Source organism: Engystomops pustulosus, chromosome 2 (genome assembly GCF_040894005.1).
Source record: "Engystomops pustulosus chromosome 2, aEngPut4.maternal, whole genome shotgun sequence".
In the NCBI taxonomy this organism is placed as follows: Eukaryota; Metazoa; Chordata; class Amphibia; order Anura; family Leptodactylidae; genus Engystomops; species Engystomops pustulosus.
In genome coordinates this window covers 134432896-134554791 of record NC_092412.1, presented here as the reverse complement: position 1 = coordinate 134554791, position 121896 = coordinate 134432896, and the positions used below count along the sequence as shown (strand labels likewise).

Here is a 121896-nt window from a genome sequence, read left to right as displayed (position 1 = left end):
GTTATGACCTCGTCATATGTGAAAAATCCTAACAATCACAACTTGACAAGTAGAAATTATGAAAAAGATCAGCAATACAAACAGAGCTGTGGAGTTGTGAAGTCAGAGTTGTGATAAAAAGGACCGACTGTGACTCCAAAAATATATAAAATTTTTTATTAATTATGAAATTTCCTTTTAAAAGTCTGTTCTATTTCAGATCTAAGGATTTAGGACAGTTCTCAAGTTAGTACAGTGATTATGAAAACAGATCTGTGGAGTCGGAATCAGTGACCATTTTGATGGAGTTGGAGTCTGGGTTGGTAGTTTGGCTTACCTACTCCACAGATCTGAATAAAACAATTTCTTGTTAATTGTCAATGATTGCATAAAAAATGAATGCATTGTTCAGAGTGCCATCATCTGTCCACTGTTCTTATGCAGTGACAATGCAGGTGGTATTTTTATTGCATGTATTAAGTCCAGTGTTTTTCAGGCACAGGGCTTGTCACAAATGAGGTGCATAGCCTTACTACAATTGACTCCAGTAGGGGACTGGAGTTAACTGTAGGGAGCTTTCATACCAGAAAAAAAATGTAACGTTTGTAAGACAGATGGAGCCTAATGCCCCTGCCCTTTCATCAGTCTTGCATCAGTCTGTCATCTATTGTTCATAAACTATAGTCTATGATAAAACTGAACCGGTGTTGTAACTTGAAGCTGATGGGCCCCAGTGCAAAGCCTGTGCAGGCCCTTATGGTTTATGGCATTGGTCCCGACCTTTCTTTGCCCAGGGTCCAGCTGTGAGCATAAATTTTTTCCAGGGACCAGTGTGCATTTATAGCTTTTATTGTCCCCTTTCCCCCCTGCCATATCCCCCTTTCCTGTAGCATGCCCCCTCCCTTATCCCCTTTTCTGTAGTTGTCATTCCCCCTGCTTCCAATGTCCCCTTTCCTGTAGCTGGCCCCCTCCCATGTCCTCCCTACCATATCCCCTTTTGTGTAGCTGTGCCTACCCCTGCTTCCAATGCCCCCTTTCCTGTAGCTGGACTCCTCCCATGTCCCCTTTCCTGGGGCTGCCCCCTCCCATGTCACATTTCCTGGAGCTGGCCCCATCCTCCCCTGTGCCCGTTATGGTATTCTGTCCCCCTCCTCCCATGTCCCCTTTATTGTAGCAGATCCTCCCTCCTCCCATGACCCATTTACTGTAGCACATCCCCCTCCTCCCATGTCCTCTTCACTGTAGCATGTCCCCCTCCTCCCATTTCTCCTTCACTGTACCAAGTACCCTTTGTTTGCTTTGTTAGCATTCTGCATTATTTCAGTACTTTAGAAAAGTATATTAGGACGAGGAGATGGGGGCTTGGGCCATTGGAACTATTTTTTGTTGGGGCTTACAAGGTTCCCTTTTTTTTAGTATTCACTGTGTGTATAGATATTACAATGATTCTGTCATTCAAGTTGCAATGTAAGAATGCCAACAATGTTTAGTTTTAGTTAAAGAGAACCTGATTCCTAATAGCCCTAAATATGTTGTACTGAATATGTTTATCAACTGCATGAAGGCTTTTGTCATAATCTCAGTGGTCACCATTCACTTTCACACAAAGCAAATCTGTGAATGCCCCCCACTGGATCCACCAGGGCACAGAATACAAACATCACTGGAGACTGTGTAACAATTGTCTTCATCCAACCTGAGAGAATCTGCAGATAATGGCAGAAAATCTGCAAATCCAGAAGTGCATCATACCCAATCTTGTGGCATCATAGCCAAGTAGACTGGAGGCTATAATCTCTTCCAAAGGTGCTTAGACTAATTACTGAATAATTTGTTAGAAAAAGAAAGTTCAGAATTTAGGTGGTTGTGATACTTTTGCATTGATTTATTTTAATCAGTGTGGATACTAATGGTCAAACGCATCTAAGCAGTGACCAAACTAACATCAGTTTTGGTTTGCAGCAGTTGTTTCAGCTACACAATGAATAGTATGTGTTTGTGGTTGTAGCATGGGTGTTAAGAGCTGTGCTTGGGCAGGAAGTCAGGTAACAATATAAAGAAAAGAAACAGATGCAAAGTAAAGGAAGAAGGGAGGGAGAGAAGAAAAGAGAATGCAGTAAAGAGAAGCAAGAACAAGCAAGTAGTTTAGCAATGACAAAGGATTTATAATACTGGGAACAAGGAAGGACAATATAGAAAACCAATCTATGAGAGAGAGAGAAGAAAAAGTAGAGGCTTTATAGATGGAATACATATTATAGGTGCAATGGTGATCATAGTCTAACCAGAACTCCTCACTGACAGGTAAAAATCTACATAATACATAAGTGTCTGTCATCTACCATCTATGAGCTATTCAATATGTCTGCAGTATTGGACCCTTTATATTTATTCTGTAATCATATTATTGTGGTATAACATATTCTTTTGAGAGTATTTTGTTGAAACTGTGCCCAGCTTGGCTGACGAATTGTCACAGTGTGCATGCTTCATCTCAACTAACCTGAATGGCCTTATGTCCATCCTATGAACACAATATATGCCTCATCTTAAGCTACATTAGATATTAATTGTTTGCAGGAAATATTTCAGACTCCGGTAAACCATACATTGCTTGTGAACTACTTGCTGTGTAAAATGGCAGCTTCCTCTGATCTATTTCACAAGATGGCTGAGCCAGGTGGAAGACCTATTTTCTTTTTAATGTCAGATAAATAGGGTACATAAGAACTAAAACTATTGTTTGATACTTGTAAGATTATTTAGCATTAAAATAACTCTATAGTGCATTAGCCTGCTTCTGTCTGGACAAATGCTTGAATGCATCTATACTATTGCCATTACCTTTTACTTGTTTCATATGCTTAGAAAAAAATGAGAAAAGTAACTGCCAGGTACACTTAGGATCATGGATTGTTTTAGACAAAGTGGGGCACTTGGCAGAACTAAAAGTGGGGCCCAAAATAAAACTATTTTGAACAGTCGCATTAAGTAAGTTTGCTCCCTTTAGCCTGGCACAATAATAACACTTTGTAGTTTACAAACAGTAGTATGGTAAGGCAATCTGTAATATGGGACTGTAGGAGAATTTTATAGGAGATCGATAGATGGTTGAAGATAGAAGATAAATATGAAAGATGATATAGATTTATAGATAGGTTTATAGATGCATAAATATAAAGTAGATTATATATAGATTGTCAGATAATCTAAAAGATAGATACAGTAGAGAGAGATAGAAAATTGATTGATAGATGGATAGATAGATAGATAGATAGATAGATAATAGATAGGAGATAGCTGGTTAATAGACAGATATAGATAATAATTAGACCAATTATAGAAAATAGATAATTAGACAGATTAGATTAAATGATAGATATGTAGACAGAAGATAGATGCTAAGCATCTTCACCCGGGTATATACAGTAACCAAGAGGTATTAAAAGAGAAATGCATCTTCTGCCCACAAAAGTCCATATGCAGGGGGCCCAGTTTGGAGCCCCCAACGCCGGGCCTGCCTAGAATCACTTATCTCTTAGGTAAATAAGGGATCTGATAGCTAAATATACTGTCTGTTATTTTATGGTTTGCTTCAATTGTAGACATTGGGAGACTATCCATAGATCTATCACATTGTTTTCAGATCCCATCAAAACTAACATAAATTAAAGTTGCATAGCTGATTTATGACTACACAATATTATTACAATTAACTTGTTACTGAACAGCCAGTTTTATGTTTAATGGGTGAGCTATTTTTTTCAATGCTAACTATTAGGAGTGATTTACTTAACTTTCGATCTTAATTTAGCCATCCAAAATCCACATTTTCTATTTTTGTAAATGGAGCTGCATTAGGGCTTATTGTTTTATAGAATTGTTTATATTGGTACTGTTTTTAGTAAATACTTTTTAGATAATAGATGAACAAAAACACTATTCACCGTTCAGAATAAATAACACAAAAGTTGTACAGGTTGATTCATTGTGGGGAGGTGCTTAACCCCTTAAGGATGTGGCCCTTTTTCGTTTTTTGCATTTTCATTTTTCACTCCCCACCTTCAAAAATCTGTAATTTTTTTATTTTTCCATGTACAGAGGTCTGTGTTGGCTTATTTTCTGTGTAACAAATTGCACTTCATAGTGAAGGTATTTATTATTCCATGCTGTGTACTGGGAAGCAGGAAAAAAATTCTGAACGCATTGAAAATGATGAAAAAAACACATTTGCGCCATATTCTTGTGGGCTTGGATTTTACAGCTTTCATTGAGCGCCCCAAATCACATTTGTACTTTATTCTTTCGTTCAGTACGATTGCGAGTATACCAAATTTGTATAGGTTTTATAATGTTTTCATACATATAAAAAATTAAAACCTTCTGTATATAAAAAAAAATCTTCATTTTGCCATGTTCTGGCACTAATAACTTTTTCATATTTCAGTGTATGGAGCTGTGGATGGTGTCATTTTTTGTGACTTTTGACGTAGTTTTTAATGCTATCATTTTGAGGACTGTACGGCCTTTTGATCACTTTTTATAGAATTTTTTCATATTTTTCAAAAAAGTGACACTTTTGACTTTGGGCGCCATTTTCCATTTCGGGGTTAACGGTAAGATCCAGCCATGGTTCCCGCAGAAGTTGCACTTCCCAGTCGGCGTGGCCTTGCCACCATTGTGGTCCAGATTGCCGCTCAAAGCGAACAGCTGGAGCAAGTTACCACCATACTGCAAAAGCTGCTAGCTACCCAGCAACAGCAACAGATCTCTGAGGTTGCTCCTGCGACTCCTGTTACCCTGGCTTGCCTTCCTATTGCAGAACCAAGGCAATGACTATCCATGCCCGAGAAATATGATGGGGACCCCAAGTTGTGCAGGGGCTTCATAACCCAATGCTCCCTGCACATTGAACTCATGCTAACACAGTTTGTCAAAGAGCGATTGAAAGTGGCGTTTATCATCAGTCTTCTCTCCGGAAAAGCCCTGGCCTCGGCTACTCCCCTGTGGGACCGAGCCGATCCGCATTTCTGCCAGAATTCTGGTCTGTCTTTGAAGAATCGACATGCTGAGACCGCGTTGCTGAACCTGCGTCAAGGCGACTTGTCTGTGGGAGAGTATGCAGTTCAGTTCCACACTTTGGCCTCTGAACTCGCCTGGAACGATGCAGTCTGATCGCCACCTTTAACAAGGGTTTGTCTGCTCAGGTCAAAGATGCTTCGGCTGCTCGTGATCTGCCGTCTACTGTGAGTGAGCCACTCGGTTTGATGTATGGTTCAAGGAGCGCGCCGAGGAACTATGCTTCGAGCACCCTCAAGCACAAGTTAGACATTTCCCTCGACTGGCACCTGCCTTCCAAAAGCTGATCCAGCCTCCGCCTGTATTGTCTGCTGAGGAACCTATGCAGGTGGACAGAACTCGACTCTCCCTCCAGGAGCGTTCCAGACGACATCTGGAGAATCTCTGTCTGTACTGTGCCAGCCCTGAGCACTTCATTGGGAAGTGTCCTGTTCGTCCCCAACGCCCTGGAAACGCCAGCACCAAGGGTTCTTAGGAGAAGCGTCCTTAGGTGTGAGCAAAGCTTCTCCACGCTTGACCATTCCAGTGTTCCTCGGTGTTGACATCTGTACCCAGCTCCAGGTCCCGGCTTTCTTGGACTCTGGTTCTGCAGGGAACTTTGTGGATGCCGCCCTGGTCTCCCAGCACCATATTCCTGTGGTCCTTCTCGACAATCTCCTCGGTCAGCAGACAAATCCTCTCTAATCCGGTCCGATACTGCACAGAGCCCGATATCCATGCAAGTCGGTGCTTTGCATAAGGAGAAACTGTCCTTCTTGGTGTTGCCACACTCTACATCCTCCCTACTGCTAGGTCTTCTGTGGTTACAGCTCCACGCACCCGTCCTTAATAGGGAGACGGGTTAGATTCTCCATTGGGGACATGACTGCCAGTCTCATTGCATGAAAGTTCCTCATCCTGTGCCTGTCATGTTCTCTGCCGTGCTCCACAAGTCTCTGGAGGGTCTTCCAGCATGCTACCAGGACTTTGCAGATGTCTTTTCAAAGAAACTAGCAGAGACTTTACCTCCATACCATCCCTACGATTGCCCTATTGATCTGCTGACGGGTACGTTTCCTCCTCCGGGTCAAGTGTACCCACTTTCATTAAAGAGAACCTGCAGTGGGGTTTCATACGTTAATCCTCTTCTCCAACTGGTGCAGGCGTCTTCTTTGTGACCAAAAAGCATGGGTCACTCCGTCCATGTATCGACTACCGCAGTCTTAACAAGGTCACCATCAAGAACCGCTATCCTTTGCCTTTGATCACTCAGTTGTTTGTTCGCCTACATGGAGCCAAGGTCTTCTCCAAACTGGATCTTCGATGCCGAAGGGAGAGGGTACTGTCACTGGGGGTCCCGCGACCAACATCGCAGGTTGCGGGCTCACTTGTGTCCCCCTGCCCCTGCTAGTGCACCGTGTGCGCGTCTCACCTCTCCTAGCTCCTGCTTCGAATCCCTCCGCCGCGTTCGCGTTCCCAGCTCCTAGGGTGCAAACACCAGCTTCTCCAGATTTAAAGGGCCAGCACACGGTTAATTGGCGCTGCCCATTTTTAGGAATTCTATATAAGTCTGCCTCTTCGTGCGCAACCTGTCTGATCTTCGTGCCTCGCGCCTCAGAGAAAGCTGTGTTTGATGCCTTGCGCTATTTCTGTGATTTCCTGTTGTGACCCCGATTACTTTACTGACTTCGCTCCTTTGCTGCCTGCCCTGACCTGTTGCTACGTCTTCGACTGTGATCCTGTGCTGCCTGTCCTGACCTCCTGCCCTTCCCTGACCACGAGATTGCCTGCCGTTTCTGTACCTCGACCTTGGCTGCCACTGTGGACAAGTCATGCCTGTGGAACGACCTGGTGGTATCACGCTGCAGCAAGTACAGTCTGCTTTGCGGCGGGCTCTGGTGAAAACGGGTGCCACTTAGACTCCAGTCCCAGGTATTGGCTTGTGTCATTGTCCGCAGTGGTTCAGAGGATCCACTTCCTCTGAGCCTGACCCATATACACCACTCCTTTAGGCAGGTAATTAAAATGGGTTGTCCAGTTTCAGAAAATAAATATTCTTGTCTGTATAGTTAAAAATTACAGTTTTTCAATGCCTTTTGTATCAATTCCTCACAGTTTTTCTATATCCCTGCTTGCTGTTGTCATCCTAGGAAGCTTGAGTGCTGACTACCAGTAGATAGAAATCCACTGGTCCATGGTCCATGTCCATGGTCATGTGATGTCACAAAGGTACATGGTCACTTGTGTGACATCACATGACCCTGTGCAGATTTCTATCCACTTGAAGCTAACATTAATGGCTCTTCAAGCAAACCATGAAGACGGGTAGAAAAGTATATTGAAAAAATGTGTCACTTTAAACTATGTAATAAAAACTATACAAAAATAATTTACCTAAACTGGAAAACCTCTATTTTTTCTGTTAGGAGTGCTTCTCCAATATTGGCCTTGTATAAGGGAACATCACTATCTTACTATCTGTTACTTACTATGGTATTCTCAAATAACAATGAAATATTGGAATTTTATTCTGAAAGTTAAATAGGCTTATAGGGGGAATATAAAAACATGAAGCGGGCATGGCTAATGGCAGAGTGGGCCGGCATGGGATGTTCTTGTCCATGTCTGCGCATACAACTGCCATGCCAGCACAGCTGCCCGGTGAATTTATCAGGAATCCAGAGCCTTCTGATGAATTCAGGTGCAGGGGAGGTTGGGGTTTACATGATACACTTAGCACCAGTGTATGACAAACCTCCCCCATAAAGAGAATTTCCTCAAGCCATATAACAATGGTTCATTGTAGTTTTACATGCCCATTTATTTCTCTTCTGAACACAGAAAATCTGGTAATTATACATAGACTAAGGACCTTGATCGCGTTGAAAAGAAATAACTTTGGAAGCTTCCGTTCCAGTTTTGCATAAAATACATTTGTAGACTCATGAGGTCCTAATTTCCTAATGTCCTAAAGGATTATTTGACCACATGCTATACTAGATAAAGACAGAAAATAACATATTTTTAGTTTGATTATATGAAAATAACCATCACAAAAAATATATTTATTTTGTTGAAAAATATGTTTAACATAAAAACTTAAAAGGGGTATTCCCATCAAGACAAGATTCTTAAATTTATTCAGGATAACAAAATAACACATTCTATAATTAACTGTTATTAACAAAAATACAGCATTTCACAGATATAATTCCAACCTATCTATCAGTTCTGGTGTATACAATTTTGGTTGCCCAGAGTTAAATATCAATATAAATAGTTATTTCTTGCAGTACTTAATTTGAGTATTAAGAACCAAGATGGTGAGCAATGTTTCAAAAAATCAGAAGTGATCCTTATGAAATGTATCTTGCCCACAAAGGCAAGTTTCTTAAATGTACTCAGGATAATAAAATAACATTATTATTAACAAAAATACAGCATTTCACAAACATAATTCCAAACTGTCTCTTTCAGTCCCGTTGTACACAATTTTGGTTGCCCCTAGACCCTGTATCTTATGAATTTAGGGTCCGGTAGACATCTTGCTCTTCTGTCTGATGCTGAGCTGCTCTCGCCCTCTAGCCCTCACCCCCACCCTTGTGTGGAGCTCCCACACATACACACTCCCTTTCTGCTGGTCGGCTCATGAGGAGAGTAAACTACAGATAGATAAGATCTTTATGTGGGGGAGGGAGAAGCACAGCAGAACTGACAGCATGTATATAGGTGAGATATAGCAGGGCTGTGTATGTTATGCCTCTAATAGTAGAGTGTAATAAGCATCTCATGGATCTCATCAACTCTCATCTCTGATCTGTCTTTTTCTATTTGTCAGATACTAGTACAATGCTCAGAAGCTAAATGAAAGTGTATATAAACCTGTACCCTGATAATCTAACCACATTGTCAGCACACAGAACTAGAGGGATTATGAAGTGTCTTGTTACATCTATTATGATGTTCTGCAGCAGCTGAGATGCATATTATGATGATGTACAGCAGCTGATGTGTGTATTGTGATGTTCTGCAGGAGCTGGTGTGTGTTATGTTAAAGAATCACTATTATTTCTGACATGGGGATTGCCTGCACGCTTGATCTGGCCCTGGTTAGAATATATATGCTAAAATCATAAAATTATAAAATTGAAGCACAATCAAAAATCAAGCAGGAAATCAACTGAAGTATACATGCACTGTTTAATAGATGGGTACCACCTGTAAATGCTTAATAATTTACTGAAATGCAAGCAACTGCTTTGAAAAAAGGTAAAGCAGCACCTATAATGATTCATCTGAATCCACCAAGTGTATGTTTCCAAATGCCCTGAATTATGAAATTGATCTCTTTGCCTATTAACTTATTTAATTTATAATAACACAAGTAGTTTTTTTACTAATACATTTGCTTATGGCATTTAGTTAAAGGGGTATTCCCATCTGGGCATTCACATTTAATTTAATTCATTTGCCATATGTAAACATTTCTTCAATTGGATGTTATTAAAAAAAATGTTCCTGTGTGAAGATAATTTCTCATAAATGTAGCTATGTTGGTTCTTAGAAACGAGATGGCTTCCTCGGATACGACCACCTCACATTTTGGCAGCGGTGGCCAGATATGCGCTATTGAGCCCTGCCTAACCACATGGATTCAGTGTTCATTATTACAGGACGGCTTTGGGACTTGGAGTAACTCCTCTGACATTTAATATTCAGAAACATTTTGTTTCCTTATGCAATCCCTCCAGCAGAGGTGGCCGTAACCAAGGACACAGTCTTGTTTCTAAGGGACCATATGACTACATTTATGAGAAATTATCTTCACACAGGAACATTTTTTTTAATAACATCTAATTGAAGAAATGTATATATATGGCTGATTAATGAATCTGGATGTCAATGCCCAGACGAGAATACCTCTTTAAGGGCATATTACATTATTTATTTAAGTATCAAACTAGTAGGATTTAATTTACATAGTTGAATAGTTTTTTTTTTTTTTTTTTTTTACAAAACATAGTTTTTAAATTAATTTAGAATGAGTCTATATTAGCTCAATGTTTCATGCAATTATAATTTACTCTACAACATTTTCTGGCCAAGTGCCCATTTATACAATTAATTTATGGTGGAGACATAGGTACGAGAAGCTCAATGATGCTGACATGATTCAATTTGGGTAGGACTACTGGTCCCACCAACACATACAGTTGCCAACCTCTACATAAGGGGAATGGTTACAATATGCTGCACAACTCCTTCTTGACATAGAAAGCTGAGTTTGAAACACGATGAAGAAAAGTGTTTCTCCTTACAATTGTACTCCTAGTGACGTCACTAGCTGCTTGCATTTCAGTAGATTATTAATTCTCTTGCACCCCTCTATTAAACAGTGCATGTATATTTATTTCAGTTGATTTCTTATTTTCAGTGAAAATGTGAGCTCCCCCTTTGTTTAGCAGCAAATAGTGCACTCTTGTTCAGTAAGTAAACTTTTGCGCCAGTGAACTTTTGTATTGACGTGTTTAAAAATCAAACATGATAAACAAGGGACTACTCCTAGATAAAGGCACCGTGATGGTGGCAATCTTCCTTCTAAAATTAACTTTTAAAAGTTAGCGTAGCCCCCTTCCAGGGTGTAACACTGTGCAGGAGCACTTTCTCCCTCCCTCTGTGTGAAATTATAGCAGGCAGAGAGAGGGGAGAGTGCTGTGGGAACAAAGGGGAGGTTGGGACAGTAGGTCTCCACAGTGTAAGAGCCTGTGAAACTAGAGCACAAAGGGGCTCTGGTAATTCCCCTCAGAGCCATTATGGCTCATTAGCATAATACCAATTTTAGAAAGAAAGAAGGCATGGATAAAATATACAACATTCCCCACCGGGGCCTAGCCTTTTCTTGGGGCCTGGAGACAGCCGGGGACCGGAATACCGGAGTGGCTGGCGGTTGCGGCCTAGGCACGCTAGTGTCACGGTGCTTGGTATGGGGACCGGAGAGCTGTCCTACAGCCTGGCAGGTCTCCAGCAGGTGGTGTTGGCAAGAAATGATTTAGAGGGAGAGGCTGTAGTACTGGTTCTCCCTGGGGCAGCCCTTAGAGTCTGTAGTGTGTGTCCCTGGTAGATAGATGGGGCGCCCTTGATGGTGATGCAGCTGTAGCAGGGACCAGACGTAGGCAATGTTGTGCATAAAAGTAACTTACAGTTCTTTATTCAGCAAACGGTAACAACACGACAAACGATTCTGTACAATTGCAGTACTGGAGTGATTTTGGAGAGGAACCTCAGGAGTTGTTTCACCAGCCTGGATGCAGGGACAGGCTGGGATGTAGCTGTGTCCAATCCTGGAAGCTGCAGCTTTGTCCTGTTTGTCCTGTCCTGTTTGTCCTGTCCTGTTTGTCCTGTGTTGAGAGCTTGAAGAGAGCTAACTCCTCCCCTGACTAAGGGTTTAGTTCCTCCCTAGTCAGGTGGTCTCCTCCTCCAATCACACTCCAGTTACAATAATGGAACATCATTGGATAATAACATTAACATTTCTTTAACCCTTGCCTATCCAGGCAGAATCTACCGCTGCTCAATTACCTCTATATGTATTGCATAGAAAAAGGGCTTATTCACAACTACTCCTCTGCCATGCGCATTGGCAGGGACGTTGCAAATATATATAAGATGATAACCACAGTCATGGTGCCTGGATCTTTGAGTAAGTGTCACTGGTTTGTTATGGATGATTGTAATGTTAGATTTCCTTTAACATAAATGTAGTGTTCACAAGCAAGGGATCTGCATCTTTTTAATTTAATAGGTCTTTTTGTTTGGAAGGCCTATGACATCCCCTAACTGCATGTAACTTCTACTCCCTTTTCACTATCACTGTTGATTTTGTCTCCCGTCTAAGTAATCCCTCAACACTTGATACCATTAACTCCTCTACCCACTTTAGACGTCGATGGGTCAGGAATCGACAGCAACGTTATTAGAGGTTGCTGCCATTTTCCCCTCCTGTAGTAATTCTGGGAGCAGGACCGGGTCTCTGGCTGCCAGAGACAGACGGAGACCCTAAGAATAATGCAGGAGCAGTTTATTACCACATTCTCTGATGCTCACAGCAGGAAAGCCAGGTCTTCCTGTAACTGGGACTTTTACAGATGCCATAGTTACAGGCAAAAACTAGAATTTCAAAAAAAAAAAGGAAAAATGGTAAAATGTCCCCCTTTCCTATGACCTCATGGGGGACACATAAAGTTAAAACAAACACAGAAACACATCACATATTATTAAATATTTAAAAATACACAATAATATTCTCCAATAAAATTTTAAAAATCGGTACACTATAAAAAACATTGCCATAGTTACCTCATGTGCCCCAGAGTATAAATATTATATATCAAAACAACCGTCACACACTAGGGAATTAACTAATAATGATCATTTTCCTATTGGGAATTACCCGGGATGATGCCTGGTCAGGGGTGTACCAAGCCTGTCTGCTGCCTGAGGCGAGCTATAGAGAGACGCCCCCCCCCCCCCGCCCATATATGTAATATATCAGGGAGTGTCAGGACCAGATCCATCATATTGGTTTGATGTGAAAATAAAGCAATGCAAAATGCATACAGTGTACCGCCATGTAGTATAAAATGCATACAGCGTACCGCCATTTACTCTAAAATGCATACAGCATGCCACGTAGTATAAAATGCATACAGCATATCACAATATAGTATAAAATACATACAGCATATCACCGTGTAGTATAAAATGCATATAGCATATCGCCATGTAGTATAAAATGCATATATTATACCGCCATGTAGTATAAAATGCATACAGCGTAACGCCATGTAGTATAAAATGCATTGAGAGTACCCTCATGTAGTATAAAATGCATACAGTGTACAACCATGTAGTATAAAATGCATACAGCATATCGCCATGTAGAATAAAATGCATACAGCATATCGCCATGTAGAATAAAATGCATACAGCATACCGCCATGTAGAATAAAATGCATACAGCGTACCGCCATGTAGAATAAAATGCATACAGTGTGCCACCATGTAGTATAAAATGCATACAGCATATCGCCATGTAGAATAAAATGCATACAGCATATCGCCATGTAGAATAAAATGCATACAGTGTGCCACCATGTAGTATAAAATGCATACAGTGTGCCACCATGTAGTATAAAATGCATACAGTGTGCCACCATGTAGTATAAAATGCATACAGTGTGCCACCATGTAGTATAAAATGCATACAGTGTGCCACCATGTAGTATAAAATGCATACAGTGTGCCGCCATGTAATATACAATACATACAGCATATCGGAATGTAGTATAAAATACATACAGCATGCTGCCATGTAGTATAAAATACATACAGCATGCTGCCATGTAGTATAAAATGCATACAGTGTACCATCCATATACACATACACACATCACATCCATATACACATACACACATCACATCCATATACACACATCACATCCATATACACATACACACATCACATCCATATACACATACACACATCACATCCATATACACATACACACATCACATCCATATACACATACACACATCACATCCATATACACATACACACATCACATCCATATACACATACACACATCACATCCATATACACATACACACATCACATCCATATACACATACACACATCACATCCATATACACATACACACATCACATCCATATACACATACACACATCACATCCATATACACATACACACATCACATCCATATACACATACACACATCACATCCATATACACATACACACATATACACACATTACATCCATATACACATACACACATCACATCCATATACACATACACACATCACATCCATATACACATACACACATCACATCCATATACACAAACACATACATATACAGATAAACTTACTATCTTTTCTTTTAGGAAGCTTCCGCCTTGTTCTGCACTTGGGGTGGGCACCTGGAGCGAAGGGGGGGGGGAGCGGAGAGGGAGCGGGGGAGAGCGGGGGAGCGCGGGGGGGGGGAGTTGGAGAGGAGAGCGGAGGAGAGCGGAGAGGGAGCGGGGAAGAGCGGAGAGGGAGCGGGGAAGAGCGGAGAGGGAGCGGGGGAGAGCGGAGAGGGAGCGGGGGAGAGCGGAGAGGGAGCGGGGGAGAGCGGAGAGGGAGCGGGGGAGAGCGGGGGGGGGGGGAGTTGGAGAGGAGAGCGGAGGAGAGCGGAGAGGGAGCGGGGAAGAGCGGGGAAGAGCGGAGAGGGAGCGGGGAAGAGCGGAGAGGGAGCGGGGGAGAGCGGAGAGGGAGCGGGGGAGAGCGGAGAGGGAGCGGGGGGGGGGGCGACAGAGGGATCGGAGAGGGAGTTGAGCGGAGAGGAGAGGGAGCGGACAGGGCGCAGAGCGGAAAGGAGATGGAGCAAAGCGGAGAGGGAGCCGTGCGGAGAGGGAGCCGAGCGGAGAGGGAGCCGAGCGGAGAGGAGAGGGAACGGAGAGGAGAGGGAGCCGAGCGGAGAGGGAGCCGAGCGGAGAGGAGATGGAGTGGAGAGGGAGCCGAGCTGAGAGGAAGCCGAGGGGGTATGCCCGGAGCGGACAGGTGGCGCTGCACTTTTGACAGGGGGATGTGTGCGGCGGGAAAGAGAATGCGCCACCCGGCATGGAGGGAGGTCTGTCAGCCTGGGCAGCGGCATAGGCATCAGCATGGCGGGCAGACGGAAGCACAAGCGAGCGGGCGGGCACACAACGCCGCCCCCTTGTCCAGCAGGTGGCGCGCCGCCTGAGGCGAGAGTCTCAACTCGCCTCATGGCAGGTGCGCCCCTGTGCCTGGTCCTATTTTGAAACTAGTTATCTGAAGGAAGCAGTGTTTTTGGCCCCTAAGGCCATTGCTATATGCTGGATTATTCTCCTACTGTCTCCGAGTGGAAGAAACTTGTTAACTTAACTTTACCGTATGAGAATATAGTTTACAAACACCATGGCTGCTTGGATAAGTTATGGAGAGTTTGGGGCTCCTGGTGCTCTTTCCCAGATACCCTTTTAAATGTCCGTAGTCTCAGACAGTCTCTTACCCCTTTTCAATGAGTGTAATACTTGCTGTAGCATGATTATTATATCTTGATACAATATAATTGTAAATGAGTGATGGACACCCTTCCTGTATTCCTCTGTGCATCTGCAGGTGTAAGATGGCTGAGTACCATGTACCCTGGCCCTTCTCTCGATTAGAATGGTTATTGTTATATGTATATGTTGGAATGGGGATTTTTAAGGTTTTTGCTTTTGTGCAGAACTCTTCACGAATGGTGAATGATTGCATAGTGATGTACGATGTTATCTCTGATCTACCTCAACTAATGCTCCTTGATTTGTGATGCTGTTCCGTTTTATTCATGTGCCAATAAAGCGATTATAAAAAAAAAAAATAATGGTAATTTTGAGTTCATTTGAAAACTGATAAAAATATATATTATAAATTACGAAAAAATAATATTTTAATATATTTTAATATATAATTTTATATATTTTAACCCCTCCCCAAAAACGAAAAATTTAAAAAAAAGTCCCTTAACTTTTTAGATTTTTTAACTATTCCTCTGTGTCATGAAAAAAACGCAGCAAAAATTGTACTGTACTGTATTGCACAAAAAAAGGAAGTTATGGCCCTTAAACCAATAAATATGAAAATTTGTTAGAAATACTCCGGTCAGTAAAGCATTGTAAGGCCTGGTCAGAGAGGGGTTAAACAGGTTATTCTGCAGACCAATTACCATGTTTTTTGTAAATACCTATAGCGGCTCGTGACGGGTTCATTCAGCATTATTTATTTATTTAATACAAGCAATGTCAACCTTCTGTGTCACCCCTTGGTAAGCTTTTGCGAGCAGGGCTTTCATTGCTATTGTTTGATCTGATTATGTTGTCGGTCTGTTCCCTTATTTTTTTGTAAATGTATCACATGATCTGTAAAGTGCTGCGAAATATGATTCCGCCACATAAATTATTATGATTACTTTGTCTGCAGGTACAATGGGGTGTGGATGCAGCTCTGACTATGAAGAGGATTGGATGGAAAACTTTGATGTTTGTGAAAACTGCCACCTCCCTCGAGAGAAAAAACAGGTCAGTTATACATAATTAAAAGGGTTTTCCATTTTCAGCAAATAATTTATATTGTTTGTGTAAAGAAAAGTTATACAATTTTCCAATATACTTTCTGTATCAATTCTTCACTGTTTTCTAGATCTCTGCTTGCTGTCCTGCTATAGAAAACTTCCAGTTTGCTTCCAGTGGATAGAAATCTATCCATAGTCATGTAATGTACACGCAGGTGCACCAGCCGTTATTAACATAGCAAGTAATCAGACCTGTGTGATACTAACACCTTGTGTGTTCATCACATGACTACGGACACGTTTCTATCCACTGGAAGTTAACATAGACCAGTGATGGCGAACCATTTAGATACAGAGTGCCCAAACTGCAACCAAAACCCACTTTTATGTTGCAAAGTGCCAACATAAAAATTTGAGCAGTAACCTATTGCTGTATGCTGTACCATAAGTTTCAATCGTATTGGCGTCCTGAGGACACCAATACAATAGAACGCTGGAGACATTTGGATTGTAGTTTACCTCCAGGGTCCCCTGAAGAGGAAGGATCAGGGGACCCAAAGCAAGGGTTTCAATGATTATCCATCTCTGTACATACCTTCTCCCTCCTCCTGTAGTCCTGGCAGCCAAGTAGGTGTGACTTTAATAAAGCACTGAGCATGGTGCGTCCTGGGCTGTCTTGGACTGCAGGAGGAAGCCTTGAAACCTATCTGGTAAATCTGTGCTGGGTGCCCACAGAAAGGGCTCTGAGTGCCACCTCTGGCACCCGTGCCATAGGTTCGCCACCACTGACATAGATGTTTTCTATACCAGGGCAGCAAGCAGAGATCTAGAAAACTGTGAGGGATTGATACAGAAAGTATATTGCAAATTAGTATTATTTCTTACTATACAAGCAATATCAATTATTTGATGAAAGTGGACAACCTGGGTAGGATTCCAAATGCAGATGATAAAATCAAAAGATAATAGAATGATCTATTAGAGCAGTTGCCTTTCCTATATCCTAATAATACATGTTTACTTAAAGAGAGTCTAGAAAAAAGTAAAAAGATGCAACAGCTCACTAGATGTTCCACCTGCAAATACATGCCGAGTTCTGAGATCTTTTCTTGTACCAATGATCGTACCGCCCAGATCTCAGGAAAGATGAATTGTAACAGCCAATATGTCGTATATTTGGCCATGTATATTTTGTGTCAATTACAATATGTAGGAAGTACTATCAGAGCCCTAAAAAAGCGGAACATATCAGCGATGCTTTCAAAATAGACAGGTTGGGGGTGAAAAATATGTCATCACTTTCAAAACATTTGCTTACCTGTCACCATGGTGATGTCTCTAGCGTGCGGTTTGTAGCGATAGAGAGGGTGACGCTGCCCAAAAGAGGGGAGATAGAACCCTAAAATTAAGAAATCGGAGATAATTAGATACTAGATGTCCCAGGGGATTAAATAACCGCACTGATACTATGTACTTATATTGGAATAATTTTCATCTATACCAAGTATTTTGTTTGCACTTTTGTATGTCTCTAATGTTGTCCACGCATGCGTGGGTTGTTTTCCTTTTTCAGGTGGTAATTAGTATATATGTGAGCTACACAAATAAGGACATGAATTCTATTGTCCGAAACACGTATGTCATTCCAAGTGTTTCCCTTTTGTAATCCATGGATGCAAGTTTGTATCACGCACCTTAACCTGGCATACTGATGTTCTTAATAAAAGATACTATTTTTTTTATATACTACGAGTGATGGATCATCCATCCTATACTCTTAAAGAAAGTCAACCACCTCCCAAGACACCCTCAGCTATAACCTGTAAAGTGAATTCCCTTTATAAACTTTCCAGACTTACTTTTCCATTTTCTAAACTCTTTTTTGTTTTAGAGCAAATTCAGTTTTTATCTTTATGCAAAATTGTTTCTCAGTGTGCCAGCTGCATAGCCATATATACAGACTGAGATGGCAGCCATTGTTTAAATGCTCAGTAGGGGTTACTGCATATTTTAGTTTCCCTAAAAAAACAGAAACAGGAAAGCTATATATAGAAGGTAAACTGGGGGTTGTCTTGTTCCAAAAACCCTGTACCTAACCCAATGGGGGATATTTTTTCTGGACCAACTGACCTTTCTATGATGCACTTTTGGGACTTCAACAACTGGGACACAAATGGTTAACAATTGCTATTGGTGTCAACATTGACTGTTAGTTGATGTATGAGGAACAAAAAAGCAGACAAACTCCCTGTATGCATACAGTGCACATCATTAAGGGGTTAAAGCTAGAACTCAGCTGTCTGCACCAATCCCTCAGTAAATTTACTATTGCTAAAAACCGTATCGCTCTGTGCGCCCATTGCCATCTGTGGGGGATGTATGTACGGCCGCAAGCTTCAAGGCCGGATCACGGGGCGGGGGGGGGAGCCCACCACTTCTGCTCTTAAAGGGGCCCCCACCAAATGTGGGTGATTCGAGCGGTCGCATGACTGCCCGATTCGCCCACTGTGCAATTGAGTCTGCGCTGACAGGGCCGGGAAATGGGGCACCTACGGTGTGATGTCACACACTGCGCTGGCGCCACCAGCGGGGCGCCGCCATCTTGGGATAACGGGACGAAAGAAGACGGGGACGGCGCGCATTGGGGGAACAGAGGTAGGTGAAGTATAATTTTATTATTTTACCTTAGAGGAGTCCGGTGGAAGCGTACCCCCTCATAGGCTCCGGGAGCGGTGGGTCTGGCGGGATATCAGGAGGGTAGAGAGAGAGACAAGAGGCGCTAACCTCGTGAAGTATATCTAGTTAGCGTATAGAAGTAAGGAAGTGTGGCAGTGTCGCCGCTCACCTTATCCAGGGAGTAATCAAGCATATAGCAGCCAGTTGTTTCCTGATGCCCGCTTTACCCGATCCAGACGGTGAAGCAGTGTGGGTATCCAAAAGGGTCACAGGCAATGCACCGGCGCTTCGGATTCAAAAATAAACCTTACTAGGAACCAGGCTATTTAAGTTCCAAAAATTGTTCAGTTTTATTTACATATACGGATGAGAGTATAAAACATATTAAGATAAAAGTCGTACAACGCGTTTCGGCTTAGTACTTAAGCCTTCGTCAGGTATAGAGAGGTAAAGATCCACAGATGTTTATATACTTACATCCCAAGTGTTTGATAGGCACCCCGGGAATAGCCCGGGAAATCAGACACCGGGTTACATAAGAGAAAGTTTCTAAAAAGTATTAAGAATAATAATAAAATACCATAACAAGTATAAAAGAGGTCATTTCCCCTACAGTATCGATACAGTGGTTTAGAAAAAGAAAACAATCATTAGTAGAATGTTAACATTTACTTGTTCTCGGGAGACCGGACATGTGATGTTGACAGAGTGATGAAGCCGCAACTAGGAGCGAGGAGTGGGGATAGCGTCCATTGTCATGGCAATGGGGGATTGCCATGTAATGACGTCAATAATCTACGGAAGCTTGTTGGGGTCAATCATAACAGGACTACGGAACGCAAAGACAGGGGATGGCCGGATCGCCGTACAATGCCTTAGTGTGAAAAAAGTGTTCTGTGAGCAGAAGATGTGAACAGAAGATGATTGTATCTGGGTGGTATGGTTAGGAGGTTCTTGTTTTGTGTTTGTATAGACCCTGGGATCGATTATATGGATTCCAGTACTGCATTTAATCCATCAGGGTGTAGTGTTCTTAATTTAAAAATCCAGTAGGATTCTCTTCTATTCAGTGTTCTTATCCTATTTTTACAGTCCTCTGGTACCTGTTCGATCGGGATTAGGGAGAGTTTTTCAGCGTTAGGTGTTTTGATAGGGTCTGCTTCAGAAAGCCTATTTTTGCCTTATGTCTGTGGCCATTCATTCTCACCCTTAGGGTCTGAACAGTGCGACCTACATATTGTAGGCCGCATGCGCAATTTATAACATAGATAACAAAATTTGATGCGCAGGAGAGCTCTTGTTTTAGCTGGAAGGTTTCTCCTGTGTTGAGAGACTTAAAAGATGATGTACCATGGGATATCATTGTACAACAGAGGCATTGTTTATGGCCACATTTCCTTATGCCTCTGTTTGTTGTTGTTAATTTTAATCCCGGGTTAGCTTTTTTTTAATTTACTGGGTGCTAGCATATTTTTGAGTGTTGTAGCCTTCCGAAATGTGATTTTAGGTTTTTTCGGGATGATTCCTTCCAGGTGTGGATCTTTGAGCAGGATTCCCCAATGGTTATTGAGAATTCTCCTTATTTCCCTATTCCCTTTGTCAAAAGGGGTAATGAAGTTTAAGGCGAAGGTTTTCCTAGATGTTATTTCATTATCCACTCTCGTTTTTCTTTGTAGACAATCATTCTGTTGACGAGTCCGGTTTTGCTTAAAGGCTTCCTCTATAAGAGTTTTAGGGTATTTTTTGTCCCGAAAGCGTTTCTTCAGAATAATGGATTGCTGTTCCCTGTCTGGACTACATTCAATGGGGGCCCCCACCAGATTTTGCGCCCCGGGACCCCCACCAACCTTAATCCGGCCCTGGCAAGCTTGCAAACATACGTCCCCCCTACGGACGTGTGCATGTGGAATTACATTGCATGGGGATTTTTTGCCAAAAACATGCTCATCTATGTTCATTGCAGCAAGTGCACCAGAAGTGAACCAGAGAGCCAGTGCAGTTTCTAGGTCTTTTAGAAAACAGGACAAACCTTCAAATCCCCACCTGCAACAAATTATGCTGACTTCATGATACATACATCTTATGCAGTACCTAGTAATATAAAGCTCAAAAAAGCTGAAAAACAACAAATTATACACCTCTGCTGCTGCAGAACCTCATCACACACACATCAGCTGCTGCAGAACCTCATCATACACACATCATCTGCTGCAGAACCGCATCATACTTCAGCTGCTGTAAAACCTCATCATAATACACACCTCAGCTGTTGACGATCCTACTTACTATCATCACTACTTACTAGATGTAGTTTGTTCCATCAAACTCCCTGTTTGTATCTGGTTGACTGACTGGCCAGAATGCGTGAGTGTCAGTGGAACTCTCTTCAGTACACATTATGAGGGAAATTTATCATACAGCGGAGCTAAATGGGAAAGTACATGACGGCAAATCACTAAATGCAACTTTTATTTTAATTGATGAATGTACATGTCCAATATTTTAATGGACCGTGTATCTATTTAGTTAAAAAGCAGAGCTGATTTTCCCAAATCACTCAAAGATTATATTTTATGAGCAGCTCTGAAAAACAGCTAATACTTAGGCCTCATGCACAAAAACATGCATTTTAGGACACGAACAAGCAATCACCTGATTGCTTGCTCATTATAATACCCTGGAATACTGATGAATTGCAGGGTACTATCACTGTCACCCAACCTATGCATCAGTCCGTCATCCTGGGGCAGTGGTGGCGAACCTATGGCAAGGGTGCCATAGGTGGCACTCAGAGCCCTCTCTCTGGTCACCAAAGAGGACTCAAGTTATCTACTTGCACTCCCAGGCAGCCCAGGACTTGTCATGCTCAATGTTATTTTAAAGCAACAGTGCTGCCTGGGACTACAGTAGGAGTGGGAAAGTGTGGACAGATCAGAATTATCATTGTTGCTCCTTCTCCAGGCAAAATATTTCTTCCTGTTCTGGAGAACATTCTATCTACTGCATTGGTGTCCTCAGAACACTGAAATGATTGAAAGTTACAACAGACTGTGGAACAAGTTAGGGAATAAATTCCCATGTTGGCATTTTGTGATAAACAGGTGGGTAAGGGTTGTAGTTTGAGCACTTGGTTTCTAAAAGGTTCACCATCACTGGCCTAGGGTGACAGGATCTCACAGGCTTTGACTATGGACATCCCTGTGATGTCAAGAACACTGCGGGTGGGGGGTTTGGGTGAACCCGAAAACTTTTTAAATACAGCTGACCATGGCGTTTAACAGCCATGTTTGTTACAGCTGACATCCAGTGGGCTGGGCCATGAAAGACAGATGTTCCCGGAAGATGTTAATTGTTTGACAAAAAGCATATACCTTCCCGAAGTATACGCTTAGCGTATATATATAAAAAAACGTGCTGTGAACCCAGACTTACTGAGAGCAAAAATGTTTTGTCCTTAGTTCATAGATTGTCTGTTTCTTCTCTAAATCAACACCAATAGCCAAATGCTTGTGGCCAGTGCCTTTTGTAAAAGACATTTATTTGGATAAATCTTCAAAAAGTTGCAAAAGTACACATAACCCAGAAAATTATAGATTTGAATATGAATAATATTTTTTCCTTCTGTTGCCCTCTCAGATGATCACAGCATATGATGTACAAGACCCACTGGTTTCATATATGTATCAACTTCCTCCCACTTCTCCAGTGCATGGTAAGTAAGATATCAACTAAAATGAATTGAACTTTTAAACTGAACTTTGAACTGAAGTTCTACTTATGGAGATTTTGCGAATTAAGGTCGCCCTAAGTCGTGTGTAGACTTATAGCCATTGATGCTCCAGTAGGGGATACTGAGAAATATGCAAATATGTTTTCCAGGGTGGGAAAAGGAAAACAATGCCTCTTTCAGCTACCTTGAAATACAGTAAGGCAGAAGAGAGGACAAGGAAAAAATGCGGGTGCTATAAAACACTCATTTGAAAGTGGAGGTTTGTGCCCAAATACTTCAATAAAGAAAAGATCATCCAGCGCAGCGTCCACGGTTAAAACTTCATTTATTGGTGCATCAGTACATCGGGTGAATTACATAGAAGATAAAAATGATCGACGCGTTTCGGCTAAGCAGCCTTAGTCATGATCTAATCCAACTAGTGAAATTGAGCACTTTATATAAAACTAACAAAGACGATCACATGACCGAATTTGTGGAACAAAGGAGGATGGGAAGAAAGGTTTAACCCTTCACAACTCTGACACATACTGCAGATGTCTAACATAAGCCATAAAACATAGGCAAAGATACAAAATAGAGAATATAACAAAACACAGTAAATGTTATATGTTTAGATAAGATATAACGGTATGATGTGACATGTTTAGTAAATAGTTATCAAGTCTTGTCTATAATTCATACCTTTCGGTTGTCTGGTGTCGAGAACGAAAATCCAATAGGATTCTCTATTCAGAAGTTTTTTCTGTAGATCTCCACCTCTTATCGGTTTGGAGACTTTCTCAATACCCATCCATCTAAAACTCGAGATGTCACCTTTATGGACGTCTCTGAAATGACGGGTGAGGGAGGAAACATTAAAAGAATTGTTGGTGACATCAGAAATATGTCTTCTTATGCGCACTTTGGCCGGACATGTGGTACATCCTACATACTGTACTTCACACACTGTGCATGATGCCAAGTAAATGATATTGGAGGTATTACAATTGATATATGATTTTACACGATGTGCACATTGTGTTACATAAGAACTAAAAGAATCACTTTTTATGATAAATTCACAAGCTTTACAGCGTTTATGTCCACATCTGTGGCAACCTGGAAAATCTAGCCAAGTTCTTCTTTTTGCCCCTAAATTGTCGCTGATGAAAAGGCTGAGAGACAGGGTGGATCCTATGGTCTTGCCCTTCTTGGCTACAAACCTGACTCCCTCGCTAATGGTTTCGTGATAATCACTGTCACATGAAAGAATAGGTAAGTATTTCTTAATAATTTGTTTAATTTTATGAAATTGGTTACTATATTGGGTGGAAAAGGTAACTTGTTGCATTTTAATATCGGAGGGACAGTTGTCATGTTTTTTGTTTAATAATTGGACTCTAGATTGTTTTTTTACCTTATTAAAGGCTGTAGAAATAAGATGGTCACTGTAGCCTCTTTCCTTTAGTCTTTCTGTGACAAGGGCAGCTTCCTCAATAAACATTGCATCATTTGAACAGTTGCGTTTAAGTCTAATAAACTCACCATAAGGGATGTTATTGGTGACATGTTTGGGATGGCAGGATGAAGATAATAAAATCGAATTCCCCGCTGTGGGTTTTCTGTAAGGTGAGACCACTATGTTCCCTTTATCTATGTGCAATTTAACGTCAAGAAAGGTGATGCAGGGATTCCCCACCTCAAACGTAAATTTCAGATTCATATCATTTTTGTTTATCCAGGATACCATATCCTGGAATGTGTCAGAGGGACCTTGCCATAACCATATAAGGTCGTCAATAAATCTTCCCATCCATCTTATGTTGTCCTTATAGGGATTAGAAGAGGAAAACACAAAAAATTCCTCCCAGGCTGTCATATAGATATTTGCAAGTGAGGGGGAAAATCTGGCTCCCATAGGGGCCCCCCTCACTTGCAAATAAAATTCCCCATCAAACAGAAAATAGTTGTTACTGAGTAGGAATTCTGTAACCATGATGATAAATGCTTTAAGTGGTGTACTATAGGTGCTATATGTCTCTATGTGTCTTTCCAATATCCTAATGCTGAGATGGTGGGGTATTGAAGGATAAAGAGCTGTGACATCACTCGTGGCTAAACTGCAGCCTTGCAGATTACTCATATTGTTAAGAATTTGTAAGAGATGTGGTGTGTCCCTAAGGAAACTGGGGGTAATTTTTGTTAACGGTTGCAAATATGAGTCTAGCCATGTTCCCAATTTTTCTCCCAGGGAGCCTATTCCCGCTACAATGGGGCGTAGAGGGGGAGGGAAATTGCCCTTATGAATTTTGGGGAGAGAATGAAAGATAGGCACTATTGGGTACTCCGTGCATAATGAATCTCTCAACTTCATACTGATAGCTCCCATTTGAAAGCCTTCCTCCAGAAGTCGTTGTAATGCAATCTTACAATTGGAGGTGGGATCAGTGGTAAGTTTACGATAGGTGTGGGGGTCATTAAGTAATTCTTGATTAAGTGTTTTGTACAGTGTGGCATTCAAAACTATAATGGAACCCCCTTTATCCGAAGGTCTTATGAGTAAATCTTTCTTCTCTTTTAGAGTGTTAAGTGCTTTCTGTTCTCTGTAAGTTAGATTGGAGTGCCTAGTGGTGTTTTGGGCAGAATTCTTTAAACTGGTGAGTTCCTGTTCTACTAACTCCTGAAACCTGTCTAGAACAGTTGTTCTAGATGAGAGTGGATAGTATTCTGGGTTACCTGGCTGAAAAGGCTTAGGGACCTGATTGGAAACTGGTATAGATTCGTTCTCCAGCTGTCTAAGGGTTAACATCAAGTTTTGTTCATGAAAGTTAACACACACATTATCTGTTACAATCGCAGAACCTAGAGACTCTTTATCCCCATATAGGTTGGCCATAACAACATCACAAACAGGTTCTTTGTCTGCAAAATGTTTTTTTATAGTTAAATTTCGTGCAAACCTGTTAACATCAAGAATGGTATTAAAAAGATTAAAGTCCTGTGAGGGAGCAAAACCTAGCCCCTTACTCAACACCGATATTTCATCTTCATTCAAGATGTAGCTGGAAATGTTTATAACAGTCATTTTTTGTTGTTGGTTTTCCCTTCTTGTCGTGTAGTCATTTTCTTGAGTTCTTGCTTGGCTGTGCTTCCTGCCTGCTCGCCTCCCCCGTTTTTTGAACGGAAAGATCTGGGTGGAATAGGTGTAGAGGTGGTTTTTTGTGTGTTGGATGTGGCAGTTATTATCTTCATCCTGCCATCCCAAACATGTCACCAATAACATCCCTTATGGTGAGTTTATCAGACTTAAACGCAACTGTTCAAATGATGCAATGTTTATTGAGGAAGCTGCCCTTGTCACAGAAAGACTAAAGGAAAGAGGCTACAGTGACCATCTTATTTCTACAGCCTTTAATAAGGTAAAAAAACAATCTAGAGTCCAATTATTAAACAAAAAACATGACAACTGTCCCTCCGATATTAAAATGCAACAAGTTACCTTTTCCACCCAATATAGTAACCAATTTCATAAAATTAAACAAATTATTAAGAAATACTTACCTATTCTTTCATGTGACAGTGATTATCACGAAACCATTAGCGAGGGAGTCAGGTTTGTAGCCAAGAAGGGCAAGACCATAGGATCCACCCTGTCTCCCAGCCTTTTCATCAGCGACAATTTAGGGGCAAAAAGAAGAACTTGGCTAGATTTTCCAGGTTGCCACAGATGTGGACATAAACGCTGTAAAGCTTGTGAATTTATCATAAAAAGTGATTCTTTTAGTTCTTATGTAACACAATGTCCACATCGTGTAAAATCATATATCAATTGTAATACCTCCAATATCATTTACTTGGCATCATGCACAGTGTGTGAAGTACAGTATGTAGGATGTACCACATGTCCGGCCAAAGTGCGCATAAGAAGACATATTTCTGATGTCACCAACAATTCTTTTAATGTTTCCTCCCTCACCCGTCATTTCAGAGACGTCCATAAAGGTGACATCTCGAGTTTTAGATGGATGGGTATTGAGAAAGTCTCCAAACCGATAAGAGGTGGAGATCTACAGAAAAAACTTCTGAATAGAGAATCCTATTGGATTTTCGTTCTCGACACCAGACAACCGAAAGGTATGAATTATAGACAAGACTTGATAACTATTTACTAAACATGTCACATCATACCGTTATATCTTATCTAAACATATAACATTTACTGTGTTTTGTTATATTCTCTATTTTGTATCTTTGCCTATGTTTTATGGCTTATGTTAGACATCTGCAGTATGTGTCAGAGTTGTGAAGGGTTAAACCTTTCTTCCCATCCTCCTTTGTTCCACAAATTCGGTCATGTGATCGTCTTTGTTAGTTTTATATAAAGTGCTCAATTTCACTAGTTGGATTAGATCATGACTAAGGCTGCTTAGCCGAAACGCGTCGATCATTTTTATCTTCTATGTAATTCACCCGATGTACTGATGCACCAATAAATGAAGTTTTAACCGTGGACGCTGCGCTGGATGATCTTTTCTTTATTGAAGTGTACCTTGCCCCTGCCTTGGGCGTTCCGTGTCTGCAGCGCACCGGTGTGTGTAAAGGGAGTGAGTAGAGCCGACCTGGACTTTTTTGGTTTGTGCCCAAATAGGGATGTAAAAATAATAAGTCAAATTGAGCAGATTTATATTCCGTATATACTTGAGTATAAGCAAACCCAAGTATAGGCTGAGGTACCTAATTTTAAAACAAAAAACTCTGCAACGTCAGAGTTCAATCCAGGGTCAGCAACATGAGGTCCAAGCAGAGGGGTACGGGAACACAGCATACAGGACAGAAGCACGGAGGATCACTGGTACACGGGAACACGGAGGAGCTCAGGTAACACAGGAACGCAGGAGACACAGGAATGCAGGAGACACAGAAACACAGGCTAATCGCAGTAAAGCTTTCTCTCAGGCTGTGAGGCACAAAGATCCAGCAAGAGATACAGGAAGAGGCAGGCTAAAGTAGTTTTAGTGAAAATGGCCAGCTCCAATTAGTGGCTGCCGGTGTCGGCGTGGGAACGGGGTAAATAAGAAGCAGGGGGACCGGGGCAGCCGTGAAGCGCGGCACGGGTGCCCCTGCGACCCGGGTGCCCCTGCGACTCGGGAGGGAGGTCACAGAGGCACTCGTGACAGTAACCCCCCCCCCTCAGCCTCCACTTCTTTTTGGACTGAAGGAACCTGTGGAGAAGAGCACGATCCAGGATGTTCTCTTCGGGTTCCCATGACCTCTCCTCCGGGCCGAACCCCCTCCAGTCGACAAGGTAAAATTGTCTCCCTCTGACTGTCTTCATATCAAGGACCTCTTTCACCTCAAAGACATCAGAAGTATCAGCTTCAGGACCAGGAGAAGGTACATGCCGGGAGAATTGATTCAGGACGACAGGTTTCAGTAGGGAGACATGAAAAGAATTCGGGATGCGCATAGTGGAGGGAAGGCGGAGCTTATATGCCACTGGATTAATGCGCTGTAATACCTCGAACGGACCCAGGAAACGTGGACCCAGTTTGTAACTGGAGATCTTCAACCGAACATATCTGGAGGAAAGCCACACTTTATCTCCAGGAGAGAAGATGGGAGGAGATCTGCGTGCGGGCAGACGCCTGAAGCAAAGACCGACGAGTCTGTCCCCAGATGGATTTAAGGTCCACTACCAACTCTTCTACAACAGGAACATCAGCAGACGCGGAGAGAGGTAGGGGTGGACGTGGAAGTCTCCCATACACAACGAAGAATGGGGCGGAGCCGGCAGACTCTGAATCCAGGGAGTTATAGGAGAATTCTGCCCATGGGAACAGAGCGGTCCAGTCGTCCTGTCAGGCGGAAACAGGCGGTAACTTCTGTGTTCTGTGTTACTTTGACTGTAAATTCTTCTTTCTGTGCATAATTCTATTGTAATCCCCATTAGAATAATGGACTCCATAAGTGGCATTGCTACACGGTGTACATCCTGTGCTATGTATGCTTTCCTTGAACATCCGTTCGAGGGGGAATACTGCTGTGTGGGGTGTGTGAAAATTGCTCATCTGGAAGCCCAGATTCTGGATCTAAATGAGCAAGTTTCAAGGCTACGGGCAATTGATAATATGGAACGAAGTTTGCTGCTCCTGGGGCACAAACTCTCTGGGGAAGATGGTTGTGGGGAGGGAAGTATGGAGGTGCAGAGTGAGGGGGCAGCTAGTTGGGTAACATGTAGAAGGCGGGGTAGAGGGAAGAGTTGTAGAGAGTCTAGTCCTGATCTGGTGCACCCCAATAAGTTTGCCAGGCTGGCGGATGAGGGGGATATCAGCTCTGGAGTAGCAATGCTGCAGAAAGATGTGGCCGCTAGCAACCAGGGGAATGTGTGCTCCAGTAAGAAGGGTAATGGGAGCAGAGGCAAGGTCAGACAGGTGCTGGTAGTGGGAGATTCGATTATTAGGGGAACACACAGGGCAATCTGTCACAAAGACCGTGCATACCGAACAGTGTGTTGTTTGCCGGGTGCTCGGGTTCGGCATGTTGCGGATCGGGTTGATGGATTACTGGGAGGGGCTGGTGAGGAACCAGCGGTCATGGTCCACATTGGCACTAATGACAAAGTAACAGGTAGGTGGAAGGTCCTTAAAAATGATTTCAGAGATTTAGGCCATAAGCTCAGGGCAAGGACCTCAAAGGTAATTTTCTCCGAGATACTGCCTGTACCACGTGCCACACCAGAAAGGCAGCGGGAGATCAAGGAGGTAAATAAGTGGCTCAAAAGTTGGTGTAGGAAGGAGGGGTTTGGGTTCATGGAGAACTGGGCTGACTTTTCTGTGGGCTACAGGCTCTACAGTAGGGATGGGCTGCACCTCAATGGGGAGGGGGCTGCTGTTTTAGGGGAAAAAATGGCTAGAAGGTTGGAGGAGTGTTTAAACTAGAGACCTGGGGGGAGGGCAACTACACTTGTGCAGAGCAAATAGACGGTGTACATAGAGAGCTGGGAAGAGCCATAGTCCATGGGGGAGGAAGGGGGGCTGGAATGAGATTGGGGAATAAGGACAAAAGGAATACGGACAGGGAAAAGCATATAAAGTGTATGTACACAAATGCCAGAAGCCTCACAAACAAAGTGGAGGAACTGGAACTCTTGATGTTGGAACGGAAATATGATATAGTGGGTATCAGCGAGACATGGCTAGACAGTAGCTATGACTGGGCTGTTACTATAGATGGTTATAGTCTTTTTAGAAAGGATCGTATAAATAAAAAAGGGGGAGGGGTTTGTTTATATGTGAATTCTTGCCTCAAGCCCGTCTTGCGAGATGACATCAGTAACGCAAATGTGGAGTCCCTATGGGTGGAGATAAGAGGAGGGAAAAATAAAAATAAAATATTACTAGGGGTTTGTTATAAGGCTCCAAATATAATGGAGGCAGCAGAGGAAATGCTGATGAGTGAAATGGATGCGGCTTCAAAGCAAGGTGAAGTACTTATCATGGGGGACTTCAATTACCCAGATATTGACTGGGGGGCAGAAACCTGCAGGTCCTTCAAAGGTAGCAGGTTCTTGTCAACAACAAAAGACAATTACCTGTCGCAACTAGTCCTGGAGCCAACAAGAGGGGGGGCACTGCTGGACCTTATCCTTACCAACAGACCTGATAGGGTATCAAAACTACAGGTTGGGGGGAACCTGGGGAATAGTGATCATAATATCATTGATTTTGTATTACGCTTTACTAAGCACGTTAGTGAAGGGGCAACCAACACTCTAATCTTCAGGAGGGCAAATTTTCATCAACTAAGGGAAGACCTTAAAGGCATAGACTGGGATAATGCTCTCAAAGACAAAAGCCCCCCCCAAAAATGGGACTTTTTCTCATATATTCTGAAAAAGTCCTGTGAGAAACACATACCTTATGGGAAAAAGCATAAAAGGAACAAGAAAAAGCCTATGTGGCTAACTAGTCTTGTAAGGAAAGCAATAAGCGAGAAAGATAAAGCATTTAAGGTGCTAAAACGTGAAGGTAGCGATGAGGCATTACAGGATTATAGAGAGAAAAATAAATCCTGTAAAAAGCAGATAAAGGCCGCAAAAATAGAGACTGAGAGAAAAATTGCCAGGGAGAGCAAAAATAATCCCAAATTATTTTTCAAGTATATAAATGATAAGAAACTAAAAACAGAGAGTGTGGGTCCCCTTAGAAATAACATGGGGGTCATGGTGGAAGGAGATGAGGAAAGGGCCAATCTACTGAATGTCGCCTTCTCAACTGTCTTTACCCAGGAAAATCCCCTGGTGGAAGACACAATGAGGAATAATGTAAATTCTTTTTATAATGTCAACAGTTTAACCCAGGAAGAGGTACGGCGCCGCCTCGCATCCACTAAGATAGATAAATCACCTGGGCCAGATGGCATACACCCCCGGGTTCTGCATGAATTATGTACGGTGATAGACAGACCGTTATTTTTAATATTTGAAGATTCACTGAGGACTGGTTATGTTCCACAGGAATGGCGCATAGCAAATGTGGTACCAATATACAAAAAAGGATCAAATAGCGATCCTGGAAACTACAGACCCGTAAGTCTAACTGCTGTGGTGGGGAAAATATTTGAGGGGTTTATTAGAGATGCTATCCTGGAGTATCTCACTGTGCTCAACCTTATAACCCAGCGTCAGCATGGGTTTATGAGAGATCGGTCCTGTCAGACTAATCTAATTGGTTTCTACGAGGAGGTAAGTTCAAGACTGGATCTGGGGGACGCTGTGGATGTTGTATATCTGGACTTTTCAAAGGCATTTGACACCGTGCCACATAAAAGGTTGGTATATAAAATGAGACTGCTGGGAATAGGAGAAAATCTGTGTATCTGGGTAAGTAATTGGCTTAGTGATAGAAAGCAGAGGGTGGTCATTAATGGCACATTCTCAGATTGGGTTGATGTTACCAGTGGAGTGCCACAGGGGTCAGTATTGGGGCCACTTCTTTTTAATATTTTTATTAATGACCTTGTAGTGGGTTTACACAGTCAAGTTTCAATATTTGCAGATGATACTAAGCTGTGTAAAGTAATAAATACTGAGGTCGATAGTTTAGCATTACAGAGGGATTTGTGGAAGCTTGAGGGATGGGCAGAGAAATGGTTGATGAGGTTTAATGTAGATAAATGTAAAGTTATGCACTTGGGCCATGGAAACAAAAAGTATAATTATGTTCTAAACGGTCAATTACTTAGTAAAACTGAAGCTGAAAAGGACTTGGGCGTATTGGTGGATGGTAAACTTAATTTTAGTGACCAGAGCCAGGCGGCTGCTGCTAAAGCAAATAAAATAATGGGATGTATCAAGAGAGGAATAGATTCTCATGATAAAGACATAGTTCTGCCCTTATACAAATCCCTGGTCAGACCACACATGGAATATTGTGTACAGTTTTGGGCACCAGTATATAAAAAGGATATAGTAGAGCTGGAACGGGTGCAGAGGAGAGCAACCAGGATTATTAGGGGAATGGGGGGACTAGAATACAATGACAGATTACAAAATTTGGGATTATTCAGTTTAGAAAAAAGACGACTGAGGGGAGACCTCATTACAATGTACAAATACCTGAACGGACAGTACAAGGATCTCTCCAAAGATCTTTTTATACCTAGGCCTGTGACCAGAACAAGGGGGCATCCTCTACGCCTAGAGGAGAGGCGATTCTACCATCACCATAGACAAAGGTTCTTTACTGTAAGAGCAGTGAGACTGTGGAACTCTCTGCCGCAGGAGGTTGTTATGGCGGACTCTATGTACATGTTCAAGAGAGGCCTGGATGACTTTCTGGAGAGAAAAAATATCACAGGTTATGGGGATAAAACATTTATTTAATTCTTGAAGGTTGGACTTGATGGACTTGGGTCTCCTTCCAGCCTTATATACTATGATATACTATGATATACTATGAAGATAGCAGCCCAGGGTTTGATTAACCCTCTCAACTTGTCCGTTGGACTGAGGATGGTAAGCAGACGAGAAGTCCTGTTTCACTTGTAGTTGATGGTACAGGGACCAGAAACGGGAAACAAACTGGACTCCTCGGTCCGAGACTATGTGCAGAGGTAGTCCATGTAGCCGGAAGATGTGCTGGAAGAACAGGCTGGCAAGACGTGGGGCTGACGGCAGGCCTGGCAGGGGAACAAAGTGGGCCATCTTGGAGAAGCGGTCGGTCACCACCCAGATAACGGTATTACCCGCAGAGCATGGAAGATCAATAATAAAGTCCATTGCCACGTGAGTCCACGGGCAGCTGGGTGTCGGAAACGGCAAGAGAAGACCAGCTGGTTTAAGACGAGATGGCTTGTTTCAAGCACAGGAGGTGCAGGCGCCCACAAAGTCCCGTACATCCTTGACCATATCTGGCCACCAGTAGTGTCGGGAAATGAAGGCGAGAGAGCGCTGCACCCATGGATGCCCAGCCACACGGGAGCAATGTCCCCAAGTCAGTATCCTCCTCCGAAGGGCAGGTCGGACATATATCTTGCCTGGAGGAAGTTGCTGAAGATTCACAGGAGCAGCAAGAACCAAGTGTTCAGGAGGAACAATATGTCTAGGAGCAAAATTGAAACGGGAGAAGAAGAGAGACCAACGAGCCTGTCTTGGATTGAGACGCTGGGCAGTCTGGAGGTACAGAAGGTTTTTATGATCGGTGTAGATATTAACTGGAAAACGAGCACCCTCCAGAAGATAACACCATTCTTCCAAGGCAAGTTTTATTGCCAGAAGCTCTCGATCACCAATAGAGTAATTCCGTTCCGCAGCTGAAAAGGTCTTGGAGAAGAACCCACAAGTGAGGGTTCTGCCCTTGGGGCCCTTCTGTGTGAGTACGGCTCCAGCACCAACGGATGAGGCGTCAACCTCAAGCAGGAACAGCTTCTCTGAGTCAGGTCGAGTAAGAATGGGAGCAGATGAAAAAGCAGATTTTAACTTTGTGAAGGCGTCTTCTGCCGCCGGAGGCAAGTGTCTAGGGTCGGCGTTCTTCTTCGTCAGGGCCACAATGGGAGATACCAGGGAGGAAAAATGTGGGATGAACTGCCGGTAATAATTGGCGAATCCCAGGAATCTCTGGATAGCTCGTAGCCCTACTGGACGTGGCCAGCGAAGTACTGCAGACACTTTTGCAGGGTCCATCTGTAGTCCCTTGGCCGAAATAATATATCCAAGGAACGGGAGACTCTTCTGATGAAATAGACACTTCTCCAGCTTAGCCTAGAGGCGATTAGCCCTTAGGTGCCTGAGAACCTGCCATAGATGGGCCTGATGGGATGCAATGTCCGCAGAGAACACCAGAATGTCGTCCAAGTATACCACGACACAGGTATAGAGTAATTGTGTATGGTAGCAGAGGTACCGCACTCTTCAAAAGCTATGTGGTGCTCAAAAAATTGGGATTCTCAGTCCACTTGGTCCAAAATATCAGATGAATTTTCGGCACACACAATGAATTTTCTTTCCTTTATCAATTTTTATTTATAGTGAAAAAATCATAATATTCGGCCTTCACCTTGAAATAGCTTTGTATCATGACAAAATACATAAATTGATCAAAATATACGACGTTTCGGTCATCTCGACCTTTGTCAAGTGTGATCAATTCTGCTAAAAAAAAATTAATAATAAATAAATATTAGGGAGGGTCGTTATGTCACAATATATACAAATCTTCATAAAGTTTTTTACAAATATTTACAAGATATACGATGCTGTTCACATTAAGGAAGTAGTAGGCATCATAGGAACAGTCCATAACAGTAAATGTATATCGCATTTTAACAATCTGGATTTGGCAACATAGTTGCACAATAAGAGCAATAGCAAATTATAAAGTAAACATTGTTACAATTCATGATAATAAGTAAGGAGCAATCCAGAGTGTGTAGTTGCTAATATAGTAGAGGAATAAGACAATGGACTATGGGATTGTGAGTAAAAAAGCTCTTGTGTCAGAGTGAAGGAAAATATCAGGATAAAGGGAGGTAGATGTAAATTGGAAAAGAGTCTCACTGATGAAAGCACAATTAGCATTAGCAGTAGAAAGAAATCTGCGGTGGAAAACTTACTGTATAGTGGAGGCATGTGAGGCTTAGGTGAGGCAGGAGCACTGGCTGTGTGTGCGCTCGCTATTTATAAACTGACTCGGCGTCACCTAGAGTCAGCTGCGCAAGACCGGAAGAGAATGTGGGTTGCTATGGAAGGAGAGGACGCTATGTGTGGCGCCTCGCGTGAGCGTTACTGCGCATGTCAGAGGACTTGGCATTGTAGCGTGAGGATCGCAATGAGTTGAAAGCGCTGCTCCGTGAAGATAAGTGGTCATATTTTCAAAGAGATTGTGTCATAAATGTTCTGGTTATCGGGAGGATATAGAAATATGCATAATAAGGAAATATGTAAATTGTATATAGATATTAAATGACTTTTGTCTACAACATAGAATGATCTTAAATATGACACATTCATGGACAGTAAAAAATGATTAGTACATACGGAAACAGATTGGTTAGTATACATGAAAGAATGGACATTTTACCATCCAAATTGGAGTTGTAGGGGAGAACCCTATTTCAATATTTCTATTTTTTCTGGAATGAGAAAAACATAATATTTAAACAAATATCTTAATCTTATATAGATCCTCAAAAAATACATTTTATGTAAATGTCCGGTCATAGGCTCGGTTTAGACCTAACGGTTCAATGGTTTGTAATGTGTGAATCCAATAAGATTCCCTGTTGCACAAAAGTTTTATTCTATTGCCCCCTCTTCGTGGTGTCTCCACTGTCTCAATTACTTGAAATCTTAGTTGTGAAGGATGATGTTGATGAGAATAAAATGTGCTGGAACCGGAAGTAGATTTTGATTGGTTCTTATGGTGGATTTATGTTTGCTCACTCGATCTTTGATAGGAGTAGTGGTCTCTCCTATATAAAGTAAGCCGCATGGGCATTTTAGTAAGTATATCACGTAACGGGAATTACACGTGAAGTAATCTGAAATGGCATATTGTTGTCCCGTCCTGGGATGACAGAAAAATTCTCCACGGATTACTGAGGAGCATTGACTACAATTCAGACATGGGAAAGTTCCTTTCTTTGGAGAAGAAAATATTTTTGTCTAGGTTTCTTTGAAAAGCTGCCTATGTCGGCTTTCACCAACTTATCTCATAAGTTTTTGGTTCTTTTGTGACATATCATGGGTGGTCTTTGGAATTCTGGTATCTGTGGGTAGGAGAGGTTTGGTGAAAATTATGTACAAATAGTATGCGTTTTGTTGCTTCTGTTTTCTGTAGAGGAGTAGAGGTTGTGTGTGTCATCAGTTTATCGTGAGATTCTTGTAATACTTTAGGTGGATATCCTCGTTTTGGAATTTGATTAGTTTTTGATTTTTTCACTATAAATAAAAATTGATTAAGCAAAGAAAATTCATTGTGTGTGCCAGGTATAGAGTAAGTCTCTGAAAATGTCGTTGACAAAGTCCTGAAATACCACCGGAGCATAACAGAGACCGAAGGGCATAACAAGGTACTCGAAGTGCCCATCTCGAGTATTGAAGGCGGTCTTCCACTCATCACCTTCACAAATGCGTATGAGATTATATGCCGCTCGCAGATCTAACTTTGTGAAGATTTTGGCACCCCGTAGACGGTCAAAAAGTTCGGTCATGAGACGCAAAGGGTAACGATTTTTCACCGTGACTTTGTTGAGTCCATGGTAGTCTATGCACGGACGAAGGGAACCATCCTTCTTGGCCACAAAGAAGAAGCCAGCACCGGCGGGAGAAGAAGACTTCTGGATGAATCCCTTCTGCAAATTTTCCTTAATATAGACTGACATGGCCGCAGTTTCAGGCACGGACAGCGGGTAAACTCGACCTCGTGGCGGGGATGTTCCTGGCAGCAGTTCAATAGGCCAATCGTATGGACAATGCGGTGGCAAGGTCTCCGCTTGCTTTTCAGAGAAAATATCAGCATAATCCAGGTAAGCTGCGGGAAGACCCTTCAGAGACTTGAGAGACAAGGTGGAAGGTATAGTTCTCCGGCGGGAGAAGAAGACTTCTGGATGAATCCCTTCTGCAAATTTTCCTTAATATAGACTGACATGGCCGCAGTTTTAGGCACGGACAGCGGGTAAACACGACCTCGTGGCGGGGATGTTCCTGGCAGCAGTTCAATAGGGCAATCGTATGGACGATGCAGTGGCAAGGTCTCCGCTTGCTTTTCAGAGAAAATATCAGCATAGTCCAGGTAAGCAGCGGGAAGACCTTCAGAGACTTGAGAGACAAGGTGGAAGGTATAGTAGAAGCTGGACGAGGAGCCCTGAGATAGCGGGACTGGCATCCAGGACCCCAGCGAAGAACCTCCCCAGTCTGCCAGTTAAGAACAGGTGCATGTTTCTGCAGCCACGGAAGTCCCAATAGGACGGAGGAAGTGGAACGGGGAAGTACGTAGAAAGACAGTCTCTCCATATGCAGGGCACCAACTGGATCAAGAGGATCTGATCACTGACCGAAGAGATGACCAGGGGCTTGTCGAGGCGGATCATTGGAATGTGATGCTGCGAGACCAGTGCAGCATTCACAAAATTTCCTGCGGACTCGGAGTCCAAGAAGGCACACACTTGGAACTGGCTGCTCGTACCAACGCTGAGGAGCACAGGAATGGTCAAACGTGGAGAAGCTTCGCACACACCTAGGGACGCTTCTCCCAAGAACCCTAGGTGGTGGTGGCCAGAGAGATTAGACCACTCAGAGTGGACGGCAGATCACGAGCGGCCAGAGCGTCTTTAACATGGGAGGAGAGTCCCTTTTTGAAAGCTGCGGACAGGGCCGCATCGTTCCAAGAGAGCTCCGAGGCCAGGGTACGGAACTGCACGGTGTACTCTCCAACAGATGAATTGCCCTGATGCAGATTCAACAATGCAGTCTCAGCAGAGGAGGCCCGTGCTGGTTCTTCGAAAACAGACTGGAATTCTGCCAGAAATGCAGAGAGTGTAGCAGTGACCGGGTCGTCTCTGTCCCAAAGCGGAGTAGCCCAGGCCAGGGCTTTCCCGGAGAGAGGAGGCTGCGGATAAATGCCACCTTGGAACGCTTCGTGACGAATTGGGACGGCATGAGCTCTATGTGTAGAGAACACTGGCTGATAAAGCCCCTGCATAGCTTGGGATCCCAGTCATACTTGCCGGGCATAGAAAGACGTAGCCTGGGTTCGGTAGCTGGAAGGACAGTGCCAATTAGTGGCGTGCTGGCCCTTTAAATTTGCCGAAGGTGGTGCGCGCACGCCCTAAGAGGCGGGGATGCGCGCGCTGTGCTGCCGGAGTTGGCGTGGGAACGGGGTAAGTAAGAAGCCGGGGGACCGGGGCAGCCGTGAAGCGCGGCACGGGTGCCCCTGCGATCCGGGAGTGAGGTTACAGAGGCACCCGTGACAAGGCCTAGGAAGGGAAATGCATTGGTCACAGCTGCCACCCAGTATACAGCTAGCCAGCCGCCCATGTCCCCAGTAAATAGCCATTAAGACCATCCCCTCTAGTTTATGGCTAGCCAGCCCCCAGTTCCCCAGTATATAGCCTGTCCCCTGACCTCCAGTATATAGCCAACCGGGACATATCTCCTAATATATAGCCTTCCAGCCCCTGCCCTCTAGTGTATAGCCTGCCAGCCCATGTGTCCTAGTATGTAGCCTGCCAGCTCATATCCCCCAGTATACAGCCAACCAGTCTCTGCCCCCAGTATATAGCCTGCAGCCCTTGTCCCTAGTATATATACTGCAGCCACTGCCCTCTAGTATATAGCCTGCAGCCACTGCCACCAGTATATAGTCAGCATCCCTGGCCCCCAGTAGATAGACAGTCAGCCCCTTCCCGAGGTATGCCTAGCCTATAAGAGAAAAAATCTGTACTCACCTTTCCGATGCCCCGAGCAGTCCTCTTCTTTCTTTCAATGCTCTGGCTTCAGCTCAGGGTCCCGCGTGCAGTGATGTTGCAAGCACCACTTTCTGACATCATAGTGTGTGGCGATCGTGGCGCACACACTATAATATCAGCAAGCGGCAGACGTCATGGTGCGTGAGGCAGCACCACATTTGGGGACCCGGAGCATCGAAGCAAAGAAGAGGACCTGCTAGGGGGCATCAGAAAGGTGAGTACATTTTTTTATAGACTCGAGTACAAGCCGAGTTAGGGTTTTTGCGCACATGTTTTTGTGCTGAAAAACTCGGCTTATACTTGAGTATATATGGTATACGGAAACAAAGGAAAATGTCAGGCTCGCTCACCACCAGGTGCTCAATCCAAAGAGAGTCTCCACTCTTGTAGCAGGCAATAGAAAGAGAACAAAGGAAGGTAGATCGGCACTCACTGGGTCCGTTTAAAATTCTTCAGTAGTTTTATTAATCCAAGATAAGGACAATACACATGACGGCAGGTACAAAAATAAGGTGCTGTACACAGGTTACATCTTACGCGTTTCAGACCATTAGGTCCTTAGTCATAGATCTATGACTAAGGACCAAATGGTCTGAAACGCGTAAGATGTAACCTGTGTACAGCACCTTATTTTTGTACCTGCCGTCATGTGTATTGTCCTTATCTTGGATTAATAAAACTACTGAAGAATTTTAAACGGACCCAGTGAGTGCCGATCTACCTTCCTTTGTTCTCTTTATATATGGTATATCAACAAGAATTTACATGCCAAAAATGCTTAAAACAAAAACCATGCAATATTTGGTTACAATCCACAAACGGTATTAAAATATATATCGCACAATGTAAAAAGCTCATACTCTGTCAAAATAATTTTATCAGAAAACACTGCCTACCATGTATACAAAAATAATTTTTTAATTAATACATACACAGCCAACATCATATAACTTTGCAGCAAGGTTTTGATAAAATGCAAAAATTACATAAAAATTTTACATTTTCACTAAAATACATAGAAATCCAGACTACTTGTATAAAGAAAATGTACTTTCCTAAAAGCAGTGGAATAACGGAACTTACCAAGGTTCATAACAATATCAGTAAGAATACCATAACATGGGTATAAATAATGGAGGTATGGTGTGAAATAAAAAAAAACTTTATTGAGGAATGTGTGTATGTTTTTTGTGTTACATTTAACTTTTTGGACAAGTTCTGGGTCTCAGTGTTAATCTGCAGCCACATTAGGCAAAGAGGAACAAATGTTTCTCCTTTTGCTTAATTTATGTAAAAAAAGGATCACACAATATATGACAATGAGAGCATCATTGTGTTCTCAGATTGTTCTGAGTAGGAGAGGGTTAATACCATGAACATTAGTTAACATTATGGGGGTCATTTATTAAGGGCCCGATTCGCGTTTTCCCGACGTGTTACCCGAATATTTCCGTTTTGCGCCGCTTGTACTTAAATTGCCCCGGGATTTTGGCGCACGCGATCGGATTGTGGCGCATCGGCGCTGGCATGCGCGCGACGGAAATCGGGGGGCGTGGCCGAACGAAAACCCGACGTATTCGGAAAAACCGCCGCATTTAAAAACCGAAAATGTGTCGCATAAGGACCGCTTACCTTCACCTGGTCCAGCTCGGTGCATTCCGGCGCGATGAGTTTACTTTCAGCGCAGCAGCGCCACCTGGTGGACGGCGGAAGAACTACCTTATTAAATCCCGGCCGGACCCGAATCCAGAGCGGAGAAGCCGCCGCTGGAACGCGAATGGACCGGGTAAGTAAATTTGCCCCTATGTCTTCTCAAAGTTTATCAACAGAAAAATTCACTTTTTACCTTATATGTGAGCTGTGAGAAGCCCTTCTCTGCATCCTCCTCCAAGCTTCTTCCTGCAGCCTGCCAGCTAAAGTTAAAGGGGTATTCTCATCTGGGCATTCACATTCAGATTCATAAATCTGCCAAATATAAATGCTTTTTTACTCAACTCAAAAATTCCATGGTCCACTAGGCACCTATCTGTGAAACATAACATTTTCCCTGAGTAATTATTTTTTGTAGGAAATCAGTGCAGCGGGGATTTTCCTGTTTTGATATAATCCCGTTTCACCACAAATTAGGCCCACACATTAACTGTTCATGACGTACAACAGCAGCGTCAGGTGTCGAGTCTAATAAACCTCCATTAACACAAACCTTAGCTGTGGAGCCTGATTGTAATGCTAGGATTTTGCCTATATAAGACAGTTCCTGCCCGACCTGCTGTAGGGCCGGCGTCATGAAGCCCCAATGCACCCGGTCAAACGGCTTCTCTACGGCATCTACAGACAGCAGACAAGAAGGTAGCAACCCGCATTGGGCTTGGTGCATCAGCAGGAAAGTTTTATTCAAGTTATCCTTTGCTTCTCAACCTCCGATAAACCCTACTTGGACGTTGTTAAACTATCTTAAAGAATATTGGAATATAATTTGATGTCTATATTAAGGAGAGAGATAGGATGATAGCTAGAAGGCATAAGGGGGTCTCTCTTGAGGGAGCAAAGCTGCCTAACGCATGACTGAACTCCAGTCAGACGAGGAGTCAATGAGTGGATCTAAAGTGAAGCTGAAGTCACCTCCAACTACAAGAGTGCCTTCAAAGAATTATGACAGCTCAACTAACATATGCTTGCCCACAGGGATCGGACAGTGGTTAGGTAGGCGGCAAGGGTAAAAACCTGCCTTGACTTTGAGAAAAACAAAATGCCCCAGGGGATCCACCCGCTTGTCCAAGAAAACATGCAGCAGTGACTTATGCAAAGCAATGGAGACTCCATTGGATTGTGATTCCAGATTAACACTATGAAACCTCTTGTGAAATAACAATCCAGTATCGCCAGGATGTGTGCCGCTTTAATGTGAGTCTCTTGTAGGAACACTACATCTACTTTTTGTACATGTCATACAAGATTTGTGAGCGTTTCTTGGGGGTGTTGAGATCCCCCGTAATTTTAGGGAAGCCATGGGACACAGAACTGCAGAGCCCAATAGGGGAAAAGGGGAAGAACAGAAGTCAAGGACTGGAGGAATAAAAAGTGGGAAGGAGAACAGAAAGAGTGGCAGAACGGACGTACAGCGGAAATATATATATATGGGCGTCCCCGCAGACGTGCCGTTGTAGGCTTGGGAAAGCACCTGGTTGGCGCGAAATGGCCCGTCGCCTGTCGTGGTCTGCTGTATGTCCGTTCTGCCACTCTGATAATAAAGACTGAAAAACGCATTAGTGAGTGCCACTTTACTATTCCTTTACTGCTTGAATTATACTGCCTGGACTTGAAGCTGAGCACCCATAGCATACAACCTGGTGTCTACGTGGAAAATAGATTCTGGACGGCAATACCACATTGAGGTAGTGCCGGCTTATCTGTTACTGTTTTAATCAGAGCGAGCAGTCTTTGATGCCGTGACCTAGTTTAGCTGCTGAACCCCTCCTCACGCAGAACAGAAATTTGTTCCAGTGGTGCTATGTAGTATTCCATATCTTCTTTAGTTGGTATTGCTTTTAAGTTTGTTTTAAAGGTACATAGTTCAGTCAATCCCTATAATGCTTGGGACAGGGGTTGGGGCTGTTTCACGCATATACTGTAGCACTTTCTCAAACCTCAAACATTGCCCCCTCTATTAGATATATACTGGGCCTCATATATTAAATAATATACTCCCATTATTAGATATTTATAGTGTTTTCCCCCCTAAAAGATACTATTACCCATTAAAAAATAATAAAATCAGTTACCGTATACACCGATATGAGCCGAACATAAGCAGACACACCTAATCTTACCACAAAAAAATAGAAACTAGAAAAACTTAGAACCTTAACTTAGAAACTTAAAACCTAGAGCAGGAAATGCATTGGTCACAGCCTCCCCCCAGTATATATGGTTGCTCAGTACACTGCCACGAGTATATGCTCTCCCAGTCTATAGGTAGCCCAACACACTTCCCTCCCCAATATATAGATAGCCAACATACTGCCCCTCTAGTGTATAGGTAGCCCTGTACATATGCACCCCAGTATATAGCTATCCAGCACACGGCCCAACCCAGGGGCGGACTGGGAATTTAAAGTGGCCCTGGAAAAAACTGTAAAAGTGGCCCCATTCTGTGGGCGGAGTCAAACAAATAGGTGTGGCCTTGTGATGTGGGTGGAGTTACTAAACTCCATACAAACTGTTAATAGAAGGTCTAAATCAACATGTACACCGCAGAGAAAGAGACTCATACTGCCTCCTTGTACAGGAATAATACTTCTATTTTAAGAGCACACAACTTAATACTGCCATATATGTACACTAAAAACATACTACAATACCTTCTCCAATAAACAAGAATGTAACTACTATAATACTACTGCCCCTAAGTAAAATATATTGTAATACTGCCCCCTATGTACAAGAACATAACTCCTATAATACTGCCCCCTATGTACAAGAATATAACTACTATAATACTGCCCCCTATGTACAAGAATATAACTACTATAATACTGCCCGCTATGTACAAGAATATAACTACTATAATACTGCCCCCTATGTACAAGAATATACCTACTATAATACTGCCCCCTATGTACAGGGATATAACTACTATAATACTGCCCCCTATGTACAAGAATATAACTACTATAATACTGCCTCCTATGTACAAGAATATAACTACTATAATACTGCCCCCTATGTACAGGGATATAACTACTATAATACTGCCCCCTATGTACAGGGATATAACTACTATAATACTGCCCCCTATGTACAGGGATATAACTACTATAATACTGCCCCCTATGTACAGGGATATAACTACTATAATACTGCCCCCTATGTACAGGGATATAACTACTATAATACTGCCCCCTATGTACAAGGATATAACTACTATAATACTGCCCCCTATGTACAGGAATATAACTACTGTAATACTGCCCCCTATGTACAGGAATATAACTACTATAATACTGCCCCCTATGTACAAGACTATAACTACTATAATACTGCCCCCTATGTACAAGAATATAACTACTATAATACTGCCCCCTATGTACAAGAATATAACTACTATAATACTGCCCCCTATGTACAAGAATATAACTACTATAATACTGCCCCCTATGTACAAGAATATAACTACTATAATACTGCCCCCTATGTACAAGAATATAACTACTATAATACTGCCCCCTATGTACAAGAATATAACTACTATAATACTGCCCCCTATGTACAGGAATATAACTACTATAATACTGCCCCCTATGTACAGGAATATAGCTACTATTACTAGTAGCCAGCACCCCCGCCCCTCCCCCAGTATATAGCCAGCCAACCCCCCGGTATACAGTCAGCGTGCCACTCCAGTATACATCCAACCCACTGTAATATATATATTATATAGCCAGCCCCCCCAGTCCTCCTAGTATATTCAGTCCGCCCAGTAAACAGCCAGACTGCCCCTGCCACAGTGTACAGCCCCTGCCCCAGTATACAGCCTGCCAGCCCATAGCCCCAGTGTACAGCCTGCCAGCCCATAGCCCCAGTGTACAGCCCATAGCCCCAGTGTACAGCCCATAGCCCCAGTGTACAGCCCATAGCCCCAGTGTACAGCCCATAGCCCCAGTGTACAGCCCATAGCCCCAGTGTACAGCCCATAGCCCCAGTACACAGCCCATAGCCCCAGTACACAGCCCATAGCCCCAGTACACAGCCCATAGCCCCAGTACACAGCCATAGCCCCAGTACACAGCCCATAGCCCCAGTACACAGCCATAGCCCCAGTACACAGCCCATAGCCCCAGTACACAGCCCATAGCCCCAGTACACAGCCCCTGCCCCAGTATACAGCCCTGCCCCAGTACACAGCCCATAGCCCTAGTACACAGCCCATAGCCCTAGTACACAGCCCATAGCCCCAGTATACAGCCCATAGCCCCAATATACAGCCCATAGCCCTAGTATACAGCCCATAGCCCCAGTATACAGCCCCTGCCCCCGGTACACAGCCCACTGCCCCGGTACACAGCCCACTGCCCCGGTACACAGCCCACAGCCCCGGTATACAGCCCATAGCCCCGGTGTACAGCCCATAGCCCCGGTGTACAGCCCCTGCCCCAGTACACAACCCATTGCCCCGGTACACAGCCCATAGCCCCAGTATACAGCCCATAGCCCCAGTATACAGCCCATAGCCCCAGTATACAGCCCATAACCCCAGTACACAGCCCCTGCCCCAGTATACAGCCCTGCCCCAGTATACAGCCCTGCCCCAGTATACAGCCCTGCCCCAGTATACAGCCCTGCCCCAGTATACAGCCCTGCCCCAGTACACAGCCCCTGCCCCAGTATACAGCCCTGCCCCAGTACACAGCCCCTGCCCCAGTACACAGCCCCTGCCCCAGTGTACAGCCCCTGCCCCCGGTACACAGCCCCTGCCCCAGTGTACAGCACCCTCCTGCCCCCGGTACACAGCGCCAGCACAGTACATAAAAATAAAACCACATGAACTCACCTTTCCGATGCCCCGACGCTGCTCCCCTGTTTGATTCAGTCCGGCCGCGGGGACAGCTCCGTACGGGCCGGCGTCGCACAGACCATGACGTCGGCAAGCGGCTGACGTCATTATCCGCGCGACGCCGGCCCGTACGGAGCTGTCACCGCGGCCGGACTGAATCAAGCAGGGGAGCAGCGTCGGGGCATCGGAAAGGTGAGTTCATGTGGTTTTTTTTTTTCCACCGGCCCCACCAGTCCCAGACCGGCCCGATTTATTTGGTATGGAAAAGAGACAACTCGTGACTACGACTAAATGGTCCATACAAAAAATATGGCGGTAAGTTGTTTCAGATTAAATCAAATCAAAAGGGGGCACTGTCTCCATCTGGAGAAATCAAGTTGTAATCACCAGAGGCGACAGGGCGTTTTTTACTATGAGAACTGTGGAATAGCCTGCCTCAGGCGCTAGTCAGAGTAGGGACAGCAGAGAGCTTCAAGAAAGGTCTAGATGCCTTTTTACACCTAAATAACAATCATGGTAATGTTATATAGAATTGTTTTCCCTAAATCCCTTCCTTATCCAATCCGTTCCCTTCATTGGTTGAACTTGATGGACGTGTCTTTTTTCAGCCGTATAAACTATGATCATATGATATTGATATGGCTGTTTGTTTGTTTTTAATTCTTTATTTTAGCAGTACAAAGAAATAATATATTAACATTACCATTTTACATAGTCTATACCAGTGATTTTCAACCTGTGTGCCGCGGCACACTAGTGTGCCGCGACACAAGGTTGAGTGTGCCGCGGGGGAAAGTTGGCTGCCCCGGTGTCGAGCTGCCGCCGCGCCCCCGTGTTTCTTCCCCATACTTACCTCCAAGTCCCACGTCGGCGATCCGCCCGTCTTCTGTAGCTCCTGTACCGCGCGGCCCATGTCACGTGACTGACGCGACCTGACGTCAGGTCGCGTCAGTCACGTGACCAGAGGCGCGCGGTGCAGGAGCTACAGAAGGTGAGCGGATCGCCATTAGGAGAGAAGTTACGCGGAAGAAGACATCAAGGGTAAGTATATAGGGTTATTATTTGTATAAGGAAGGTAGCTAGGGTTTTTTTTTTATTAGTAAAGGTAGGCTGGGGCTTTTTATTTGTTAAGGGTGGCCTCTAGGGCCTTTTAATTAGTAAAGGGGGGCCTCTAGGGCCTTTTAATTAGTAAAGGGTGGCCTCTAGGGCCTTTTAATTAGTAAAGGGGGGCCTTTAGGGCCTTTTAATTAGTAAAGGGGGGCCTCTAGGGCCTTTTAATTAGTAAAGGGGGGCCTCTAGGGCCTTTTAATTAGTAAAGGGGGGCCTCTAGGGCCTTTTAATTAGTAAAGGGGGGCCTCTAGGGCCTTTTAATTAGTAAAGGGGGGCCTCTAGGGCCTTTTAATTAGTAAAGGGGGGGCCTCTAGGGCCTTTTAATTAGTAAAGGGGGGCCTCTAGGGCCTTTTAATTAGTAAAGGGGGGCCTCTAGGGCCTTTTAATTAGTAAAGGGGGGCCTCTAGGGCCTTTTAATTAGTAAAGGGGGGCCTCTAGGGCCTTTTAATTAGTAAAGGGGGGCCTCTAGGGCCTTTTAATTAGTAAAGGGGGGCCTCTAGGGCCTTTTAATTAGTAAAGGGGGGCCTCTAGGGCCTTTTAATTAGTAAAGGGGGGCCTCTAGGGCCTTTTAATTAGTAAAGGGGGGCCTCTAGGGCCTTTTAATTAGTAAAGGGGGGCCTCTAGGGCCTTTTAATTAGTAAAGGGGGGCCTCTAGGGCCTTTTAATTAGTAAAGGGGGGCCTCTAGGGCCTTTTAATTAGTAAAGGGGGGCCTCTAGGGCCTTTTAATTAGTAAAGGGGGGCCTCTAGGGCCTTTTAATTAGTAAAGGGGGGCCTCTAGGGCCTTTTAATTAGTAAAGGGGGGCCTCTAGGGCCTTTTAATTAGTAAAGGGGGGCCTCTAGGGCCTTTTAATTAGTAAAGGGGGGCCTCTAGGGCCTTTTAATTAGTAAAGGGGGGCCTCTAGGGCCTTTTAATTAGTAAAGGGGGGCCTCTAGGGCCTTTTAATTAGTAAAGGGGGGCCTCTAGGGCCTTTTAATTAGTAAAGGGGGGCCTCTAGGGCCTTTTAATTAGTAAAGGGGGGCCTCTAGGGCCTTTTAATTAGTAAAGGGGGGCCTCTAGGGCCTTTTAATTAGTAAAGGGGGGCCTCTAGGGCCTTTTAATTAGTAAAGGGGGGCCTCTAGGGCCTTTTAATTAGTAAAGGGGGGCCTCTAGGGCCTTTTAATTAGTAAAGGGGGGCCTCTAGGGCCTTTTAATTAGTAAAGGGGGGCCTCTAGGGCCTTTTAATTAGTAAAGGGGGGCCTCTAGGGCCTTTTAATTAGTAAAGGGGGGCCTCTAGGGCCTTTTAATTAGTAAAGGGGGGCCTCTAGGGCCTTTTAATTAGTAAAGGGGGGCCTCTAGGGCCTTTTAATTAGTAAAGGGGGGCCTCTAGGGCCTTTTAATTAGTAAAGGGGGGCCTCTAGGGCCTTTTAATTAGTAAAGGGGGGCCTCTAGGGCCTTTTAATTAGTAAAGGGGGGCCTCTAGGGCCTTTTAATTAGTAAAGGGGGGCCTCTAGGGCCTTTTAATTAGTAAAGGGGGGCCTCTAGGGCCTTTTAATTAGTAAAGGGGGGCCTCTAGGGCCTTTTAATTAGTAAAGGGGGGCCTCTAGGGCCTTTTAATTAGTAAAGGGGGGCCTCTAGGGCCTTTTAATTAGTAAAGGGGGGCCTCTAGGGCCTTTTAATTAGTAAAGGGGGGCCTCTAGGGCCTTTTAATTAGTAAAGGGGGGCCTCTAGGGCCTTTTAATTAGTAAAGGGGGGCCTCTAGGGCCTTTTAATTAGTAAAGGGGGGCCTCTAGGGCCTTTTAATTAGTAAAGGGGGGCCTCTAGGGCCTTTTTATTAGTAAAGGGAGGCAGCTAGGGCCTTTTTATTAGTAAAGGGAGGCAGCTAGGGCCTTTTTATTAGTAAAGGGAGGCAGCTAGGGCCTTTTTATTAGTAAAGGGAGGCAGCTAGGGCCTTTTTATTAGTAAAGGGAGGCAGCTAGGGCCTTTTTATTAGTAAAGGGAGGCAGCTAGGGCCTTTTTATTAGTAAAGGGAGGCAGCTAGGGCCTTTTTATTAGTAAAGGGAGGCAGCTAGGGCCTTTTTATTAGTAAAGGGAGGCAGCTAGGGCCTTTTTATTAGTAAAGGGAGGCAGCTAGGGCCTTTTTATTAGTAAAGGGAGGCAGCTAGGGCCTTTTTATTAGTAAAGGGAGGCAGCTAGGGCCTTTTTATTAGTAAAGGGAGGCAGCTAGGGCCTTTTTATTAGTAAAGGGAGGCAGCTAGGGCCTTTTTATTAGTAAAGTGAGGGAGCTAGGGCCTTTTTATTAGTAAAGGGAGGCAGCTAGGGCCTTTTTATTAGTAAAGGGAGGCAGCTAGGGCCTTTTTATTAGTAAAGGGAGGCAGCTAGGGCCTTTTTATTAGTAAAGGGAGGGAGCTAGGGCCTTTTTATTAGTAAAGGGAGGCAGCTAGGGCCTTTTTATTAGTAAAGGGAGGCAGCTAGGGCCTTTTTATTAGTAAAGGGAGGCAGCTAGGGCCTTTTTATTAGTAAAGGGAGGCAGCTAGGGCCTTTTTATTAGTAAAGGGAGGCAGCTAGGGCCTTTTTATTAGTAAAGGGAGGCCGCCAGGGGCTTTTTATTAGTAAAGGGAGGCCGCCAGGGGCTTTTTATTAGTAAAGGGAGGCCGCCAGGGGCTTTTTATTAGTAAAGGGAGGCAGCTAGGGGCTTTTTATTAGTAAAGGGAGGCAGCTAGGGGCTTTTTATTAGTAAAGGGAGGCAGCCAGGGGCTTTTTATTAGTAAAGGGAGGCAGCCAGGGGCTTTTTATTAGTAAAGGGAGGCAGCCAGGGGCTTTTTATTAGTAAAGGGAGGCAGCCAGGGGCTTTTTATTAGTAAAGGGAGGCAGCTAGGGGCTTTTTATTAGTAAAGGGAGGCAGCTAGGGGCTTTTTATTAGTAAAGGGAGGCAGCTAGGGGCTTTTTATTAGTAAAGGGAGGCAGCTAGGGGCTTTTTATTAGTAAAGGGAGGCAGCTAGGGGCTTTTTATTAGTAAAGGGAGGCAGCTAGGGGCTTTTTATTAGTAAAGGGAGGCAGCTAGGGGCTTTTTATTAGTAAAGGGAGGCCTTTTATGACTGTTTTAGTGTCATTTTGTGCTATTTTGGTTGGTGGTGTGCCCCAGGATTTTCTAAGTATAAAAAGTGTGCCGCGGCTCAAAAAAGGTTGAAAATCACTGGTCTATACTAATACATAAATGTACAAAAAATGGTATTTTACCCCTTAAGGCAGCATAAACTTTAACATACCATTTTGAGATTGTTTTCTCATCATATGTTGTATTTCAAGTTACTGGTAAATTTTGGTTGATAAGTTACATTTTGCGTTTATTTATAGAAAAAATTTAAAAATGGTGAAATTTTTTGCGTAATTTGCCATTTAATTTGAGTGATACTTTTTTAATCACTTTTTATTGCAACTTCATTTAAGACAAGATTGATAAAATCATAATTTTGGGGTTTATAAAGATGTTTTTTGCACCATTCATCATGGAGTTTTAATAACAATTTAGATTTGACGTGGCAACACTATATATGTGGGGCCTATACTAGTACGGCTAGCACCGATCGCGGGTGCTTTCACGGCTGATGTCACGGGGAGCGGTGATCCGTTGCCATGACAGCATCGGGTCTCACGAAGGCCCGATGCTGTCTCGTTTTAACCCATTCATTACAATGTGCTATCAGCACATTGTAATGAATGAGGAGTAAAATCCCTATATACTGCCATATTGCAGTATGGCAGTATATGGTAGGATCGATCAGACAACCTAGGGTTAAAGTACCCTAGGGAGTCTGAAAAATAGTTAAAGTAAAAGTAAAAAAAAAAATTATATTAAAAAAACCTAAAAATTCAAATCACCCCCCTTTCCCTAGAACGGGATGAGCCCTCTTCATACAGAGATGGGCAAAGTTGGTCGCATGGGGTGCCGCCATCTTACCTCCGATCGTCGCTTCCGCAAACATCATGGGGGGGCAGCGATCGGTTGCCATGACAGCTTCAGGTCTTCGTTTGACCCGAGGCCGAATGGCTTCTGCATATTCATTACAATGAGCCAGTGGCTCATTGTAATGTATAGTTTGCAGAAATGCCATATACTGTGATACAGTAGTATTGCAGTACAGGCAGTCCCCGGGTTACATACAAGATAGGGTCTGGAGGTTTGTTCTTAAGTTGAATTTGTATGTAAGTCGAAACTGTATATTTTATAATGGAAGTTCTAGAAAAAAAATTTTCTTTTGCCCCAGTGACAATTGGAGTTTCAAAATTTTTGGTGTAATTGGACCAAGAATTATCAATAAAGCTTCATTACAGACATCTTACAGCTGATCATTGCAGTCTGGGACTATAGTAAAGCATCCAGAGAGCTTCACCAGAGGTCACAGTGGGCAGAGGGGTCCGTCTGTAACTATGGGTTGTCTGTAAGTCGGGTGTCCTTAAGTAGGGGACCGCCTGTATATGGTAGGAACAATCTGACCATCTAGGGTTAATGTACCCTAGATGGTCTAAGAAATAGTGGGAAAAAAAAGAAAAAAAATGTTAAAAAATTCATAAAATATTAAAAGTTCAAATCAAGCCCCTTTCCCTAGAACTGATATAAAATATAATAAACAGTAAAAATCACAAACATTGCCGCGTCCCAGAATGCCCGATCTATCAAAATATAAAAACGGTTTTAAACGGCTGTGACCTCCGAGACGGGAAATGGCGCCCGAATGTCTGAAGGTAATGAAAAGTAATAAAATGTCGCACAGTCCTCAAAATTATAGCAATGAAAACGTCAGCTCATTTTGCAAAAAATGACACCTCCCCCAGCTCTGTACACCAAAGTATAAAAAAGTTATTAGCATCAGAAGATGGCAATTTTTTTTCCTTTTTCGTACACATTAGTTTAATTTTTGAAAATGTATTAAAATGCAATAAAACCTGTATAAATTTGGTCGTAAAAATGGAGTCCACAAGAACGCAAATGCGTTTTTTAAAATTTTTTTTCCACATTTGTAATTTTTTTCCTGCTTCCCAGTACACGGCATGGAATAATAAATAACATCACGGAAAAGTAAAATTTGTTACACACAAAATAAGCCCTCACACAGCTCTGTACACAGAAAAATTAAAAAGTTATAGATTTTTGAAGGTGGAGAATGAGAAATCAGCGAAAAAACCCTGCGTCCTTAAGGGGTTAAAAAAATAAATATTTGTGATAATAACATTCAGAGAAGTGTGAAATTCTCATAAGTGTTATTTTCATCATACTATTAACAATTTTGAAAATATAATGATTACATTTAATTGCATACTTTTGTCATATTAAAAGGGGTATTCCCACAAAGACGAAATTCTTAAATATACTTGGCAAAATAACACATTCTCTAATTCAATGTTATTAAGAAAAATACAGCATTTCACAGATATAATTCTAGCATGTCTCTATCAGTCCCTGTGTTGTATATTTTGAGTCTCATTGGATATGACCATAAACTCAGTCCTGACTATGGTTGGGCAAGTCTTTCTTTCTGCTCAGATTCCTCATACCCATCTGCTGTACTGCCGTATCGGGAGGGAGGAGACAGAGAGCACTAGAGCCAGAGGCACTCCGTATCCAGCAGTGTGCAAAGGAGACCTGCTCTACCGACAAAATCAGAGTCTTTATTCTAGGATGGGGGGCATAGCAGTGCTGAGTCTGTGTCTTATCAGTTAGGTGAAATAGCAGAGCTAAATCATTTCTCATGACTCTGATCTGTTAGTGTCCACCCACAGAGACAAATCTTATATTGAGCTGCTAATGCAGTGATAGGAGCAAAAAAAAGTCAAATTGAAAAGGGGGTTGAAAATTATCTTTATGGTGTTAACATCATTAGGGGATTAAGATTTAAGAACTTTTATTGGCAAACCCTTCACGTGTAATATGTATGCGTTGTCATTTTTTATTGTCTAGATAATCAGGTGGTGGCTCTTTTTAATTATGTTCCTGTACATAATGGTGACCTTGGATTTCAGACTGGAGAGACACTTCAAATCCTGGAATCGTAAGTGTTGAGTCTGCGCACTGTTTATTATTATTGCCTAGTTCTGATGAACTAGTAAAGTTAAAGGAGATCTTCAGCACAAAAAAATGTATAATGGTGATGTCAACTAAATAAACAAGCAGGAGTGGGTTTTAGTTGGCTCTTTTAGCTTGTTTAATGTTAGCTGTTTTTAACATTTTATACTTTACAGAACGGGGGAGTGGTGGAAAGCTAAGTCCTTGCGCACAGGAGAAGAGGGATATGTGCCATATAATTTTGTAACATCAGTAACTGGAATAGCATCTGAACGGTAAGTATTACTAATGACCCTGTGACTATGCGTAAATTTCTGAGACGCATTCAATCAATCTTCATAGTTCAAAAAGTATATTGTCAGTGAAAGGAACAGAAGGAACATTTTCCTCTTTGTGAACCAGAACCTTTTATTATAATACGCTAGGATACAACTTTATTGATTCCCTGGGGGGGTGGGGGGATTCTTTTGTACATAGTATTACACAGTTAGAGACAGGATTAATGTTACAGATACATAAATACACTTCGAGAGGCACATTTTTACATGTTGCTAGTTCCTTAGTTGCATAAAAACATAGTTACAGGACATTGTGATACAGCACAATACAGGTTACAAGATAAATATTACATATAGGGAAACAACTACAGTACGAAAACATGCCAGTCGCAATAACAAATAGACACAAGCTACACAGACATGCATAGGAGTTACTACAGTAGGGTTGGTAGTGGGGTGTTGTGGTGAAATAGTGGTGTTCTGCTGTTGGTTTGGCAGAAGAGAAGAGACACTGCCGATAGTTCCACTTTTGCCAAGTACCGGCGCTTAAGCTGACTAGGTGTGGCTGCCACTGAAGCCTTAGTGCAGCGTTCCTCCTGACTTGCAGTAAGGCTCTGGTTGTGATCCGTTACATTTCAGGAGCAAAGCTGTTACTGGTGCTCTTAGCTGCCAGGATCCGGTGGTCTGTTGCAACCAGTTTTGCTTCTGATGATCCGCTTAGTGGTGAAGAGCAGGGTGGGATTGGGTGGTGTTCAAAAACTGCAGCCAATGCACAGGCAGCCACCTACATCTAGACAGGGCATCAAATCTCACCAATAATACAAATTTCCTTATTTCTTCACTATTCCTTCTATTCCTATCCTTTCCCCTTCTTCCCCACATTCTACAGTATTTATCCCTTATCCCTTTTCAAGTATTCTCTTTTTTTCTTTTTCCCCATACCCTCGCCACTCCCACTCCCCCCTTCCACATGCTCCCTAATCCCACTCCTCAAGACAACCTTATTCCCTTATTAATTAATAAAGTAACTCTTCTCCTCTCCCTCCCCCCTTCCACATGCTCCCTAATCCCACTCCTCAAGACAACCTTATTCCCTTATTAATTAATAAAGTAACTCTTCTCTTCATAGAAGTTATTATCTGTCGAATTCTTCATTTTTTTTTTTAAATTGCACAACTTGCAAGCCGTCTTCAAAGTACTCTTATGCACATATGAGTGGAAGCAATCCACTTCTCAATAATACAAAATCTTGCATATAGCAACATCTTTTTGATTAAATATTTTACCCTAGAATGGATCGATCCCACGTCTACTAAAGCGAAAATACGTACAGAAGTGTAAAAATCTGACTTTTTATTTTGTCAAAGAAACTACTAATCATATTCCAAATACTTGGGTTGACATTGGTGGTTTACCTGTGACATTACAGCATGTTGGAGTTGTTAAAATCCAAATTTACCTGTGCTCGTCCATTGTATATTTGTTTCTTAGTTACTTTTTTACATTTACTTTGTGAAAATATGGCTCAATATGTTTTTTTAGTTGGTTCTTCAAGGATCTGGGTCGAAAAGATGCTGAACGCCAGCTTTTGGCTCCAGGAAACCAACAAGGATCTTTCCTTATCAGAGAGAGTGAAACAAATAAAGGTATTATTCACATGTAATGCTTTTTTTTTACATTTCAGTGGATATTAATTATTATATTATATTAATTTTTGGTGGTATAAAATGTCATTCTCTCTTTGAATGTAACCCAGGTTCCTTCTCATTATCCGTGCGTGATCTAGATCAGGAACATGGAGAGGTGGTGAAACATTACAAAATTCGCAATTTGGACAATGGGGGTTTCTATATATCACCTCGAATAACTTTCAAGAACCTCCAGGAACTTGTGCAACATTACTCTGGTAATAATACATTTGTTTCTTTTGATATACAACCTAGAGTTTGCAGTTTGTAAGTTATAGACACAATGGGGGTCATTTACTAAGGGCCCGATTCGCGTTTCCCCGACGTGTTACCCGAATATTTACGATTTACGCCGATTTCCCCTGAATTGCCACGGGATTTTGGCGCACGTGATCGGATTGTGGCGCATCGGCGCTGGCATGCACGCAACGGAAATCGGGGGCGTGGACGAACGAAAACCCGACGGATTCGGAAAAACCGCCGCATTTAAAAAAAAATGTGTTGCGGAGCTTGCACTTACCTTCACTCAGCCCGGCTCGGTGTATTCCAGTGCGTTCCGGGGAAATTCAGCGCAGCAGCGCCACCTGGTGGACGTCGGAGGAACTACCTTAATGAATCCCGGCCGGACCCGAATCCACAGCAGAGAACGCGCCGCTGGACCAGGTAAGTAAATCTGCCCCAATTACTCTTATCAACCCTATATAAAATATTACACATTTGTAAATACTACTTTACCCTCTATTACCTGTGTGTTACAATAGGAAGGAGTGCAGGCCCTACATTAACCCACAACCCCTGTCACCTATTGAACAAGCATACCAAACGTTAGTGGTCAGGAACTTCTGGTTGACAATCCCTACACTTAATAAGTGCACAGGAAAGATGACAAGCTACAGAGAGACAAGCAGCAGATAATGCTCTAATTATTTAGAAGGGGCAGACACACAGTATATCAAAGCAATAGCAAAAGGCAAGAGAAGCGGAAAAGAAGTGTTAGGGGACAGAATTAGCCATAAACCGGTAATCAAAGCTGGCCAGATATAAAGTAGTTATCGTATATACTTGAGTATAAGCCAAGTTTTTTTTGTGTCCCACCACAGGTTCAGGTCTTCTTCTTTCTATCAGCGGCATTACCATGCCTGCTGGTGACACACAGGCAATGACACAGTATATATATATATTTAAAAAAAAAGAACACACACCTTGGAGTTAACACTACTTAGTCAGTTATACTTACCCCATAATACTGCCACTAAAAATGACTAAACAGTTAGCAAAAATTTTATTCATGGACAATCAATTGAAAAATTGATAACGTTTTAGCTTTTAAAGGGGTTTTTGCGCATGAAAGTTCTTAAATTTTAATTTCCCAGTGATGTTTTTTAACAATTTTACTCAGTTTATTGCTGTTTTAGCGCCTATTACTCAGTGATCAGTGTAAAATTCCAAAGTCTGGGAAGGGTCTCTCTGAACAGGAACTTCATGATCCCTCTGTGCTATGAGATGCTGTGTGCTAACAATGTGCTTAGATCATCAGGGTACAGGGTTTATTTACACCTTTATTTAGCTTCTGAACATTCACTTGTATCTGATACATAGAAAATGAGAGATGAGACAGATCAGAGATGATTAGATCCATGAGATTAATATAAAACACAATGACAAACTCCAGCTCTGCTATATCTAAGCTATAACACATACAGAGTCAGCTCTGCTCTACCTCCTTCCCCTACTATAAAGATCTTATCTGTAGTTTGTAGAGTAAGTCTCTGCACAATGCTGGTTCCTGGCAGGAATTGTCTGTGTCTGAGTTGGTCTTTTAATTCAGGGGAGAGGGGCTGGAGGCAGAGAGCACTGCATTGTGCAGGCAGGAGGAGCTATTCATGAAAAGAATCTGTCCTGCTGGCCGTAGTCAGAAGACCTATCGTCGGATCCCGGGGCAACCAAAATTGTATATACCAGGATTGATAGAGAAAGGTTGAAATTATATATGTGAAATGCTGTTTTTTTTCTTAATAACAATGAATTAGAGAATGTGCTATTTTGTTACCGTGAGTATATTTAAAGGAGTTTCCCACAAAAGAAAATTCTCACATTTGAATCCCCTGGTGATGTTAACACAATAAAGATCATTTTAACCCCTTCCTTTACAATCTTACTCAGTTTTATTGCTGTTTTAACTCCTATCACTCTCTGTGGTGCTCAGTGAAAAATCCCAGGGTGTGGGCGGGGACTCTCTAAGCAGACACATTATAATCCATCTAGTTTTGTGGGGTGACAATGTGGTTAGATTATCAGGCTACAGGTGTGAATACACTTTCATCTGGCTTCTGACGTTGTACTAATACACTGACACATAGAGAGATGAGACAGATCAGAGATGTATGAGATCCATTAGATAACACACACAACACTGCTACATCTGTGTTCTCACAGATCTATGCCTGCCTCCCCCATCTCCGGATCACTTATCTCCTTGTAGCTTGTAGTTTGCAGCTTGCCTCTTCTCACAATCTCCTGCCAGGAAGTAAATCAGTGTATGTGTCTCTCAGCTCCATGCAGGGGGCGTGGCTACAGGCATAAGACACAGAAATCTCATCTGCACAATCACACAAAAATCCAAGATGGCTCCCGATCCTAAGTCTGAAGTTACAGGGTCGGATCTAGGGCCAATTGAAATTGTGTACAGCAGGACTGATAGAGACAGGTTGGATTTATATCTGTGAAATGCTGAATTTTTGTTAATAACAGTGAATAAGAGAATGTGTTATTTTGTTATCCTGTTATATATAAGAAACTTGTTTTTGTGGGAATACCCCTTTAAGAAACTCACATGTCTTTGTAGGAATACCCCTTTAAGATGTATTCACGCAAGAAAACGAAAATACATTGCACCCTATAGGTCAAATCTGTCTTTATTACTAAGGGGTTAATAAACCATATTTCTTATTTTATGTAGATAACTTGGATGGGTTATGCACCTTACTGAAGGAACCATGCCAGACTCAACGTCCACAAAAGCCCTGGTGGGGAGATGAATGGGAAATTTCACGCAGTTCACTTCAGTTGGTGAAAAAATTAGGTGCAGGGCAGTTTGGTGAAGTGTGGATGGGTATGTAAATCTTCAACTTGTGTCCTATGCACTATATGTATTATTTGTCCCCATTCTATACTATGACATATGTCATTACCCTTCATATACTTTGCCCTTACTGCATATAAACAATTGTCGTCTCTACCAGCTGTGCCTCAAAAACCTCTCAGAAGCAAATTCTAGGTCTTGCACAGCATTACAAAATTTAGTGACCATTTAAAGAGGACCTGTCAAACAAAACAAAAGCACTAGGAGCTGCTTACTGATGTAAGCAGCTCCTAGCGCTATCTCTGATGCAGCAGTCTTACACTGCTAGCATTATCGGAAACCACGGATAACACTAGCAAACACTTCTGCGGAGTGCAATAGAAACGGCGGACCACGCTCAAAGCGGGCGGGGTTAGGGACAGTGGAGTAAGAGGGGCGGTCCAGGGAAGGGGCATTGCGTTTCTATTGTACTCCATAGCAGTGTTTGCTCGTGTTATCGGAGGTTTTCTGATAATGCATCAGTGTAACACTGCTGCATTAATAAGCAGCTCCTAGTGCTTTTGTTTTGGGTGACAGGTAACATAGGACCGAATAAGGTCATGGTACTTGATTAGAAAATGCAAATATACAAATATACTACCAGATGGTAAGACTGGAGGAGAATCACCGCAGACTTCTGTGTAAAATAACCTTTGCAGATGACATACATTTAAATATATGTGCAATAAGTTAAAAAAAGAGATTGTTGGAGGTCCACCTGCTGGGACCCTCACTGATCACAAGAACCGTGGATAAGGATAACAATTAAACTTGGTACTACCCTTCAAAAGCATAAAGCAGGACTATCACTTAGTGTAACCTTCCTGTCTTGAATAAAATGTAACATCTGAGAAACCATTTAGACTACATTAATCAGTAAACGGCTTGATAGACCCTTCTTCTGAATATGAGACAATATAATAACACTTGGATTCCCTGCAAATAAGCCGTATGCAGTACACTGAAGCAAGAGAGGACTCCTAAGCTAAAAAACTGGAACTCTGTCTCAATTTGAAAAGGATTTAACAGAAGCTTAACATAATTGTGTGTATTCACTTAGATTGTTTCTGTATGTCACTATATAAATCAATGTATGTAATGTGCACTACAATACATTGCATTCTAAAAAAACACAATCTAGTCTACACTTAGATCATATGTATAATTCACCATCACCGTTAATTCACCGTTTGTCTAACTGTCTACTTTTTAATAATTATGAGTCTTTGTTTTTTTTAACAGGATACTACAGTAAACACACCAAAGTTGCAATAAAGAGCCTCAAGCAGGGCACCATGCCTCCTGCAGCTTTCCTGGCAGAAGCCAACCTAATGAAGCAGCTGCAGCATCGACGATTGGTCCGCTTACATGCAGTAGTGACTGAAGAACCTATATTTATTGTTACAGAGTTCATGGAAAACGGTTAGAGTTAACTAAAGTACAGAGTTATAATAGGGAGTTAACTTCTGTATCTTCCTAGGGTGCTAGTATAGAGGATAATAACTGACAAGTATTCTGAATACAATGACCATAGTTTCTCAACAATGCCATATTCAGCAAGACAGTCTGAGTTCTACCCCATTGTCCTGGGTGATGGGAAGTTCCTATGTCAATTTTATCTGTGCTGTCTGTACACAGAGTGGAGTGTAATGGTGAAGCAAGGGGCTAATGTGTTGACTGGGGAGAAGACTAATATAAATATGGTGTTCATAAGGACATGCATTAGTAGAACAGGGCTACAAAATGGGAGCATTTCAGATGGAAAAAGATGGGATTGATAAGGGGATTGTAAAGTGGGGGCTTAAGAATAGAGGGGCTACATTAGGGGCACATTATAGGTGGGGGTACACCATAGTGGGTATTACACAGTGGGGACCATAAGAATATGTAATCTAGAGTGTGGGACCCACAGGAAGGGAGCTTCATTAAATGTGCGGGCCACAAAGAGGGGCATTGTATTGTGTGGGGGCTGCTAAAGGGTGTGTGGGCATACTATTACATTGTGAGCCCCATTGGGGACAGGGACCGATTTGGCAAGCTCTGTGCAGCGCTGCATTCTCTGTGTGCGCTATATAAATAAAAGAATTATTATTATTATTATGAGGTAGGATTAGGATCACAGTAATGGGTGTGGCTAGTAATATCAATTTTTTTGCTTGCATTCCCAACTTTGGTCTGTCTATATCTCTAGACTGCACACTATAGTATGAGGCTCTCAGTATTTTGTGTGTCCAGATGAATTATACACCAGGTCAAGATTGACACAATTGATCACAATCTAGATTGTGGTTTATACATTAGAAAATGCCACTGACCTCTTTCTTAACATTACAGGGAGCCTGGTAGATTATTTGAAGACAGCAGAAGGTGCCAGACTAAATGTCTATAAACTTATTGATATGTCAGCTCAGGTAAGAATTCTACTTTAGAATGATGAACCTAAAAGAAAACATAGAAATAGTTTTTGAAACAAAAAAAAAGGTTGGAAGAACATGGATTGTGAATACTTGATAGAAATTAATTGGAAATATACATTGTAATGTATTTTAATAATCACTAGGTGGCAGAGGGAATGGCTTTCCTGGAACGTAAAAATTATATCCATCGAGACCTGCGAGCTGCCAATATCTTGGTATCAGAAAAAGTGACCTGCAAAATTGCAGATTTCGGTTTGGCTCGTTTGATAGAGAACAATGAGTACACAGCACGAGAAGGTAAATAACTACACCAGAAAACTGTTTAGACTTAAAGGAAACCTACCACTTAGAATGGTCGGTGTAAGCAGTAAATACCGAGCACCAGCACCAACGTCTCCGGCATTTCCTATGTAGGCGCGCGAACGATCGTGCGCACGCAGCGTCGAAGCCTGTTCTACTCTAGAGTTTAAAAAGTGTTAAAACCGCGATACCGCGGTTTATAACACTAACAAAAGTAAGTACCGGCACCAGCTCATCCATAACTTTTTCATTTTTACGTGTACAGACCTGTGTGAGGGCTTATTTTGTGCGTAACAAATTTTACTTTCCCGTAATGTTATTTATTTTAACATGCCGTGTACTGCGAAGCTGAAAAAAAATTCCAATTGTGGAAAAATTGAAAAAAAAACGCACGTGCATCACGTTCTTGTGGGCTCAGTTTTTACGACTTTCACTCTTCGCTCCAAATAACACACCTACTTTATTCTTTGGTTCGGTGTGATTACGGTGATACCAAATTTATATAGGTTTTATTGTGTTTTAATACATTTTCAAAAATTAAACGAATGTGTGCAAAAAAGAAAAACATTTTTTTGCCATCTTCTGACGCTAATAACTTTTTCATACTGTGGCGCACGGAGATGTGTGAGGGGTCATTTTTTGCGAAATGAGGCGACGTTTTCATTGCTACCATTTTGAGGTCTGTGCAACATTTTGATCATTTTTTATTTCATTTTTTATGTTATGTAAAAAGGTGTAAAAGTCACATTTCGGATATTTGGGCGCCATTTCCCGCCTCGGAGGTCACCGCCGGCCGTAACCGTTTTTATATTTTGATAGATCGGGCATTTTGGGACGCGGCGATACCTAATATGTTTGTGATTTTTACTGTTTATTATGTTTTATATCCGTTCTAGGGAAAGGGGGGTGATTTGCATTTTTAATATTTTATAAATTTTTTTTATTTTTTAAACTTTTTTTTTTCTTTTTTTTTCACAATTTTTTAGACCATCTAGGGTACATTAACCCTAGATAGTCAGATCGCTCCTACAATATACTGCAATACTTCTGTATTGCAATATATGGCATTTTTGCAGCACATTCATTACAATGAGCCACTGGCCAGATAGTCTCGGGTCAAACGAAGACCCGAGGCTACCATGGCAACCGATCGCCGCGCCCCCGAACGTCATCCGTCTTTTAAACGCCGCCGGCGACTTTGCCGGTGGCGTTGAAAGGGTTAATAGCCGCGATCGGTGCAAGCACCGACCTCGGTTATTAGTGGTGGGGGTTTGCTGCAATATGCAACAACCCCCAACTCTGTATGAAGAGGACTCAGCCCGTGAGCCGTCTTCACACATCCCTTATACCTCTGCGCCGTAGAGCTACGGCGCAAGCATTAAGGGGTTAAAGAGAACCTACCACTACGAATCTACCTATAAAGGTAGGTGGATCAATAGGAAGTGAGGATAGCCCTTTTAAGGGCTAATCGTAACGTCCCAGAACTGTTTTGTGAACTTATATTATAGCTTTATGCTAATTTTGTTATGCGGCTACTGGGGCGTGGAGTATCCGCAGCTGTGGCTACACAGAGCCCTCTTCATACTTCCCCATACGCAATAAAACGTACAGGTATGTACCTGTACTTATGTACAATAAGTAGGGGACCGCCTGTATTTAGAATGAAACCAATCGCTACAAAGCCTTTTTTGTTCATTTTTTGCTCCCCACCTTTCACCAAATCTATAACTTTTATTTTTTAAAGGCGGGCTTTTTTCCCACTTAACGAATTTTACTTCTCAGTGACATTATTTATTATTCCATGCCGTGTACTGGGAAGCAGCAAAAAATTCTCAATGTGGTGAAATTGGCAAAAAAAATTTGCATCACTTTCTTGTGGGCTCAGTTTTTGACAACTTTCACTGTGAGCGCCAAATTATATATCTTCTTTTTTGTTTGGTTCGGTACGATCACGGAGATAGCAATTTTATATAGGTTTTACCGTGTTGTAAAACCTATATAAAAACTATGATTTTATATGATTAAAACTATGATCCCCATTTATTTACGGTAGGTGTTTGCACCAGTTTTCTGACTTTGCACTAAACTAAAGTATTTATAAAGTGTTTGCGCCAGTTTTTTGTAGCGTTTGCACTGTGTTTGATAATACGAAATAAATGTGCACCAGTAGATGCGCCACAATTCTGCAGCATGAACAAAGTGCACCATAAAAAAAATGGTGCATTCTGCTGGAGCAGTGCAGGGGGCGCCAGATTCATGAAGAACGGTCTCACAATTCATTAATCTGTTGCACCCTGCACACTTGAAAGGCAAACAGCACATGTTTTTGATAAAAAAATGTCGGAAAATGTGTCTGAAAATATTTTTTTTTAGTTTTACTATTTTCTGATACTGATGACTTTTTCATACTGCAGTGTATGGAGATGTGTAAAACTTAATTTTTTGCAAGATATACAGATGTTTTAGTTGCAATAATTTTGAGGAGTGTGCGATCTTTTGATAACTTTTTATGTGGTGTAAAATGGCATAAAAGTGGTGCTTTGGACATTTGGATGCTATTTTCAGTTATGGGATTCACCGCTGGGAATAATATTTTTTAAATTTTGATCGGGCATTTTGGGACATGTTTGTGATTTTTACTGTTTATTTATTTAGGGGGTGATTTTAATTTTTTTTTTACTATTTGTTTTAGACCCTCTTGGGCAGTGGTGGCAAACCTATGGCACAGGTGCCAGAGTTGACACTCTGATCCATCTCTGTGGGCACCGAGGCCATCACTCCAGAGTTTACCAGACAGGACTCAAGACCTCCACCTGCAGTTCCAGGCAACCCAGTACACACCACGTTCAGGGTTATTCTAAAGAAACACATCCTGAGCTGCCTGGGACTACAGGAGAAGTGAGAAGCGTAGAGCAGGCAAGGATTATCCTAAGAGCTCCTGCTCTGAGAAATGCAAGTGTTCCTGTTCACGGGATCCTGGAGTGAAACTGAAATGATAAGTTATGAGCAGGGAGCAATACATTACTATTTACATTGCCATGTTGGCACTTTCGATAAATACGTGGGTTTTGGCTGTCGTTTGGGCATTCTATCTCAAAAAGGTTCCCCATCACTGCTCTAGGGTACTTTAACCCTAGACAGTCTGATCAATCCCACCTTATACTGCAATAGTACTATATGGCATTATGTGACATTTTTACACATGATTCATTACAATGTGCCATTGTTGTGCTGCCTAAGCACCACCGGACTTTGAAAGCCGACCGCGGGTGTTGGCAGTGGGTGTTTTCTGCAATATGCAGCAAATCCCACGTCTGTACGACGAGGGCTCACCTAGTGAAGAGGTGAATAAACATTTGAATGGGCAATAGCCAATGCATGTTTTGCCAAGTACTAGATTAGCATTGTAGATTAAATCAGCAAGATAATATGGTTCTTTAACTGCAGGTGCCAAATTCCCGATTAAATGGACAGCTCCTGAAGCAATAAATTATGGAACATTCACCGTCAAATCAGATGTATGGTCATTTGGCATTCTCTTAACTGAAATCATCACGCATGGACGAATTCCTTACCCAGGTATGGTGACAGAGAAGTTTTTCAAGATTGGTTCCCCCATCCTACTAAGTAGTTATGTTGATACATGTCTGATACACAATAATGCAGAACTTTTTGGTGAGTTCTTCTATCATCGTCTTCATTTGTCACATTTCAATGATCTTCACGCTCAGCACAGTCACACAGCACACGTTTTTTTTTCTCAAAAGCCCAGTTACCTAAATTTGTCAATGGCATTTTTGGCAACCCTAGTGCCAACTTATATCAAAACAGATATGCCCACCTGTTTTCTTTCTACATTACTTTCCTAAGTATGCCATTAATGCATAATAAGTATAGGACCACAACCAATATGAAGACGGGGGCTACCCATGATTCCTATAGAATTTAATGGAGAGAGTCCCATTGGCCTCTATTGAACCCTATTCAACCTTTTGAATTGGTGTAGTTCTCAACCAGGGTGCCCAGAAACCATGAAATAGTTCAAAGGCTGATCATGGTTCCCCAGAACACAACAACATGACCAGTCACTTTTACAATAGAGCAGGCAAACAGATTTCAAGATATTCCAAAAACATAAGTCTGGGAAGGCAGAAGGAGAGAGTTCCACTCAAATTAGTTCATAGTAGAGAGATAACAGTGAGACCTCACCACCTGCTAAATTATTTATTGCATTATGAACAAATAAGAAACATTGGGGTAGATGTATCAATCTGTATACGCCAGAAAACTGGAGTAACTTGCACCTCAAATGTTGTGTGACAAATTATTTTAAGATTTGAGAGCATTTTTAGGCTGTTTACCGACTTGGTGAATAACGTCTCTACTGGGTTTTTAAAGCACCTACAAAGCTGGATGTACATCTCTAGCCTCGAAAACCTGTGTGGGTTGTGATTCCACAGTGCCACTTAGGGGCCATAGCCTTTTCAATCAATTAACCCCTTAACGCCGAAGCCACTTTTCACCTTCCTGACACGCCCATTTTTTCAAATCTGCCCTGTGTCACTTTAAATGGTTATAACTTTGAAACGCTTTAACATATCCAAGTGATTTTAAAATTGTTTTCTCGTGACACTTTGTACTTCATGTTAGTTGAAAAATTTTGGTGGTATGTTTTGCATTTATTTATGAGAAAATCAGATATTTGGTGAAAATTTGGAAAAATTCTTGATTTTCGAACTACAAAATGTTCTGCTTTTTCCATACATAGTCATAACCGCAAAAATACTTAATAACTAACATTCACTAAATGTCTTCTTTATATGGACATGGTTTTTTATGCATACTATTATTTTTGTAGGATGTTATGGGGCTTTGAACGTTAGGTTCAATTTTTCACCTTTTCATAAAAAACAAAAACAAATCACTTTGAGAGACCTAAATATAGTAAAACCCCATAAATTACCCCATTACAGAAACTACACCCCTCAACGTACGTAAAACAACTTTTATGAAGTTTGTTAACCCTTTAATTGTTTTACAGGGGTTAAAACAATTTTGAAAGTAAATTTTTTTTAGCTAAATGAATGAGTTTTTAAAAAAAATGTAAATGTATCAAAACGCTCCACAAAATTTGATACCCAATCCCTCCCTCGTATAACAATACCCCATATGTGGCACACGTCAGGGCATCGAAGGGAAGCTGACAATCTTTATTTTTTTTGGCAATTTGGACATATAAGGGCTTATTTTTTGCGACATGAGATGCACTTTACAAATACTTCATTTTAGTGGGTCATTAGCTTATTGATGATTAGCTTATTTTATTAACTCTTGAATGTATGGGTGAAAAGAAAATTGTCAATTTTGGTTTACTTTCTTTTCGTTTTTTTGGGGTTTGTTCACCGTACGCTAAAAATACTATATTATCTTTATTCTATAAATCACTATGATTACGGTGATACCTCATTTATATAGTTTTTCATTTATTTTTGCATCGCCATCTTTTTGGAGACGTAACTTTAATATTTTTTGGTTGACAGAGCTAGTTTAGGGCTTATTTTTTATGTGTTGAGTTGTTCTTTTCGGTGGTACCGTTTTGGCGCACATAACTTTTTTTGATCACTTTTTTGAACATTTTTGTGTAGAGATTTTATGAAAAATGTACATTTTTGGCGAGTTTTTGGGTTTTGTTTTTACGGCGTTCACCAAGCAGGTCCAATAATGTTTCTGAGTTATTGTACGGATTGTTATGGACGCGGCGATACCAAATATCGTGCGCCAGCGTATGATAGCCCCGCCGCTGCATGTTCGTTTATCCTACACCAGGCGTTTATCCTACACCAGGCAGGGCCTGGCAGCAGCGAGTGCACTGGCGCGGGGACAGTAACGCCCCGCGCCGGCCCACTCCTGGCTGGCCGCGACCTCCGGTCGGCCGGCTGGGCCCCCCTCCCTTCACGCCAGTTCGGGGCAAATAATCGCAAGTGCTAGCAATAAGATAGCATTTGCGATTATTTCAGGGCCTCTGCGCCACGCCAGGTCCTGATAAATATGTCCCAAAGAGTGAGGTCCACCAAACCTGGGTGGAGGCAGAGTGCCTCCTGCCTCAGGACCAGTCGCCACAACATTAACCCAGTGGGGAGTTAAAGGGGTATTCCCACAAAGACAAGTTTCTTATATGTACTCAGGATAACAAAATAACACATTCTCTAATTCACTGTTACTAACAAAAATACAGCATTTCACAGATGTAAGTCCAACCTGTCTCTATCAGTCCTGGTGTATACAATTTCAGTTGCCCCTAGACACAACCCTGTAACTTCTGACTTAGGGTCGGGAGCCATCTTGGATTTTTGTGTGAGATTGTGCAGATGAGATTTCTGTCTCTCTCTACAGTCTGCCCATAGCCACCCTTCCTGCACAGATCTCAGAGACACTCACATCCTGCATGGAGATTGTGAGCAGAGAGAGAGGTTGCAAACTACAAGGAGATAAGTGATCCGGAGGAAGGCACACATCTGTGTGATGTAGCAGAGCTCACAGTGTAACAGTGTAAAAGGCGGTCAGCCTGTGTGTAATCATCTCATGCATCTTTGACCTGTCTCATCTCTCTTTCTGTGTCAGTGTGTTAGTACAATGTCAGAAGCCAGATAAAATTGTATATACACCTGTACCCTGATAATATAACTACATTGTGAGCCCACAAAACTAGATGCATAATAAAGTCATGGGTCTTCTTAGAGATTCCATGTCCACACTCTGGGATTTTGCACTGAGCAGACTAGGGAGTGATATGAGTTTAAACAGCAATAAAACTAAGTAAAATTGTAAAGTAAGGGGTTACAATGATCTTTATTGTGTTAACATCACTCGGGGATTGAGATGTGAGAATTTTCTTTTGTGGGAAAACCCCTTTAAGGAGTAGAATATGTGTACTTAAATAAGAAAATGTGTTCTTAATTTTACAGGCATGACTAACCCTGAAGTTATAGACCATCTTGAACGAGGGTACCGTATGCCAAGACCAGAAGATTGCCCTGAGGAACTTTATAATTTAATGATTCGATGTTGGAAGGAACACCCAGAAGATAGACCTACTTTTGAATTTCTCCGGTCTTATCTGGAAGATTTTTTCACAGCTACAGAAGGCCAGTATCAAGCTCAGCCTTAAAAAGTCACTGCCCCCTCAAACATTTTTTGTAAATGAATAGTTAAGGTTAATACATGGCACTTACTACGTACTACGCATGATAAGAGAAAAATGAAAATATCTCCTGTTTGTTAGTCCCTGGCCTTGCTTAAAGGAAATCTACCATCACAATCAAGCATGGTACCAGCAACACTTGCTCATAGATTCAGGCACAGTGGCTGTGGTAATCTTCTTATATTTGTTAACCATGGCTTCCTGCTTTCTAAAATATATATTTTTTAAATTATGCTAATCAAGGGCCGTGTTGTAGCTTCATAGGCTGTGGCTGCTAGAATGTGCAGGAGCACATCCCCCCTCAGGGGCGTAACCAGGAGAGGCTGGGCCCCATAGCAGATTTCTGCATGGGGCCCCCCTTCCCCTTAAAATATATATATATGGTAGGTACACGTCGGGCGCCCTGGAGAGTAGGAGAGGTGAACGCAGCTCACCCCTCCCCTCTCCATAGAGAATAGAGCACATGGTCGTTCTTACGGCCATAGATAGAGCACGCTCTATCTCTTTTGCTCGAAACAGTGAGTACTCATTGTGCTCACCGTACCAAGCCCAGGCGTATAGAAGCCTATAGGGAAGTATAACCGACAGCAAATTTGCGGCCAGATATACGTCCCCCATATGTTCTTGGGAAGGTACCCCTATACAGACATGTTAATACAATTACACACATTTATACACTGATATATACACACCTTTATATACACACAAAGTTCTACACTCGTATACTGACACCCATATACATACAAGTATAGACCTATACACACATTTATGCACTCATATACATTTATACACAGAGTATATACAAACCCATACAGTATACACATTATATACATATACAACACACAAACACACACATATATATAGGTATACATATATATATATATATACATATATACAAACATACACACATACAGTATACACTGACCATATATACACATACATGCAGGATAAAAACACCATATACACACATGCTGCATATACATACAGAATATACACACATACAGCAAATACACACACATTCAGTATATACAGCATACATACTTACCACATACAAAAACACACATCATATATATATATATATATATATATATATATATATATATATATATATATATATGCACATATATTTAAATGTGCACATATATATGCTTAAATAAATACATGGATGAAAAAATACAGTATATGCTTCAATGCATTTATACACAGTATATACATATACACAGTATATACATGTATGCATAGTATATATACAGTATATACATGTATGCATAGTATATATACAGTACATACATGTATGCATAGTATATATACAGTATATACATGTATACATAGTATATATACAGTATATACATGTATGCATAGTATATATACAGTATATACATGTATACATAGTATATATACAGTATATACATGTATACATAGTATATATACAGTATATACATGTATACATAGTATATATACAGTATATACATGTATACATAGTATAAATATATATATACAGTATACACAGTGTATATATATATATATATATATATATATATATACAGTATATACACAGTAGATGCATATATACACATATACATAGGATATATATACACAGAATATGCATATGTAAACAGTATATATATACATACATACATATATATATGTATACACAGTATATATACAATATATACACATATACACAGTGTATATACACATATACACAGTGTATATACAATATATACACAGTTTATGCATATAAATACATATATACATACAGATAAATACATCTGTATATACTTACCCTTTAGGAAGTTTGGGGGCTGTATGGGTGTTCAGGCAGGTGTTCAGGTGGGTGTCCAGTGGCATTCAGACGGCGGGGAGGCGCGAGCGGGGGGGGAAGGGCAGAGTGTCGATTGTGCCGCCCTGCAGGGTCATGAGCGGGCAGGTCAGGGAGATGAGCGGGCGGGTCAGAGAGATGGCTGTTGGGGCGGGTCAGAGAGATGGCTGGGGGGGGCGGGTCAGAGAGATGGCTGGGGGGGCAGGTCAGAGTGATGGCTGGGGGGGGCGGGTCAGAGAGATGGCTGGGGGGCGGGTCAGAGAGATGGCTGGGGGGGCGGGTCAGAGAGATGGCTGGGGGGGTGGGTCAGAGAGATGGCTGGGGGGGGCGGGTCAAGGAGATGAGCAGGCAGGGGATCCCGGAAAGAGGTGGGTAGGCCAGGAGATGCACAGTGTGTAGATGCACAGAGAGGGAGGGGCCCGGGGGCACGATCCGGCAGGCACGGCACTGCAGCCCCGGAACACTTACTCCAAGCGGGTGGCAAAGCACTGCAGGGAGCGTGCATCCCCGGGCCCCTGAACCTCATGCTACGGCGGTAGTTACACCACTGTCCCCCCTCCTATACTACGCTGAAACTTCCTCTACTGCAGTGAGATTACAGCAGGCAGAGGGAGGGGAGAGTGCAACAGCCTATGAAGCCAGAGCACAAAGTCCTTTTCTTAGGCCACACCCCCTTTTACTGAGGTCACAATCATTTTTCTAAGGGCACACCCATTTTGGCGTGGCACTCATAAAAGTATCTAAAAAGTTTTTGACAGTTTTGTGGTATAAATTATGAATTCATTTTGTCATAAACAGATTGATAAATGTGCCCCATAGTATTCTCATATGCTTTTCTCTATCCCTGCAACTTGGCTCCTCCTTCATTCATAGACATTCAAAATAAAATCTGTGTTCATTAGAGATTGACCTAAGCAGTATACTGTGCAGTTTAGTGATCAGCAGATTTCTACTGTAGTAAGAGGAGTTAGATGTCTTTTCCTCTATATAATTGAAAGTATAAACTTTAAATATTCACTTACAATACATTTTTGAAACAGATTACGCTTACACAGTTTCTAGATTTAACATTTTTATCAAAAGAGCATGATATCCTAAAGAAAGGTGTGGTATGCAGTATCCTTCCAAAATGCGGGAACGCGCCTCCCGCCATGCAGTACTATTACGTCAAATGTCACAAAGGGGTTAAAGAGGTTGTCAAGCAGGAAATGTTTCCTTTTTGACATTGAGTAGGTTTCTGCTGGTCTATAGATCTCGGTTCCATATCAAAGCACACAGTTAAAGCAATGGGGGTCTTTTACTAAGGGCCCGAATCGCTTTTTTCCTCGAGTTTCCTGTATTTTTCCGATTTGCGCCGTTTTTCCCTGAATTGCCCCGGGATTTTGGCGCACGCGATCGGATTGTGGTGCATCGGGCCGGCATGCACGCAACAGAAATCGGGCATGGCCGTCGGAAAACCCGACGGATTTGGAAAAACCACGGAATTTAAAAAAAAAAAAATTATGCTTGACACGCGCTTACCTGCACCCAGCAACGGATGGTGAACTCCAGCGGACTTCAGCGCAGCAGCGACACCTAGTGGACATCGGGCGCACTACCTTAGTGAATCGCCGGGAGACCCGAATACTCGACGGAGAACACGCTGGATTGCGACCGGACCGGTTAAGTATATATGCCCCAATGTCTACCTTTAGGATAGTTTCACACTGCCATTGTAGGTCTGTGAAACACGGACCCTGCTGAGTCCTGTAGCATAGACAGACAATACTGCTGGGGACAAAACCCTTTACATGATAGACATCTATGATGTAAGGAGTTCCTGTTTTTTTACTAAACAGTAAATTTCATACACAAAAAACACATAAATGCAATAACAAAAATTCATATACAATAAAATTAATATATATCGCAGTTTCCAAATTACTCAAAATTCACAAGAATCCATATATTATACTTGTAAATATTAATGTATTCAGCAATCCCATAAAAGATGTATTTTTATAAAGTGCATTATCGAATCCAACCTTGCCGTATATACTATTTGCGGTTATGAGTCTATTAGTTCCATCATAGATTCCACAATAGAGCTTGTGTAAAGACGGCCTATGCTGAGAAACTGGTTATGGCAGGTATAATTAGGTCTTCTTCCCATATGGGCATTCACATTTAATTGAAATCATCTGCCATATATAAATATTTCTTTGATTGAAATGTTTTTAATTACCCATATGAAGATAATTTCCCATAAATTTAGCAAAGTTGTCCCTTAGAAATGCGATAGCTTTTCTTGGATACGAATCACTAGAGCAGCGGTAGCCAGATATGTGCTATTGAGATGACTAAATTATGACACCACCCACAGCTCCGAACACTGAAGTAGAAAAAAAAGTTACGAGCACCAGAACATGGCAAAATGAATTATTTTGTTTTGTACAGGAGCTTTTAATTTTTGTAAATGTATTAAAACATTATAAAACTTATACAAATTAAGTGCCCGTGTGATCGTACTGAACCAAAAAATCAAATAGACATGTCATTTGGGGCGCACAGTTGTAAAATCCAAGCCCACAAGAAAACGGTGCAAATGCATTTTTTCACCAATTTCACTACATTTGGATTTTTTCCTGCTTCCCAGTACATGGCATGGAATATTAAATAACCTCACTATGCATTGCAATTTGTTATGCAGAAACAAGCCCTCATACAGCTCCTTACATTAAAATAAAAAAAAAAGTTATGGATTTTTGAATGTGGGGGTGAAAAATGAAAATGCAAAAACAAACAAAAAAAAAGGTTGTTAAGGGGTTAATACAGTTATGTGCCATGTTAATCTAAAATTATTGTTTTTGGCTCCTGTAATAATATTTATATAACATGATTACAGTCTTGGTGTAAGGAACTTCTTACATATTAAATTGCTATCATGTAAGGAGCTCCACCCCCAGAAGTATTGTAGGTCTGTGCCGCAGGTCTCAGGACAATCTCTGATTCACAGACTGACAACGGTAGTGTGCAACTGCTCTTGAGATGAGATAGGCCCTATGAGCCTAGATGTATAAGCTTTCCTTGAATGGCATGTTGCGTGGGAGCTTGGAATGGAACCTGCAGTGTCATTTAAAGAAAATCTGCCATCAAAGTACATCAAATAAACCAGAGACACTTCCTCATAGATCCCGGCACTGTGACAGTGGTAATCTCCTTATATTTGTTATTCATGGCCTCTTCTAAAATTAACTATTAAAAGTATGTTAATGTGCCTGAGGGGCTCTGGTGGGTTTTCAGAGTCCCTCTGGCTGTAACAATGGGCAAAGCAGGTCTCCCCTTACCCTGAACTTCTTGCTGCTGCTAGATTACACAAGTAGAGGGAGAAGAGGGAGAGCAGGGGGGTGTTAGATTATAATTTGCCCTTTCTTTATTTACATGTTGTGTCCAAACAGATTTCTGCCATTAATATAGTGTAAAATAGTCATGTATATTTTTATTTTACCAAAGTTTAAATGTAAAACTTTCTCCTTAAGTGGTGATTTTACTAAATCATGTGTATAATATGTTTGCGTATTTGAATAATAAAAAGACACATATAACTTCACACTCACAGTTGGATGTTTAAATGGTCACTAACTTTTCAACGGAAGGTACACAATTAAGAGAATAAAGCAATTTTTGTAATAAATCTTAGCAAACATGCACTTTTAAGTTATCTTTTCCTTCTATTTTATAATATGACTTTATCTCTGAAATAAAGCTCCAAGCCCTCTCTTCTTTTGACAATTTTGTTTACATATTTACCTACTATTTAACAAGGGTTGGGGTAAAAAGATCTGCAGAATAACAAAGTGCAGGCACATTGAAACAACCTCTGTATCTACTGGTCAGTATCAGGGGCAGACAGCGAATTTAACTTTTGAAAAAAAATATAAAAGTTGTGAAATGCTATGGGCAGTTCCAAAATGGCAGATGGTGGAGCAATGATAAGCAGGTGCAGTTACAAAGCCATAGCCACAGAAATGTGATAGTGGTTAAAACATGTTGAAGGTTATCTATCATCAAATTGAGACATGATATAGCAACATCACGCTCTTATAGGTCTGGCCTGTATACACTTTGTAAATAAGAAGTTTACAAATATGAAAATTAGGCAGAAGTGCTTTGGGGGGGGGGGAGGGGGGCATCACCAGATACAGCTTCACAGGCCAATACTTCTTACCAGCCCACTACCACCTCTGGAGCTCCCCCTACCGGTGATGTCAGCCTCTTCTCTAATGACATCTTCATTGTACAGCATGTGGCTGCACATTGATGACTACATCAAATATGCATTGGATTTCGAGTGTAGATAATGACATCACCTGCTGGGAAAAAGCTCTGGAGAAGGAAAAATGGCAGGTAAGAAGTGCTCCAGATTTACAAGTGAGCTGCTTTATCATGTCCTACTCTGGTGATCAATTTCCTTGAAGGAGTAATGTGCAAGTAAACAAGTAATTGTACTGGCAGATGTGGTGTTCCATAATCTGTGAAAAGAATAGTTCGGTTATGCAGCAGAGAAATAGGAGGTTCTGCAGAAGCTGGGGTATGTATTATGAGGTTCTACCACAGGTGAGATGTGTAATATGAGGTCAAATGGTCAAGGTACACTTGGTACCACTTGGTTCCACTGATTAACTTATCCTGACAGCCTTCCAGTCCCCCAAAATAGGAAATGGCTAAAAGTCAGAGGCCTGGCCTCTCGGTAGATACAGGATTCTGAGGGGGGAATTTTAAGACTGACCAGTCTTAAAGGGGTTTTCCTGCTAAACTGTGGATAAGGCCTAACTTGCTGATCTCAGTGACGGGACCCCCACAAATCAAGAGAATGGGTGTCCAAATTACCCCAGTCGGACCTCTTGTCACTCCCTGGTCACGCATAGTCGGACTGCCCCGTTCATCTCTATGGAGCGGACAAAAGATTGCTGAGCGGTGGATCCTGTGGATAGGGCCTAATTTGTTTAGTCAGAAAACCCCTTCGTTGCAAATTCCCCCCACTGCACTGGAGAGTAAGATGGAAGACACAGATAGGTTTGATACCAGCTTCCTCTACTATTTTGATATGCATAAGCATTTGAAGTTAATGGGAGTTATGTATCATGCTCCCACGTATGATAAGTCTCAGCCCGGCAGGCTGTACACCATCTATTTCCGCAGCATGCAAACTTTCACTATTGAAAGGTTGCACACTCCTGCGTAAAGGAGGAAATAATCGCAAGTTATAGCGGTTCACTAGCATTTGTGATTATTTTCAGGGCTTCTACGGCAGTTTTCTGGTGTAGATCCCCTGATAAATAACCCTCTGTTGTATTGGATGACTTCCAATCTACACAAAACCTATCTGAATGCAGCATAACTAGAAATATTGGGGGTCATTTACTAAGAGCCCGATTCGCGTTTTCCCGACGTGTTACCCGAATATTTCCAATTTACGCCGATTTTCCCTGAATTGCCCCGGGATTTTGGTGCACGCGATCGGATATTGGGCATCCGCGCCGGCATGCACGTGACGGAAATCGGGGGGCATGGCCGAACGAAAACCCAACGGATTCGGAAAAACCGCCGCATTTAAAAAAAATGTGTTGCGAAAATTGCACTTACCTTCACTCAGCCCGGCTCGGTGTATTCCAGTGCATTCCGAGGCTCTTCAACGCAGCAGCGCCAACTGGTGGACGTCGGAGGAACTACCTTTATAAATCCCGGCCGGACCCGAATCCAGCACAGAGAACGCGCCGCTGGATTGCGAATGGGCCGGGTAAGTAAATCTGCCCCATTGAGTCGCAGAATAGAACCAATTAAAATGTAAGACATCTGCCAGAGCTGCAACATTTCGGTTCCCTATTATTTTATCTAAGCAATCTGTTTCAAGCTGGTATAGAAACACACAGAATGAAATGCAATATGTATAAAATTAAGGATGAAAATAGAGGAATCACTTAGGCTTATCTTTAATTGAACACTTGTAGGTAGACAGCATGTTGCATCACAACAGATTTTACTTTGTTCCTTACATGTACATAGCATATGTAAAGTATAAAGGTCTGAAATAACGTATATAAAAATGTACAACCAGGCAGACCACACATAAAAAGGTACATAACCCAGGTATAAAACTACAATCAGGCAAAAGGCAAAAGAAAAAACAAAAAGCTTTTTCAGCTCACCCACTTCTGGTAGTCACATGTTTGGAGCCAGTGCACGGAGCAAAAATTGTGGTGAATCCAGCAACCAGGCAGGTGTAGCAGCAAATCGCTATAATAAAACTTGCTTTTATTTCATTCTTTAAAAGGAGTTAAATAGGTACCATCATAGAAAAAAAACTGACGCGTTTCGAGTCGAGCATGGTTCTTAATCATAATCCAAACTTAACAGTACATAAACTGGTTATATTCAAACAAAGAGCGGAAGTAGGTGGCTACGAGTCACTGATTACGTCATGGAGGAGAAGAAACAAACAAGAAAAAAATATATACAAAGAAGCAAAGGTAAGGATTTTAATATATATATATATATATATATATATATAAATATATATATATATATATATATATATATATATATATATATATATACACACATTAGATCAGTCCTTGAGTTTAGACCAAAAGTTTTCATAGTTAGAACACAATCAGGCAAAGCACATGTGTAAAGGGCCAACCATGTTGAGTAAATATATAAAAGTACAACCAGGTAGAATGCATATAAAAAGGAACAACCAGGAAGATAGTTTAAGGGTATAACTAGACAAAGTGAATGTATAATGGTACAACTAAGATACGTAGAATGCATATATAAAAAACAAACAGTGATCGTACATTGATAAACAGCTAGACTTATATAAGGAACAACCAGGCAGAGTGCTTGTAAAAAGGTGCCATATAGCCACATACCTCCCAACTGTCCTGGATTCAGCGGGACAGTCCATTATTTTGGGCTCGGTCCTACCCAGCGGAAGGTAGGTCCAGGGTATCAACTCCAGACGTTGATTAATGTGCTATGTGGAGCAGGGTTGTCAAATGCACTGATATGATGTGATCCTGCTTGCTGACTGAAGTGCTACACACAGAAGGAGAAGATCAGCAGTGTTGCTGCAGGGGACCAGAAAGAGGTAAGTACCTGATGTTTTTATTAAGCAGCAACAAGGGGGAGTTGGGGAGGAGGTAGTATGAGGGGGAGCTGCATGCACCATATGAGTTGCAGCTGGGGGCACAGGGAGCACAGTATGAAGGAGAGCTGGGGGCACAGTATTTGGGGTCACAATATGAGAGGGAGCTGGAAGAACAGTAGGAGGGGAGGATGGGGAAGCACAATGTGAGAGGTCCACAATATAAGGATGAGCCAAGGGCCCCCCATTGGTAGAAATTATAAAAGGAGAATTCTTACCTGTGGTAGAGTGTACATGTGCAAAAAAATGGGGGTTACAACTCCAGAACACTGGCCTTCCACGACCTGTCCAATAACTGTCCTAGCATCTACAGTGTCTGTCCGAGACGGCCTCTACCAGCCTGTCCAGCGACTGTTCGGGACAGCCTTCCTCAGCTTATTGGGTCCACCATTAACAGTGGCCAATAACTGGCCTTCCACCACCTCTCCAATAGCTGATCCAGAATCTGTTGTGACTGTTTGTGAAGGCCTCCCCTGGCCAGTGCAGTTACTGACCAAAAAAGCCTCCTGCAGCCTGTGCAATGACTGCCCGAGACAGCCATCTCCAGCTTTTGCAGTTGCTGTGCCAGACAAACTTTCTCAGCTTGTGCAATGACTCTCAAAAATGGGCTTCCCCAGCCTGTGCAGTGACTGTTCAAGATGGCTTTCCATAGCCTCTGCAGTGACTGCAATAGGACGGCTTTCCTCAGTCTGTGCTATTCCAGCCTTTGCAGTGACTGTTCGAGATCGACGACTCTTGGACGGTTGGGAGAAGTTGCTCTTGGAGGATATTCTGGTACCATTCTTTATTCATGGAGAGAGCTGATTCCCTTGGCTGAGAAGCAACCCCACATATGAATGGTTGCAGAATGCTTTAAAGTTGGCATGAGACAAGACTGGTGTTATCGCTCACCTTGTCTTCTCCAAACAAGCTGTTTTCCAGATGTTCCAAACAATTGGAAAGGGGATTCATCAGAGAAAATGACTTTACCCCAGTCCTCAGCAGTCCCTGTACCTTTTGCAGAATATCAGTCTGTCCCTGATGTTTGTTCTGGAGAGAAGTGAATTCTTTGCTGCCCTCCTTGACACCAGGCCTTGCTCCAAGAGTCTCCGCCTCACAGTGCGTGCAGATGCACTCACACCTGCCTGCTGCCATTCCTGAGCAACCTCTGCACTGCTGGTAGCCCGATCCCGAAGCTGAAACACTTTTAAGAGACGGTAATGGCTGTTGCTGGTCCTTCTTGGGCACCCTGGAGCCTTTTTGGCAACAATGGAACCTCTTTCCTTGAATTCCTTGATGATGCGATAGATTGTTGGCTGAGGTGCAATCTTTCTAGCTGCGATACTCTTCCCTGTTAGGCCAGTTCTGTGCAATGCAATGATGACAGCATGTGTTTCTTTAGAGATAACCATGGTTAACAGAAGAGAAACAATGATGCCAAGCATCGGCCTCCTTTTAAAGTGTCCAGTGGTGTGATTCTTACTTAATCATGACAGATTGATCTCCAGACCTGTCCTCATCAACACCCACACCTGTGTTAATGGAGCAATCACTGAAACTATGTTAGCTGCTCCTTTTAAGGCAGGCCTGCAATGAAGTTGAAATGTGTTTTGGGGGAAAAAGTTCATTTTATAGGCAAATATTGACTTTCCAATTAATTGCTGTTAAGCTGATAACGCTTTATAACATTCTGGAGTATATGCAAATTGCCCTTATAAAACCTGATATAGTAGACTTTGTAAAAATTAACATTTGTATAATTCTCAAAACTTTTGGCCATGACTGTACACAGCTCAGGTCTTATGTTTCAAGACTGGAGAAAGAAATGAAAGCTGATCTTTCACTGGTCTCCGGATGTTATAGGGGTGGTAAGATCATAGGGGAGTAATTTAGATAGGGGCTCTCTTTTACAATGTTCATATGCTCTAATACACGGAAATTAATATATTTCTCCTTTAGTCATGAGCCAGAGATCTTGTAATTTCCTAAAGAACAATTAGCAGATTTAAATTTGGCTCCCAAAAACAGGTAATTGCGTCACGTGATCCGAATATCCACTTCTCGACTTAATGGCAGATGTCCAAGAATCATGACATGGTGGCAAATCCAGGACCATAACGGACCATTCTCTTCCAAGAACATCACAGCCTTAAAGGGGTAACCTGACTCAGAAGCAATATTTATTTTTTCAAATGTCAGAAGGAAAGCAAAAAGACGAATTATTAAGAAAAACAAAAAGTTACAACTCCCTGTAACTATACTAAGATTGTCTTGGTGTCGCTATTTTCTTTGGATATATGAGCAAGTTCTCCTTCAGGTCCGTTTTGTGATATTCAAGTTAAGAGCCCCTCCACCACCATCTGGTGGTGGTTTTGAGGTATTGCCATTCGGATATATTGTGCATATTAATAACATTATGGGGTTTGTTTACTAAGGGTCGTGCTGCTCACTTTCGCCGGACTGTTCTCCTTTTTCTGGGATTACACGGCTTGCACAGGTATTTAACAAGTGTGTGCGCTGGGATTTTGGCGCACGTGATCCTTTTTTTGGGTGATGGTGAACTCTGTCGGACCTGAGCGGGGAAGCGACAAATTCATGATTTCAGGCGTAAGATCTTAGTGAATCATGGCACAGTTCATTATTGTCGGGCAATGCAGTTTCGGTGAACTACAGTGGCCAGGTAAGTAAATGTGCCCCAATGTGTATCACCTTTCCATCATGTGTTTTTTTATGATTATGGTTAGTATGGTACATTAAGAGAATTAACTAAAAATGACCATTATAATTCCCAGTGTGTGCCGATCCTTTTTATATATAATACTGTAACAAGATTAGCTCTGGGCTCATCGTCCCCTGGGATAGATTCGCACTTATTGATCACAGTCCACTCCAGATAAGTATGGTGCCACTTGCCTGCAACCCGTTTTATTAGCTTCTTTGAAGCAGGACCATGACAAAATAAAACAATACAGAAATAAAGTCCTAGGCCGTCTGGCCACTAACTATACAATTTAGTAATTTCCTCATTACCAAGAAACTGTACAGCTTCCCAAACACATAATACAGAAATTGTTAACTCACACAAGGTTTCCTCAGGAGCAGAGGTAGCCAACCTCTTGTGCAGTTTTTGATTTTTTAACTCATTCCCTACACGTGCCTTACAGAGCCGACACCACAATGAAGGGGTGTCAGCTGCTTTTGTAACACCCCTGACTGGAGATTCTTCCGATCATGGGTGTTAAACCCTTACACGACGACGCCAAGCTTGACCGCAGTGTGTAAGGGGCTTCTGAGGTGGATTGCCCCCCTCCTACGCCTTCCTATTCTCCGCTGGAAGACCGAGGGTCTGTCCAGGGGCCCGATCTTCCCTGCGTGCTGCCTGCCTCTGGCAGTACCCGGCTGTAATCCACTGAGCATGCACACTGAGCATCTGTACTACCCTGTGTTAGCTCTATATGAGCTTGAATAAGTGATCAGAAGATTGCTTTTAAATAATGAAATAAAGTGAAAGTCCCCCAAACACCACCATTTGCTATACACATCTCACATAGTCACACAACCCCCCCCCCCCACATATTTGGTATTGACGCATTTGTAGCAATCTGTACAATAAATCATTATCATAATTGGATCAGCTCGGTGAATGCTGTTAAAAAAAAAGGAAAAACTTGCCAAAAATGTCAATTTTTTAAATAATTCCCTTTACAATAAATGTTCTAGAACGTGATCCAAGAAAAATCACAAACACCAAAATGGCAGTACTGAAAAGAACAACTTGTCACGCAAAAAATAAGCCCACAACCAGCTCAGTCAAGTTATGTCCCTGAAAAAAATTTAGATTTTTTTCTATTCTAGTTTTTCTTCAGTAAAATTGGGCAAATATAAATAAAACTATATAAATGAGGTATCACCAGAATCAGAGATCCATAGAAGAAAGATAATATATCATTTTTATGCTACAGTGAATGCCCCCCAAATTAAAAAAAATCTAAAACAGGAATAATTATTTAATTTTTTTCCACACATTAAAGAGTTAAAAAAGGTCATCAATAAGCTGAAGTTTTTTTAAAGCGCATCTAATCTTGCAAAAAATATGTCCCTTATTTGTCCAAATTGCCTCTTCCCAACGCGTGGCGTTATAAAACAATGCAGCGGGAAGTGACTTGCCAGCACAGTTCAGACACAGTGATAGGGGTAAGATGGTGAATGTTCCTGACAGCCATCCATCTTGCCCTGTGGATCAGAGGGGTTTCGCCCCTCACCCCAGTTTATGATTTACTTAAAGGGTCCAAATTAAACAATTTTACTTAAGGGGTCCAAATCAGGAATCTGCAGGAAAAATATACATGAATAATGTAGTAGTAATTTATAAATATTGTGCATATTAAAGGATTAGAAGTTCATGCAACTAATGATATCCAATCAGCAGGAGGGGTAAATATACAGAAACACAAATGGGGGATTTATAAACGCACTTGCACCGCAATTCTGGTGGTTTTGTGAGAAAAACACTGTCTAAAATGCCCTAAAGGTGTATTCCAGTAATCAGCATAATTCATATACAAATGGGTTCTTAAAATATAAGCTAGTGTGTAATTAGTTGTTATTTAAAATGTTGCTCCTGTTAGCAGAAAGATGCTGATGACATAGACTGTAATGAAGAATTAAAATGCTAGAGAAGACACAGGACAGAATATGGCCGCTGGTCACATGTCCTGCATCCGCCTGGGCAGGTCATGTGATCAGCACTAAGTTTGGCTGAGAGCGGGTACTCCACTACAAGGGCATACAAAAGGGGCAACAAAGGGCACCTCTGTATTGTGCAGTTTCTAATGGTAAAGCGTTGGAATAGGGTGCCATTAACCCATATCTGGGCAGTGGGACATTGATAGAGGGCTGTAATAAGCTGTAGTATAATTAAGCCCAGTCTAAGATGAGTGAGAGTCGCCCCCAGTCCACCTAATCAAAAACCTTCTCATCATCCAGCGAGAGAAGAGGGAATGGTAATTGTGATTGTCAAGCATGATGGCTTAAATACATCATCTTGAGAGTATTATTTCTCGCTTCTCTGGTCAGTAAGAAGCCGACCTGATCTGGATGCACTAGGGATCCCAGGAGGCGAGCAAGTTGGTTTGGAAGGAGTTTTGCATATGAGACCACCTGTCTATCCCTGAGGGCAGTGATGGCGAACCTTTTAGAGACCGAGTGCCCAAACTAAAACCAAAATCCACTCATTTACTGTGAAGTGCCAACGTGGCATTTTAAGCTGTAACTTATTGCTACGTGTTCTTCCACATCTTTCAATTGTATCGGCCCCCTGAGGCCACCAATACAGTTGAAAGAAAGAGGGCAAATAGCTTCTCTCCAGGGTCTCTCTGTACAGGAAGACCGGTGGTCCTAGCAGGATGACCTCTAAAGATGCAGTTCTGTCAACACCTTCTCACTTTTCCCGCAGTTCCAAACAGCCAATAGTTTCGCTTTAAAATAGCGCTGATTGCAGCATCTCTTAAGTTGCCTGGGACTGCAGGAAAATTTGGTGGATTTGGTCTTTTTTGGTAAACTCTGTCCTGCAGTGATGGCCTGAGTGCCCATAGAAAGGGCTCTGATTGCCACATCTGGCACCCGTGCCATAGGTTCGCTACCACTGCCTTAGGGCTTTCGCTAGCATGCTACCGGGTTTGTTATCCCACTCATAATAGTAGTGAGCACATAACTGGAAGATAAGCTTTGGCCACGATTAAGGACTGTCTTTAATTTTTCTCAAACTCTCGGACAACCCCTTCAAGTTTTTTTTCATTAACAAGTTTTCACCTTTAACCAGGGCATCTATAAAGTCCCCAGTTACAGGGGCCCCTGTTGGTGGAAATGCCTGAGCACAGCTGTACTGGGTCTGATTAGACCCAGCAGCACTGATTAACCCTTGCAAACCCGGCAATCACATAACTGCCGGGTCTATATAGCTTTCGGCTCCTGCATACACTGCCTAGTGCTACTTCAGCACTATGTAATAAAAATAATAATCTTTATTTATATAGATTCTGGGGAACAGGTCAATGCATCACGAATCGCACTTTCATCTAACTTTGCACCATTTTCAGGATTTGCGCAGCTTTGACGGGTATTTAACACATGTCTGTGCTGAGATTGTGTTCTACGCTATCGTTTTTTGGCACAGTGGTGCTGGCTTTCACATGACAGAAATCGGGGGCTTGACGATCCAACTGATTCGGACTGAGAGCGGGATTTAACTTTCAAATTGTATTGCAGGACAATGCACAAGGAAGAAGATGCTTAACTCCGGCGGAGCTGAGCAGGGAAGTGACACATGCAGGATATGGGGCACATGAGTGAATCGTGGCACAGTGCATTATCGTCAGACAATGCACTGTGAACTCCTTGGACCAGGTAAGTAAATGTGCCCCATTATCTCAGAAAATTAAACAACTAACTACAAACCCCCTGCAAAGACTTCCGAAGCGTTTTAAAAGGTCCCTTTGTCTGGTTCAGTAGGCAACACAACAACACTACAAGCAATACTAGAGGGTGAGACTAAAATGAGGAGGCACAAGCACACTTTGGTGGCAGAGTGGCGGAGTTCCCATCTGACATTAAGAGGTCAATGGCAACACAAGGAAGAAGTGGAACTCACCAATTTTGAAGGAACACTAGCAAAGTGAGCATGACCACAATGTGGAATGCCATGTTCCCTTTTCCTAAATCTCCATCACCATTGGATGAGTAACATAGTACCAGGAGACAGTATATGACTCTTATGGTGGAGAATAATCTGTCTGCACTTCCCCTTGTATTGAAGGATGGGGTCTCCCTGTTAAATTTCTGGGTGAGAAAATTGTACAAGTGGCTAGAGCTTACCCTTTATAACTGCTAAGTGACCGCTGGTGGTGCCATCACCAACATGAGGAACTGCGTATCTGCAGCCAATGTAGACATCCTACTAGTACGGTGCACGCCCGGTCCCGGTGCATGGAGAGGGCTCGAGCCGGTAAGTCTTTGCTGCATATTGCAGCAAAGGCTTACCGGTAACACCCGCGATCGGTCAAAAAGGTGGTGGCGCATGGCCCGAAGCTGTCTCGTTTTAACCCATTCATTACAATGTGCTATCAGCATATGTAATAAATGAGGAGTAAAATCCCCATATACTGCCATACTGCAGTATGGCAGTATATGGTAGGATCGATCAGACAACCAAAGTACCCTAGGGAGTCTGAAAAATAGTAAAAGTAAAAATAAAAAAAAGTTTAAAAAAAAAATTATAATAAAAAAACCTAAAAATTCAAATCACCCCCCCTTTCCCTAGAACTGATATAAATATTAATAAACAGTAAAAATCATAAACACATTAGGTATCACCGTGTCCGGAAATGCCAGCTCTATCAAAATATAATAATGGTTTTTCACTGCGTTTAACCCCGTATCAGAAAATAGCGTCCAAAAACGAAAATGACATTTTTTGCCATTTTGAAAAATATAAAAATTTTTTATAAAAAGTCACCAAAAGGTCGCACAGTTCTAAAAATTATAGCAATGAAAACGCCATCAAAATTCACAAAAAATTACACCACCCACAGCTCCATACACCAAAGTATGAAAAAGTTATTGGCGCCAGAAGATGGCAAAATCCCCCCAAAAAGTTCTGTACAGGAGGATTTAATTTTTTTAAATATATGAAACCATTATAAAACCTATACAAATTTGGTATCCACGTAATCGTAGCGACCCAAAGAATAAAGTAGACATTTCATTTGGCGTGCACAGTGAAAGCTGTATAATCCAAGCCCACAAGAAAATGTCGCAAATGTGTTTTTTCACCATTTTCACTGCATTTGGACTTTTTTTCCCGCTTCCCAGTACAGGGCATGGAATATTAAATACCGTCACTACGAAGTGCAATTTATTACAATAAACCATCACAGAGCTCATTATGTGGAAAAATAAAAAAGTTATAGATTTTTGAAGGTGGTGAGTGAAAAAAGGAATTGAAAAAACTAAAATAGGCCAAGTCGTTAAGGGGTTAAAAGATAAACAAAGCATGGAACCCAAGCAACTTGGTTTTGCCAGTGCATGAATAAGTCCTGCATTTCTGGAATGTCAACTTCAAATGTTTGACTTCCTCATTAATGGAACTTCAAATTCAAAAACTTTTCAATTCTGCATTCCCAGAACTTCAGACCAAAATTTTTTCAATTCTGTATTAATCAAACTTCAAAAATGTTTCAATTCCATATTAATGGAACTCCAAATTCAACTTCCCTATGTGTGACGTATTAGTACGTGTCAGGCTTCGAGGTTGTGGATCCTCTGGACCACTGCGGACGATGACACAAGCCACAACCTGGGACCGGAGTCTAAGTGGTACCCGGTTTTCAAAGACGTGCTGGTTCTTCAAAGACGGGCTGGAACTCTGCCAGAAATGCCGTCAGATTTGCCGTGACCGTTTCATCCCTGTCCCAAAGTGGGGTAGCCCAGGCCAGGGCTTTCCCGGAGAGGAGGCTGATGAAGAATGCCACCTTGGAACGCTCTGTGATGAATTGGGATGGCACTGGGTTATAAAGCTCCTGCACATCTTAGGATCACCGTCATACTTGCTGGGCATAGACAAGCGTAGCCTGGGTTCAACGGCGGGAAGACTAGCTGGGGTAGCGGGAGCCACGGGAGCAGCCACAGGAACTTGTTGTTGTTGCTGGTTGGCTAGCAGTTGCTGCAGCATGGCGGTAACCTGTTCCAGTTGTTCACATTGGGCGGCAATCTCCCGGGATTGCTGGACCACGATGGTAGCCCAGTGGGAAGCGGAACCTCGGCGGGATCCATGGCCGGATCTTACTGTCAGGCTTCGAGGTTGTGGATCCTCTGGACCACTGCGGACGATGACACAAGCCACAACCTGGGACCGGAATCTAAGTGCCAGTTTTCACCAGAGCCCGACGCAAAGCAGGTTGGTCTTGCAGCGGCGTGGTACCACCAGGTTGTTCCACAGGCGTGACTTGTCCGCAAAGGCAGCCAAGGTATAAACAGCACATGGCATAAACAAAGCTTTCTCCAAGGCACAGGGCACAAAGACCCGGCAGGGATCACAAGAAGAGGCAGGAATAAATAGATTACCTGAAATGGCCAGCGCCAATTAGCGGCGCGCTGGGCCTTTAAATCTGCAGAAGTTGGTGTGCGCGCGCCCTAGGAGCCGGGGACGCGCGCGCATGGCCGAGGACGAAGGAGCAGCGGCAGCCGGAACTGAAGAGGCCAGGACAGGAGCCGGGACCCATAAGTTGCGGTGCGCGGGCGGTGGGCGAGAGGCACGGGTGACCCCGCGATCCGCGATATGGATCGCGGGACCACCCATGACAGTACGTCCCATGTCAGCTGCGGTTGGGTGGAGAGGGTTCACCGGCTGAGCCCACTCCATACACACTGGTAACACCTGCAATCGGTACTAGCACTGATCACGGATGTTAACCCTTCAATTGCCTCTGGCAAAGCTACCAGCTGTGGATCGTCGCCAGCTTGGCTTGGATTGTCGCTTCCCGTGACAGACAATCTGTCTCTATGACAGCCTTGAGTGATTGTTAGACCCGAGGCTGTATGCTTTCTGGCAATTTGTTTTCAAGAGCCATCGCACACAGACATATCCAAGACATGCGCTACAAGTGTCGCATTCCATGTGTCAAGCCACTCCTGACCAATAGAGATGCCAGAAGCGTCTTACCTGGTCCAAGCCGAAAAAGAACTTTATTGTTGTTCAGTGGTTCAAAGCGTTTTTAGATTAACCCCTAGGGGACACAGCCTATTTTGGCCTTAAGGACGCGGCCCCATTCTTCAAATCTGACCAGTGTCACTATAAGTGGTTATAGTTTTGGAACGCTATGAGATATCCAGGGGATATTGAGATTGTTTTCTCGTGACACATTGTACTTCAAATTAGTTTAAAAATTTGGATGATATCTTTTGTGTTTAGTTATGAAAAAAAACTAAATTTGGCAAAAATTTGGAAAAATTCTTTATTTTCAACGTTCTAAATTCTCTACTTTTGATGCAGATAGTCATAGCTCCCAAATAAATTCATAACTTACATTTCCCAAATGTCTGCTTTATGTTGGCATGGTTTTTTAGGATTCCATATATTTTACTAGAATGTTATGAGGCTCAGAATTTAGGTATCATTTTTCAAATTTTTTGTAAAATCACTAAAACCTGTATTTAGATGGACCTGCTCAACTTCTAATTGACACTGAGAGGCCTAAATAATAGTGGGACTCGTAAAATACCCCATTGTGGAAACTACACACCTCAACGTATGAAAAACCACTTTTAAGAAGTTTGTTAACGCTTTACGTGTTTTATAGGGGTTAAAACAAAATGGAGGTGCAGTCTGCAAATTGTAATATTTTTTCACAATACACTCATTTTGGGTGGAAAATTAAACATTTACAATGGATTAAATGAATAAAGGCTCCACAAAGTTTGTTACCCAATTTCTCCCGAGTACACGGATACTCTATATGTGGTGGTAACCTGCTGTATGGGCGCACGGCCGGGCATAGAAGGGAAGGAGGCGCCATCCAGATCAGATTTGCTATGTCACATTGTACAGGCTATAATTTTTTTCTTTTTTTAATGTGGACCTATAGGGGCTTATTTCTTTTGCCACATGAGATGCACTTTTCTGGTACGTAATTTGGGGGAATCTATAGGCTAATTGGTGAGATTTTATTAACTCTTTGTTGGTGGAGGAAATGAAAATCATCACTTTTCAGGAAGATTTTTATGGGGGGTTTTTTTTGGCTGTTTACCATACCATAAAAATAGTATATTATTTTTATTCTATGGGTCGCCACGATTACAAAAAGACCTCATTTATATAGATTTTTTATTTTTTTCCCATTTTTAGTGCATAAAAAGTAATTTGGCAAAAATGTTGTTACTTTTAGCATCACCGTCTTTCATATGCATAACTTTTTTATTTTTCGCCTCACAAATCTGTTTAAGGGCTTATTTTTTGCAAAAGGATTGTTCTTTTTAGTGGTCTTATTTTAGAGTGCATAACATTTTTTAAATCCCTTTTTAGAGCATTTTTATAGGGTATTAATTGAAAATGATCTTTTTTCTGGAGCTTTTTTTTGTTTTGTTTTTTACGGGGTTAACTTTGCGGATCTAATAACGATTCTGTTTTATTATGCAGATTGTTACGGACGCAGGGATACCAAATATGTGGGGGTTTTGTGTATTTTATTCAATTGTACTGAATAAAAACCAATTTGGAGAAAATCTTGTTCATTTTAGCATCATCATCTTTTCATATGCATAACTTTTTTATTTTTCGGCTGACAAATCTGGTTAGGGGCTTATTTTTTGCGAGAAGAGTTGTTCTTTTTAGTGGGCTTATTTTGGAGTGCATAACATTTTTTAAATTACTTTTTAGAGCATTTTTATAGGGTATTAATAATTAAAAATTATCTTTTTTCGGAACGTTTTTGCGTTTTTTTTTCTACGGCGTGTACCGTGCGGGTAAAGATTCTGTTTTATTATACAGATTGTTACGGACGCGGCAATACCAAATATGCGGGGTTTTTTATACTTTATTAAGTGTTTTTATGGGAAAGTGACATTTTAGGGGCTTATATTTTTATGTACAGGCGGTCCCCTACTTAAGGACACCCAACTTACAGACAACTCATAGTTACAGACGGACCCCTCTGCCCACTGTGACCTCTGGTGAAGCTCTCTGGATGCTTTACTATAGTCCCAGACTGCAATGATCAGCTAAAAGGTGTCTGTAATGCAGCTTTATTGATAATTCTTGGTCCAATTACACCAAAAATTTTGAAACTCCAATTGTCACTGGGGCAAAAGAAAAAAAAATTGTCTAGAACTTCCATAATAAAATATACAGTTTCGACTTGCATACAAATTCAACTTAAGAACAAACCTCCGGACCCTATCTTGTATGTAACCCGGGGACTGCCTGTATTTATTTTTTATTTATTATAATGTGTAGTGTTAAGTGTGTTTGCATATTTTTACTTATACATACTTGAACTTGAACCAGTGATGCTCTGATCACTGGTTTAAGTTCAATACACTGCTCTACAAGCTTGCGCATGCTCAGACAGTTTACAGTCAGACCCGGAAGGGGTCTGACTGCCATGGAGACCGGGCAGCTCCGGGGCACATGCCAGTCCTCGGAGCTGCCCAGAAGTGGATCGGATCCCCCGGTAAGCGGCACGGGGGATCCGATCCACAGCGCAAACACCCTTACACGCCGCGGTCATGTTTGACCGCGACGTGTAAGGGGTTAACACCCGCGATCGGAGCCGGCTCCGATCGCGGGTGTTAGCGCAGGCTGTCAGCTGTACTAGACAGCTGACAGCCGCTGCTTCTGGTACCGGCTCCGTTCGTGAGCCGGTGCCAGAAGCAGGACGTTATAGAACGTCCCCGTGCGCTAAGCATCTAGCCCCGGGGACGTACTATAACGTCCTGGTGCGCCTAGGGGTTAAAGTTAACTTGGAATTTCATTTGGAAATTAAGGTCGCAAAGTCTGAAGAAAAAGTGCAGAGGCACACAAGTCAAGCTGTTGGGGGTCTAGTGTTAAGTTTCCACAATCACTGATGGTTTAGGGAGCCATGTCATCTGCTGGTCTATAGAGTTTTATGAAGACCGAAGTCAGCGCAGTTATCTACCAATACATTTTAGAGAACTTCATGATACTTCACGGTACTTCATGCCGACAAACTTTTTGGGGGACTTGTCACTTGTCCACACAGCCAAAAGTACCAATACCTGGTTTAATAACCACAGTATCATTGTCCTTGATAGTCCAACAAACTGTCAGGAATAAGATGAGAGACACCAGACCCAACAATGCAGATGAACTGAAGGATGCTGTCAAAGCAATCTGGACTTCCACAACACTTCTGCAGTGCCATCGGCTGATTACCTCAATGCCACGCCATATGGAAGCAGTCATTCATGCAAAAGGACCCCCAACCAAGTATTGAGTGCATTTACTGAACATACTTTTCATTTGGCCAACATTTCTGTGTTCACAAAATTTTATACAGTTGGTGTTATATATTATTCTAATTTTCACTTATTGAATTGCTGAAAAAAAATTACTTTTGTTTTTGTATTCTAATTTATTGAGAAGCATGTGCATATCTATTTAATCTACTGGATGTTATTAAAAGAAATATATACCTGTGTGATAATAATTTTCCATAAATGTAGCCATATGTTCCCTTAAAAATTGAGGACAGCTGTACTTAAATACGACCATCGCTGCAGGAGTGATTGTGCAAAGAAACAAAAGTTACTGCATGCCCCACAGCCGTCCTGTGGTTATAAATGCTGAACCCAGGTGGTCGGTTTCTCAATAGTGCATGCACGGGCACTGCGGCCAGATTGTGGGTGTGGTCGTATCCAAAGACAGCTATTTTGTTTCTAAGGGTCAACATGTTGACATTTACAGGAAATTATCTTCACACAGGTAGATCTTTTTTTGCTAACGTCCAATTGAAGAACTGTATAAGTATGACAGATGAATTCAATTTAATGTGAGTGTCCAGTTGAGAATACCCCTTTAAAGGAACCTATCACCACATTTTCACAAATACAGCAGTAACAGGTCCCCATAGAGTCATTTTAACTGACACCTTTTTTAAGATAAAAATTGTTTCCTTCAGATCCCCATATAATCAACTTCATCTTATATTACCTGGCATAAGAGGGGGCATGTCCTGCTCTACTGGTCCCTCCCATAAGCCCCATGGCTTATGCCTCCTTTCTATTCAGCAGTTGATGTTATGTGATCAGGGTGATGTTATCGAAGGTCCTATATATTTGCAAAATATACCCCATGTATCACATGAAATAACAGGAGCCTCCATGGACTTCTACTCGTCCTTATACTTCATGAAGGCATGCTGTGTTTTCATGTGATCAGATACATACATGGGGTACAGTTTGCTAATGTTAAAAGCAAACTGGGGCTCCCTATGTACACATTATTATTTTTAATACTTGTATATAAGCATGTTGTAAATATATCACAGGCCTCATGCACGACTGCATGCATTTTGCCGTCTTGTTTTGGCAGCCATGTGTCACCTGTATGTAACCTATATGCCACTATTAACTGGTCATATCCACAAAAAAATATGGTCGGATGGTACCCACGTGACCTGGTGCACAACACCACATGTAAGCCGTTTTTTTGTACTCTCATAGACTTCTACAGGGAGACAATCTCGCAAAAATGAGTCCGACAGCCAGTTTGTGGTTTGGTGAGAAATATGGTGACCAGATACATAGCTGTATCTCCTATTAAAGTCAAGGAGTCTGTTTTTTACACACAAAAAAATACCTCACAGTGGCCGTTTTCACATCTAAAAAAATGAGGCCTCACACAGATAAATCTTTCCCTACCCTTCATGGCTTCCATACAAGTGTCCTGATGTGTAGATTTGTTTATTAGCTACACCTGTCCAACTGCTTGTTAACACTTAATTTCTAATCAGCCAATCACATGGCGGCAACTCAGTGCATTTAGGCATGTAGACAAGGTCAAGACAGTCTCCTGCAGTTCAAACCGAGCATCAGTATGGGGAAGAAAGGTGATTTGAGTGCCTTTGAACGTGGCATGGTTGTTGGTGCCAGAAGGGCTGGTCTGAGTATTTCAGAAACTGCTGATCTACTGGGATTTTCACACACAACCATCTCTAGGGTTTACAGAGAATGGTCCGAAAAAGAAAAAACATCCAGTGAGCGGCAGTTCTGTGGGCGGAAATGCCTTGTTGATGCCAGAGGTCAGAGGAGAATGGGCAGACTGGTTCGAGCTGATAGAAAGGCAACAGTGACTCAAATCGCCCCCCCGTTACAACCAAGGTAGTAAGAAGAGCATCTCTGAACGCACAGTACGTCGAACTTTGAGGCAGATGGGCTACAGCAGCAGAAGACCACACCGGGTGCCACTCCTTTCAGCTAAGAACAGGAAACTGAGGCTACAATTTGCACAAGCTCATCGAAATTGGACAGTAGAAGATTGGAAAAACGTTGCCTGGTCTGATTAGTCTCGATTTCTGCTGCGACATTCGGATGGTAGGGTCAGAATTTGGCGTCAACAACATGAAAGCATGGATCCATCCTGCCTTGTATCAACGGTTCAGGTTGGTGGTGGTGGTGTCATGGTATGGGGAATATTTTCTTGGCACTCTTTGGGCCCCTTGGTACCAATTGAGCATCGTTGCAACGCCACAGCCTACCTGAGTATTGTTGCTGACCATGTCCATCCATTTATGACCACAATGTACCCAACATCTGATGGCTACTTTCAGCAGGATAATGCGCCATGTCATAAAGCTGGAATAATCTCAGACTGGTTTCTTGAACATGACAATGAGTTCACTGTACTCAAATGGCCTCCACAGTCACCAGATCTCAATCCAATAGAGCATCTTTGGGATGTGGTGGAACGGGAGATTCGCATCATGGATGTGCAGCCGACAAATCTGCGGCAACTGTGTGATGCCATCATGTCAATATGGACCAAAATCTCTGAGGAATGCTTCCAGCACCTTGTTGAATCTATGCCACGAAGAATTGAGGCAGTTCTGAAGGCAAAAGGGGGTCCAACCCATTACTAGCATGGTGTACCTAATAAAGTGGCAGGTGAGTGTATATGATGAAGATGTCAAAATACAAATTTGGAAATACTGGAACGTCTTCTAGTTGATCTACGCTCGATTACAACTAGAGATGAGCGAGCACTAACATGCTTGGGTGCTCGTTACTCAAATCTAACTTTTCCCGATGCTCGAGTGCTCGTTTTGAATAACGAACCCCATTGAAGTCAATGGGAGTCTCGAGCATTTTTCAAGGGGACCAATAAAATGTGTCATTTTATTGAGAAATAAGGAAGTCAGTCCTGTTTCTTTGTTTTTTTTTATTCAATGGAATATTTGTGGAACTTCAAAAAGGAGAATGACCCGTGTTAAACATCTGCAATGTGTTCGTCACACCTATTGTCCTTCACATACTTCACTGAAGAACACATTGCAGATGTTTCCATAAATCTGCTAACTTATCAGAAGACATGAGTGCAGAAAGGTGTTCTTAACAATAGTATGTGAAGAACAATATGTGTGAAGATTCTTCACATTTACAGAGAATTAAACAGTGAGCGACAACACACTTTTTTCATCCTACTTATGGACATTGCTTTGAATTGCCATTACAGGCAGTACCCTACTTAAGAAAACCTGACTTACAGACAGGCCCTAGTTACAAACGGACCTCTGGTAATTGGTAATTTACTTTACTTTAGCCCTAGACTACAATAAACAGCTATACCAGTTATTAAAGGTGTCTGCAATTAAGCTTTATTGTTAATCTTGGTTCCTATGACAATCCAACATTTTTAAAATCCAATTGTCACAGAGACCAAAAGAAATTTGCCTGGAGTTACAATTATAATATATACAGTTCCGACCAACATGCATATTCAACTGAAGAAAAAATCTACAGAACCTACCTTGTGCGTAACCCAGGGACTGCCTGTATATTGCAAAATATAGCATTAACCCTTAACAGAAAGGGTTGGAAGGGTTCAACGCTCAACTATAGGGTGGTAAGGAGGGTTTATATGTTGGTGTCTAGGGCATCATACTAACATTGCAGTGCAGTCATGCTCTATGGGTAGATGACTCTGGGGTAGATATACACAAGCTGACCAACATCATCCAATTCTACAAAAATGTACTAATCCATTCTAATGACATCTAATTTAACTCAAGCTGGACCCTTGTCAGGCCTAAAGAGGAGGATCTAGCGCCCCCTGATGAATAGTTGAAAGTGCTTCCATTGTGTCTCAAAAGGTGAAAAGTTTGGGAGTAATCTCTGCTATGATGGCTGTTTTATATAAGGGCCACCTGCTTTTGCATGTGCATGTGTTGTATACAGTGCCAGCAGGGTTTTTCATGTACAGTGTCAGCAGAATACTCTTGTACACATGCCAGCCGTTTTAACTCCCAACTAATGTGCTGGAGGGGTGGGGGGAAGGTTTGGTGAGCACATCAGTGGCTTAAATTTTTACCCACCTTAATAGTCGCCCAGAGGCTGCAAAATGTCATTAAAATATGTAACCATGAGTAATATTTTAATATCTACACCCTTCTCAAGATATATAGTTATCATATGGACCTCAGAGGTACTTCCTAAATATGCATGAACATGGCAAAAATTTGGGGGCTGAAAGGGTGAAAAACGTACTTCATCTTGCACCAGGACCATTAAAACCTGAATGATTACTGTTACACACCTAACCGAACTGCACGACATTTAGAGAGGGAGAATGATATTAGTGCCTTTTTCATGGCTTGATATATGCCACCTACTGAGGTATGAACTGTTATCTGGGAATGAATTACTACTGAATAAAATGTCGATAATCACAGTCACATATCCTCGTAGATAAATCACATAATCCAATGAGAACCAGTTCGTTCGCTCATTGCTAGACAAAGGGCGGGAGTTTAATCTCGCGATACGTTCCTACTTCTCGGCAGCAGGACCATTCAATAGACTGCCACAACTCAACCTAACTTTACTTCAGATGACGCTGAAGACCCGCCCTTCTATTCTTCATCCCAATTGCTTATTGGACGATATATTGTCCATCTAAAAGCCGACTCACGAGCTACTGCTAGGATTGGCTGGGCTGTTATAGTTCATCAACCTAGCCTTATTGTTCAGAAAAGCGCGAACGGGTCCGCCTACTTATTGTTTCTTCGCATTGGCTATTGGCCGCTGAGCTGTCCATCTATTCCTCACTTTCAAAGCGCTACTGGGATTGGGTAAGGCTAGTCTAAGCACGTAGGTGGACGCTGGGTCGCAGAACAGGAGTGGATCCGGAGCCCAGGAAGGAAAATGGCGTACACCCAGGGAACAAAGAAGAAAGTGTGCTATTACTATGATGGTAAGGGGGGCGCTCAGTGTATATACTCCATGCAGATAACTTTGATTTTGTAGGAGAGTGATGGGTGATGAGAAAATCGTGCAGGAGGCTGAAGTGGGGAGCAGCGAGGTCGGTTTAGGGGGCCCGTGTGCCGGGAGAGACCGGCGCTTTTGTAGATTGCCTAGTTTTAGTTATTTTACGCTCCAAGCTGTGGTCCTGGGTGTAGTTAGTAATGTGATGCCGCCATTATGTACTAAGAGGCGTGAGAGCCAGTCATCTCCATTCACCGTGTGTGTGGCTGTGGCCTGCGGAGCTCCCCCTCTTGTATAGCTGCCATCAGCGGTTATTAGAATAGTTCCTTAGGAAGAGCGGGTGTGTTCTTTGTAGTGGCTGGTCCAGGTAACTGCAGCCCCCTCCCATATACAATAGAAGCTAAGCTAAAGTACCTGTGCTCTGCCACATTGCACACATTTCTACTTGTGACTGTTCACTAATATTTCAGTGCTGAAGGCACCCAAAATCATTTGGCTGCGTAGTCAGTATATGGGTTGTTCGCGAACGAGCCGGCCCAAAGAGCCGCCTCTTGTTCTTGAACGTCAGTGAGCCAATGGCTCACTAAACCCCGCCCCTTTAACCAGATAAAATCTGGTAAAAAGTGGGGTGACTTACTGGCCTGTGGCCACCTATTATATATTTAATAGGGGGCCGTTCAGGAGCCAGAAGATCAGGCTCTGCTATTCATGCTCTAAGGAATTAAGCCAGGAGTGAATAAACCTGCTTCTGTGACGCTGCTCAACTTTAGAGGGCTGCACCAGTAACCAGCACCCTAGCTGCAACCCCAGTACAGCACAAAATACCATCCCAGAAACTAAATGCCACAATACAGCAGTAAATACCACCTACTGCGTTCAGAGCACACAATAATAGTGCAGACCCAAGAGCAGATGATATTAGAGAACCCCAGATAAGACTCACCCACCCCTACGCACAAAGCGACTAATACCAGAGACTCTCCCGCCCCCGCGCACAAAGCGACTAATACCAGAGACTCTCCCGCCCCCGCGCACAAAGCGACTAATACCAGAGACTCTCCCGCCCCCGCGCACAAAGCGACTAATACCAGAGACTCTCCCGCCCCCGCGCACAAAGCGACTAATACCAGAGACTCTCCCGCCCCCGCGCACAAAGCGACTAATACCAGAGACTCTCCCGCCCCCGCGCACAAAGCGACTAATACCAGAGACTCTCCCGCCCCCGCGCACAAAGCGACTAATACCAGAGACTCTCCCGCCCCCGCGCACAAAGCGACTAATACCAGAGACTCTCCCGCCCCCGCGCACAAAGCGACTAATACCAGAGACTCTCCCGCCCCCGCGCACAAAGCGACTAATACCAGAGACTCTCCCGCCCCCGCGCACAAAGCGACTAATACCAGAGACTCTCCCGCCCCCGCGCACAAAGCGACTAATACCAGAGACTCTCCCGCCCCCGCGCACAAAGCGACTAATACCAGAGACTCTCCCGCCCCCGCGCACAAAGCGACTAATACCAGAGACTCTCCCGCCCCCGCGCACAAAGCGACTAATACCAGAGACTCTCCCGCGCACAAAGCGACTAATACCAGAGACTCTCCCGCCCCCGCGCACAAAGCGACTAATACCAGAGACTCTCCCGCCCCCGCGCACAAAGCGACTAATACCAGAGACTCTCCCGCCCCCGCGCACAAAGCGACTAATACCAGAGACTCTCCCGCCCCCGCGCACAAAGCGACTAATACCAGAGACTCTCCCGCCCCCGCGCACAAAGCGACTAATACCAGAGACTCTCCCGCCCCCGCGCACAAAGCGACTAATACCAGAGACTCTCCCGCCCCCGCGCACAAAGCGACTAATACCAGAGACTCTCCCGCCCCCGCGCACAAAGCGACTAATACCAGAGACTCTCCCGCCCCCGCGCACAAAGCGACTAAAACTTTGTCCTTGCCCCAACGGATACAACCAACTGCAGAAGAGGATCTGAAGATGTAAGAACTTCTCAGCTGCACTACCGGGGCTCGTGAAGCAAGGAATGCTTGTTGCACTGTGACTTTTTCCAGGGTGCAGACTACGACTTATGGCTTGACAGGCCACATGTTCTTAATAGCTATGGGTTGTGCATCCTCTTCTGGGCTTTTAGTTGACCTTTGTTGACACTTTATGTACATGCTCAGTAGTGAAGCTTCTCTGCTATAGATTATAGGTATAAGGCACTGGGAAGGAATGCCCACATTTATCTTGGCAGTGCTTGAGGAACCAGGAAAACGGGACTATGGAGTCGGTGGCCATTTTGGTCCAAAGTTTCGCTTATCAACTTCACAGCCCGGGTAGCGGTCTTGAATTTTGGAGCAGAATTGAGTCACGGTAGCTTATACCAAAGTGTATATAAAAAAATTTAAAAAAAACAATTTAGTGCTCCATGGGATAGGGCCTAACTTGCTGATCAGTGGTGTCTCAGTGCTGAGACCCCCACAGAGCGTAAAAACGAGGGGTCCGATGGGGTCCCACGTACCTCTGTCTGACCCCTCGTCACTCCGTCAGACTAATGGAGCAGACGACTGCGCATAACCGTTCTGCTCCATTAATCTCTATGGAGCTGAGGGAAATTGCCATGCTCAGCAATCTCCAGCAGCTCCATAGAGATTAATGGAGCAGAACGGTCATGCGCGGCCATCTGCTCCATTAGTCTGACAGACCTACGAGTATTCGAAGGGCGTCTAGTTTTTGCGATCTGTGAGGGGTCTCAGCACTGATACCCCCACTGATCAGCAAGTTGGGCCCTATCCCGTGGATAGGGATTAACTTTAGTTCGGGTGAAAACCCCTTTAACGCAGAGGCCTTTTTGCATCATCAAACTTTTTTTTTTTATTGCAATTCATAGTGACAGTGTTTCATTTTCCATGCACTCAGTAGCAGGGAAACGATTCCAAATGCTTTGAAGTTGGTGAAAAAATGCATTTGTGCCATTTTCTTGTGGGCTTGGATTTTACGGCTTTCACTGTGCACTCCAAATGTCATCTCCTTTATTCTTTTGGTCGATGTGATCACGGGATACCAAATTTATATGGGTATTTATGTTTCTGAAGACTTACAAAAATTAAACCTCCTGTACAAAAAAATCTTTTTCTTCATTCTAATAACTTTTTTTTCTTTTATACTTCATTGAAAAGAGCTGTGTGTGCAGCATTGGTGTGATTTTCCCACATCATCTAATAAAATGAGCAAATTGTGCTCAGTTTGTAAGCCCTCTCCATACGGCCACAGCCAATGTGTGACGTACTAATACGTCACATGTCAGTATGGTGTTAATCTACAAAATATAACAGCTGCACGTTAATGCTGCACGTATATTGCCAATCAGCTGAACACCTTTCAGATAATTACTCAACCAAAATAAAGATGGCAAATGTCTATAAATAAACGGAAACTACGCTTCTTTACATGTCACTAAACCAAAAGGCAAAACAATGAAGCTATCACCAAAGTGTTAAAAATGTTACATCTTTGTACAAACAAAATGATGATAAAAATGGATACACGGAAACAGTACAGCACTAAAAGGCGCTCCAAGTGTAAGATGTCAGCATTAATTAGTATCACTATCAGTAACTGTACCAAAGACATATAAATACAAGCATAAGGTATCAAGGAACTATTTACAAAAACATACAAAGTTACCACAGCAAGCATGCAATATAAGCGTATTGAATCAATTACCTGTGGGGGACCCTGTGGAAGAAGGCTGGAGTAGCTGAAACGTGCGTTGGGGCAGGCACTGCACAGGTATTTGATTCAATATGCTAATATGGCATGCTTGGAGTGGTAACTTTGTATATTTTTGTAAACAGTTTCTAAATACAGGCGGTCCCCTACTTAAGAACACTTGACTTACGGACGACCCCTAGTTACAAACGGACCTCTGGATGTTGGTAATTTACTGTACTTTAGCCTTGGGCTACAATAAATAGCTGTAACAGTTATCACAGATGTCTGTAATGAAGCTTTATTGTTAATCCTGGTTCTTATGACAACCCAACATTTTTAAAATCCAATTGGCACAGGGACCGAAAAAAAAATTTTGGCTGGGATTACAATGATAAAATATACAGCTTCGACTTGCATACAAATTCAACTCAAGAACAAACCTACAGACCCTATCTTGTATGTAACCCGGGGACGGCCTTTACTTTGTGTTTGTCTTTGGTACAGTAACAGATAGTGACACTTAATGCTGACATCTTATACTTGAAGTGCCTTTTAGTGCTATACTGTTTATAGCATGATTTTGTTTTTATAAATAAAGACACATTTTTATTGCACACTTTGCTGATGGCTTCATTTGCCTTTTGGTTTAGACCTTCCAGATCATGTTTCTTTCATTACCCAGTATCGTAGAATCATCCAGAAAATCTACTTTGAAGTGAGATGTAAACTGGTTGTATAAAGTCAAGCAGGTGGTGATTTGAACACTGAAGTCAAATTCTCTCTTGCTCAGAAAGTCCCTTCACTGTAATTGATGGTCCTGCATCCAGATACATCACTAACCAGATCTCGTGATGTAGGATGAATGATGTCAATCACAGAGGGGGGGCATTCAGAGCTCCCCACCTTTACTCCTGTGTTAAACGCTCCGCCTCCCTGATCTTATACAACCACTTTACATCTCCCTTCAAAGTTGTTTTTCTAGATGATTTCAGCACACTGGACCATGAAAGAAACAAAAACTAGGTGTTACACTGTTTGACAATATACTGGTAATGGTTTATTAGGCCAATTGCTGATGACCAGTTCCCTTTAAATGCACATCCAAGCAGAGTTTAAACACAATGTTGATGTAAAGTTGTGTGTATGTATATAGATTTTTATTTTTCACAATATTCAACAACAACAAGAATTTCCACACTAAAGTTATTAAGAAAAAAAATTGTTATATGCAAATTACACCAAGGTTATGCTACCTACCAACACCACCCTTGGGAGAATGATTTGACAATCCTTTGTAGAAGGAAAAAAAAAACTGCCCTAGCAGATACAATCTAACCTGAGCTAATTTGCAAGGTTTTTTGCATCAAAATGACAGATTGATATAGTTTCCCAGCAATCTGGAAAACTTGTAAAGTGCCTTACACAATGCTGTTGGGAGGTGGGTAGATGCTATAACCACGCTCCTTTAATAACGGCTTCACCTATGGAAGGCTCCTCGTGCCCAGAGCATGTTTATATTCTCATCAATGTAGTAATCTCCTTCACTTGTATCTTGCCTATTCCGTGTTACTATTAATAACCATTCTTGTGGTGTTTTTATAGGTGATGTTGGCAACTACTATTATGGGCAGGGACATCCCATGAAGCCTCACAGAATTCGCATGACTCACAATCTACTTTTGAACTATGGACTCTACCGCAAGATGGAAATCTATGTAAGATATTTGTATATATGGGGAAGAGATATTCGCTTGCTTACCACCAGAGATCAATTCCATCACATTGAACAATGTTTTCTAGATAAGTTGTCTGCTTTTTGATACTGCAGGATTATAATTTAACATATAGCATGTTCTATTAATTGGTCATATGTATATAGTCTAATATCAGAATACCCTCTCCATACCATTTTATAACATTAAAGGGGCAGGAATAACTGAGCCATTGGCTCAGTACTGGGGCCAGCTCCCATTCTTCACATAAATGAGCCACCTTGTTGGTAAATGAAACGTCTTTATTTTGCCGCCCACTCTATCGCCAGCCGTACCTCCCCACTTGCCCTGAAGATGGTGTCAAGGGTAAAATAATCCCAATGCCCGGCAGCTCACAAGACACTGAGATTATTTTGAGGCTTGTTTCCCCCCGATAAGTCTTGCCCTGTGTGTGTATGGGCATAACTTAAAAAGTTTTACATTTTCTGTACATTGGTAACCTTCATGCTTATCTTTCATTTTATCAGAGACCTCACAAAGCTAATGCAGAAGAGATGACAAAATATCACAGTGATGACTACATCAAATTTCTGCGCTCTATCAGGCCAGACAACATGTCAGAATACAGCAAGCAGATGCAGAGGTGTAAGTGCACATCTTAAGACCTTTCAGTGAAGATCGAATGTTTGGAATTATGTTTAACTTTATTCTCTCCTCTTCATTTTACAGTTAATGTTGGGGAAGACTGTCCAGTCTTTGATGGACTTTTTGAGTTCTGCCAATTGTCAACAGGAGGCTCTGTAGGTAAGGAATTGGTCTATACAATAATACTGCTCTTAAAAGAACATAATCTTGTGGCCTACTTGCTGTAAAGTTGTATAGTTACAGAGCTACTTTTACAATTGCCTCCTTACCTCTCCATTTGGTTTTGAGTGATATTAGTGTTCAGCTCCATCGCCTTAAAGAGGACCTGTCACCCCCAAAAAGGCTCCCTACCAAACATGCCCCCCATAATCCTCTCCCCAGCCCCTTTCTATATATGCTAAATTTATTTAAATTTATGTTGGGAAAGTTGTTCCTAAAAGATCTGACCTCTTGCCAAATAAGACAGCGGTTACGGCCATATCGGGGAGAGCCGGCAGCGATTGGCTCACGGTGCTGTTCATTGTCTTGGGAGGATTACTACTATTGCTCTTCATTGCTATATGCTGGTGCCAGTGCTGTCCCCAGTGTTGCTGCTGATACGTTCGCTGTCAGTGTTGTCCAGAAGAAGCCATTGCACGGCATCGATATATGAAGCAGAGAGCCGGCAGCAATTGTGCAATATATGCAATGCTGCCAGCTTCTCTTAAAGGGAACCTGTCAGACCCAGACCCATTTTTAGCACTCCCCCAGTCCACACAGAGCATAGTACATATGCTACCAAAGTGTTTTTGTATTAAAAAAAAAAAAATGTTATATTGTACCTTTCATTAGCATCTGCTGTGTGACTAGGTAGTTGCCCAATAGGAGGGACTGGAAAGGAGCAGTCTCTTCTCTCCTCCCCCCCCCCCTTGGGAAACATGTGACCTTTTCAAATAAATGAATAGGATTGGCTGTAGGAGAGCAGGGAGCTTCGCTAAGCCAAGTGATGGGTGTTTTCATATATTTGAAAAGGTCACATGGAGTAGCTGTTCCCCAAGGGTGGGGGGAACTGCTCCTTTCCAGACCCTCCCATTTGGCAACTGCCTAGTCACACAGCAGATGCTAATGAAAGGTACAGTATAACATTTTTTTTTTTTTTTTCTCTGTAAAACCTATTTTTAATACAAAAACACTTTGGCAGTGTATGAGTGCTAAAAATGGGTCTCCTTGTGACAGGTTCCCTTTAACCCCTTCGCGCTCCGCGGCGGATATATCCGCCACGGAGCGCAGTGACTTAGCGCTCAGTGGCGGATATATCCGCCACGGCTCCTATGCCGGCTCGGCTCTGGATCAGAGCCGAACCGGCATCGGGAAACACGGGGTGCCGGCTGTAACTAATAGCCGGCACCCCAGTGTAACACCCGCGATCGGAGTTGTCTCCGATCGCGGGTGCTTAACCCGTTAGATGCCGCGGTCAGCGCGACCGCGGCATCTAACAAGTATCTGGGGGGTCTTTCCCCCACGATCGGCCCCCCCGAACCGTTTTCGGGGGGCGCCGATCGTTGCTATAGTAACTCTGGGGTCCGATCTGGACCCCAGAGTTACTAGCAAGAATTGCCAGTAAGATGGCGTCTGTGACGTCATCTTACTGGCAAAGTGCCAGCCTATGCAAGTGCATAGGCTGACACTGATAATACTCTGCAATACATGAGTATTGCAGAATATTATCATGAAGAAGCAATCAGAAGATTGCTTCTTCATGTCCCATGGTATAAAAGTGAAAAAGTAAAAAAATAAAGTCATAAATCACTAAAAATGCCCCAAACCCCCAAAACATATAAAGAGACATATAACTCAAAAAAAAAGTCTAAATCATAACACAAACCCCACATATATAGTATCACCGCGTCCGTAACAACCCGTAGAATAAAAGTAAATCATTATTGAACCCCCACGATAAACGCCGTAAAAAAAAACTGTTATAAACCCTCCAAAAATTATGATTTTTACCTTTTCAATCCCACAAAAAATGATATAAAATGCGACCAAAAAACCATATGTACTCAGACATGATACTGGTGCAAAGTACAACATGTCCCGCAAAAAACAAGCCATCAACCAGCTCCGTAGCCAAAAACGTAACAAAGTTATGCCACTTGGAAGATGGCAATACAAAAATTATAGATTTTTCCCCACATTAGGGTTTTGTTTGACAAATTTAGTAAAACGTAAGAAAATATATTCATGTCTGGTATCCCCGTAATCGTATCAACCCATAGAATAAAGATAACATGACTATTAGTCTATACGGTGAACACCAAAAAAAAAAAAGTCAAAAATCCAGTACAGAATTGATGCTTTTCTACTCCTGCCCTCAAAAAAAGTTCCTAAATTTTCAACAATAGGTGATACCAACCCCAAAATGGTAACAATGGAAAAAGCATCTCATCCCGCAAAAAAAATGCCGTCACATGGCCCCAATAACGAAAAAGCGAAAATTTTATAGCCTTCAAAAGGGGCCAATGAGGAAACTAAATTCCTGGCAGCTGCAGGGCGCTCCTTCCCTTCTGCGCCTCGCTGTGCCCCCATAAAACAAGTAACGGCCACATGTGGGGGGTCTTTGTACTCAGGAGAAATTGCAGAACAAATTGTATGGTGGGTTTTCTCTTTTTATATTTTGGAAATGTGTAAATTTTGGTGCTAAATGAACGTATAAGGGAACAATATGACCATTCTAAATTTCACCTCCATTTTGATTCAATTACTATGAAGATCTCAAGGGGTTAACAATCTTCGTAAAAGCTGTTTCTGATAGCTTGAGGGGTGCAGATTTGAAAATGGGTTGGTTATATAGGGGGTTTTGATGCTAAATATGTAAAATTTCATTCAAAACTGTATTTATCCCCAAAATAGTCAATTCTGAAAATCCGGAAAAGCGATATTCTATTTGCAAGCCGCGTGACGTCAAAATAAATTATCCAGATATTTCAGAAATTATGAAAATGTAAAGTAGACAAATGGGAAATGTTATTCAGCAACTTATTTAGCTGGTAAATCGATCTGCCTGAAAACGTGATGATTTAGAATTTCGAAAATGGCAAATTTTTCAAAAAATTCATCACATTTTCTTTTTTTTGTAAATAAACGCAAAACTTATCTGCCAAAATTTACCACTAAAATGAAGTACAACATGTGGAGAAAAAACAATCTCAGAATCGTTTTGATAAGTAACAGTGTTCAAAAGTTATAACCATATAAAGCGAAGCAAGTCAGAATCCAAAAAATCGGGCTGAGCCTTAAGCTGTAAAATGGCTGCGTCCTTAAGGGGTTAAAGGTTAAGGCTGGGGAGGGGATTATGCGGGGTATGTTTGACGGGGGGGGGGGGGGTCTATTTGGGGGTAACAGGCCCTCTTTAAAATATAGAGCTACAAAACCAGACTCAACCTGTGTTGTGCCAATTCTGAAATCAGCCTTGTTTTCTAATATACTTTCTGTATTAATTCCACACGGTTTTTAAGATTTTGTATTAAAAAAAAGCCTCTGTGCCAAGAGCACACGGCTGCTACAGCCTTCCTATATAAGGCTACTTGCATACCAGCCCCCTTTCCATAGCGATGCAGGGCACCCGGGCATATGTATGGGAAAAGATCTAGCATCCTCTATCTTTTCCCTGTGCATGGTACCACTGATGGGTGCCATAACACACATACACACACGAAAGGGGCCTAAGACTGTATATGACGGTACCTCATAAGCTCACCTTGATGCCCAAAGTGACAGCTATTTGGAATGAGCATACTTGTCCTTCATAGTCTACAGGTTATGTTGCATTGTTTCAACATATTCCCTAATGCTCATTGTCTAAATTCCAAATTGAATTAAAACCAAGTTGTTATTTTTTCCCCCTCTGCAGCAAGTTCTGTGAAATTAAACAAACAGCAAACGGACATTGCTGTGAACTGGGCGGGGGGGCTACATCACGCAAAGAAGTCTGAGGCCTCAGGATTTTGTTATGTCAATGACATTGTTCTTGCCATTCTGGAACTTTTGAAGTAAGTATACAATGTATTTGATGTGTTACGATCTTTGTTATAGACTGTTTAGTTTATTCAGTGCTGACATTTAATATTGAATTTTACCTAATTTAGATATCATCAGCGGGTACTGTACATCGATATTGATATTCACCATGGTGATGGTGTAGAGGAAGCCTTTTATACCACTGACAGAGTCATGACTGTTTCTTTTCATAAGTATGGAGAGTATTTTCCAGGCACTGGGGACCTAAGGGTGAGTATGAGAGACTGCAATCTACTCAAAATTAAGAAAGTTTGACCTCCTCACTGCCAGAGCTTTAGAACTGTATATAGAGTTGTTGATTACAATAATAAGTTGACTTGGAACCGTAAAAAGTACATTTTCTTTCTACACACAATATAAATTTGTTTTCATAAGTTATGAGATACATGAGGCACACTGTTTTATATTTTCTACTCACCCCCATGTTGTAAAAGGCCATCTGTGAGTCAAGGCACAAGTTCTCTGGGTAACGAGAACAAAAGTATCTAAACACTGTATACTGTAGAAGGAAAGATGATTGTAACAGATTTGGAACTTTTCTTCGTACCGGCACTTTGATTCTTGTTCTTTGGGAAGCGCCTACATTTATACATTAAAGTATTTTCACAATAATTCTGCTAAACACCAGGAAGACCAAACGCAAGAATAAAAAAAAAATTAAGATATACTAGCCCTACTTTGGCTCCCATTGCCAGGATCCCTTCTGCCATCAATACAGATACTCCCTGCTTGGCTGGTGTTGGTTAAAGTTCACATAAAAGCCACTAAGTGACATGACCTGTGAACAATAACTCTTCCTATCCAGTAGGGAATGTTTCTATTCATGTGGCAAAAGGGACTCTGGCATCTACAAAATTTAGGTCAGTGCACTAGATTTCCCTTTACAAATCGCCCTAGACCCCATGAAGCTTTCCAGAATTTTTAGAAAATCCCTTTAAGTTTTTGGGATCTCTTGAGATTTTTATTGTTTTTCAGCTTATTCAAATTTTTATATTTGCCTGAACCAATTTAGAAGAAAGGAAAATTTATATTTTTTTTTATTGCACTAGGATATTGGAGCTGGGAAGGGTAAATACTATGCAGTGAATTACCCACTCCGAGATGGTATTGATGATGAATCCTATGAAGCCATTTTCAAACCAGTAAGTTTTTGTTTTTTAAATGTAGCAGGAAATGCTAATATATTTAGCGAAGAACCATTCTGCATTAGCAATGTATCTGTTTTTATCAGGTAATGTCTAAGGTTATGGAGATGTACCAGCCCAGCGCAGTGGTTCTTCAGTGTGGTGCTGACTCTCTTTCTGGAGACAGACTTGGCTGCTTTAATCTAACTATTAAAGGTAAGAACTGGACATTAAAATGTTATCTCTTATTTGGATTATATGTTTTTTTTTTTTTTTTTTTTTAACATCCTATTTGAACCATAAATTATTACATTATGAGAACAGCCCCTTTAATTTAAAATGGGGACATTTATGTACTTGGTTTCTCTTGGTTAATAACTGGCTTTTAATTAAAAGCCAAGTCGGCTTTATTCTGCAATGTTTCTGTAAAATTCCTAGTGTGATTTGTGGGTTCTGCAGAAGTTAACAAGTTTTGAATTGACTTGCTTAGTTTTTAATGTGGTCTTACCATTTGTTTATGCTTTAAGACCTTTTATCAGTTGCCGCTAACCAAATCCTTGTTTTCAGGACATGCTAAATGTGTTGAGTTTATGAAGACCTTTAACCTACCGTTGTTGATGCTGGGAGGTGGTGGCTACACAATCCGGAATGTTGCCCGTTGCTGGACATATGAAACTGCTGTTGCACTAGACACAGAAATCCCTAATGGTTTGTGTAATTTCTTATTGAACTGAGTGTGGTGTTACAGACGTGTTGTCTATTAGTACGTCACAATTCGGCTGCAGGTGTATTGAGCCCTCTCCATCTAAGGTGGAAAAACCCTCCAGTAACGCCCACGATTGATTGCATGGGTGCTGGCGTAGTCGCTCAGTGTATCTATATCAATATATCTGTATCTATAACGCTGCGATTTTTGCAACATATAAAAAAAAATTATATCAAGTGAATCAAAAATGTCAGCTCATCCTACAAAATATTACATGTCACACAGCTTGGTACACTGGAGTATGAGAAGGGGCTTTTTTTTTTTTTTTTTACAGAAGGTTTGATTTATTTAAATTTTTAAAGATACAATTTTAGTATCCCGGTGGTCATACCGACCCAAATAATAGAAAAGGTGTAATTTGGGGAACACAAAATCCAGGCCCACAATAGAATTGTGAAAATGCATTTTTTACATATTTTATTTTTTTTCACTGCATTTTATTCCTACTTCCCAGTACATGGAATATTAAAAAACGTAGCTACGAAGTGAAATTTGTTACACAGAAAACAAGCCCTAAGACAGCTCTCTACATTAAGGGGTTAAAGCCTTTTCCAATAGGTGTGTTTATAATGTTATATTATAATGTATTTGTAACTTGGGTTTTGGTTTTTGTTATACTCTTCAGAGCTTCCTTACAATGATTATTTTGAATACTTTGGTCCCGACTTCAAGCTTCACATCAGTCCTTCCAATATGACAAACCAAAACACAAATGAATACCTGGAAAAGATCAAGTGAGTGACATTTAAATTATAAACCACTTCATTTTTTTTCTAGTATTTAAAGTAAATAATGGATTTCCTGGATTTTTGTTTTTATTTTAGGCAACGACTGTTTGAGAACTTGCGTATGCTGCCACATGCACCTGGAGTCCAAATGCAGCCTATACCTGAGGACTCTGTGCAGGATGATAGTGGTGACGAAGATGATGATGATCCAGACAAACGTATATCTAGTAAGTAATAAAACAATATTTTACAGAGAATTCAAACATGTATATACTCTGACACTGTTTTTCAACTGTTATTTTTCTTGCAGTTCGATCTTCAGACAAGAGGATTGCTTGTGATGAAGAGTTCTCCGATTCAGAAGATGAAGGGGAAGGTGGACGCAGGAATGTTGCAAATTACAAAAAGGCAAAACGTGCCAAAACTGAAGATGAAAAGGATGAAGATAAAAAGGGTGAGGCACTTTGAAGTGACTGGATGTTGCCATTCCTCATAGATAGATATATATATATATATATATATCTATATCTACACAGTCTGCAGAGATTAGAATGTGTAATAACAATTGTCAGTCTCTTCATGTGCCATTTCTGTTATTCAAAGAAGCATAATACAAAAAGCTTAAGAATTTTTTAAACAAACAGGGTAACTTGAATGTAGCAGGATAGTGATCAATTCCTCTTTAATGCATTACTTTTCTACATAAAACCCAATTCACATGATTTAATTCCCATCAGTTTGTATCACTTTTCATTACACAAACCGTATCAATTATTTGCTCAAAGTGGACAACCCCTTTAACTGATGTCCACAAGTGTGTCTGGTGATTTTAGTATAATGTATAGATGTGCTTTGTTTACCAGATGCAATTATTTATTTTTTTTTATTTTTTTTGACAAATGCTCAACTTGGTGGCACTTCTGACAAGACTGATCGTATTCCAATAACCTAACCATGTGTTAACTTTTGTACCAAAGTATCTACAAGGTAGCTCTCACACACGACTGTATTTGGGGACCATGGGACCATATTGCAGTGTATGTACCGTGTCTGACTAATTTCCTGTGGGTGGGATTAGCTCACCTTTCAATGTCCAACCAGCCAAAATAGGATACATTGGGCTATAATATTATATAGCGCTATCATTGTCCAGTTATTTTACAAATGGTGTTACATTTACAAACAAAATAGAGCTATGTCTGTTATGACCTTAATAATGGCTAATGTATTTGCAGATGTCAAGGAGGAAGACAAGCTGAAAGATGAAAAGTCAGATGCTAAACGGTAGGCATAAAGTTTGATGTAAATGTCAGTTGATTGTATGGTCACATGCTTTTTCACATGCTACACAAACGCCTCCCGTGTTATTCCTGACTTCTGCTTTTCAATATATCCACAGGGTAAAAGAGGAGACCAAAACAGCCTGATCCTGACTGGTAAAAGAAACCTCTGAAGACCAAGAGATCCTTGCGGTCTTAACTTTTATATATGCCTTGTACAGTGACTCTTGCAAAATAGACCCATGTGGACTAAATTATTGCTGTCCCTCTGCTTGTGGAAGGAGGGAATTAAACCAGATGGAGCCTTCCTTATTGATTTGTCCATGTCTCTGCAGGCATTAAATCCTGTGCCCCTTCTTATTGGAGAAGACTTGGTTTGCCCTTACTCTCTCTTCCTGAGGAACCCTTTACTTTTCTACCCCGTGTTTTAAAGTATTACTTTTAGTACACCAGTGCTGTATTCTGTGTCTGTCTGCAGCCTGGTGTCCTCCACCACAATATTTTCTCTGATTTTGAAGATGCACTGAGCTTCTACAGCTCTTGAGCAGAATCTATAGTGAGGGATGACCCAGTCTTCCAGTTGGGGTTTATCATATGGGAAAGGGACATATAGGTCTCGGGTTCCATCACTCTTCAGGGATACCCTGCTGAGGTAATGCTGCTGCTTCTCTCATATTTTTTGTTTTTGTTTTAGAAGCATAACAGATTAAAAAAGATGAAGCCTAGTAAGCATTTACCTGTTACCTCAAATAGGTCGCCATTTGGGTTTCTATGTGTATTCTTACATTGGACTTGAGCATTGTAAGATATAGTTCAGGGGGTTTATATGTCCTTTATTGTGACTGGGTTTTGTTTTAATATTTTTTATTTTTATGGTTAAGTTGTGGAGAAACTTTGTAATAAAACATGATAACACAGAATAATGTGCTCAGACATCCCTCTTTCCAAAGGTGCATTCAGACAAATGTATTATATAGATTTTCAGATTAATTTATTTTTTTAAATGTCCACCTTTCATTGAATTAGCAATGTTTTTTACAGGTTACATAGTTGCTGCTTACAATTTGCTATGGTCCCATCACTGGTATGATAATTGGACGTTTCTCCCAGGAAAGTCACATGTAAATATATGCTGAATAATGGTCATGAGTTAATTTATGGAAAAGCAAAGAATTTCAAATGATCCTTGAAATGGAATTTCTATGCATGTATGTTGTGTTTTAAAGGGTTCAACCCAGTTTTCTGAAACGCAGTTTGAGATTGGTAAAAGAGCTTCTGATAAATTTGTTTCCTAGCTGAGCTCCTTCCATTGTGGAGGCAGGTTAAATTGTACATTTTTAAGTCCAGTTAAAGGCCACAATAAAAATGATCCATAATCTGTTTGCAACCTGTTTGATATCGGTGTGTGAGGTCTGCCTACATGCTGATGACTATAGAAAAGGATTGCCCAAGCCGCAAACAGAACAGGACCTTCTTCAAAGCTTGTGGTTCAGGTAGTCTGCTCAAACAGTCATTGAAACCACAGCTGTGCAAGTCCAATGACGTACAAGCGGTCCCCTACTTAAGAACACTCGACTTACATACGACCCCTAGTTACAAACGGACCTCTGGATATTGGTAATTTATTGTACTCTAGTCTTAGGCTACAATGATCAGCTGTAACAGATATCACAGGTGTCTGTAATGAAGCTTTAGTGTTTAATATTGATTCTTATGACAATCCAACATTTTTAAAATCCAAGTGTTGCAGTGACCAAAAAAAGTTCTGTCTGGGATTACAATGATAAAATATACAGTTCTGACTTACATACAAATCAACTTAAGAACAAACCTACAGACCCTATCTTGTATGTAACCCGGGGACTGCCTGTACATGGGGCAGTAGGCTAGCACACTTCCCAAACCTGCCGTATACTGTATCTGGGAGCCATGAGCTAGCCGAACAAATGGCAGCCAATTCTTAGCCCCCATCTACTCTTGATGGTCACAATGTAGTAAGGTTATGCCACTGCATTGTGAATAAAACAAACGTCTAGCACTCTGTTGTAGTTAAAAGGTAAACTTGACTTTATTCATCTTTCGTTTTAAAATTCCATCGTAACGGGCTCGCATATCTAACTTGGCTTAACATGCAGTTGGAAAAACGGGTAAGATCTGTTTCAGGTGCATTGCTTGTTAGTATCATGGAAAATAATGAGCTGTGGTTTATAACAAGCTGTGTGTCCATTTCTTTTTGCTGAGGGTGCGTTCACACGTTGCAGTAAAAACTGCATCGCAATCAGCTTTGAGGTGGTTTTAGGTGCAGTTTTGTCAATTGAACAGGTGAAAGACATTTGTGGAGCAGATTTCCCCTTGAAAATCTAATTCACTCGATCAGTTCATGTCTTTCACCTGTTCAATTGACAAAAATTCACCTAAAACCACCTCAAAGCTGATTGTGATGCAGTTTTAGGGTGCGGTCACACGTCGCGTTTAACGCATGCGTTTAAAAACGCATTGGAATAGCTGAAGAGTGATTTGCCTAATTAAACACCTCTTAACACTTGTGTTTACAAAACGCATGCGTTAACCGCGATGTTAACATATGCGTTAACAATGCGTTAACAACCGCATGCGTTAACCGCGATGTTAACGCATGCGTTAACAATGCGTTAACGGTTGCGTTTTGTAAACACAGGTGTTAGCAGCTGTTTAATTAGGCAAATCACTCTCCAGCTATTGCAATGCGTTTTTAAACGCATGCGTTAAACGCGACGTGTGACCGCACCCTTAACTGCAACGTGTGACCGTACCCTGAAAGTAGACATAGAAGCTTCCTATAGAATGACAGAAAGCAGAGATGTAGAATCAAGGAATTGATACAGAAAGAATATTGGAAAATTGTTTAACTTTTCATAACACAAACAATAACAACATTATAAGGCGGCTTTAGACCGTGCACCGCTAATCTCATTCAGCCTGAACTCATTTGGAGTAAAACGTGTCTTGTTTAAATGACTGCAGGTGATGCCAGGCACAGAGTACCTGCATCTGACCTGTCCATCCACATTATCCTCGTTTTCGGCCAAGTGTTTTCCAGGACACAGATATTACAAAAATTAGCTCCACTGGTAAGAAAATAGGGTGACTATATCAAAAGATGCAAAAACCGTTGGGCTATGTTGCAAGCCGGTTTACCTACAGCTAACCCATTCACTTTATATGGGCTTGTGCACATAGCTGTGGATTCCACTGATTTGCTTGGGCTGCCAAATATAAAGTAGGTCCTATTTCTGCCAGTATTGCAGCCTGTTCAGTCTTTTGTCATTTACATGTGAGCATTACTCCTCTTCCAGTGAAGCACCTTTGTTTGTATCCCTTATAATGGCACATACTGTGTGCAGGTGGCCTAAATTGTCAACTTTTGACTGCATAATGAATAGACTGAAGATTATGGGTATCATGTTGCCTGGTGTACAGGGATTACTGACAATAATTGCATCTGAATGGAGAACTAATAAACACTAGCAATAGTATTTAAATCAAGCAATACATATTCCAGAATATCTGGTCCATTGATGACATTGTACTTTCAAGTAAGCTAAAAATCTCATTGTGAATGTCACTACTAGAACTTGTCTTGGTGTACTCTTATAGAGTCTACCAAAACATCTTGCAGGTTGTAAGGCTGGTGCCACACGCAGCGCTTTGTCTGCGTTTGAAAACGCAGACAAAGCCTCGCCTACCGGGGCGGGCCGTGGCCCGATTGCATCGGCGTTTCTATGGAAATGAGCCGCCGGTGTTTTGCGTTAATTTAATGCAAAACACCAGCGGCTTGTTCCCGATCGCAGGCGTTTCCATAGAAACCCCGATGCGACCGGGCCTCGCGCCCGCCCCGGTAGACGAGGCTTGGTTTGCATTTTCAAACGCAGACAAAGCAGTGCGTGTGGCACCAGGGTGAGAAGGTAAGGGCTACTCTGATTCAGATCGAAGATGATATGGCATCAGCCAGAAGGAGCTGCTTTAACCCCCTTACCGACATGTGACATAATAGTACGTCACACGCCGGGTCCTAGGGCTTGCGTGCCAAGCCCTCTCCATAGCCGGTAAGTCTTTGCATATTGCAGCAAAGGCTTACCGGGAACATCCGCGATCGGTGCCGGCACCGATTGCTGGTGTTTTCCTGCTTATCGCTGCCGGCGGCTTCAAAAAGATAGCGGCGCATGGGAGCTGTCATCTTTCCGAGGATCGTCACTCCCCGTGACGTTATCGGGGAACGGCGATCCATTGCCATGGTAGCTTCAGGTCAACCCATTCATTACAATGTGCTATCTGTAGTATGGCAGTATATGATAGGATTGTACAGACACCCTAAGGTTAAAATACCCTAGGGAGTCTGGAAAAATAGTAAAAATTAAAATACAAAAAAAGTTTTAAAAAAAAAATCATAATAAAAAGCCTAAAAATTCAAATCACCCCCCTTTCCCTAGAACTAATATAAATAAATAGTAAAAATCATAAACGCATTAGGTATCGCTGCGTCTGAAAATGCCCAATCTATCAAAATATAACGATTTTTCACTGCGTTTAACCCCATAACGGAAAATCGCGCCCAAAGTCATTTTAAAAAAATTTTTAAATTCTATAAAAAGTGATCAAATGGTTGTACAGTCCTAAAAATGATAACATTGTAAACATCATCAAAATCCACAAAAAAGACACCACCCACAGCTCCATACACCAAAGTATAAAAAAGTTATTAGCGCCAGAAGATGGCAAAATCCTCCCAAAAAATTTTGTACAGGTTTTAAATTTTTTTTAAATGTATGAAAACCTAAAACCTATATAAATTTGTTATCCCTGTAATCGTACAGACCCAAAGAATAAAGTAGACATGTCACTTGGGGCGTACAGTGAAATCGTAAAATCCAAGCCCACAAGAATACGGCACAAATGTGTTATTTTACCAATTTCACTGCATGTGGAATTTTTTTTCCTGCTTCCCAGTACACGGCATGGAATATTAAATACCACCATTTTGAAGTGTAATTTGTTACGCAGAAAATAAGCCGTCACACAGCTCTGTACATGGAAAAATAAAAAAAGTTAGATTTTTGAACATGGGGAGTGAAAAATGAAAATGCAAAAATGAAAAAGTGCTGCAGCGGGAAGGGGTTAATGCATTGCTAACACTATAATGTCTGCATTGTTCTTTTTTCAAAAGGATTCCTATGTGATAACAGTGAAAGAGTATATGACCCAATGAAAAGTACAGAACTATCAATATATATTGTCTGGTAAATTTCACAACACATTTGGAGCCATCAGTTGTGGTTCCTGTGTGGTGAAAGCCTGAATACAACCTGTTACATTTTACAGCAGTGGTGATATTCACACGTGTACAGATCCTTAGCACTTAGTCATGAAGGGTTAAACAGATTGGTGTCATGAAGCTAAAGTTCATTATCTTTGTGTATTAGTCATGCATTTATAACTGATCCCCACCCCTCAATTTCAATAGATGTTCAATAATTTCTATGATTTTTTTCTCTTACATCTTTTTAGAGCAGATAGCTGAAAGACAAAACTGATTGAAAGTCAAGTATTTTTTGGATCTGTAAAAAAAACTTGTCTGGGTGGATTCATTAACAGCTGTTTAAATTACAATTTTAAATTGCAAAACCGATGCCACAATTCAGATGGAAACAACCTAAAGAATCCATAAAATGTTGGCATGCTTAAATAGTTGTAGAAAGTATTTTAGATTTGTTCCAGGGCTCATGATTGCTCCTATCATTGTACATTCTCATGACTCAAAGTATTAGGCCCCAGTTTTGTGGATTAGTATTTGTGTGTAAAGCTTCCCTATCCTTACAATAAGTATTACTTTATTGCAAACCGATAAGGCCATGTAGAGGCTGTGTTGTGCACAGTAAATGGAATTCAGGTGAATGGGAATAGAATTACAATACCTCAAGCCACTACAGTCCACCAAAATATAGCTCATGTATAAGTCTACAAATTAAATGATCTTACCTAGTTATAAATCCTGGAGCCAATGCTACAGCATTGGCCCTTTATGTGAATCCCCCCCATTAGGGCAAGGACTATTGTGGCACCGTACCTGCCATTCCCAAGAGTTAAAGGGGTATTCTCGTCTGGGCACTCACATTCAGTTTCATTAATCTGCCATATGTAAACATTTCTTCAATTGGATGTTATTAAAAAAAATGTTCCTGTGTGAAGATAATTTCTCATAAATGTAACCATGTTGTCCCTTAGAAACGAGATAGCTTCCCCGGATACGGCCACGTCTGATAGATTGAGTGCACAAAGAAACAAAAGGTTATTGTATATAAAATGTCTGGGAGTTACTAAATGTCGCACAGCCGTCCTGTGGTAATGATCGCTGAATCCTGGTGGTCCGGCAGGACTCTATAGCGCAAGTCTGGCCACCGCTGCCAGAGTATGACGTGGTCGTATCCGAGGAAAGTATCTCGTTTCTAAGGGACAGAATAACTACATTTATGAGAAATTATCTTCACACAGGAACATTTTTTTTAATAACATCCAATTGAAGAAATGTTTACATATGGCACATGAATTTTATTAAATGTAAATGCCCAGATGGGAATACCCCTTTAAGTTTCACTGAATGAACTGGCCCCACTTTAGCTTAGTACTAGACTAACAGAATAGTGAGGGGCACAAAAGGTGAGGGTATTACTTTGACAATGGGGTCAGTTTAGTGTGGAAAAGCCACCAGACAGGTTTCCAGATTAATATGAGAGATGTAGATTACCTGATGGGGCCAGTGGATGCATTATGATGAAACCTGTATAGTTTAGACTGAAAAGTTACCATCACTGCAGAAGTTGCCACACATTATAGGGGTTTTCCCATAAAACACAGGATAGAGCTCAACTGGCTGATTGTTGAGGGTCTCCATGGTAAGACCTCCAAAAAAAATAAAAATCACAAGAACAAGGAGTGCAATGTACCCCCATCAGAGACAGATGAGTGAAGCAGCCAGTTGTGCATGGCTGGGCTGCCCCACTCATCTCTATGGAGCTGATGGATAGCCTAATGCCATACTAGGCAGTCTCAGCCATGTGTGACCGGCTGCTCCACTCATATCGGGGAACGGTGGGGTAGTACATAGGACCCCGTTGTGATCTGTGGGGGTCTACCACCAATCAGCAAGTTAGGCCCCAGCAGCAATGAATTAATGTAATGCCAGACACTAGAAACCTCATCTGGACATTTGAGGTAGAGTTTTGGTCTTCCTGTCAATCGAGTCCTTATGCAACCAACTCTCCAAATCAAAAAACTGTTTAAAATTGTTATATCACCACTACATAAACATCCATGAGGGTAAGACATTTGTAAATAAGATGACCAACACTGATGTAAAGGGGATTAAAATTTATTTTTTAAAATATCACAATGAAAAAAAAAAAACAACTTAAGGAATTTAGAAAAATCACCACAGAACTAGACCATAAAAAAGTATTTACAGAAATGCACACACACATTCTCTCAAGTGACAGTCACAGCATTCTCACAGCTCACATCCTGAGGAAGAGCCAGCAACACACTCAGATGCCTCTGAACAGGGACACCTCATGAAGAGGAGGGGGATCAGCTCCTGTGCCCCCCTATCCTGCTACATATTCAACAATGGATGCCCCAACGACTGATTGTCAGTGGAATAGACCATGGCAGAGGGCGGTCAGTCTGTTACAGTTCACCTCAGCAGGACACGAGTTTCAGCTTAACACCTAATGAGGGCAGTGAAGATCATGGAGGGGAAAACGTTCGGCACACTCTGGTCTGTTCACACAAGACCCGGGGCTGTGGTGAATGAGGTGTAAAAAAGGGCTCAGCGTATTACAGTCTATGGAGGAGCCATCTGTGCTCCTCGTTACTCCTCCTTCTGGGGCTCGGCGGGCGTCTCCGTACTGGGCACGGACTCGTCGCTCTGGGGTGTCTGCTCTGGGGCTGTGACAGGCTCCTCGGGCTGGACTGCGGCTTCCTCAGCCGGAGCTTCCGCTTCAGGGTTGGGGTTCTCTGCGGGGCTGCTGGCCTCGGTGTTCTCAGGAGTGGACTCTGCAGGCTTAGCCGCCTCCTCCTCTTGTTTGGGGGCAGTATCCTCATCGCCAGCAGGGGGCGCCTCTGCGGCGGCTGCGTCTTTCTTGGTCTTTCTGAATGGCAGCTTGAAGTTCTTCTTGAAGGAGAATCGCTTTTTCTTCGCCTGTTTTCCTGGGGGCTCCTCTGGCTTGGTCTCGCCATTAGCTGGCGGGGCTTGCTCGATGGTCTCTCCAGATCCCGCCTCCTCGGTGACCGGCTCTGCGGAGCCATTGGCAGCGGCTGGCTCTCCGTTAGTCTTTGGGGCAGGATCACCGTTTGCTTTTACGTGACCATTTTCCTGCGATAAATGAAAACATGAATTAATGCTTTTGATATAAACTATTTACACGACATAGCGATTTTACACGCGCTAAAACCCAATCAGCTGCAACAAAGCCACACCCCTTAGAAAGATACCCGAGGTTTAGCGGGCGCCTAATAACGGAGCCTCCATCAATGAGATCCAGCCAATCCCTCTGATTAGCCCCGGCTCAGAACCAATATCTCGGTTCAGTCACCAAACCAGATTACATTCAACTGGTGGACTTCACAACCATTTAACCCCCATAGCGAACAATAGGATGTATGGAGCTCGGCATCTCCTTACCTGTTCCGCGGTCTTGCTGACTGCGGTTTCTGCGCTCTGGCTCTTGGACTCGGTGCTGCCCATGTCTGTAGTGTAAGATTCCGTGCTATTACAGCGTCCACTATAGATAAAGCACAGCTACATGCACTCTCTTATCCGCCTCTTGATTTGAGCCCTCAGCCCTCCCTTGTCTTTTATATAGCTGCTCTGAGGCGCCTTCCAGCCAATGGCGAGACTGCAATCAGCAAGTGAAGCGCGGTCAGAGCCAATGAGAAAGCAGAAGGGGGGGGCGAGGGCGAGGTCCGTATGTATGGCGCTGGCTAGGGGTAATGTGATTTGGGGTAAATGGACCTTTTTCTGGGAAAAAGTGTTTCTCAGAAATTTACTGCGACGACGGAAAATTGATATGAAGGAGTAAGGATTTATAGTGAGAGGGAGGTGTGGATGGAAGAGAGCGGGTGGGCTTCATATGTCTCAAGGAGAACGGGACTGCTAATATATTCAGGAGGAGGGGGTTCAATGGCGGCACATATAGAGATAGTGAAGCTGCTGTCATGGTGAATGGAAGACTAGATGCTTCATGATCCTCTATGAGAAAGGGAAAGTTCCCAGGCACGTTCTTGTGAAGGAGAAGTGTTAGTACATGTACAAGACATGAAAGTGATGACACATGGACAGATCTGGCTGTAGATAACGGAACGCAAACCATTCTCAAGAAGTTGGGAGGGAGGGGTGACCGAATTCACATTCCAGGGGTTAGTATCTGAGAGATGAGATGCATTCCTAAATTGTGGATACTTCCTGTCTCCTCTGCCTGTGGGATAGATGTTCTCTGTCCGGCCAGCGCCTTCCTAATCAGCTTTCAGCACAGAGATCATAGTAGTGGTATACAGGACCACTGTCAGCCTGTATACATCAAGAGAAAATATACTCACACAGTGTTACTACTAGCTTGTGTTCACTATGCTTGTGAACTGCCCATTGCCCACAAGTCCAATGCAATCCATCATCGTATTGAACTCGCGCAAAACTCTGATACATAACTATTCAATAGATCTTTACACACATACGTTTTTTTCTCAAAAATAGAGCATGTTCTGCTTTGATGTGAATCAGAGGAAAAAACGGTATTGAAGTCAATGGGTCCGTGAAAAAATACTGACAGCACTAGGATGATCCTAGTGTGGTCAGTTTTCCTGCGCCAGTTTCCAGGAAGTAGCTGAATGAACCTAACAAAGCTGAAAGATGATTTTACACCTAAAAAAAAACACATTGTTGCATTGCACATGGACTGAACTCTGAAAAACTCTGAACACAATCTCTCCAAATTCGCATGATTTTCACTGAGCAGGCCGTGCAAATCCTCCTTTATTTCCAATGGTAAACACATACCGGATGGATGAAAAGTAGGTGAAGTGTCAAAAAAAGGACTTGTCAGTTCTTAAAGTGATTGTCTAATATAAATTATTTTTATATAACATGTAAGAAAACATAATAACCTACATCACCCCTTTGGGATGTGAGGTGTCGACTTTACAGCTTGTTATAGCAAAAAGAACCTGTGGTGACAGGTAAGAATAGGTACTTTGGATCTTCTCATAGAGGTGTACACGTTCCCTGTACAGTAGGATAGGACGTAAGCCTCTAAGAAGGAAGGGGAGCTGCATGTCAATCCAGACAGATATCCTGGTGGCCAAGACTGAGAAGTGGGGCACGCTAACAGTCATGGAACACTACACATGGACTCCTCATTCTTCACAAATTTGGGATGATCTAAAATGTTTTGGAAAAATGTTTATTTTTTTTAAATGGGCATTCTGCCGCTGATTCTGGTGAATATCAGAGATGGAATGCCTTTTAGAAAGTTCCGATGTGACTAGAGTGAGCAGAGATTTTTGCAGCGCGGTAATGGTGTGTGATCTGTAGTCTGGCCCCTGCTATTTGTCTCTGGAGCCTGGTAGACAGGAAAAGTGTAATGTGCCCTGTCAGGCAAGGCTTATGGGGTAGTATGTTGATAAATAAAATGAAAGTAGCATGAGGTCCATTTTGTGAGGAAACACAATGGCCCACATTTATTAAAGCCTTTGCACCAGTTTTCTGTCGGACTTTGCATAACAAAGACCCTACAAACTGCTTGTACATGTATTTATAAAATGTCTGCCACATATTTGTGTCGCAGCTGCACTATACCCAATGCAACACAAAATTCTGTACTGGAAGGTGCGTTCTGATGCGCCATTGGACCTTTTGCCATATTTTTCATGCAGTGTTTGACATAAATGTGTCACTTGCTCTATGTTAAAGGTGCACCAAAAAAAGAAATTTTATTAAGCACGTGCACCACAATTCATGAATCTGTCGCACACTGCACCCTCTACAGGAAAACAGCACTATGTGCAGTTTGCACTATTTTTGATAAATGTGGTCCAATGAGACTGTGAAGTAACCGGGTCCAGGTCCAATAAGTGACTGGACTAAGCATAAGATAAAGAGAAAGTTCTCTAGAAATTCTCTAGAAGAGCCTGGAAAGGTATCTCTGAATGCATATGTTCCCTGCCACTCCAGTGCTCTCCGCCACTTCCGAATCAGTCGCACGCACGGTCGCGTGCATGGTGCGCCGTGCCGTAATCTGGTGCGCCAAAACGGGTTGTAATATAAGGTATAAAACAGCAATCGGGGGTTTCTTGCATTAATGAAAATATGCTCCAGCTCACCCTGAGCTGGCGCCATGTATTTGTGGGTTAGAACTACCACTTTTAAGGTGTAGGTTTCCTTTAAAGGGAGTTTCCAGTTGAGTCTAAATAAAGTAATGTCTTGTGTAATAACGTGTTAATCCTGGGAATAATTTACTAAGGGTCCGCGAATAGCACTTTCGTCGGGCTTCCCAACGTTTTCAGGTTTTGCGTGGCTGGGACAGATATTTAACAGAGGATTGTGTCGCACATGATTGAATTTTGGCACAGTTCTGCTGGCTTTCATGCAACACCAATTAGGGGGCGTGCCGTTGGACAATCCGATTGTTTTGGATTGAGCTCGGGATTTAACTTTCAAATTGTGTGGCAAGATAAAGCACATGCCCCAGGAAGAAGAAGGTGAACTCCGTTGGACCTGAGCAGGGAAGCACATGCAGGATAATGCGGCACAGTGCAGGATCGTCAAACAATGCACTTTAGGTGTAAGTAAATGTGCCCCACAGTGTTCTCATCACACTGTGATCGAGTGCCATAGACCCCTATAAGGCCATAATACGGTGGCTTCTTGTGCAGCCATATCACAGGCCCCATATGGTCATGTGCATGGGGCCTAAGGCTGCGTTCACACGTGATGTTTACATTGCCTTTTGAAATGCAATACAACAGCCTAGGAGAGGAAATTTGGCTAATTACATTGCTTTTAACATTTGTGTTGTCAAAACTCAATGTCAATGCAGCATAAATGTATGTGTTAACATTGTGTTTTGTAAACACAATTGTTAACAGCAATGTAATCAGGCAAATCTCCTTTCCCCAACTATTGCATTGTGATTCGAAATGCAATGTAAACACCACTTGTGAACGCAGTCTAAGAGGTCAAACAGACAACTAGTCGGCCCATGAATCAAGGACCTGAGTTGAGTACCACCTTGGAACTGTGGTCAAAACATTTCTACAGCAGACTTGGGGTAGGAGAAATTCTTTGTTAATAAATCCATAATGCTTTTTCACTGCAGATTCAGCTGGTTGTAAACTAGGAATAGCAATATTACAGGGTCATACTCTGAACATCTTGAATCTGATAGGATAGGTCATTGGTACTGATCATATCATTGACATTTCAAAGGAAAATCCCATTATGAAATTAGGAAGTCCCCATCCCCTTTTAAAAGAATGAAGCAAGTATGGTATTGCTGGGGATATATTCGTGAGCTAATTTCCCAGAAATTCCCTTTTAGTTTCATGTACTTTTAGTTTTACTTTTATCATGTTACTGGAGAAACTCACACAAGACAATTGAAGTATGCAACAACTGTTACAAAAGATCACGAACAGAGCTGCGACACAAAATTCATACTAATATATAGGCTCTTACTGTACTACTGTACTGTACTATGCCAAAACCACAAAGGTATTTTTACTTAGAAGCCTCAGTTTCCTGTCATACAGGCTCCCTGATAGTTGTAAAGAGTAAAATGAGAGCAAAAATAAATAGTTAATAGAGAGTGCTCTTCCAAAAGTGCATTTACCATCAAAATCCATCATATTAAACCAGGGACACTTACTCATAGATCCAGGCACTGTGACCATTGTAATCTTCTTATAGTTGTTATCCATGGCCTCCTTTCTTCTAAAATTAACTTTTGAAATTATGCTAAAGTGCCTGGAAGGCTACTGGAGCGGTCTCAGAGCCCCTCCATGCTGCAGCTTCACAGGCTGTTAAACTGTCTCCCTCTGTACTCTTCCCTACCCTCTGTCTGATGTAATCTCACTATAGCACAGGAAGTTTAAAGGGGTATTCAGGGAATATGCACATCTGATATAAAAACACATAATGCTATAAATAAATGAATATAAAGATCTGTAACTGCCATAACTGCATATTGCCTTACTGAGATGGGTCTCACCACAACACTGGCCATACTGGATGCACTGCAACCAACTGACTACAGCCAAAATTACAGTATATACTCGAGTATAAGCCGACCCGAGTATAAGCCGAGACCCCTAATTTTACCATCAAAAACTGGGAAAACCTCGAGTATAAGCCGAGGGTGGGAAATGCATTAGTCACAGACCCCCCAGTATGTATACAGCCTGCCCCCAGTAGTATACAGCTTGCCCCCAGTAGTATACAGCTTGCCCCCAGTAGTATACAGCACTGCCCCCAGTAGTATACAGCTTGCCCCCAGTAGTATACAGCCAGTCCCCAGTAGTATACAGCCTGCCCCCAGTAGTATACAGCCAGTCCCCAGTAGTATACAGCCC

The 121896-nt window shown here is 42.2% G+C and overlaps 3 protein-coding genes across 3 annotated transcripts; 2 read left to right on the top strand and 1 right to left on the bottom strand.

Annotated features, from left to right (window-relative positions):
* The first annotated feature begins 2076 nt into the window (after positions 1-2076).
* LCK (LCK proto-oncogene, Src family tyrosine kinase) lies at positions 2077-68314 on the top strand. The gene is made up of 13 exons (XM_072136586.1): positions 2077-2283; positions 16083-16180; positions 22486-22561; positions 52128-52218; positions 52409-52507; positions 54053-54156; positions 54267-54416; positions 57158-57310; positions 58562-58741; positions 59654-59730; positions 59880-60033; positions 63484-63615; positions 67002-68314. The coding sequence occupies exons 2-13, from the start codon at positions 16088-16090 to the stop codon at positions 67202-67204; spliced, it is 1512 nt and encodes a 503-aa protein (XP_071992687.1). The 5' UTR covers positions 2077-2283; positions 16083-16087; the 3' UTR covers positions 67205-68314.
* Positions 68315-93965: 25651 nt separating this feature from the next.
* Positions 93966-109163, top strand: HDAC1 (histone deacetylase 1). The gene is made up of 14 exons (XM_072136584.1): positions 93966-94207; positions 99529-99641; positions 100166-100283; positions 100368-100442; positions 104176-104314; positions 104411-104552; positions 105392-105484; positions 105574-105682; positions 106034-106174; positions 106858-106966; positions 107057-107187; positions 107271-107414; positions 108196-108244; positions 108360-109163. Exons 1-14 carry the CDS (start codon positions 94159-94161, stop codon positions 108385-108387), a joined length of 1440 nt encoding a protein of 479 aa, XP_071992685.1. The 5' UTR covers positions 93966-94158; the 3' UTR covers positions 108388-109163.
* A 6466-nt stretch (positions 109164-115629) lies between these two features.
* On the bottom strand, positions 115630-117124 carry MARCKSL1 (MARCKS like 1). Its single transcript, XM_072136583.1, has 2 exons — positions 116957-117124; positions 115630-116647 (listed from the first exon to the last, which is right to left on the bottom strand). Exons 1-2 carry the CDS (start codon positions 117017-117019, stop codon positions 116144-116146), a joined length of 567 nt encoding a protein of 188 aa, XP_071992684.1. The 5' UTR covers positions 117020-117124; the 3' UTR covers positions 115630-116143.
* Between the last annotated feature and the right edge of the window lie 4772 nt (positions 117125-121896).

Bases quoted from the DNA above. Each gene is read 5' to 3' on its own strand.
- LCK (XM_072136586.1), top strand. From the start codon at position 16,088: ATGGGGTGTGGATGCAGCTCTGACTATGAAGAGGATTGGATGGAAAAC. The intron at 58,742-59,653 runs GTTAGAGTTAAC...TTAACATTACAG, and splicing joins TACAGAGTTCATGGAAAACG to GGAGCCTGGTAGATTATTTG. The intron at 63,616-67,001 runs GTATGGTGACAG...TTAATTTTACAG, and splicing joins TGGACGAATTCCTTACCCAG to GCATGACTAACCCTGAAGTT.
- HDAC1 (XM_072136584.1), top strand. From the start codon at position 94,159: ATGGCGTACACCCAGGGAACAAAGAAGAAAGTGTGCTATTACTATGAT. The intron at 94,208-99,528 runs GTAAGGGGGGCG...GTGTTTTTATAG, and splicing joins AGTGTGCTATTACTATGATG to GTGATGTTGGCAACTACTAT. The intron at 100,443-104,175 runs GTAAGGAATTGG...CCCCCTCTGCAG, and splicing joins GTCAACAGGAGGCTCTGTAG to CAAGTTCTGTGAAATTAAAC.
- MARCKSL1 (XM_072136583.1), bottom strand. From the start codon at position 117,019: ATGGGCAGCACCGAGTCCAAGAGCCAGAGCGCAGAAACCGCAGTCAGC. The intron at 116,648-116,956 runs GTAAGGAGATGC...CATTTATCGCAG, and splicing joins TCAGCAAGACCGCGGAACAG to GAAAATGGTCACGTAAAAGC.